Source organism: Eumetopias jubatus, unplaced genomic scaffold, assembly GCF_037043125.1.
Source record: "Eumetopias jubatus isolate StellerSeaLion01/CBP00866 unplaced genomic scaffold, mEumJub1_p1.0 scaffold_8, whole genome shotgun sequence".
In the NCBI taxonomy this organism is placed as follows: domain Eukaryota; kingdom Metazoa; phylum Chordata; class Mammalia; order Carnivora; family Otariidae; genus Eumetopias; species Eumetopias jubatus.
In genome coordinates, this window is record NW_028274814.1 from 10,761,291 (window position 1) to 10,905,469 (window position 144,179).

General features: G+C 39.8%; 1 protein-coding gene and 1 pseudogene across 1 annotated transcript; one reads left to right on the forward strand and one right to left on the reverse strand.

Moving 5' to 3' along the window:
* Positions 1-8,004: 8,004 nt before the first annotated feature.
* APBB1IP (amyloid beta precursor protein binding family B member 1 interacting protein) lies at positions 8,005-111,798 on the reverse strand. The gene is made up of 14 exons (XM_028114137.2): positions 111,233-111,798; positions 68,116-68,187; positions 63,263-63,350; positions 59,965-60,257; positions 57,001-57,078; positions 50,923-51,082; positions 49,246-49,367; positions 36,899-36,985; positions 34,688-34,831; positions 29,842-29,952; positions 18,498-18,596; positions 17,790-17,913; positions 11,342-11,445; positions 8,005-8,847 (listed from the first exon to the last, which is right to left on the reverse strand). Exons 2-14 carry the CDS (start codon positions 68,185-68,187, stop codon positions 8,338-8,340), a joined length of 1,992 nt encoding a protein of 663 aa, XP_027969938.2. The 5' UTR covers positions 111,233-111,798; the 3' UTR covers positions 8,005-8,337.
* Positions 24,500-24,985, forward strand: LOC114217305 (large ribosomal subunit protein eL21 pseudogene; annotated as a pseudogene).
* Positions 111,799-144,179: the final 32,381 nt, after the last annotated feature.

Below are 144,179 nucleotides of genomic sequence, written 5' to 3' on the forward strand. Positions count from 1 at the left end.
TCTAGGGCTGGTGCAACAGCTCAGCAATGCCCTGAAGGGCCCAAGACTTTCCATTCCCCCATCTCCTTATGGCACTGAATTGGTCCTCTGCTTGTTGCCTCATGGTCAGTAAATAACTGATGACCTCCAAGCTTTGATCCTCAGTCCAGTCAGGATGGAGGAAGGGAATGGGGAAGAAGGGAGGATGCCTGTAACAGGGAAACAAAAATCCTTCCTAGAAATCGCCAACAGTCTTTTACTTACATCTCATTTCTATTTTTGGATTTCACTGGCAAGGACTGGGTCACATGACCATTTATGGCTGCAAAGCAAGTCTAGGAAACTCTTTTTAGCCAAGTATGTTGTCATTCCACCTAGATCTTCTGTTAATTAAGAAGAAAGGGAAATGAGATAGTAGGTAAATGAAAACTCTTTTCATATCTTCCTGTGATTATGAGACTACAGGTTTTCTGTATCCTCTTGCATCCAATTTGGTAATTCATACGTTTCTTAAAAAATTAATCTAATTCATCAAGATGCTTAATTTTGTTGACACATATTATATGTGCTATTTATTGTCTTTTAATATTTAATTTCTTCCATATCTGTAACTTTGTCCCTGTACTTGTTTCTAAGTTTCTTAATATATGTTCTTGATCTTTTATCCTTGATTACATTTGCTAAACCTTAGTCTTTTATATTGGCCTTTTCAGGTAATCTGTTTGCCTTTTTTTTAGTCTTCTGTTTAATTTTTATTTTTCTCTTTATAAGTGAAATCTTTCTAATTTCTTTAGGTTTTTTTTTTATTCTTTTGACTTTCCTGGTTTAGTATACTCTTAGTTCATTCATGTTTAATCTTATTTTCTAATACATGAAATGAAGACTATAAAATTTCTAGTGAGTACTGCTTTGGCTATTCTCATTGTTATTAGTTTCTAAGTAATCTGCATTTTAAAAAATTTATTCATTTGAGAGAGAGAGCAAGAGCATGAGCTGGAGGGAGGGTCAGAGGGAGAGGGAGAAGCAGACTCCCCACTGAGCAGGGAGCCTGATGTGAAGCTCAGTCCCAGGACCCCAGGATCATGACCTGAGCTGAAGACAGATGCCCAACCACTGAGCCACCCAGGCGCCCCATTAATCTGCATTTTTCATATTGATTTTATTTTTAATCTAAGAGTTCTATAGAAGTTGCTTTAACTTTCCAAGTGGGTTGGCTTTTTTGTTTTGGCTATTCTTTTGTAGTTATTTGTTTTATTTCACTTTGTGGCCAGAGACTATGACATACATTATACCAATCTGGGGGAGTTTGATTTTTTTACTGTGTGTCCTAATACATAGAAAAGTATAATTGTTTCATGCATATTTGATAAGAATGTATATTCTCTAAGTTAATGTAAATACTATGTATTTTATTGGATCAAGTTTTTCAATTGTGCTACTCATTCTTACTTATTTTCGATCTGTTTTAGTTTGTGAATTTTTAAGAGAGATGTGTTACAAGTCTGAGAGTTAGGAGCTCCAAGGAGATCCATTCAGGTGACATTCCCACACTTTTGAGAGTTTTATTTCCAGGAGTTATACCAGGTTCTCACAGTGACGATCTAAGAAAAATGCCCTCATGTTTCCAGCAGAGAAAGAGGGAAAGCAGCTCATTTTGAAATACGCCAGAGCATTCCAGTCTTCTTAACAAGAACTGCCTGCAGGAAAAAATATTTTACCAAAGCCTAACCTAGTGAGATTTTATCACAGCTTAACTGGCCAGGGGAAAGTAAAATACCAAATCCAGCCTCCTCAGGTGCCTGGGTGGCTCAGTTGGTTAAGCGACTGCCTTCGGCTCAGGTCATGATCCTGGAGCCCCGGGATCGAGTCCCACATCGGGCTCCCTGCTCGGCGGGGAGTCTGCTTCTCCCTCTGACCCTCTTCCCTCTCGTGCTCTCTATCTCTCATTCTCTCTCTCTAATAAATAAATAAAATCTTAAAAAAAAAAAAAATCCAGCCTCCTCTAGCCTTCCGTGTGGGGGAAGGGAAATACTTGGCTCTAACCCTCTGTAGCCATCTTGTCCCACCTAAGAGGGAAAAAAACTGAGAAGCACTTGGGAAGTGCACAGACCAGTGCCCAGTGTCACAGGCTAACTAAAAGACTGAGACCTAATCATAGGACTATAGAACACTTCCCCTTCCCCATACCTTACTATCATATTACTAAAGGCATATTAACCACAATGCCTTTTACCCAACACATCATGTCCAGCTTTCACAAAGAAATCACAAGCCATACTAAAAGGCAAAAAGCAGTTTGAAAAGACAAAGCAAGCATCAGAGACACAGTCAGATATGGCAGGAATGTTGGAATTCTCAGACCAGTATTTAGAAATAACCATGGTTAATATGCAAGGGCTCTAATTGAAAAAGTAGACAACATGCAAAAATAGATGGATAATGTAAGCAGAGAGATGGAAAATCTAAGAAAGAATAAAAAAATGCTAGGGATCAAAACCATTCTTACATAAATGAAGGTGCCTTTGATGGTGTCATTAGTAGACTAGACACAGCTTAAGAAAAAAATCTCTGAGCTTGACGATATGTTAATAGAAACTTCTAAAACTGAAAAGCAAAGAGAAAAAAAGACTGAAAACAAAACAAAACAGAATATCCAAGAACTATGGGACAACTACAAAAGGTATATTATACACATACTAGGAAGAAAGGAAGAGAAGTAATGACTGAGAATTTTCCCAAATTAATGCCAGACACCAAACCACAGATCCAGGGAGCTCAGAGAATACCAGGTAGGATAAACACCCCCAAACACCACCACTATTTAAGCATATCATATTCAAAATCTAGAAAATCAAAGATAAATAAGAAATCCCAGAAGTTGCCAGAAGAATAAAACATCTTATAAATGGAGGAAGAAAAAAGATAAGAATTACATTTGACTTCACAGAAACCATGCAAGCAAGAAGAGAATGGAGTGAAATATTAAAGTGTTGAGAAAAAAAACCCCACCAAACTAGAATTCTGTATCCTATCCAGATTCCCAAGTATTCAAATAAAAAGAAACCCACACTTGGACCCCAATAATGAGAAGTCTTAAAATCACCTTCAGAAGGGGAACAAAAAGATGACCAAAATGAAATGATAATTTGACAGCCAACTTCTCAACAGCATCAGTGGAAGCTAGAAGATAGGGGGACAACTTTCTCAAAGAACTCACTGTTCTTTGGTATTTACTAAAGTTTACCTACAGCCAATCCAGAATTTTATATACAGTGATACCATCTTTCAAGAATGAGTGTGTAATAAAGACATTCTAGGGGAAAAAAAAAACCTGAAACAGAACTCAAACACTGGACTATATAGTGTGTGTGTGTGTGTGTGTGTGTGTGTGTGTGTGTGTGTGTGACTGGAATTAAAGTGTTCTCAAGTCTTGTATTGTCCTGGTTAAAGTTGTTTAACTTTAGACCTTCTTAAGTATGATGTTGTCACTTATAGGTAGCCATTGAAAGAATAAAAACACAGTGTATAACTTTCCAATAAGATTCAAAATGGAGGAAGGGAAAAATCCTTAGTTACATGAAAAGATAGAAAGAAAAAAGCCCCAGAAAAAAACAGATACTAGAAAGTACAAAATAAGATATTAAAAACAGTACAAAATAAGACATAAAAAAATACATATAATCATCACAGTAAGAGTTAAAAGAATAAATTTGCCAGTTAAAAGACAATGGTAGCTGGACTAGATATAAACACAACAAAATCCACTTCTATGCCATCTACAAGTGGCAAACCTAAAATATCATGATATAAAAAGTTTGACAATAAATGGATAGAAAGATTTTTCAGGCAAAAAAACAAAAAGAGATGGTATAGTTGTAATAATATAACAAGCAAAAAGTAGTACACAGCGGTCTACCATTCAATTTGCCAGGAAAATATACAAATAAATTTTGTTTATACTTAATATTAAGTGTCAGAATATGTAAGGCGGAATTTACCAGAACAATTAGAAGCTATTGAAAAATCCACCTTCATCAAAGGGGATTTTAACACATTCTTCCAAGCAGTTGATGGAGCAAGCCGACTACATATTAGGCTGTGGAAGCCTTGAGCCACATGCTTAGCAAGGCTATTCTAAGCAACATTTACAGTACATTGTACCTAAACACATGTGGGTCATTTATAAAAACTGACCATATATATATCAAGTCATAAAAAAATCTCAAATTTCAAAGGCTCAGTTATCACTGAGTTTGATAATTTCAGTATCATACCAGCCATTGTTTCCATGACTAAATAAAATATGTAAAACACACAGTAGAAGCTTAAATGTTCATTTCCTTCTGAGACCCACTGAAAGCAGGAGAGTCTGTCTCCTGGCATGTTAAATCTTGTTTCTTGTAAACTTGATCAAACCCTGTGTTTTGTTTTGCTTCGTAGTTATCCTATTACCTGGGTCTTTGTCCTGTTGGCAACATTATACACGAAATTCTGTAGTTATTATAAATTATGATACAGGATTACTGTCTTAATCCCACAGTTCCTTCCTCTATGGCTCCACCCCAAAGATGGTACTTCCCTCACATCCAAATTTGTGGCTAAGCTTTTCATGAAAAGGGAACAGATTTTGGTGTATTTTCAAGGCTGACCTAAGTAGACTCATGTATAAGTAGTGTTTGTGAAGACTTTTCTGCTAGACACTAGAGATTCTGTTCCACTTGAGTGAAAATCACACAGAGCTCCTGATTTGGTGCCTGGGCCTACTGAAAGCAAACTTCTGCCCCAAGATGAGGCAAAAGCAGCCCCAATTTCTAAGATTCCTGACTGAAAAGACCTTTCTTGGATACTCGTATAACAGAGATCAAAGTGGGCCCACCACACAGGCAAACAAAGAATAGAGACACACAATGTAGTCAACCCTTTGGTTCACTAAAACTATCAACACTTTGACCACAAAATCAGTTAATTCTCTTCAGGAGCTTTCCTAGAATTCATATTATCAAATGTTAAAACAAACATTTTAATGTTTGAATTTTTATATATTTTTTCCCTTGTAGAGGAAAGGTATGGTATGGATGGGAGTTCCGAAACTGGGACTGTAACCCAGCTCTGTGAGATCTCGGCTAAGCACACTCTCAGGCCCGACTTCTCTCTGTTAGGTTAGGAATATGTTTGAAGTGACAATTTTGGGGTCTTCTGTGAAGCCCGTAACAACCACAGCTCTCTCCCTCTGCCCTCTTCAGTGCCTTCATTCTCCTCTCTGAGCCTTCTTGATTCAGTGATAGGTCCCAGTACCTCCCGTGTTATGTTCTGGCTACCAGTGATTTGGCTGAGCAATGACCCTTTATTCACTCAGGCCAATGAGGTTCTCTTTTAGAGAATTCTCCCAGGTGGGGCTAAAAGGTAGACTGCCAGTCCATCCTGGCCTCTAGACAGATGCAAAGAGAAATTTAGCAGTTGGAAAGTGAGACTGTCTTCCACCATAGGAACCGAAAGGCGGAGTGCCAACACGAAGAGAATAACGATGTTTGCAAAGAGAGGGACAAAGAGGCAAGCATATGGACAGGAGCAGAGACGAGAGGGGAAAACTATGACTTCCCAGGCACCAGTTCTAGGTGCTGCGCAGGAGTCTAGGGGTACGTGTAGCCTCGGGTACTGGCATTCTGCTCCTCGGAATTGTGTAATTAAGTCCTACTCTTAGCTTAAGATTGCTCCAGGGTCTTTGTCACGTAGAGTCATGATCCTAATTAATGTAGTGGGTCGTTTCCAGGGTCCCTTCATCTTGGCGATTCTGTGGCTGTGGGATGGAGAACGCGTTTGCTTCCTGCTCTAGACATGGCTGGGAAGTGCCGTCAAGGTTTTTATACTCTGAAATCCAGTCAGCAAAGGGTTATTATTTTTTTGATGGCAGAGGCACTCAATTCTAAATTATTCTTCTCAAGTACTAATGCATTTCCTCATCTGCAAACTAGGTGGTCATTTTGAACAAGGCAAGTAAGATCCAGGTAATTCTAATGAACAACTTTTTGTCCTGAACCTCACAGGCTTGGTTCATTAACCTACGTCAGGTTGAAGCAACCTGGACAATTCTGTGTGGCCACAGACATTCTGTTCTACATTTCCTCTGTGAGCTCTCCATCTCCAAATCAGTTCCTAAGAAAATTCAGCCATTAACACCTTTCTTGTATTGTCCCAGAGATCTGCATAATGATCAGGCTTTCCCTAGGTCTCAGAAAAGTCGTGTTTTTACTGCATCTGACATCAAAGATCATCATAAAACAAAAACAAACAGGAAAGGGTTACTGTGCATGAGGAGACATTTAATGTAAAGCATTTATCTTCTATCCTATTTTAGGAACATGCTTAGGAAAAGTGTAGAGCACTTCATTAGTTTTAATTACTAAATATTTTGGCTTTAACATCTGAATTTGCTTTTTTGTTTTAAATGTCAATTTAGAGCTTACTTCCCCCCAAATATTAAAACATAAGATTAATCATCTTCACTTAGATGGTGTTAATGTGTTTATTTGCAGAAAGCTTCGCTGTCAAATACATTTGTAAAATGCTGCATGTAATCTTCCCTGAAGATTATAATGCATATTTCCAATAAACCTGTTTAATTTGAAAAAAAAATTAATCATCTTTCTTAAGTAGAAAGTAACATAGGCGTTATTATTTATTTTCTACCTGTTTTAAGAAGATTTTGAGATGTGGAGAAAAAGGAGCCCTTGTGCACTGTTGGTAGGAAGGGAAACTGGTGCAGCCACTGTGGAAAACAGGATGGGGGTTCCTCAAACTAAAACAGAAACACCGTATGATGCAGTGATACCTCTACTGGTTACTTATCCAAAGAAAACGAAGATACTAATTCTAAAAGATAGGTGCACCCCTACGTTTATTGCGGCATTATTTACAATAGCCAAGATACGGAAGTAAACTAAGTGGCCACCGATAGATGAATGGATAAAGAAGAGGTGCTATATATACACAAAGGAGTATTAGCCATAAAAAAGAATAAAATCTTGCCATTTGCAGCAACATGAATAGACCTAGAGGATATTATGCCACGTGAAATAAGTCAGAGAAAGATAAATCCCGTAAGATTTCACTCATACGTGAAATCTAAAAAAAATCAATAAACAAAAAAAGCAGAGACAGACCCTTAAATACAGAGAACAAACTGATGGTTGCCAGAGGAGGGGTGTGGGTGGGGGGATGGGCACAATGGGTGAAGGGGAGGGGGAGACACAGGCTTCTGGCTATGGAATGGATAAGTCACAGGAATAAAAGGCGCCGCATAAGGAATATAGTCAATGATGTTGTACCTTGTGGTAAGCATAGCAGTTACATACAGAGTTCTCGAATCACTACGTTGTACCCCTGAAACTAATGTAACATTGTGTGTTAATTATACTTCAAAAAAAAAAAAAAGATTTTGAGGTGTTTTGCAATTAAAAAGAAAAATAAAACAGAACCGTGGAAATAAAGCTCAGAAAATCTAAAAGGATTCCCAGAAGTTAGTTTGAAAGAGAAGTGAGATAGGATAACAGGAACTCAAGATAAACTGGCTATTAAAATTGAGCATCAAATTTATCTGAGAGAAAACATTTCAGGTTAAAGAATATAAACGACTGCCTTTTCCTGTCTCTAAATTTTAATTTATAGGGTACTTATAGCAGTGTAATAACAGAGAATCCCCAAACTCTACATATGTCTTTTCTTCATTACTATGTTACTTGACCTTTGGAAAACCAAAACCAAAACTGTATGTCCAGGACCCCCATCAATCAAGCCATGAGTCTCAAACTGAATTCACTTTGCCTCTCCTGTTTTTTCCTTTTTTCTCTTTTGATTTTTCAGAAAATTCTGAAGGTCATGGGGGTGGAGATGGAAAATATCTCCAAGATCAACAACACTTTAGAAGGCCCAGGACTTTGAAAGCTATTTTAAAAGGTCAAGTATATTATAACATGGCGTCAATATCACAATAGATTTATATACACTGACATTTTTAGAAGTACCATCTCCAAGACAAAAAATTTAACTTTTATTAATTTGATGCTTTTGAACATAAAATAAACAAACATAAAAAACAGTTTAGTTTTTTAACTTGGAAGGGAAGATGCATTCACAGAAGTGGAAACAGGTATGTACATTTAGCAGAGACTCTAACCTCTGTGTTAGGTTAATGGTTATGAATGTATTTGAGCTACGGTGAGACATTTTACATCATTTCTTGTCTGAATGGGTCAATATTTTATTGAAAATGAACAAGATGTCACGGAAATAAAGTAGTAAAAATGCACTTGAGGTGAGAAGTGATTATGCCCATCACAAGAAGATACTGATGCGTTTCCCTTAGGATATGTTGCCTCTTTTCTTTTGCAAAGCTTTCATTAGATCGGACATGAAATCTTGCTCTCCGCTGCCTCCCCCGCCGGGCGGTGCTGGGTTCTCTTTCCTCTTTGGGGGGACTGGAGGTCTTTTGACGCCAACGGGGGGCGGCTTCGCGACCTCGGGGGCAGGTGCAGGTGGGGGCGGGGGAGGGGGCGGCAACGGAGAGCCCGCATCCCCTGCGAACGACGGCGGTGGGGGAGGCACGAAGTCTGGGGGAGCGTCGTTAAAATCGGGGGGCGGCGGAGGGAGCTGGTCGTCCTCCAGGGGCGGCGGTGGCGGGGGGGGCGGCAGAGAGTCGTCGGGCGGGGCCGGGAAGCCGCCGCCCGGGCCCTTGGCCCTGGGGGCTGTCTTCGGGCTGCCGCAGATGTCTGAAGACCGCCGCAAGGGAGGGGGCGGTGGCAGGCTGGACTTGGGAAGCTGGTGCGCCCTGGGCGCTCCTGGCTCGTGGTTACCAAGGGCTGGCTTCTTGTCCTTCAACAGAGCAAGCACAGCGTGACATTTCCATTGAAAGGTGAGGTCTGCCTCCCGAGGGGCGGGGGAGCCTCCATTCCTCAGGCCCTGAGACTACAGGTGGTTCGCGAGCTAGCTCCTCTATGCGTCAGGAGAATGACTCCAAATGGCCCTTAACAGTATTACCGATAACATTATTTAACGCTAATCTACCATGTCTTCTTCAGTAAATGGAACACGAGGTGTTTATTATATTTAGATTATAGATGTACCTCTTCCCAACGACCAAGTCATCGAAAGAGCTTTAGTGATACAGAGCTGAGCTAGTTATGGGGTTACTTCAGTCCTTACCTACCCTAAGCTCAGCTTAAGGAAACTCAAAATGGAAGCAAAATGGCTCTCCTGGCATTCCCATTCATGCCTTGGTTCCCAAGACAAGCCCCTCACCGCCCCCCCCCCCCGGGGGGGGGGCGGTTCTCAGCATATGCAGCCATAACATTTTTCTTGGTCTGAGTTGAGCTGGTTGTGAAGCTCAGTTGTCAGGAGCAGGCGTCTATAAAATTATTTTGCTTCTGTGTCACACCTCCAGTGGCCGAGAGGTGATTAAGAAGCTTCCCCAAACCTTCCCCAAAACTCCTGGCTTAGATGTCCTCCTTTGATTAGTACAAGGAAGATGGAAGGGAAAAATAAAACAGAGTTCTCTCTAGGCTACCGGTAAGCTTTGTACAAATCTGGGCACAAAGAATAACTCTCCTAGCAAAGAACTGTTCTGCTTTCTCTTGCATCAGTGATTGCTGGCATGGGAAGAACAAAGATGCCTTTTCCCAGGACTGTGGGCTACCAGGGAGAAGCCAATTACAGGCTTTTCTCCCTCTGGCATGACAACTTCAAGGGAGGTGGTGGGTGGACTGAGAATCCACACACCTGGTCCACAGTCTTAGATTTACCGTTTCTTAACTGAGTGAAAGTCGGCTGGCTAATCAGGGATAAAATGAGCATCATAGGCTTTGTTATTATCTAGGCCTCAAGGTTTTGATGACACCAAGTGAGCTAAATATGTGGCTCAGTTCTGTGGAGTAAAATCATGCTGCCCATGCTACTGCTGGAGGAAACCAGAACATCAGACTTGGCCAAAGGCTAAAGAGACACAGTCCTCCTTCTGCCGACAGTGGAATAGGTGATAATAGTAACTTAACATTTATATAATGCAACTTCCCAGGAATTTCAGGCAGCTTAGCTGAATCCCTCTGTTTTTGTGATAATTTTTATTGCAATTTACAGTTTATCAGGCCTTCATTTTTTTTCTTTTGCTTAAGCCACCTCTTACCACTGACGATTAAATTTAGAAGTTATTTTTTTTCTACCAAGTGCATTATGATTGAGTTTCTATTTTATTTGGTTTATTTGCTTGTCATGATAAGCTAGTTGACTAGTGATGCACTTAAAAACAATTCTCAACAAGCATTTTGGGAATTGATGTTCACACAAAGCAAAGTGGTTTCTATTCTGGGATCCTTTTGTTGCTTTCAGCATTTTCAAGTGTTTCTCTTCAGTTGGCTTTACAGGAACCATAGAAATAGTAAGAGCTGAAGGTGCAGTGCCTGATGTCGGACTTGAGAAGCTCATAAGAATATTAGAGAAACACAACTTTTAATGGTCTACAACGGTTTTCAGAAATTATAACAATTTCAATAAATACAAGATTTAATTGCTCCCACCACTGGCTGATGGACAAAATGAGAGGGGGCGAATGAAATGAAAAATAATGGAAGGTACAATTATTCAAGGCTGTTTGAATCACACGTGAAAAATACTCAACAGAATAGCCAGTTGAGATGTTACCAATTAGACTAGTAACTAGATTACAACTTTCAGCTACAATTTTCAGATTAAATAAATCTTCGCTAATCTCTACTGAAAAAAAGTTATAGAGAATGTTATATCAATTTGGCTATTCTTTTAAAATGTGTTTTCTTTTCCATCACCCTGAGGATGTATGTTGATCATTAACAGAAAAATATAAAATGCACATTTTCTACTAAAACCCTTTTAGTAGTCTTCTTATCTGGTTTTGGGGCTTAGTTAGCATTTAATATGGGGCTTCTGACTAACTGTTCTGTTTATTCAGAAAAAGATAAGTAAAAATCCCAAGGGCTTAACACTCAGGGTCCACTTTCAGAGTGCTAAAACCACTTGCCCTTCAGCAAGAAAATCCCTTCAGCCAAAATCAATGTAGCTAAATTAAAAATATTTACCAAGCATCAGCATTAAAAAAAAATTCTTCCATTTTCCTGGAGCAATGTGGTAACAGTTGGCTTTAACTTTCCATTCTAGCCGGTATAACTTTAAGATTAACAAAAAGGCAACTATCTAAATGAAATTATAGTGACTTCTTAGTTGTTGGAACTAGATTTTCTCTTTTTAGGAGAGCAGTTATCGGACACCGCTAATGGTTTAGAATATGGGCTTACTGGAGACAGGCTGAGAATGTCAGTTACTTACTCTCTGGCCTTACCTTAGTTGTTTCTGCATGCCTCTGGGCTTCTTCGAGAACAGCGCTAACAGAATGTGCGGCCTGGGGAATCTGACCATTGGCCTGGGTGGTGCCTGTTTTAAGTCCTGAGGGGGGTGGGGGGAGACAAGAAGAGTGGGTAAGGCATATTCAACATTCTTGCAAGTTCATCTAAAAACATAAAGTAGTTTATATATTTCCAAAGCAAAAGACAAGGAGTCACAGGTACACAGACCTTAACAGAAAATCTGAGGTTCTATGGCAGTATTTCATGAGATTCAGCAAAGGTTCAGGAAAGTGAATGCTTTATATAGGCTACAACACCTGAATTAACTAGGGGCCTAGAGAATAGCATATTCTGTTTTCAAAAACCTTTAAAGAAAAAAAATTATTTATTTATTTATTTTTAGAGAGGGAGAGTGGGGGCAGAGAGAGAATCTTAAGCAGGATCCACACCCAGCATGGAGCCCTACACGGGGCTGGATCTCAACAACCCTGAGATCATGACCTGAGCCAAAATCAAAAGTCTGACACTTAACTGACTGAGCTCAAAAGCCTTTTGATAACTGGAGAATAAACTTTGAAAAAACTGTTTAAAAAATTCCTGTTGTTGAAGATTTTTCTGAAATGTCTGTTTCTAGTTTCATACTATGCTGTGTACAGGAACAACTTTTGAGCATTATTCTCAACAAAATGTACTATGGGCACAACAATAGTAGACAGAGGGGACTGAGCAAAATGTGCAGACTCCGGAGATAACCTGGAATGGATTTGCTTCCAGAAAGTTCTGATAAATCCTTATTTTATTTTCCTGCCTTTTAATTTACCCTTTGTCGCAAAAGTGAGACTAACTGAGGTTTCACAGTTTTGAGGGAATCTGACAGATTTCTTCAGATGTCTGTGGATCTCTCTGGTTCCTTAGAGAACATCCTGGAAAGGCTGGCCATCTCTCCACACATGAAAGCCATTTCTCCAGTGCCACCCAGCCCATGATGATGACAAGAGGTCTTCTCATTGAGTGAACTCAGAGATTGCTTTAGCTACGCTCAGTGCCAGCTATTCTGTCAAATGCTTGTGAAATTACCGTTTGCTTGCTTCTTCAAATATTTTTCCAAAAGTTTCCATTCATCTACATAACAACTCAGAGAAGGCTGTTAAGAACTTGAGATTGGGAAGAAGCGAGAGTTTGATGGGATAGGATGTTAACAGGGCCTCAGAGTATCTCTCTACAAATTATTAAATACCAGATGAAAAATCTGTACAGGAGAGAAATCGGACAACACATTAGCCAAGTGGTCAAAAGGAACGTTTCCAATGAGGGGCAAACAGACATCGTATGCCTCCCATCGTGATACCCTGAGAAGGACATGAAGCCCTCACGCAGGATTCCCGCCAGAAATGCACTATCTGAAATGAATCATAAGGAAACATCAGACACATTCAAATTGAGGGGTGTTCTATAAAATAAATCGCCCTTATTCTTAAAAAGCTGTTAATGTCCTGACTGAAAAAGGCTGGGGGAATGTTCCAGATGAAGGGGAACTAAGGAGACATGGTAAGTAAATGCCATACACGATCCTGGGTGGAGCCTGAGCCAGGAAAACATGCTGCTATGGAAGGCACTGCTGAGATGGCTGGCAAAACCGGAACATAGGCTGTGGCTTAGATAATATTAATACGAAATTCCCTAGATCTGATAACTGTACTACGGTTAGTAAGAGAATAGCCTTGATTTTAGGAACCACAAAGGGAAGACTGGAGGGGAAAGGGGTATGAGATAGTCCGTCTACTCTCAAGTGGTTTGGAAAAAACACGTCTGTGGATAACATATGGAGAAGCGGGAGTTGGGAGATAGAAATGATAAGGCAAGTATGACAAATACTCAATATTGGTGATGTGGGGAAAGGGTTCTTTGTACTATTCCTGCAACTTTTCTGCGTGTTTGAAATGACTTCAGAATAAAAAAAGATATTTGTGTCCATTTATGCAGTTGAAATATTAGAACAGGCTAGAACCACGTTCTCTACTGCCAGTTTTTCATTATAAAATCCATGTTCCTATTCAGCAAGGACAGCCACCTCGTTGTTCTGAGCAGACCTTCGCTTGCCCTCCTCAGCACGCCCAAGCAGTGCTCTCCGCACGCCCGTGATGTGCCCTGTAAATGTGCATTTCTCTAGCTCTAAAGCTCATTAAACGTCTCTAATTAGCCATAGCTTTGTTCTGGAGGTCAGGAAGCAATAGGTCTAAACATCTTAAAGCCTTAGGATGTTTATACTTAAGACTTTCTTATTCATATTCAAATCCTTTCTTTATATACAAACACCTTTGTACAAAGTGAACAGAAACTGAAGGGGAATCCTGAAGACCGTCGGGGGAAATTCCTTTAAAGGGCACTAATGTATTTTCTTTTTGCTTCTTTTGCCCAAACACATACCTGGGCTGATTTCTCACCAACACAGTGTGTGTTTTTATGTTAACTAGGATGTCCTGGTCTTTAATGTGTCTGTGAGAACAAACGAATAATAATAATATCCCAAATGCTCCAAGCTGCTGTCTTCCCATGTACCAGGAAATCCAGTCTTTTCTATGGGCTCTCTGCCCCATCTGGGACAACCCATGGGTACCCACATAACCCATATATTCTGTAGGTGCCACTGACTTGGGATCTAGGTTGTCTGGGTTCACTGTATTAACAGTCCTTGCTGTCAAGTAGCAATATAGTCTTTCCCACTGTCTCTCTTGGAGTTCTTAGAGGAATTAGGGGTTGGAAGTTGATTAAACATATATGAGCCCCGGATGCTTTACAGGACTCAAGTGCATTCTGAAAATCGGTCCAAACCCCATGTCCCTCATTCTTAACTCACATGGTTTGTGAAAGGCCAATCCTCCCACTTGACCTGGCAAGTCAGAGGGCAGCAACCTCATGGGCACAGTGAGATCAATAGGAATGGGCACAAAACAGAGCCCTCCCAGAGATCGGGCTCTGTTTTTCAGAGATGGGGCATTCTACTTATAGTAATATTTATAGCTGTGTGAAAAATGTAAGGCTAGAAAATCACTGGCAGTCCTTGCCACCTAGTTTGGTTGTGGCGGGGGCTGGGGGGACAGTAGCTGGAGGGAGATGTAGAGTCATGGGGGGTTTTATTTTTATTTCATTTTATTTTTTTTTAAAGATTTTGTTTATTTATTCATGAGAGACAGAGAGAGAGAGGCAGAGGGAGCCTGATGCGGGGCTCGATTCCAGGACCCTGGGATCATGACCTGAGCTGAAGGCAGACGCTTAACCATCTGAGCCACCCAGGCGCCCCATAGGAGGGTTTTAAAACTTACTTGCTTGAAGAAGGGAGCAGTGTTAATGAGAAAGACCCAGTAGAGCAGAAGAGGTATAATAAAGCATCTGTCTAATCTTTGTCCTGAATTCCTGGCACAGAACTTCTAAAACCCTTGGTATTTCCAAAGTGATTGGAATGTCTTTGCTATTCAATGAACCCCTAGCATCACATCTGAGTTTATGCTAACAAGATGGCTTGGGATGCGGGTTGGCTATCAGAAACTCTAACAGGTGATTAGAGGGTTGGGGGCTTTGAGCTAACCCAACTTCTGGGGAGGGCACTGAAATCAATCATGGTCGATGAGAGGACAAAGAAGCTCTGCAGCCAGGACCCTCCCAGACCTTGCCCTGTGTGTGTCTCTTTATTTGTTATTATATCTTTATTTATTATAAAGGCTGGTCCTTTATAATAACATTATAATAATAAGGATAGCACTTTCCTGAGTTCTGTGAGTCATTCTAGTGAACTGTTGAAGCTGAAGGGGTAATGGGAACCCCTAAAATTGTAGCCAGTAGGTCAGAAATGTGGCTGGCATTGGGAGAAAGGCAGCCTTGCTGGGACTGCTGCCCTTGGCCTGTGGGGTCTGAGCTAATTCCAGTGGTAGGCATCAGAGTGATACTGCAGAAGATCTGCTGGTGTTGGAATAGGGGACCAGAGCATGCATGGAAGGACTGGCCCTTGTTAGAAAGTGACATAATGGACGCAGGCTAGGACGGGTACAGATGCAGGGAAGTTGTTGGGTTTGGTGGTGGGAAGTCAAAGGAGTTCCCATTTGATGGTTCCGTTTTCTCTGCTGAGAGTGAAGGATTTGGGGATTGGAAGTCTGAGGAGAGTGAAGAACATCTGAGACAATGAGAGAAACTAGGAATTACATTGATAGGAACAGGTTTTCTCAAAATTACTGGCATCTGGGACTAGAAAATTTTTTGTTGTGTGGGGGGCTGTCCTATGCATTTTAGGACAGGCAGCATCCTTAGCCTCTACCCATTAGATATCATAAGCATTTCCCCCAAGGTGTGATTACCAAAATTGTTTCTAAACATTGCCAAATCTTCCCTAGGGGGCAAGGTCACCCTCAGCTGAGAACCGCTAGTCTAGAGAACCAGAGTAAGATAAATAAGCAGTATTAAGGGCCCAGTTGTGGGTGATGTCCAGAGCTCTGTGGTGGAATCACTTGCTTGGTCTTTTTGGTGAGCAGCCCCCATCCTAAAGCTACCAGGGGTTCCACCAGGAGTCACCTCATTAGCATAACAAAGACACGATGGCTCAGGAAATTCCTTGGGCTCTTGCAGCTTTGTCAGGAATTGAGGCCAAAGACCAGATATATTTATTTTTTTAATTTCTTAAATTTAATTTTATTATGTTATGTTAATCACCATACATTACATTAGTTTTTGATGTAGTGTTTCAGATATATTTCTTTTTGAACCACAGAGACGGTCTGTGATCTGAATGATCTGAACAAATAGAGCTGATGCCAAAGATGATCCCCCGAGCACCTGACTGGATATGGCTCTTCCTGGCTGCTGACCACAAAACCCAAACTTCCTGACGGATGCCTCACTCAGCCAGAACCAGGCCAAGAAAACTGTTTGGGTGACAGGATGACTGTCAGTATACAATACACTAGCTGCTTCATTCTGGGAAATGGCTGATATGCCAATGCTTGTGAAAAATAACTAGAACCATTACTTGGTAAGAAACAGAGCTATTTGCTAAAGTCAGTGATCCCAATTTCAGAGAAAAGTGCTCAGAAGAAAAAATTCTTTGGTTGTCTGGAAAGCAAAGGCATCTTAGCGTTCCCTCGACTCAAAGGACTTAGAGCCTTATGGGCTCACCCTCAGTGAGTAAGACCTGAGGCCACAGGATCTGCCTCAGAAATAGCCCAGGAGCCTTTACTGGAATAGAGGCTGGTGCTCCTGGGAGAGATGCCCCAGATGGTCTCAGGATGCCTCATCCCAAAGAGTGACCCCATCTTGGGAAGGGGAAACTTGACAGCCGAGAACTCCAAGTGGTGTTTCACTCCCAAGCTGAAGACTGATAGAATTAGGAAACCCAACTCCCAACCAACCCCAGCAACCCTTTATTTAGTAACTCAATAAATATTTACTATATGCCAGGCTTGTAAACCCTGGGAACACAATGTGCAACCTGGTGAAATGGTCTTTTGTCCTTTGGAGACTTAGAGTCCAGTGGAGAAAACAGGCACCAAACACGTTCATGGATACATAAAATAATTACAAATCGTGGTAAGTGCTCTGCAGAAAACAGTTTTACTCAGCATAAACACTTCCAGAAACTCACTCTACACAGAGCAGCCAATCTGGACACATACAGTGAAAATATCTTTAGGTGTTGGGTCAAATCTGACGTATTGCACCTTCTACACTTTCAAGCTGCTTTTACCCTTTGAGCAGCAAAGAATACATATACTGGCCTTTGATATGACCATTCTCTAGCACTGAAGGACAATGACCAGAACTTTCCTGCTGTAAATGGTCCCAGTTCTTTCAACCATTATTTATCATAAAGACAAGGTGTTTGAATTACAGCTCAGCCACAGAGAAGACACTAGACACTCACTTAACCCAGCTTCAGAATTTCTTCAACTGTGGAGTGCGGGTAATAATCTATACTTTGAAGGGTTGGTGTAAGAACCAGAAATAGTCTATGTAAAATGATGCCTTGCACACACTTCGTCTCTCAAAATTCTGTCCTCCTCAAAATACAAACAAGAAGCTGTTATGTTACCAAAGAATGTGATGTCCAGGATTGGGTACAAGGCTCTGGCCATGATACCATGAGGCAAAACACTGGGGAATGATCTCGTCCTTTTCGTGGGCTGTCTGCTGGGTGCTAACGGAGCTTAGGACAAATATCACCTTTCTACTCTGATGAGACACAGTATTCTACTAGCTCACCCTACAACGGTGGTTACCATCTCATCAACAAGCATGTCATGAGAAAAGTGGTTGAAGCTTTGCTAAGAATCACTTATAAAGAAACAGATACAGGTGGGGGTGGAGATCTTGAGCCAACATTTATAAAATGTGTTGGCTATGTTTGAACATGAGCTCTAAGCTTTGAGCAAATGTCAGGGTTTCTTCTTTGCACAGTACCTGTAGCAGGTGGGGCGGGCGGCGCTGGTGGTCCCGTGCTCACAGTGCCCAGGTTTGTCCACCGGGAGGCGAGCCCGGCCCTCGCCATAGCCCGCTGATAGTTATCATAGAGAGTCTTTCCATACTGGGGAGAGAACACAAAAGAAGCAAGAAAGAAATCCATTTATCCCAAATCCTGCACCCAACTGCAATATATATATATATATTGAGGGGAAAAAGTACTTTATAGCTACTCTTTTTACTTCTTTCCTGAGTTGTTTTTTTTAGTGTATTTCAATAAAAAAATCCATAGATTGTTTTCATGTGTTAAGTAATTTTCCAGATTAGCAGAGTCAGTTAATGCTTTTACCCAGATGTTAGAGGAGGGCTTTTGCCACCCACTTCTGATCACCGTAGGTCTTCATGTAAATCTACCACAGGTTATGTGTTGTGTTTCTCAATACTACATATGCAAAGCTTTCCACGACTAAATAAAGATCTGAGAAGTCTCATGGGAGAGTAAACCCTTGATTTTCAGGTCGTTGAGGGGGTCTGTGTTTGCATCACTCTTACCTATTAAAAAAACCCTGTGGGCAAGAAAGTAAGATGGCATCAGCAGCACTGACCCATTAAGGATGGGTCAGCCATTTCCAAGTAGCACAGAGACTGCACCCAGGTCAGGACGCTGGTATGCAACTCCAGACAGGGGGAGTCCACATGCTCTCTCACCTTGGCAATCCTTATTCCCATGACCCACTGGTTTAGGGTTCTCGCGTCGTCACAGCAGAGATATTTGATATACTGGGACTCCTTTTGAATTTGGGGATGCTAGAAGAAAGTAATTTCAAAGATCATTTATAAACTATTTATTAGCATCTTTCGAGTTTTTTTTAAAAACTTAACAATGTATGTGATTTCCTGAGGTGGTGGAAAATTGCTGGTAGCAATTTTAGGATTAGGAATAGGGGTGCCTTTTATTTTTTTATTTTTATTTTATTATTTTTTAAGATTTTATTTATTTATTTTGAGAGAGAGAGATGAGGGGCAGAGGGAGAGGGAGAGAGAATCTCGAGCAGACTCCCCGTTTCCCCGATGAGCGCGTAGCCCAATGCGGGGCTTGACCTCATGAGGAATAGGGGTACTTTTAAATGGACTAAATTTTGAAAGGATTTAAGAAACCTGTGACATGATTTATCATAAGCACTTCTTACTGTATTATCAAAATAATTTTCTCTTCTGCTTTTTTAGCTTTTGAAAGCCTTCGCATATACCATGTCTCCTTTCCCACAAGAAATCCGAGTTGTCTCTCCATTTATCAGATAAGGGACCTCACCTGATGTAATTTTTATGTCACAGAATTAATGCTCCGTGACTCCCAGTCAGACCCCGGGGTAGTTGTTACCAGGAATTCAGGATTTCACCCATTCTAATTGTCTTCTCCTACCCAAACTGGCCACTTTGGCCTCTGGAGGGATGGCCCAGAGAGGGAATATTCTGTCTTTTCTGAAGTGGCAATGGCTTGAGGCGCTGCACTAGGATCCGGGTCTTCCAGGAGCTCACGGTCAGAGAGAGCAATGATACCGGCAGGAACGAAGAGGAGAGAGAGAGAGACACTGGTCTCTGGTCATCAGATCACCCTGGGCCCCTCTTTTTTAATCCTCGTTGCCCTTGTAATTTCTGTTGTGTGTGGCTGTCTCTGATAGACTGTGTACTCCATTAGGGTGGGGACCATGTCTGTCATTCACTGCTGAAGACCCCCAGTGCTTAGCACATGCCTGGTGCATGACCAATATTCTGGTCCAGAGGTGGAAATACTTGTTGAAGGAAATAAATAAGAGCAAGCTTTCCTGTTCAGCCAGAAGTCTTATGGCTACAAGGTGAGGGGCAGGCAACCAAATCTAGATTCTAAGATTTGTGCCACGTGAATTTTCACGGGTCGTTGTCATTTTTTAAAAAAGATTTTTTTATTTATTTGAGAGAGAGAGGGAGAGCACGCCAAGAGCAAGTGGGGGGAGGGGCAGAGGCAGAGGCAGAAGGGAGACAGGCAGAGAGAAGCAGACTTTCCGCTGATCACGGAGCCCCAGGCAGGGCTCCACCCCAGGATTCCCAAGATCATGACCTGAGCCGAAACCAAGAGTCAGAGGCTTAACTGCTGAGCCACCCGGGCGCCCCGGGTCATTATCATTTTTAATAAGTTTCATTATATAGAAAAATAATTATAACCATAACCATTGTGTGTGCACGTGGGTGTTTGTGTAAGACCAACTCTTCTGCCTCCACCTCTCAGAGCAGCTTGCTAATCCTGCTAGCATGGGGACAAAGCGGTGCTGAAATGGAACGCCAAGCGAGTCTTGGGAGCTGGGAGCCGTCTTCCGGGGCAGGAAAGGAGCGGAGCTGTCAGTTCCTCTCTTAGGGTATCGCACAGACCTTCACTTTTGCTTTTGGCTTCATCACTGACCATCAAGGAAATGGCTATTTTCAAAGTTGATCTAAGTCAAGGGCAACGTGCCTTTGAACGTCAGTTTGAATCTGGGAAGCAGCATCCGGACTAGTCTCCGTGCTGATCTTTCCCACAACTCAGTGGCATTGCTGTCATTGCCCAGAAAGGATAACAAGACCCGTGCAAACTCGAAGAGCTTGATGAGAGGTTAGTAAGTTTGGGTTTTACAGATGAGAAAACTGAGGCCCAGAGTAGTTACTATATATTTTACACCATGGTCCACTAGACTCTTGGAGGTCTCTTGTCCTGCTACCTAGAATTTCTGTATTTATATTAAGCTATTAGGCCAAAATTCCAAACTTTAAAGATACCACAGAAAAAAATTCGGAAATTGTAAAGAATTCTTCCTTTTAGCCTTTTGACCCAGTTGAGGAAAGTCCACCTTCATACTTTTCTCTGTGAACGGACCATTCTCTTTGTTGAGGTCCTTCTGCTCTGAGAATTTGCATCCGTATCATTGGAAGAATGGTCTTAGGAGTTTTCCTGAGGGTGACAATACGGGGCTCCCCGGTGTTGTTGTAGTTTTCCATTCTGGCCAGCAGATGGCAGCATACACTCCTGAATGGCTGCTGTGCATTTTTTTTTCCCCCCCGTTACAGGGATTCAAAGCTTCCTCACTAATTCTGAACGTTAGATTTTAGCTTTATTATAAATGTAACCCCAGTGACCATCCTCTATGGGGGCCTTTAAAATGGAAACTCTCTATCAACTCAGATAATGTGGCCCAGCAGCAAAAATGGATTTGTAACATTAATTAACTGGAAGGTCATATGGATGACAAGTGACTTATTTCCTGGATGGAATGTAACATTCCACAGATTTCTGCAACACTCCCTCCAACAATGGAATCCGCAAAGTAAGACCGAAGTTCTTGTCTTTCGGTACCTGAAACACAGCTCCCTGACTTACAGCAGCATTCTCGTTGACGGTCATGCAAGAGGGGCAAACTTGGGTCTCTTCAGCAACTTAATGCTCATAATTTTTCTTAGAAAGCAGTTATTATTTTTTTTCTGAGAAATTTTTAAAGTGAACATTGTTACCTTGGGCTTGCTATCTTAAAATATTCTTCGTTTGTTTTTTCGTTCATGCCTCGCGAGAGCCAGGTTCCTAAGAGCAGACTATAAGTCACGTTGTGCTTGCAATGAAGTGCACAAATCAGCTGTCTGGGTAGAGGTACCCACTCAAACAGCACAATAAATAATTTCTTAAGTATGTTATTTATCCAAATAGAGTAAAATGTGGTTATTCCATTGAACATAATGGGTTTTGAGGATAAAACAGAGGCAAGAACTCTTCAACTTGGGTTCTGACATGGCCCCCCATGAGGTAGAAGTACAGACCTTGGTTCATTCTCACTGACTTCCTTACACTACATGCATACTACAAATGTACATGGGAGAGTCAGCATCCGATGACCTCAGAGGTTGCTTGCAATCATCAGATTTTATGGTTCTAAGACGAGCTATCTAGTGGGTACGAGGCTCCTTCCTGCCTCCCAGGCAGTCGTTCAGTAAGTCACTGTGCTTGTTTTCCAGTCATGGTTTGGGACCTTGCCAAGGGGTTTCCTCCCTGACTGGGCCTTGCCAAGGGGTTTCCTCCCTGAAAAATTATTTGCAAAGGGGTTTAAGGAAAAAAAAATGCTGGTTCAGTACCACTGGCCAGACTCTTGTGCAATTGGTTGGATTGTTCCTGAAAGAGAGAAGGTCTTTCATGCAGCACAATACACAAGGGTCAGGGCAACTGCAGAACATTACTGTTAAAAAGGATCTTACAGATCCTCTAAACTGAGGTAACTCTGTGTTACAAAGGAGAAAACTGTGTCGAGAAAGTTTAAGCCAAAGCCGAAGGAATGGCTAAGAACTAAGGACCTGTGCATTCACCAAATACCTCGGGGTGCTAAGAAATATGCCTGTCATTAATAAGGATGAGTAAGAGGCTCACACCATAATTAGGAAGTGGTGGCTGGGGATGTTGCTGGGGAGACATATGTCAACAAATATATGATTATTCTATGATATGGTGAATTTCATAGTAAAAGCTTGAAAACAGAGAATGAGAAGGGCTCTTTGGAAGAAGTGTATTCTATCACTCGATCCCATCTGAGGCACATCTAGAAATTCTGTGTGGCTAAGGCCTGGGAGCCATGGAAAGAAGAGGCAGAAAATGAGCTGGAGCCAGAGTCCAGGGCCTGGTGTAAAGCTCGCATCTGGACATTGTCCTGTAGGCATCAGACATTTTAGAAGAGCAGAGGGATGCAGGCAACCCCCGGCAGTGATGTGGAAGATGGGCCTGGAGTGAGGGGGAAGGGCAGACAGAGAGGGCTGGATGAGAGACCTCTCTGATGGAAAATCAGAGGTTGATGATGGATTGGACAAGAAAGGGAAGGGATTTCTAGGATGGTTTCTCTATCCGTAGCTTGGAAAAGTAGTTGTGTATTATGGGTGTAACTGTGTCCCTTCTAAGGATATGTTGTAGTCCTAACCCCTGGTACCTGTGAATGGGACCTTATTTGTAAATAGGACCTTTGTAGACATAATCTAGTTAAAATGAGGTCACGCTTGATTATGGTGGGCCTTAATCCAGTATGACTGGTGTCCTTTGTGGGAAGAGAAGAAAACACAGACATGCAGAGTGTGGAGGGCACGTGATATAGAGGCGGAGATTGGCGTTAGGTGGCTGTAAGCCAAGGAATGCCAAGGATTGCCAGAAATGGACAGAAGCCAGGAGAGAGGCATGGAGCAGATTTTCCCTCAGAGGCCTCCAGAAGGAACCAACCCTACGGACAACTTGATTTTAAACTTCTGGATTCCTGAATTGTGAGAGCATAAATCTCTGTTGTTTTAAGCCAGCTGGTTTGTGGAACTTTGATATGGCAGCCCCCCAAAAGTAATACAGTTGGGGATGGTCCCACTCATCTTGAGTGGGACTGCAGAAAGGAAGAGTTTGTGAGGGTGGAGAGAGAGCTGAAAACACGGGTTATGGCTGAAGTGCCCCTGGGCACAGTTTTCTCAGGTACAGAACTGGGACGAGAAGGTGAGACAGTTCTCTACAGACTGGGAATTATCAGTGTGCAGAAAACAGCTGGAGATGTGGCTGTGAATACGATTCCTCCGAAACAGCAGGAGGCTGGTGAAAACAGAATATTGAACCCCGGAGAACATTCCAGTGTGTGTGGGAGGAGGAGGACCCCGCAGAAATGGAGGAGCAGGTGGAGAGAGAGAGGGGTCTGGGTTGAGGGCGAGGCTGTTATCACCAATGCAAATGAGGCCAGGAGGACCAGAAGCCTGAGGATTGAAACGGCTGACTGTTCGCCAGAAACTGTAATAAGAGCTTCAGCACAGGAAGGAGGAGAAGCCAGCCAGAGTGCAAGCTCCACAAAGCCAAGTTCTTTGTTTTGTTTGCTGTGTGTCCTAAGGTCCTGGATAGCAGTGGGTTGGAGAGAAATATTTTGGAATGAATGAGTTTTACTGACAGAATAAAAGTTGAGGACAAGGAGGACCTACTGCTCTCTCAGGAAGTCTGAGCGAAAGGGAAGGCAGAAGCCAAAGGTGTGGGAAAGATCAGAGGGAAGTGATTTGGAATACCCGCCCAAGGAATATTTGAATGTGTTGTAGCCCAAAAGAAGAATTCTCTGGAGAGAGGATGAAGACGCTGAAGCAAAAGGGAGTCACGGATGGTGCGGTCCCAGGGAAGGTTAATGTTGGAGGGACTGGCCTTGGAGGAAGGAGCCTTTTCCTCTGAGACACAAAGTTGGAAGGATGACGACTGTGTTAGATTAAGTTTAGAGGTAAACAGGAAGTAAACCAGGGCAACTCAATCCTGCCCTTTTCTGTCTTCTCCAATTAGAAGGCAAGGTGTGCTGACTAGAGAGGTTCATAGGTGAGAGACTCTTTGAGAAGAGTATAGATGATGTCAGGGGATGAGGTAGGAGACTGAGTTGAGCAGAAAGCAGGGGGAAAACCTGCTAAAATCTTCTGTGAGTGCAGGAGCTGACCTGGTCAGCAAAAAGCAGACTCAAGAACCAAAAGTGAGCTACTTAGCTCAACTGTATGAGCCCCACATCTGTTGAATGAATGAACGAACAGATGTGCACTTGTGCACATGTGATGTGGCTCTTGAGTAGGCTAGGGAAAGGAAGGTGCAGTACTAGGAGAATGTTGACCCTAAATCTTAGCTCTAAGAGATTCAAGATAGGAGTGAAGAGGGAACCGCCATCTTCCAGTAATTCGCCAAAATGACCAGCACAAAGGGAAAGAGGGGAGGTACCTGCTATATGTTCTCTAGGCCTTTTAGAAAACATGGAGTTGTTCCTTTGGCCACATACACGCAAATCTATAAGAAAGGTGATATTTTGGACATCAAGGGAATGGGCACTGTTCAAAAAGGAATGCCCCACAAATGTTACCATGGCAAAACTGGAAGAGTCTACAGTGTTACTCAGCATGCTGTTGGCATTGTTGTAAACAAACAAGTTAAGGGCAAGATTCTTGCCAAGAGAATTAACATACGCATTGAGCATATTAAACACTCAAAGAGCTGAGATAGCTTCCTGAAGTGTGTGAAGGAAAATGATCAGAAAAAGAAGGAAGCCAAAGAGAAAGGTACTTGGGTTCACCTGAAGCGCCAGCCTGCCCTACCCAGAGAAGCACACTTTGTGAGAACCAATGGAAAGGAGCCTGAACTGTGGGAACCCATTCCGTATGAATTCATGGCATGATAAATGTAAATAAAATAAAAGACCTCAAGACTGTAAAAAAAAAAAAAAAAGATAGGAGTGAAGAGTTTGTTCTCAAGAGAACACACTTCACGTTTAACAATAAGCATGAGGTGACCTTGGCCAAGTTCATGAACCTCTGGGAGTTTCTGTTTCCACATCTACAACGTAGAGATGAAAATGCCTCCCTTGAAGGGTTGTTGAAAGATTAAGTGAAATAATGTATGAAAGGACCCAATGCAGAGCCTGTAACATGAGAGGGCATATTACTATTAATATTAATGACAGAGGGATAATAATTAATAATAATGACAGCACAGTGGGGCAGGGAGCTTGATGTGCACATCTGTTCATTCATTCATTCAACAGATGTGAATTAAGCATTTAATACTGATTCAGGCTCTGGAACATAATAGTAAACACAAAAGAAAAAGTCCCTGCCCTCGAGGTGTTTATATTCTACTACGGTAGAAAGCCAATAAAAATATAAAACGTTGCATAATATAATTTCAGATTATGAAAACTTCTGTGAGGAAAATGTGGCAGAGTAAGGGGTAGAGAGAAGATGAGTTAATGGAGCAGAATTCCAATGCTCTTTCCATGATAACTCCACGGGCTCTGAACAGACCTCGATAAAAACATTTCTCCTGGAAGGTATTTACTTCCACTGACCCATCGCATTTAGCCTCAGAGTGGAGTGAGAAAGAATTCACAAAGGAGGAACTTCATCACAGGCTCAGAATGGGAGTGTGCATCAAAGAAAAAGTACAAGGAAAGAAATGATTCTCAAGTACCAACTCCTTTCCTTGGATTTTGGCATCTTTCCCGTGAGTGTGCACAAGGGACTGAGGAACAGGTGACGTCTATTCTGCTTTCTCAGAGTGAGGTCCCGGCAAATGGCGGCAGCAGCAGCACCTGGGAATTTCGTGGAAGAGCTAATTCCTGGGCCCGACCCCAGACCCACTGAATCAGAAACTCTAGGGGCCCAGAAACCTGTGTTTTAACATCTCTCTTGGTGATTCTCAGGCACAGTACAATTTGAGAACCACTGGTCAACAGAAATATTACTAATGATAAAGTGTTGTAATCATGACTACCAATTAATGAGTGCTATGGTTCTAGACATGGAACTCAGGGTGCTTTGAACATACCTTATTTAAGCCACATAAGAAGGGTTGGGTACAATCATCCCCACTTTGTAGGAGAGGGCAATAAGGTGTAGAGAGTGTCGATAATGTGCCAGGTGACAGGCCAGGACTCACACTCTCATCTCCTGACAGCAGGAAGGTGGACTGTCATAATCAGTAAGCTCACACTGAATAAGACACTTGCGGACTGGATTTCTCAATCAGTGCAATGGCTATGGGATCATACAATCTCTTGATCTGTTTCTCCATATCCCGAATTCCTTTTGTCATGTATAGACATATTCTTTGAATTCTGTACATCTGTTCACCCTAATGAAATATTTTAATGTCAAAAGATTTTTTTTCCGTAGCGGACAGAAAGGGAAATAAGTGACCAAATGTTCATAAACAAGTTAAGTTCTCCAAACTGCGACAGACCCTTTTACTCAGCAAATTAATAACAATTCCCAGTATTTTGGGAAGGTACTGAGAATCATGCTTAAGAGCAGAATGAGCAGGGTGACTGCTCATAAAATTGGTTTGAGAACAAAACTGATCACATTCTGAGGAAAAGGGAAATGTTCCATGAGGACTGTTCCTGACTCCTGTCCATTTCTGTATCTATTATAGGCCTGCTTTTTTCTCTATCTTGGAGCCCTGTACCACCCCTAAACCCCACTTCAGAGAAGCCCCCAACCCTCTCCTGAAGGCTTAGGCCTTGGATATGCGGGTTTTGTTAAACATTTTTTTTATTTTTATTTTTTTTGGATATGCGGGTTTTAGATGTTCTAGTCCAATACCCTGGGTCTCAGCATGGCCATTCTTGGTGCAGCCCAGAGTTACCTGCAACCCAGGTCAGATCATTCAAATCATGACTCCAGGACCTACTTCCAAACTTGTGAATCGGCATGAGAAACCAAGTTCCGGTCCTGCTTGCTGTGTCTAAACCTCCTCCTGGGAACCTCCGGGTCTGGGATCTTGTCTTTCTCTCACCAGACATCCCTGCTGAGCCTCTGGGCCCCAGCCCTGGGTTTGGGGCCTTTGCTCCCTCCTGACCACTGTCATTCAATTTGTCTGCTCTAAAGTGTATTCCATTACCAACTAAGCCCTAACTGTGGATGTTTGGAGGTAGGACACATTCTAATACTCTGAGTGTAAAACTTGGCTGTGCTTAGGGAAAACAAAAATTCCTGGGCCCCATCCTTAAGCATTTTGAGTCAGCATTGAGTCATTCCAGGGGCCTTGGAACTTGTATTTTTACCATGAGTCTGAGTCAGCCAGATACTGACCAGCATTTCAGAACCTCTCTCAAAAGCTTCTCCCTGCTTGAGATGTGGGCGTTAGAATGCACGTGTAGAAATGAGGGCGTCCAGTCTGGTAATTTCTCAGGGTCTCAGAATTCCAAACAAGGGCTATGGGGTCAGACAGGAACACAATGAAGACACGGTTCAGGCCGGCTGGTGGCAGGCGTGGGGCTGGGCAGAGATTTTGCAACCTAACAAACAGCAGTCTCAGAGAGGGGCCTCTGAGCCACCACCTGGTTGCTTTCTTTCTTTTTTTAAGTAGGCTCCACACCCAGCGTGGAGCCCAATGCAGGGCTTAAATTCTTGACCCTGAGATCAAGACCTGAGCTGAAATCAAGAGTTGGACGCTTAACCCAGGTGCCCCCACCGCCTGGTTTCTTATCCTGGTTCAGCCACTTACTGGTTGGGGAGTCTCTGTGCTCAGCTTCCAAATCTATATTTTAGGGAGAATTATGGCTCTTACCTCAAAAGGTTGGTAAGAGGATTAAATGTGTTAATGTATGTAAAGTGCTTAAAACATTGCCTTATAGATGCTATGTGTTTGTCATTATTCTCACTACCCCGTCTATGCCAGGAACAGAAAAGGAGATGTGGGAACCTGAAGTAGGCAGGACATTCTCCTCATCTCTCTTCCTTCTGACCCAAATGGACCCTTGCCTCAGGGCCTTTGCACTTGCTGTTCTTGTTTCTGGAATGCTCTTCCCTGGGTAATTCTTCCTCCCGCACTTTACTCACATCTTTTACTAAATGTCATTCCCTCAGAGACCCTTTCCCTGACCAACCCATTTAAAGAGGCCCTGGTCCTGGCATACTCTGTCCCCTACCCTGCTTCATATTTATCCAGAGCCTTAGCATTACCTGATACCACTTTTTTTTGTTTACTGCCATTTCTCTCACACTGAATATAAACTCCATGAGAACAGGGATTATTATAAGCTTGGTTCACTTCTGTATTCCTAGCACCTGGGACAGTACCTAGCAGATAGCTGGCATTCAATCAATATTGAGTAAGTAAATGAATGAATGAATGAATGAATGAACAAACGAACGAACGAACGGATGAATGTCCAGGCTGCCTGCGCTCAATCAGAGTTTTGGGAACGTTTGGGTCTAGGAGACAGACACCCAACTCCTGGAGTAACAGATCCGTGACAACATCACACTAGTGTGGGCACCTCTGAGATCATTTCTAATGACGTGGTCCTTGGCAAAGAATATGTTTGCTATACGTGTTAAATGTTAAGTGTTGTCCTCCACTTATGAAAATGATATAAACCTATAGTATAGACTTTGAACCACTTCCTCAGGAGAGGTGACATGGGCACCCACATGGAGTGTGGCAGCATACATTTCTAGGAACATGGTGATGGGGTTCTTCCGTGGTGGGGGGTGGGTGACTGACCTACAAAAGAATCTTACCAGGAACCTGGTCTTATTAACACCTGCTCCACAGACTTCCATCCCAGATGGAAAATGAGGAACCTGACTCTCAGGAGAAATTCTGCATACAGCCTTGTGCTATACCTATGGAATTAGATAATCAGCACTCTCTGGTATGAGATGTGATTGAGGGGCTGAGAAGGGAAAGGAATTTATGGTGTTTGAGGCAACGGTATGGTCGGAACAGCTACATAAATTCTCTGAATCCATTTCTAGGAGTCAGTTTAGTTTATATTTTTATTGGCTTTCTACCGTAGTAGAATTTGGCAGAAAACAGTTACTTCTGCCCAACTTTCCAAAATATGGTGCTAATGTAAACCTTATCAAACACCCGATAATTGCCTTTTGATAATATACACCTTAAAAAATTTCAAGACCCAGGGGTGCCTCGGTGGCTCAGTCGTTAAGCGTCCGCCTTCGGCTCAGGTCATAATCCCAGGGTCCTGGGATCGAGCCCCGCATCGGGCTCCCTGCTCCGCGGGAAGCCTGCTTCTCCCTCTCCCACTCCCCCTGCTTGTGTTCCTGCTCTTGCTGCATCTCTCTCTGTCAAATAAATAAATAAAATCTTAAAAAAAAAGTTTCAAGACCCAGTAATGGTATTTTTAGACAAAGGTTTTTTTTCTATTTTTTGTATTTTCTATATTTTTCTAGGTAATCTTGTGACATTCCTAATTTCTAAAAACTTCTTACAGCGGAATAATGGTCCAATAAAGAACGGAAAAACCGTAAATCAGATTTGTTCAAAATGGAGAGCTTTCATTTTTATAAGCGACAAAGAAGCCTGGACAGATTCATTACAAAGTTTTAGATTCAGAAACAGGAACTGAGGGCAGAAATGCTTCCACCTTTCCTATTTTGGTTTAAAATGAAAAAAATTACTATGATACACTTGTGGTTAATTATATAACATTTAACATTTTTTTCCCTTAAAAGGAAATACTGACTCAAATTGCTCACAAATCTAAATCAAGGACTTCTTATGACATACCTTTAAAACAAAGCAGTAGTCAGTGGGTGCTTTATATTTCATTTTACACTGAATCCCATAGTAAATGTTGACATTTTCAAACTGTATAAAACATGCCAGATCTCGAGATGTCTGAAAGAGAAGGAAAAAGATAACCTTAACTGAGTTGACAGCTAATGATTTTTCAAGGTTGTCCTTGATGGCATAGCTAAGGATTACATGTTAGCAGAAAAATATTGAATGTTAGGTAACTTATTTAAGCATCTATCATGTATACATTTTCTAAAAGTCAAAACGGCGTGCCACAGACCCAGCAATGGAGTGGAATGTTGTACTGCTTTTCTGGCACCTGTACGTGGATTCCCAGGGCCGGAGCTGACTGGCTGACCTTGAGCCGCTGTTACTGATGCAGTCAAGACGGGGGGGCACTGACCACCTAGTCAGAAATTTCATTCTGGCTTTGGCCATTCCAAGTCAGTGATTTCATGATTGAGCATTCAAAAAGAGAAAGTCCTCCTCAGGATGAACAATAAGAGGTAAATTTGATGCTCAGTAAATTAGCACACACTTCACGCACTTCTCCCTGAGAAAAAAAAGATTCCTTTCATGCTTTCTCTTCGGGGCTGGCGTTGCCATGGAGACAGAAACCTCTGCACCATGGATAATGTGCTTGTGCGGACTGCGATCTCTCATCTACATATTTGGTTACACTTCAATTACAAATTTGCCCTATTACTCTTTTTTTTTTTTTTTTTTACCTTCACATTCTATAATTCTTTACTAGGTTATTGAATAAAGAGTAGAGGGCAGAATGGCTACACCTCAGTGCACAATTCCTCCTGTAAAGATGATTGTACAGTTTTTTTCTTGTAAGATATTTTCTTCTGGATTTTTAAAGTCTTGTTTTCTTTTAAACTGAAAAAATAAGACCTATTCATCATAATTTTAAGAACAATGTATTATACATATATATAATTAAATGAAAATCTTCTTCTATGCTCCTTTTTTCTAATTCCACTCTTTTCTCTGGAAGTACCATTGTTAATAGTTTGGAAATATTCTTCCAAATGTTTCTGGGTGAATATTTATATACATATGTATGGGTAGACATACCCATATACATACATACACATATACAATTTTAAAAATATGAATGATGAGATTTTACTATAAACACTCTTCCATGAACTTGTTATTTTCTTAACATAGTATCTTGGGGTCTCTTTATGTCCGGACATATGGATGGATACATGACAGTCATGGAATGAGTACACAGTGCTCCACTCCATGGGCGTAATGATTTATTTAACCATTCCGATCACAGATGACTAGAGGTTACTGTAATATTTTGCTCTTGCAAAAAATACTGTGCATATGAACAAATAATTCCATGGGGCAGATTGCTAAATATGGAGCTGCCATTTGAAAGGGTATTCCCCTTTATACTTGAATAGATCTTGTTAAATTGTCCCCCAGTTTGGCTGTACCAGTTTATATTCTAAACTTCTGAGCATGACAGTGCCCATTTTTCTTACTTACTCCTGCTGAAATCTGGATATTATCAACATTGTTCATTTTATCAATCTCATAGGAAGAAATATTTCACCTTTCATTTTACATCTCCCTGATATACTACTGGTAAGACAGAGCAACTTTTTAATTGTTCACAGGCTATTGATATTTCTTTTTCTGTAAATTCTCACTTAATAAGCTTTTCTGTTTTTCTATGAGCATGTTTTTTTTTTCTTGTTGATTTGTTGAGGTCTTTGTATTTTGTGGGTATTCATATTTGGTTATACATGCTAAAGCGTACTCTCTAACTCCTGAGCTAGTCTTTATCTTTTTTTTTTAAAGACTTTATTTATTTATTCATGAGAGACAGAGAGAGAGAGAGAGAGAGAGGCAGAGGGAGAAGCAGGCTCCCAAGCAGCAGGGAGCCCAATGCGGGACTCGATCCCAGGACCCTGGGATCATGACCTGAGCCAAAGGCAGATACTTAACCATCTGAGCCACCCAGGCGCCCCTAGTCTTTATCTTCTTGTTTGGCATCTTGGGCAGTAGAGAATTAAAAAACCCCTGGGTCGGGGGTTGGGGTAACTGGGTGATGGGCATTAAGGAAGGCACTTGATGTAATGAGCACTGGGTGTTATATGAAACTGATGAGGGCGCCTGGGTGGCTCAGTTGGTTAAGCGACTGCCTTCGGCTCAGGTCATGATCCTGGAGTCCCGGGATCGAGTCCCGCATCGGGCTCCCTGCTCAGCAGGGAGTCTGCTTCTCCCGCTGACCCTCTTCCCTCTCGTGCTATCTCTCACTCTCTCTCTCTCAAATAAATAAAAAAAAAAAAGAAACTGATGAATCATTAAATTACTTCTGAAACTAATAATACACTACATGTTAATTAAATTGAATTTAAATAAAAAAGAATTAAAAAACACTTTACATGGTCAAATTTGTCAGTTTTTTCCTTTACAATTTTGAGTTTTTAGTCTTACTGAAGGTTTCCCCATCCCCGAATTATGAAAATATTAACTTATATTTTCTCAGAAAATTTAAAACAAAATGTAGATAAAAGAAGATTTTATATTTTTTTCTAAATATATTTAATCAATCTATGATTTAATTTGGAACATGGTATGAGGTAAGAAACTATTTTCTCCACATAGATATACGATTATTTCAATGCTATTTATTAAATACCATATTTATTCCCCACTACTATAAAATGCTCACTTTAATTTCTCTTATATTACTAGATCTCTGTGTTGATCTGTTTTCTCCACTTGTACTGTTTTTACCTAATGTTTTGGCATCTGGAAGGAGGAGTTCTACCTCACTTTTCTTCACAACTTTTTTTGGGGGGGGACAGTATCTCTTCCTGATTAATTTTATTTATTTTATTTTATTTATTTATTTTTCAACATGGGGCTTGAACTCACAACTCTGAGATCATGACCTGAGCCAAGATCAAGAGTTGGACACTCAACCAACTGAGCCACCCAGGTGCCCCTCTGATGAATTTTAAAAATCAGTCTGTGAAATTCAAGTCAAAACAATCCTATTGAAATTTTTCTTGGGGGACGCCCAGATGGCACAGTTGGTTAAGCAGCTGCCTTTGGCCCAGGTCATGATCCCAGGGTCCTGGGATCGAGTCCTGCACTGGGCTCCTTGATCAGCAGAGCTTCTCCCTCTGCCTGCCTCTCACCCTGCTTGTGTGCTCTCTCTGTGTCTCTCTCTCTGACAAATAAATAAATAAAATCTTTAAAAAAAAAGAAAGTTTTCTTAGGATTTAATATATAGAAAGTTTGGGAGAGAATTAATATCTTTTCATCCACCAACATGGTACATTTCTATTTATTTCAGTTCTATTTCACTTCCTTTATTAAATTTTATATTTTATGCCACATGTCTTGAACATTTCCTGTTAAGTTTATTGTTCAATATTTTGTATTTTTTTGTTCCTACTATGCATAAAATATTATTTATAATATTTATATATATATTATTAAAATATAAGTATATTTTAATTTGCATATTGTTTGTACGAAGGAAAGCAGTTTCTTATTTGGTAAATTTATTTGGTCCTAATAGCTTTTCAGTTGAGTGTCTTAAATTGTCTGGTAGACAATCATGTCAAGTGTGACTAAAGAGAGTTTTATCTCATCTTTTCCAAAAAATTCTACTTCTTATTCTTTTTCTTGACTCCTAGATTGTTCCTCCATTCCAAGGTGAATGGTAGCAGTGAGAAAAAGTACCTTGGTCCAAAGCCAGTTGAACACTTCTAATTTTATCACTAACTGTGTTGTGATAGGTTTATTTATACATCTCATTTACATGTAAATGCCAAACACTTTTTTCCCCCAAACACTTCTAAAATAAAATTATTTGCGGGTCAGCTCGCTCTTACGTCCCCATTATGGGACTGGACTGAAGATGGCACAAATGGGAAGGTATCAGTTCTCGAAGATCGACACAAAGTAGGAGCTGTTGCTGCCCCTAAACCAAGCGTTACCCATAATGCCTCTCCTGCATTCCGACAGACAGCGGCAAGAGAGTCTTCTAAGGAGAGGGGAAGACCCGGATATTTCCCAGGACTTCACCTGCTTGGGAATGTGGGTCAAGCCTTATTAGAAGAAGGCTGTCATTTGTACATATGCCATTTGGTGGTGCCCTGGATTTGCAAGTGAAGGCAACATGCTTCAGAGTACCCCAGATACAGATGAGAGAGGTATCCTAAAGCTTTTTATCGGTAAGCAAAAGATGGAAATGCCCCAAGCCTCTAAAAAATGGTCTTAGAAAAAGCTAATGGTCAGAATGAGAATCAAAATTCATTTCAAGGACGAAGAATTTATGATATGCTTGTAGATCTGAGGCAATAATCCTAAATCACCAAGTAGTTTAATGATACCTAAGACACTCTTCTAAAATAGGTAAATGCATCTAGTACACCTCAGAGAACAATTTAAATGTTCAGAGTATAAGGGCTACAATCTTAATGTAGATCTCTCAACACTTACACCTCTATGATTCCAGATAAAGGGAATTTACTATAATGAGTAAATACAGAGGAAGAAAATCTTCAGAAATAGATATGTAAAATAACAAATTAATCTCTAGAAAAGTGCTTCTGCCATAATTTTTGAAACCTGACTTTAAAATAGATAAAATTCTTCACCTTCAGGAGAAAGCTATGGAAAAATTCAAAAGGACTTCTGCAATTCTGTCCGAATAGGGTATGTATTTGTATAAACATTGTAATAACACGAATTTCAGAGCGAAAGAGTGCATTTAAATTGCCACCTGAGGATTTCTTCAGTTTCATTTTCATAAAATGATTTTTTGATAAAGAGTTTTATTTTTCCTTCTGACCTTAGTCTTTCCTTTGGGTACATAATAAATTCCAGAAGCCCGTAAAAGAAAATAGCGCCTTTTCCAGGATTTCTTTCCATCTTCTTTCAAATAAAGAGCTCCTTCAAGTTCTGGCACAATGATGGATGTTCCACAGAAACTTTCCTGAAATTGAAATTCCAATTATAGAGAACCCAGGAAGGAAACAAAAACATTTTTGTTCACATTTAAACAAACTATGGCAAACTAGGCTTTAAGCTAAAAGTCATTTGTTTATAACTCTGAATGCATACAATTACACTGCATGCTATTTGTCAAAAGAGAGGAGGGATACCATGGTGGTTGAATCTCAGCTCTTGAGTTAGACTTCAAGGCTTCTTCACCACTTAGCTTTGTGAATGTGGGCAAGTCACTAAATCTCAGTTCCTTTACTTGTAAAAACTGAGTCATAATAGCCCAGCTTAACAAGAAAGGTTGTGAGTACAATCTTGGTTTACTCTAAAAGTAAGCATTCCATAAAGGCTATTTCTGTTATTATAAGTTGGTAAATAGAAGAATTATTCCTTTTCCTACAAGTAAAAAAATTACTATTTTACTGCTAGGAAATAGAAAAATTAGAATATATAATCCTATACCTAAATATGTGTGAGTTAACTTATTCTTGTGATGGTTTTCTTACTGAAGAATAAAACAAGTAATTAATACTATGGTATCAGAAAAGGAGAGGGACAAAGTAAATTTTCTGGGTGTAGATTTTCAAATGTCAGAACTTGCATACAGTTATATAATTCTTAGAAATTTCTTTTAAAAAGCAATGCAGTAAAATTACATATCATTCTATCTCCCAGTTCAAATACTCAAATTTATTTTGGGCTTTATTATAACTTTCAACCTCCTTTCATTCCATCTCATAAATGTAGAATAACTTTTATTTTTGCACCCTGCAAGTAAATTTATATGTAGTAGAGCTGGGATACATTTTTGTTCACATTTCCTCCCAATTTAGCTAGCATTAGTTGCCTTGTCAATAATCTTTTCAATCAGATTTTTGTTCCAAATTTTCCTGGAAAGCAGGATAATGCTGATTTTTCATAGTATAACATGTTTTGTGTTTTCTTTCACATCCAGCTTTTAATACACTGCTCAAGTCCGGTATCAAGAACTATTCAGGCAATTGTATACATCAAGGCACAAGCAGTCCCTGATTAACAACAGCTGATGGATATGCACTGATGAAAATGGCTGTGTCAGGAAACTTCACCCTCCCCTTCCATGTCTATCAGTTCTGATCCCTGCTAGGTACACTCAGAACCTGAATCTCCTTGCTGCTAGGGACACCTGGTGCCTTTTCTTCCTCAACTCAACCTGGAGTCTAGTAAATGCAGAGAACATCCCCATTCCCACTGGAGGGCCTCCACGGGAAATACCCACTGTGTGCTCTTGGCCCCTGAAAGCAGAATCTGCAACATGTTTTCAGAGCCTTGGGAGTGGCAGAAGGTTCTAGCACCTCCTCCATCTGGTACAGGGCTGGGAGAATGTGGTGGGGGAGAGAAACCTGTGCGGGAGCCTGGCCAGACCGTGGTGAATGAGAGAGGGTGCTCGTCAAAGTCAGCGAGCTGGCTCCGGGTATTAATGTGGCCCAGGTGTCACCAGGTCTTCTGAGTTTTCATTAGAAGCCTCAAATCTACTAACTCAAAAAAAAGTCAACACACTGTTGAAGAGGAAGAAAACCTGTCTAGGGCTCCAGCATGCCCATCTGTGACCTGTGAGCTCTGCACTCCTCTGCATTATGTGCTGGGAACAAAGCACTGAGTTTCAGCATAGTTAGTATGTGAAAACTCACTAGGAGTTTCAAAAAAAAAAAATCAACCATCAAATGAACTTCTGGAACATGACCCTATAGTGACAATCACAAACATGTGCAGAGTAATCGACACAATGCTTCCACTACCTCCTGGGATAGCTGTAATAATTCAATATGATCCAGGAGACTGAGGTCCTTGGACTCACCCCATAACACATGAACCTCAGTGGTAGGCCCAGAACTTGTGTCAGTTTTCCCAACTCCAAAGCTCATAATAGCTATAATTTAGTAATAATTTGATTTTAAAACCCCAAGTTAAAATTTCAGTGTGTCTCAGAATCTCCCATTGTTCTAAGAAAGCAAATAATTTAAAAATAGATGTAGTTAATATCCTTCTCTTTTCTTCCACTCAGCAAAATTAAACTTACCTCAAGTAAGGATTCCTTGTTCTTAGCATTCATCTTCTCATTTGTTTCCTTTCCTTCCTTTTTTCCTTTGTTATTCAGGTAAAAATTCTAAATAACATATTAAAAGAGCAGATCAGTAAGTGTTCATCGCCATGCTAACCACTGCAGGGAACTCATGGTCTTGCTGGAGAGAGAACACACACCTACAGGAACTAAAGTGGGAACCACAGCCTATGGTATGTGTCAACCAAACACCTACCGACTGACCGTTTACCAAGTGCTGCCTACATTGTCACTGAGGCTGATGTAAAACCTTGTCTTCTTCCCACAGTGCACAACCAACGAGGAAATAAACGTAAGATAGAAAACACTAGCAAAGGATATGACACTATTTAGTTGTTAAATTCCATTGTCTAGAACACGTGCCCAATGCTGGAGGCTGGGAGACACTAATGTCTTGGAAGAGGCTGGGTCTAGATTGCAAGGGGAGCCTGTGCCCCAAGTGCAAGAGGGTGACTTCTCTGGCTTGTGGGTGTCATGTGGCATCCCAAGGCCCTGTGGACTAGAGATTCTGGCTTATTAAAAGAAGCTTGAAATCTGGAGTTTTATTTATGTATATTTATTTATTTATTTAACTTATTCATTTTAAAGATTGATTTGTGTGTGTGTGTGTGTGTGAGAGAGAGAGAGACAGAGAGACAGAGAGACAGAGAGAGCGCAGCAGGCAGAGGAAGAAGCAGGCTTCCCACTGAGCAAGGAGCCCGATGCAGGACTCAATCCCAGCAGCCTGGGACCATGACCTGAGCCAAAGGCAGACGCTTAACCAACTGAGCCACCCAGGCGTCCCTGAAATCTGGAGTTTTATAAATGTTGATGACTACTTTTAATTTTTAAAAACCATATGGGTCAATCACAGCATGGAGTTTGCTGTTTGCAACTTCTAGGGACAGAAAGAAGTAGAAAGGGCAGTTCTGGAAAGAGAACTAGCCTCATAAAGACAGGGAAGAACATGATTCAAAAGCATTCATGAATGGGTGCATCGTCCCTAAGTGGAGTTTGTATTAATCTATGTATCATATTTTGTTAATACTGAATATCAATGAGATGGCTGAAACTAAATGTTAAATGAATAAGTTTCCAGAAAATCATGAGTATCCAAGGGTTAATCTTCACATAACCACTACAGCTGAGGTATCAATATATAAAAGTGATTATGAGTGACCACTGTCATAATTAAAACACTGAAGATTTTTATGTGTAAATGCAGAGTTTTGTAAAATAATGCATGAAAAAAATGTATTAAAACTAGAACATATACCTCTGGAGCATAGTAACTAAAATAAGGACCCTCATGGATTTAAACACAGATGTTTATTTATATCATAAGAATGTTTCTCCAAGTGTGACTCCCCAGACTAGGTTGATACTCAGCAAAATGCATGTTCCTGGGATCCCCATCTATTGAACTAGAACCTCTGGGACGGGGCCTGGAAATCTGCATTCCAACATGCTTCCTGCATGATTTTTATTGACGCTGAATTTTAAGAACAGAGTGTACTGCAGATGGCCAAAAGACACATGAAAAGATGCTCAACATCACTCATCATCAGAAAAATACAAATTAAAACTACAATGAGCTATCACCTTACACATGTCAGAATGGCTAAGATGAACAACACAAGAAACAAAAGGTGTTGGCAAGGATGCAGAGAAAGGGGAACGCTCCTGTACCGTTGGTGGGAATGCAAACTGGTGCAGCCACTCTGGAAAACAGTGCGGAGGTTCCTCAAAAAGTTAAAAATAGAACTACCCTATGATCCAGTCATTGCACTACTAGGTATTTATCCAAAAATACAAAAACATGAATTCAAAGAGATACATGCACCCCTATATTTGCTGCAGCATAATTTATAATACCCAATTTTAAAAGCAGCCCAAGTGCCCACTGATAGATGAATGCATAAAGAAGATGTGGTATATATATATACAAATATTATTCAGCCATAAAAAATAATGAAATCATGCATTTGCAATGACATGGAGGCAGCTGGAGAATATCATGCTAGGTGAAGTAGAGAAAGACAAATACCATATGATTTCACTCATAGCTGGAATTTAAGAAACAAAACAAACAAGCAAAGGAAAATAAAAAGAGAGAGACAAACCAAGAAACAGACTCTTAACTACAGAGAACAATCTGATGGTTCCCAGAGGGGAGGTGGGTGGGGGATGGGTGAAATAGGTGATGGGGATTAAGGAGTGCACTTGTCATGATGAGCACTGGGTAACGTATGGGATTATTGAATCACTATATTATACACCTGATAATGTAACACTGTATGTTAACTATACTAGAATTAAAATTAAAACTTAGTAAATAAATAAATATTTTTAAAAAACAGAGTGTACTGGACAGAGGGGAAGGAAGCAAAGTGCAGGCAAATAAAATATGCAAAATTAGGATATTTCCAAGAAACAGGATGCATAAAAATGGTGATTTGCCAACTTAAATAGGGGAAATAAATCAAGTACAATTACTCTGATAATTCTTATTGAATTATCTTTTAATATGTTTTTCAAGACTTTTAACTTTTACTTATTTGAAAGGACAGTAAGTATATCATGAATTAGTGTGATTATCATCTAGGGTTCCGAAACCATTTTAATTTTACAGGTTTGGCTTGAAGACCATGACTAACCATAACAGGTAACACATACCACCTGCCAAAACTCTGCGCCAAGGTCTCACTTACAAGAACTGCACAACATAGGCATATTACTATTTTACAGATAAGGAAGCAGAAGGATTAAGTGATTGGCCAAAATCTAATCAGTGCCAGAGCTTTGAGTTTTTCCTATTTTTTTCTCAGCATTAAAATGCTCTAAATACCATAGGCGAGAACCCGGATCCACAACAGTGTGGATGCACTTAATGCCACTGAACTATACTTAAAAATGATTACAGTGGTAAATTCCATGTTATGTATATTTTGCCAAAATAAAAAACAACGAGCAGTCATAAGAGTGAATGCAGAGTGCTGCTCCCAAGCACCCCTTGCTGGAGAGTCCTGGAAATGTGAATTATGTATGAAAGAATGAGCAGAGAACACGAACGAGGAAACTCTGTAGCATGCGCTTTTCATCGTCATCTGGGAAAACGAGAACACCTGCAGGGACAGGTAAGGGGAAAAAAAGCCTTTCTAAACTGTGAAGGGCCTCATTTTATGAGGTTATCCCAAAGGGTCAGGATCTGCAGTGGTGTCTTCCTCTGAGATTTTCTGAGACCCCTCTCACTTTTTCAGCTTCAGAATAAGTTTTTTCCCCCTCCAAGTGATTGTGCTATACTGTTTTCGTTTTAAAGAAAATGGAAAAAACACAAAGTAAACCAGAGCTGGAGTTCAGGGAGCATAGTCCTTAGAACAGACTGATCGCCCTTGGGTCAGAACTTTTCATCAGTCGGGTGGTCAGCCAACTCAGTTTGGGCTGCTCTGTAGCAAGCAGCAGAGCTCGAGTGAACTCATTATCTGTTACACATGGAGCTGTGGGCAATCTGAGCTGAACAATAAGAGAACTTTAAAATGGGAAATGAGACTTTCAGTTACAGCTTGCTCCCTTTTCTCACAGCTGAAAATGCAAGACTCGGGGGCAGCTGAAAAGCAAAGAAACAGAGCATTACTTTTAAAAATGTATTTAAAAATACATTACTTTTAAAATACCACCTTCTTGGAATTAAGAGCAAACCAAGCAGTTATCAGCCCATGAATAAAGATCTGTGAGAACCCTCTACATGTAAAATACCCCTGTTCCAGAGAATCTTTTTCTTTCTCATTGAGAAGATATGTATAAATAGATGGCTATGATCTATAGATGGGGAGCTACATGAGACACTGCATAAATTCAAAATGAGCCATTTCTATAGGTTTTCAGAAAGGAAGGAAATCACTATAGGCTGAAATGGTCAAGGAAGGCTTTGCAGAGGGGGTCAAAGTTTGAACTAGGCCTGAAAGATGTTCCATATTCAGATAGGGAAAAGGAATGAGGAAAACATTTGAGGCAGGAAGAGAAGCATGTACAAAGGCCTGGAGGTAGTTAAGGCCTGGGTATCTTCGAGCCACCGGTGACCAGTCTGGCTACGGCTGGGGACTAATGCAGCACAGCTGAAGACCAGACTCTCCCTGCCAATTCTCCTCTTCTCCCCATGTCAGAATACACTTGGGGCCCGTCATCAAGTGACGGAGTGGTGCCTTCCCCTACGATGGGTGGAATTCCTGTCCTTGCCCCACTTGTGTTGGGCTTAGCCACGTGACTTGCTTTGGCAGAACAAGAATGTGAGTGGAAGGGCATCGATTCTGAGCAGAGGACTTGAGAGGCTGTGTCATGTGTTTCCACACAACCCCCTGTACTCTTGCCGTTCACTGTGAGAAGCATGTGTCACAGGGAGCTACTGGTCTGAGGACAGTGAGAGACAAGACCTGACTCACATTCTGGAGCCAAGGATGATGACCGGCAGACCCTGGAGAGAGGAAATGTCTGTGACTGTAAGCCACTGGGATTCGGAGGTTGTTTTTATGCATTGAACACTGATACACACGCCCACATTGGCTGGTGAGGGGATCTAGGGCACTGAAGCCAAGGGTAGACTTTCCTTTAACATAAGAAGCCATATTGGAGACCAGAAATGTGATTACTGTAAGACTTCCTCCTGCTGGGCCTGGTCCTGGATGGTCAAAGATGAACCTTGGTGGGAGAGGGAGGTTGGAAAGGAATGCCGGAAAGATGCCATGATCATTCCGCCATGTTAATTTTCTCCCTCAGTGGCTGGCACCCTTCTGCACCTGAGGAGAATGAGGTTGTGTTTCTCTCTCTGTTCCTCACTCATGCAGCCATCACTGAACCACAACCACCACCAAATTTCAGTTAAGGAACAGAACAAATGATGGAATGAACATTGCCTAAAGTATCAACAATGATCATTGTTGGAGTGCAGGATTATGGATAATTTAAATTTCATTTCTTCTCTTTGTCAACTTTTTTCCTTTACAATAAGTTGATGTTATTTTTGAAGTCAGAAAAATAAAATATGTTACTAAAAGAAATAAAAAGCAATTCAGTAAGCAAGCCACCCTATGTTAACTGATTCGCCAGTACCTTCTTTGAAAAACACCCTCCCGCGTGCCTCCACTGCTTCTCTTCTCCAGACTATTCTTTACAATGAAGCAAACTAAAATAATGATAATTATTACACTTTGTGTGGATGACAGCCTTTAATTCTCCCCCCACACTTCTAAAAACAAATTATCTCCATTTTCAGATAAGAAAATAGAGACTTGGTGAAGTTAAATGATTTGCTCAAGGGCCCAGGGCTAAAAAGCGATGGAATCAGGATTCAAATCCCACCCACCTAACTTTAGGATCCACAGTCTTCGCCATTCCATGAGACTGCTTTCCAGGGAGAGGCAGTTTTGTAGAAGGCAAATTTGAACAGAAAATGCCATATTTATGAAGCTGAAAACTCTCAGCACAGTGTGGCAGGCCCACCAACTGGGCCCTGCACACCACTGTCCCCACGGTGTCCTCCACAGCAGCCTCAGGGGGCCTTTCTACTCCTTGAACATGGCATACAATCTTGATTCTGGGCCTTGATAATCCTGCACTATGGCTTAGAATCTACCCCCCCCGCCCCCCCCCCCCCCCGCCTCTCTCCCTCATCTCAATTCCCTTGGTGAACATCAGAAACATTGCTTCCTCAGGAAGGCTGTCTCTGACTCCAAGAACTGGAAGACCCTCCTGCTGGAGGCTCCCAGAGTCTCCTGGTCTGTTCCCATTACAATATACACTTCAATGGCTATAGTTAGCCAAGTGTCCTTACTGGTTGACAAGAAGTTCAATAGCACCCACCCTCTTTGAGCCTCCTGATAGCTGAAGATGAAAATAACACAAATCATTATTTTAGAGTAGTTGTGACAGATTCAGAAGTAGGGAGACAGTTAACTGTGGGGAAGCCTGAGCCACCATTCAAGGCCAGGGGCCTTTAAACTGTGTCCCCCTTGGAGCGTGTACTGAAGCCCCTTGAAGGGTACACGGGCATCAAGTTCCACATCCTCAACTTCCGTGTGTACTCTTCTCTAAAGTGGACCTGCCCGAGAATGGAAGGCCCCTTTCCCACTTCACATGAGAAAGGCACACCTCACAGCCACACAGAATCTTACTGCCCTGGGTGGGAAGTTCAAAGGCTCTAAACAAAGGGACAACTTGAAACACAGGTGTTGAGAGAGGGAAAGACTCACCACTCAAAACAAATCTTTTTGGAGGTCAAGTGGTTTCTAACTCTGCTTCTACACAGTGGAAGGCAAGCATCTAATCGTCTTGTCAGGTGGTGTATTAAAAGAAGCGTCATCGATCCCTCAGTGACAGATAACTTGGAAGGAGTTCAAGAAACGGAATGGCATTGCTCTCACAAAGCTCCTCTATTCTCATCCACTTATTCATGGGAATAAGGTTTCTCACACTGATATCTATAAAAAGTACTTAACTTCTATAGAAACGAAAAACAGCAATATAATTGATACTGAACATTCATCCCTTTATCCTGGAACAAATCAGAGGGGGAAAAAGGTTTCATCTGTTATCTCATTAAGAGATGTTTCCCCCCAGATTTTTCTTTTTTAAGCTTAATACCAATATTGATAATTTTAATGTTTTTAAGTTGTTTTAACCAACTGTGTAATTTCTTAACGCTTAAGTGCCTTATGATGACAGGATATAAAAAATTACTTATCAATTTATAAACAATTTGTTGAAGAGAAGTATGAGAGAGATCAAGAAGAGACTTATAGAAATATATTATAGCAGGAGAAATCTTTGTGGAGAAAACAGAATGGGAATAGTTCATGGGGAAAGACAAGGAACAATGTAAAATTTCCCAAATGTTAAAAAAGCTTATTGTATACCACCAAGAGTGAACCCTAATGTACACCGTGGACTTGGGTGATAATGGCATGTCAATGTAGGTTCACTGACTGTAACAAATACACCACTGTGGTGGGGGATGCTTCCACTGGGGGAGGCTATGCATGTGTAGAGAGTATATAGGAATTTTCTCAATTTTACTGTGAACTGAAAACTGCTCCAAAAAATAAAGTCTGTTAAAAAAAAAAGCTATTATAAAAATCGGGGTGCATGTCCCCCTTCGGATCCCACTTCCCTTCTTTTCCCTCCCATCCTCTTTCCTTTTACTCTTTTTTTTTTTTTAAGATTTTATTTATTTATTTGAGAGAGAGAGAGTGAGAGGGAAGAGGGTCAGAGGGAGAAGCAGACTCCTGCTGAGCAGGGAGCCCGATGTGGGACTCGATCCCGGGACCCCAGGATCATGACCTGAGCTGAAGGCAGTCGCCCAAACAACTGAGCCACCCAGGCGCCCGTCTTTTCTTTTACTCTTATTTAGTTGCCTTTTCTACTTGGTTTATTTGGACCATATCTGACCGCCTTCTACTAAAGATAACAATTTTCTACAATTTTCTTCTGAATCCTGCAGTTCATTAATTGTATGGATATATTGTCTAGAAGGTCTTTCAGATGCTATTTCCTGTCAGGTTCTGCAGTATTTTGTCATAAACACCATCTTGGTTTTCTCCTCTTCACTCATACTAAATCAGGGCAAGATTGTTCTGTAGGCAGTAACCGTCAACAGGCAAAATCTGTGGTTCGCCTTGAGCTGTACTCTCTTTGCATCTGTGTGGAGGATATTTTCTCCTTAGGGTTAGGTCTGAGGGGTTAACTGACTGCCCAGTTCCTACTTTCACTGATCTTCTAACCTTGGGTTTTTATGAACTAATATAGTAATTACAAAGCTAAACTTCTCAGCATACACCTTCACTAAAGCTCTTCTGTACTGTCCGGAGCATTTTGTGCACTGGGACTTAATCTTAAGGTGGCACCATGCCACAGTCTGCATCCTACACCGCTCTCCTCTTGAAGCTGGAAGAGCAAAGATGATCTTCATTTTTGTATCCTCCATAAATAGCGCAGGTTACACGTGTAAACAGATACTCCACAACGTTTGCTAAAGCCAAGCAAATGGAGTGAATTCCACTAAAGGTTCATCATATAAGTCAACCTGGGAAAGACATTCAATATTTTGAAACCTGTTGAGAAGAACAAATAAATTGTTCAGAATCTTAGCCTTTTCCTTTTTTATAATTTCTGGTTAAAACTAGTTCTTCATGCACAGTTTCTAACTAACCCTTGAAAGAGTTCCTAGACAGCACCCTAATCCATGTGGGCCCAAAGATCAAGCCTATAGGCTCATAGATGTAGCCCAGACAAGGGAGTGGAAGCAGATATCAGTAGGCACTACTCTGTTCTGGGATTCGCCACTACGAGTAAATGTTGACAATTACGTTTAAAAATAACTAACAACCCAAATGAAATACAGGATGGATTTGGATTTTTGAATTAACTGCTTGAGACACCGCTTGAGGAGAAAATCTAAGGCAATTAAACAAAAGAATCTCCAGATTTCGTTTCCATAAGAAACTTCCTCCGGAAATACTCTTCTCGAGGATTTGTTATTCTTTTGGTGTAAACTTAAAAAAATGTTCCTGTTAAAAACTATCAAAGGGTCTCAGCATACAGGTTTTACAAAGGGACTGTGGGTATTTCAAAATTACAAAGCCTCCCTTTTAGGAGTCATGATATCAACATAGGAATGGTCATAGTCTACTTCAAGAACAAGGCAAGAGCCCTAAGGGTCAGCATGCTGAAGTAGCTATTCATGCAGAGCACTGGCCAGAAGATAGATTATCCAACCAAACACTGAGAAAATGGAAATACTTAAAATCAGCAACCTCAAAAATGCCTCCACTTCCATTATGGTCTCTAAATGTGATTGTAAATTAGAAGAATATACTTGTATGGCTTTTAAGAACATATTATTATCCAGAAGATATCAGCAGGGAGGATTTCTGCTTCCTCCTATGACAGAGTAGCTCGCAGTTGGACCAAAGCTCCACAAAAACAGCTAGAAGAGCTGGATTAAAATATATCTGTGCAAAGGGCTTTGGAGAGCTATGGAGGCAACCAGGACTCAAGGGGCCAAGATCCAAGAGAGAAAGGAACCATAAAGAGGTGCTGAGACATTCTCAGAGCCACAGCCCCTCCCTGCCCCCGGTGAGAGGCTGAGAATCATGGCAGAGGACTTGAATAGGCACCTCACAGAAATGGATGTTTACATGGATAATAAACATTTGGAAAGGTACTCAAATCTTTGGCAATAGAAAATTCAACCTAAAACCACAGGCGATACCACTACACATTCACAGAGAATAACTAATTTTATTTATTTATTTATTTATTTATTTATTTTTTACTTTTTAAAATAATTTTTTATTGTTATGTTAATCACCATACATTACATCATTAGTTTTTGATGTGTTCCATGATTCATTGTTTGTGCATAACACCCAGTGCTCCACGCAGAATGTGCCCTCGCCAATACCCATCACCAGGCTAACCCATCCCCCCACCCCCCTCCCCTCTAATTTTATTTATTTTTTAATGGCAACACCAAGGGCTGCCAAGGACTTGTAATAACAGGAATTCTCATACAATACCAATGAAGGCAAATTATGCAATCACTTTGGAAAACTGCTTGGCACTTTATCCTAAGGCTAAATATGTGCATAACCTGTGATCCAGCAATTGTAAGTATATATACAAGAAAAAAGTCTACATATATTCAGCAAAAGACAGGTATGAGAATATTCTCAACAGCATTACTTGTTAAAGCCTCGAACTAGATAAAAAAATCAAATGTCCATCAATAATACAACAGATAAGCTTATTCTGGTACAATCACACAATGGAATACTAAAGGACAAAGAAAAAGAACAAACTATGGACTGCCATATGCAACAACATGAATGAAGGTAAACACCAAAGAGTAATGATGATTCCATTTTATATAAAGTTCAAAAGCAGGAAAAGCCAAGACCAGAGAGGTTGGAATCATGATTATCTTGGTAATGGGGCTCAATGGCTGGGAAGGGTATAGTGAGTCTGCTGGTATACTATTTATCTTGATACGGGTGGCAGTTAAATGGGATGTGCACTTTGTAAACATTCATAGCGTGCAGTTATGTTTTGTGTGCTGATGCATTAGATGCCATGGCAAGCTGCAGATCCACTAACACCTATTTTCCTCTTCCTCCTCTTGGTTAATACAATACTATGGCCATGTTACACAACTCTTGAGCACCATTTTTATAGACTCAATGTGAAAGGTTCCTTGTGGAGGAACTGTAGAAGGTGGGGACTCTGAATGTAACTCCCAACTGTAGTTATGTGTATGGTTGTTCAGAGAGAGATTGCTTTTGTCGGCTTCTTGGGTAGCTCAATATCACCATGTAACTAAGTTCTGGCCAATGGGATGGAAGCAGAAGTAAAAGTATCATTTCTAGGTCTTTCCAGTAAGAAATCTGGTTGTACACTTCCCTGGCTCTTTCCTCCCTCCCTAAGGACTGGAGAATGGCCAGGTGAAAAAGCTGCGCTGGGCCCAGAGATAGAAGCCACGTGTTGAGGATGACAAAGCTCCCTGTGTCTGGACTGGTATGTGAGGAAGAATTAAGCTTCTAGCTGGTTTGTGCCACTGATTTTGGGGAGTCTCTTTGTTACAAAGCTGAGATGGTAGCCTAAATAACACAGGCATTAAATCATGCCATTGAAGGTAGTTATGGTTTGAAAACTTTGTACAGTTGATCCCTGAACAACTCAAGGTCCATTTATACACAGATTTTTTTTTTGATAAGTACAGTACAGGACTATAAACATATTGTCTCTTCCTTATGATTTTATTAATAATGTTTTTTTCTACCTTACTTTGTTGTCAGAACACATTATGTAAGACATATAACATACAAAATATGTGTTAATTAACAGTTTATGTTATTGGTAAGGCTTCCCAATCAACAGTGGGCTATTAGTAAATAAGTTTCTGGGGAGTGAAAAGTTATACACAGATTTTCAACTGCATAGTTGGTTGATGCCCCTAACCTCTCCCCGAACCCCCAATGTGTTATTCAAGGGTCAACCATACTTTTACTGTTCATTATTTGTCAAACACAATAGTATTTAATTGCTTTGTTGTCAGTGAGCCACCACAAAACCTAGAGATGACTCTAGAAAAAAGCACAGTGCAAAGGAAAGAATATTTTCTCATGAGGAGGCTGAGAGTATCCTTCTATTTCTGCCTCTAGTGATATGGGCCTTAGTTTTTTTTTTAAAGATTGATTTGTTTTAGAGAGAGAGAGACAGAGAGAGAGAGAGTGCACAGGGGGGAGGGGCAGAAAAAGAGGGAGACAGAGAATCCTCAAGCAGACTACTCCCTAAGCATGGAGCCCAACACAGGGCTCGATCCCAGGACCCTGAGATCATGACCCAAGCCAAAAGCAAAAGTTGGCTACTTAACCGACTGAGCCATACAGGCACCCCAGGACTTGATTTTTTTAACCTGTAAAATATAAAGGTTGTCTGGATGTCCCCAATGATCTAACATTCTTTGACTTTCCGAAAAAGACTTAATGACCCTCATGCAATTACGGTTGGCTGGAGGCCCCAGTGGGAAAGGGCCTATACTTCTGTGACATCCTTGTACATATGACTTGAAGGAAGCCTTTTCACATATGGAGAACAATGCTTTTTATACTGTAGACTGTAGAATTAAACCACAATAAATTGTACCTTTTCTAGGTGCTCTCTCTAGTTACCCCAGCATCAATAAGCATCAAATATTAACAACAGCAAAAAGGAGTGTCTTTTTAAAACACGAAGCAGGGGTGCCTAGGTGGCTCAGGTGTTAAGCGTCTGCCTTCAGCTCAGGTCGTGATCCTAGGGTCCTGGGATCAAGCCCCATATTGGGCTCCCTGCTCCTCAGGAGGCCTGCTTCTCCCTCTCCCACTCCCCCTGCTTGTGTTCCCTCTCTCGCTGTCTCTCTCTCTCTCTGTCAAATAAATAAAATCTTAAAAAAAAAATAAATAAAACACGAAGCATTAATGACCCTTTGTGCATCAAGGTATCTTGAATTAATGTAGCCAAATGGAAATAAGGACAGAAGAAGAGGATTAGTCAACAGACACATATGCTTTGGATGCTGAATCCAAAGAAACAAATGGGTTTCTTTTCTTTCTAAATCCTTCAAGGGCCTATTAGTTGACATATGACCTAAGAGTTGGGTTTGTGTTTTTTTGAAAGGAATACATTGGCAATATTTTGTGAGACAGTGAATGATGTTTGTTAGTATACAGGTGACACTAAAAAAAAAAAAAAAAATCCTCCATACTTTATATGGTTTAACTATATACAAGTTATCTTACCTGGGGGTTTTTAAATACAGCATATTTTTCCTCTTTCTCCAAAAACAGCACTTTATTTTCTGTGTCTCTTGTCCAGTCTGATAAGACTTCAACAACATTTTCATGGTCTTCAAAAATCCTTTCTGATGAAACAAGAAAAAGCATTCTTTCAGACCCAAAACATTAGGCTTTCCAACAGAGAAATAAGCTAGTACTGAGTTAAACACAATGCTTCCGACCTTTCATTGGTTTTTAGAAATTCCTAATTCTTACATGATGTCATATTGTAACACCCCTATTATGTTTCTTATTCAGTGTCAGGTCAATTTATTTGCCATAAAAAAAAACACGGCAGATGAACATACAATATCGTGATAATGGCCAGTCACTGCACTTTTTTCTTATTAGCATTTCTAACTTTAAATAGTCCCAGATGGAGGTAAACATCCTATCCGTAAGGAGGACCATGAAGCAATAATTGGTCAAACAACTCTGAATGAAACTGTGAGACATCTGATATGTTCTCTAAAACAACCACCCCTGAAGACTCTAAAAACAATGTACGCATATCTGAACCAAACCTAAAGGAAGGCTTTCATTTCTCTATTTGACTCAGAGAGTTAAAAAGTACTTCAAGAGATTATTTCAGTGTAGAACTTACTTCAGAAAAACAAAAAATCACTGAAAGCTTCTAAAGCAGGCAATTCTGTATTCCACCAAGCTTAGGAGAAGTAACAAGAATATTTCTTTAATTGCTTTTTTACTTTTTTTTTTTTTTAAGTCCATTAATTTCTACCAACTGTCTTTTGCTCTTTGGCGCTAAGCCTCGTCAACTAGACAAAGTGAGTGGGGATGGTGGAGGAGAAATGAACACTGATGTACTACGGCAGAGTTATGTTATAGTTTATTTATTTATTTATTTTTAAAAAATATTTTATTTATTTATTTGAGAGAGAGAATGAGATAGAGAGAGCATGAGAGGAGGGAGGGTCAGAGGGAGAAGCAGACTCCCTGCTCAGCAGGGAGCCCGATGCGGGACTCGATCCTGGGACTCCAGGATCATGACCTGAGCTGAAGGCAGTCGCTTAACCAACTGAGCCACCCAGGCACCTTATGCTATAGCTTAAAGAAGCAAACTCTAATGAGACATTAGCTGCAGATACGCAGGCCCTCCCACAAGCTGCTCAATTTACTAAGCATGCAGCAAGAGGTATCATCCTGTCACTTTGTTTTCCTTATGGAACCACTAGAGAAGTGGCAATGATAATGCTGACATCTCAGGGGGGCCTGGGTGGCTCAGCTGTTAAGGTTCTGCCTTCGGCTCAGGTCATGGTCCCAGGGTCCTGGGATCGAGCCCCGCATCGGGCTCCCTGCTCAGTGGGAAGCCTGCTTCTCCCTCTCCCACTCCCCCGGCTTGTGTTCCCTCTCTCGCTGTGTCTCTCTCTGTCAAATAAATAAATAAAATCTTTAAAAAAAGATAATGCTGACCTCCCCCAAGGTGTGGCCACTTGCAACAATCCAAGTCTCTTCACAGAGAAATGAAGAGGCGAGCACTGAATCTGACATAAGGGGAGTGATTTGTGCCAAGTCTTGATAGCCTTGAACCAAATTCTTCTTAATAATAGACCAAAACCCATCATAAAGCAAAAACCCACAGGTTTTTTTGGAGCACAGTCTATTATGGGGGATGGGACTTACCAATTTGTAGTTCTGTATAGATTTCATAAAGACACCAGTCTACGTTGCAGTCACAATGGGTTTTCTCAAAAAGGTTGTCTAGAACGTCTCGGGCCAATTGCTTCTCATCTACCATCAGTGACTTAGTGCTGTTATCATTCATGTGCACCTTAACAACAAGCTGAGGATAGAGCCACAGAGCACCAGTAAATTTCTGCAACTGGAGAAGGCCACGGAGATTAAGGTTTCAAAGCTGCTACTGTTTCTGCGAATTTAAGTAAGAATGTGTCCTGCAAAGTCACTCAATATGAATTCAGATGCTCAGTACTTGTCTAAGGTGCTAAGAATATAGAGGTAGAGAAATCAGTTCACAAAAACAAAACAAAACCAAAAAATGCCACTCATAATAAAGTCTTTGCCCAGCCTTCGGGCGCTCTGCATTCTGGTGAAGGAGACAGGAAACAAGCAGAATCAAAGAAGTGCTGACTTCCTGCTTTCATGACATCTTTCTGGCACTTGTCCGGGTTCATCCTGGAGCCCAGAAGCATGTCTTGATTCAAAGTGTGTCTATAATAAATTCTTCTCTTTTGTTTAGCTGGAGCTGAGTCCTATTTCATGCAACCTGAGGGTTCTAAGATACTGGCAAGACCAAGCTGGTTACTCTACAATTGTTTTGAAGGTCAGGGGTACAAGGGACACAGCACCACTGAGAGCCCTGACGGGGGCCGAATAGGCTGTGCCGCAGCAAAACATATTTGAGATTAGAGGTGGATTAAGCAAAATGAACGAAGACTGAGAAACAAGCTATTACGGAGGCATGCAGGCAAATCAGTGATCAAATTTACTTTTCATTTCAGTTTTTAAAAATTCTACTGTACTGATTTCACAGTCAAATTAGTCATTATCCCATTCCAAATCTGGAGGGTCTCATGGGAGCAGAGTTTACTTATCTTCAAAAAGACATAGGATTTCACTGTTTTTTTCCCAGGCAACTTGGCAAAGTTATTAAATCTTCTGACCCCCCCCCCCAGAGAGACCATGATTCTGATGTAATACAACAGAATTAATTCATGAAGTAATACAGCTAGGGTCTGGATTTTCTCTGACACCTGTGTATTTGTAGTGTATTTCTAATTATGGTAGTTGTTATTTATGAGTGCTACTGGTTATAATGGTACTATATATCCAGTTTTCAAAAGGAACCCTGGAAATGTGCCCACTAAGCCTTAATTTATGTTTAGGGAAGATTTCCTACAACTCCTTCTGGGAAGACCCGTGCTTTTATTTTATTTTTTACCAAGATCACTGATCCTACCTAATTAAATGGGAAGTAGGTTTAGAGTCAATCAAGTTGGAGTCTATCTTTAATCGCAAGGCCAGAAGGAAGTGTTGCGCTTCCCTTTTCAGACAGCGCTGCCTGACCATCAGCCCTCTGTGCCTGCAACTATATACACAACACACACCCGTGGAGGACGCCTGGAAACATTGTCAGTCAGAACAACCTGATACTACCCTTGCTTGAATTTCTATTCTAACTTGAAAAGAGAAGTGTGAAATAGCTGAAGACAAGTTCTGCCTATTCTGTTTGTCTAGGGTTGCTGCTGGCTACTCACAAGTGAGACTTATCCCTACTAAAAATGTGAACAGATGGACTGGAGAGGCCATACAGTTGGTAACATTTCTTCCTCCCCAAAAGTTTGGGTTAGGTTCTTGAGCCGCTGAGAAACTGCCCCTCCTGTCCCACTTCCAAGCAATCTGATCTTGAACACGTTCTGTAGTGAACAGAATGAAGAGCACAGTTCCTGTGGATTGTTATGCAGAGTTACAGAAAACAACTGAGGGTTTGGGTGGAGATAGAAATCTGGGTGAGGGGCTGGCAGGGACCACAAATTGAAGCGCTCATATATGCCTTTTCTTTTCAACACCTGCACACAGAGAGCCAAAACACAGACATCAGGGCAGTAAAAGTGCATTTCCTCTCCCCAGGATCATTCAAATTAGACCTTTACTCCAGGCTTGTCTGAAAAATACTTTTTTTCTCCCTTGAAAACCTATAAAACCTGTAGCCCAGAAACTTGTTGGATAGTTGCCCCCCTTTTTTTTTTATTGTATGTTTGTCTTTTGATGTATTTAAAATGAAAGGCCCAAGTGCCACAATGTCAAAGATACACTCATCTGACCTGAGAAATGAAGCATGGAGGGCTGCACAGAAAAAACAGAAAATCCTCAAATAGCGGGCTTTCCTATGATTTATTTTCTGTGTGTAGAAGGCATACCGACTGCTCCCTGCTGAGAATTACTGCTATAGAGTAGCTACGTGTCCTAAGAAACACTGCCAATGTTAGGATTGAGAAGACTTAATCTCCCTGAGGGAAAAATTTAATGATGTTTGACCACATTTCATTTTTGCGTAGGGATTCTTGAGAAAATAAAACATATGTTTGTGTTTTGTTTTGTTTTTATATAGAGAAAAAAACCTAAACCACATAATTTGACAGTGATGAAAGGTTTTTAAAAAATTTTTGGCAGAAATTGCAAACTAAATTTAATCCACATGTAGTTACGAATATCTACAATTACAGAACTTAGAAAATAAAAAAAAACCAAGAGAAGGCTGGGGACTTTTAGCAAGAAGAAATTATATTTACTATTCTTCACAGCTTCTATCACATTTACAAGCTGAAGAGTAGCTATACCAACACATAATATTGCTAGATCCCAATTATGTGATTCAGCAAACAGAGCGCTTTTCATATCTATGCTGTTTGATAGAGGGTAGAATGACTTAAGCATGGAAAAACCTCCCCTTTCTAATCTGTTACAGTAAAGACTTTATGGTTTTTATAATTTCTCCTTTTTTTCTTTGCAAGTTGTTAAATAAAAGAATTTCCTAGCCCCAAATCCTTTATAGGTTTTTTGCTTCCATGCTAAGATGTACACATGGAGTTGTTCTCCTGTGTCACAGAGCTTTAAAACAAACGAACAAACATGAAATTCACGAGTTTCCAGTTCCAAAAGCTTTGTAATGTAAGCTGTGTACATCATTCGCAATCCAATATGATATCAACATCCCATAGAACACTTGAGGGCCAAGTACTTCAAACAGATTTGATTTCCACATTGCAGATTATATATGAGCACACATCTTAGTTACTTCAGTAATGTGCAAGTATGTCTCAGATAATGCTCACAGGCTTTTGTTTTAAGAGACACATTTGGAGTGTCTGAAATCAGACCAAATATACAACTTGCCTTCTTAATTTTCTTTATTTTCCCACTTGATCAGAGTGGCTTCTGTTTTACATCTTTGTTGAATGAAAATAGATCATGCTTCGTGTTTACTGTTACAACTCACCCACCTAAGTTGTGGAGAAGTTCTCTGGCTTTCTGATACACTGCAGGAAACAGGTGTTATCTCCTACCAGTCGCTTAACCTCATTTGAAGCAAATCGCCTAAGCTAGTTGTCCTACCTTTTTATCGAACAATCAACTTCTCTTTTCACTTCCTCTCTGAAAATAGAGCCAATGTGGCCCCCTTTTTATAGACAATCCAGTGGTTTAATAAAATAGTTTAATTACAAGTTTTCTTTTTACTCATTTCCTTTTGTGTTTTTGTCTTACAGGTAAAGTCAGCGGCCCAGTGCAGCCCATGTTCATGGACAGTGAGCTACTGTGTTAGAGTGGGCTGTACAAAGGGCCACCCTGCTTGTCATCCTTCCCCCTACAATCCATTTTCCACAAAGCAGCCAGATGATCTTTAAAAATCAGATCTTATCCCCAGTTAAAAACCCTCAAATGGCTTCCCAATGCACTTGTAATATACTCCAGACTCTTTCTGGGGTCTGTGAGGCTGTGTGGCCTGGCCTGCCTCTCTGACCTCAAATCCTGCTCCACTTTCCCTCCTACTCAATGGCTCTCCGAGCAGTGGCCATATAGCCCTGCCCAGGACGCTCCCTCACCACGCCCCTGGGGAGCTGGCCTCTTCTTGCTGCCAAGGTCTTTGCTCAAGGGCTGCCTCCTCAGAGAGGCCTCCCCCATCACTAGATCCATCTAGAAGTGACTCAGGCACCCTCTGTCACTTTTTTCTGCTTTACTTTCTTCCTAACACTTACTCCTCCTCTAGAATTTAACTCTAGGTAGGCAGGGACCACACCTGAACTGGTTTACCTCTGTAAACCCAGCACCTGTTCTATGAGATGGGGATGCATCAGTGAAGAAAACACCAAAATCCCCGGAAGAACTTCTGTGGGGGTGAGGAGGGAAGGTAGGCCATAAGTAGGATGAACAAGTAGAGTGGATATTATGTTGGATGGTGATGAGCCCTGGGGAGAAAAAGAAAGTAGGGAAGGGGTGTGGGTACTGGGGGTGTATGTGCAATGCCAGATAGAGAAAGCCTTACTGAGCAGGTGACCATACCTAGGGGAGAAACAGAGAAAACCCACTGGAATCTGGGGAAGAGCTTTCAAGGCAGGGCACCATAGAGCCTAAAGTTAAAAACTGAACCCAAAGGTCCTGAGGCCAGGGCATACCTGGAGTGTTTGAAGAGCAGTGGTGAGACCAGGTAGCGAGAATGGGGTAGGTGGTGGGGGACAGTGGGCAGCCAGACCATTTAGGGCCTTTAAGCTGCTATGAGGATTGGGCTTTTCTGGGTGAGATGGAGTGCCGTGGGAGGCTTTAGCTTGGGAGGGATGAGAAGACAGGGCAGGAACTGGAGCATACATAGAAACGTAACAGTTCATCCACAGCAACAGGAAAGACTATGGACTATTTGTCACAGGTGCAGGCAGGCAGGAAGGTAAATGTGTCGGGAGCTTATGGACCCTTCCTTCTGAGTGCTTCTATTTTCTCAGTGCCACGGGCAGCAATATCATTAGCTGAGAGAATGTGGATGAGAAAAGAGGTATTGGAGATTTTAAAGGAGAGGACAGATAGAAATCATCTCCTCAGCAGCGGTTAGTGGGTGAGTGAGTGCGCTGTTGGGAAGCCCTGGGCGGTGCTGAGAGCCCAGGTGAGTGGGAGGAGAGCTGGATTTAGGGTTTAACAAGGTGAGTACAAGGGGAGAGAAGGGCAAGGCAGCCGAGGATGTGAGACTCCAGTAACTGACCACAGGATTTAATCATAAGTAGAGAACTGGAAAGAAAAATGGTAAAAAAGTTCATGCATGTTTAGAATGAATGGGGCCAGACTGATCTGGGAAGACCCGCCTAGATGAACCCTGAAGGTCTGGATCCAGGGATAGTCAAGGACTATTTACTGAATATCATTCAACATGTATTGAACACCTTCATTCAAGGAACCATGAGAGGTGCTATAGGCGCATAAAGTCTAATGCTCTTCACCCAGCTAGAAGTAAAAATTCTTACGTGGTCTCAGACGTGATATATGTTTCAGGAACTGAAAAAAGACTGTTTTGACTTTCTCCTAAGTAACCAAATTATTATTAATACGTACTATTTTTAGGTATGTGCTTCTACTGAGGTTAATTACACGTGTTTCTGTTATAATATCTGTGTTCCTAGAAAACCTGTAGTCTACAGAAAACACTCAGTAAAATTGCAGGCTTATTGGAAAAATAGGATTAAGCAGGTCACTCAAAATTCATGCAACTTTGAACCCGGAGTACTAGCCAAAACAACATTTGGGATCTCGGGACATAACCAGGACATCTAGGGTGGGCAGCGGGGCTGGAGGCTGCCTCAGGGGTTATGAAAACTGCACATAAGCAATCATGGAAATGCTAAGGCGAGGCCAATGGAAGCTGAGCTCTGACCCAGTAAAGGCAGGTCCAGAAGGTGGTGCCACTTGCTATTACAGGAGAGCTGAGCAGAACCCAAGAGGGTGCTCCCCCAGGGGAGGGAGCCCTGGGAGTGGAAACTTGGAAGCTTCCACATTTACACTAACATAGGTCCTGATTTATCAGTCACAAATGAGCTAACTGATGTCACAGAAAGAATAACCATGTAATTATCTTTGTACTAACATTTAAAAAATTACAACTATTTAGAAAACACCACTCAAAATTTTATTTATTTTTTATTATTAAGCATAGTACCATGTTATTAATTTAACTGCCCCATGTAAAAGTGATTCACAGTTTACCTTCTTGACCTTTGCCTCCTTCAGTTTTTCCAATGCTAGCTTAATTTTATCCGCCTTGGCTTGGGCTGCTTCTTCTTCCTGTAAAACAGCAAGACATTCAACACTGTCCACTAGAAAAGAGCAGTGAGGAAGTACCCGTGCCATGGCTAACAAACGTCTTAGTTATTTTACGATGACAAAAGGCTGTGTTAGGGGGCACCAAATTTCACATTTAATTTTCAGAATTTAAATGACTATAACAAAAATCTTCAGCCCAAAGACGTAGAAGGCAGTCACCCTTTATATCTTAGAGATAGTAACTTCAAAGGTAAAATGACGACTCTAAAAAGGCCTCACATGTGGAGTCCACAAGAAACTGAATGGCTCAAAACTGGGGTCTCACTTGAGGAATCTGCTAGTGAACTCAAGGATTTGAGCACTCCCTGAAATTACACACATTCTTCTGGATCAGTGTGCGTTTTCTGGAATTCCTAGTTTTTATTCGGTACCTAAAAGGGTACTTACCTTCCTATAAGTTAAGACTTAGACTCAAACTTAAACTTATAATTCACCAAGAAAACACTGACAAACACTTGAGTAGGCAGAAAAGAGACCGAAATATTTTATGAGCCCAAAAGCCCTTTGATTTTTTTGTAAGGAAATATTCTAAGAATAGGATTATTAAGGCTCTCCTACCTATTTATTTTTATTTTTAAAATTTAAATTCAATAGCCAACACATCATTATTTATTTATTATTTATATTATTGTTATGTTCAATTAACCAGCATATAGTACATCAATAGTTTTTGATGTAGTGACCAAGGATTCATTAGTTGAGTATAACACCCAGTGCTCATCACATCATGTGCCCTTCTTAATGCCCATCACCTGGTTACCCCATCCCCTCACCCATGTCCCTTTCCACAACCCTCAGTTTGGTTCCTGGAGTCCAGAGTCTCTCATGGTTTGTCTCCCTCTCTGATTTCTTCCCATTCAGTTTTCTTCTACCTATTTATAATGATGAGGAATGAGCTGTTCTGCTTACTTTCTAATTATTTGAAAGCAGATATACATCTTTTTATACCAGTGATTCTTAATTTTTTTTTTTTTTTGAGCCACCAACCCCTTTAGGAATATGTTGAAAGCCATGAAGCCCATAAAGCCTTACATGGGTATTCAACTTTGCATATGCTTTCAGGAAATCATGGCCTCCTTGAAATCTTCATGGACACTACATTAATAGCCTCTGCTCTTTAGAATGGCAGTTGTCCAAGAGACAAGAGAAAGCGAGTGTTGGGGAGGATGTGGAGAAAAAGAGAACCCCTTTGCAGTGTTGATAGGATTGTAAATTGGTGCAGCCACTATGGAAAACAGTATGGAGGTTCCTCAAAAAACGAAAAATAGAAATACCCTATGATCCAAAATTCCACTTCTGGGTATATAGCCAAAGAAAATGAAATCACTCTCTTGAAGAGATCTGCATTCCCGTGTTCACTGCAGCATTATTCACAGGAGCCAAGACATAGAAACAAACTAGTGTCCGTTGATGGGTGAATGGATAAAAGAAATGTAGTATATAGACAATGGAATATATTTTGCCATAAAAAAAGAATGAAATCTTGCCATGTGCAACAACATGGATGGATCTAAAGGGTTTATGCTAAGTGAAATATGTCAGAGAAAGACAGATACCATATGATTTCACTTATATGTGGAATCGAAAAAAGTTGAACTCAGAGAAACAGAAAGTAGAATGGTGGTTGCCTGGGGTTGGGAGGGGGTGGGGAAATGGGGCGATGTTGATCAAAGGGTACAAACTTCCAGTTATAAGAAAATAAGTTCTGGGAATCTTATGATGTGCAGCATGGTTACTATAGTTAACAATATTGTATTGTGTACTTGAAAGTTGCTAAGAGAGTACATCTTAAGTGTTCTCACCACATACACATGCATGCACACAAAGGTAATGTGACTAACCTTGTTATGGTAATCATATTGCAGTACGTATGTATCAAATCATTACATTATACGCCTTAAACTTATATAATGTTATATGTCAATTATAAAATAAAGCTGGGGAATAAAAGAGTCTCTGCTTGACACGGATCACTAATTTTTAAATAATATTTCTACAATAAATACATAATAGAACAATGAGTATGATAGAGTACGACTTACTATTTGATATATATTTAATATTTGTTCATTCAAAAGGCACTGTAGAAACTTTCAGGGTTACTAGGGTCATATTTATGAATACCGATCATTATCACAAAGTACAACAAATGTGGAAGCCGAAGGAAATAGAGCTGAGTTCTTACATTAAAATATTTTTCAAGTGGCTTACCATAAGAAAAATCCTTAAAAGTGCTCTTTTTACTTTTATTATAAGTTAATGTTCCAAATAATGATGATATGAATTTTCCCAGATGTATGGCTTCCCAGTGTTCAGAAATTTATTAATACCGAGCACTCATCATCACCTGCCTGGTCTACGACAACTTCTCCACCCAACTACAACACTACCATGATTCACAGGTATCTTTGCCCTACCGAACAGAGCTGCCAAATTCAACAAAATTCCATTTAATTAAATTCAGAAGTATGTAAGGAAAGCTTTCAATTCTTTGCGTACCGGGCTAGCACCAGGGACACAGACATGTATATATCAGTTCCACAGTTCATGTCAAGTTAATAAAACATTACCCCAAAAGGTTGAGTACTATCAGGGAACATTGCATACAAATATAAATTTTAGCCAAGCTATGTTAACTCCTGAATATGGCTCCAATGTGTTCTTTAGTCAAACCAATATGTCTTTTTATGGAAGATTCTGGCTTTGCAATGAATGTACTCCGTACCCTTGTTTTTTAAGTATCTCAGAACTCCAGATACTTATGAATATAACTGTCATTTTGAAGAAAGTCAAAGATCATGGGTGGCAGAGGTCAAGAGTCCTGCCATCTTTGCCCCACACTCTTACCTGAGAGAGAGGTTCAGGAGGTGGTGGTGGCAGAGGAACATCTAACATGGGATCAGCTGGCGGAGGTGGTAAGTCATCCTCATATTGGCTAACACTAACTGCAGCAACACTTGCTCCATAACCAAGAGCTGCTGCCCCGCTGAAATCTGGTACCTCCAGGGATGCTGGATGATGCTGATTCTGAGAGGACTCTTTCTGTGCCTGAATTGTCCTCTGCTCAGCCTCGCTTATATCTGCCACCAGATCCGCCATGAGAGCATCTAAATCTTGGTCTTCCAGTGCATTTAAGGACTCTGATGGGGGAAAATCATGTTAATGATCAAAACAACAATTTATGCCTGGAAAAACTGAAAGAAGGTCATTTTTAAGAGTGATATTTGGGTACTGGTTGTCAGGGGCTGGGAGGTGGGTGTGGGAAATAGGGAGAGGTTGGCGAAAGGGTGTAAACTTTCAGTGGTAAAGATGAATAAGGTCTGAGGATTTAGTGTATCTAACATGATGACTATGGTTGATAACACTATTGTATAAGTGAAATTTGCTGAGGGAGTAGAACTTAAATGTTCTCAACAACAATATCGAAGAGGGTAAATATGATGAGGTGATGGATGTGTTAATTAACTCAATGGAGGAAATCCTTTCACCAGGGATACATATATCAAGTCATCACATTGTACACTTTAAATGTCTTAAAATTTTATTTGTCAATTAAACCTCAACAAAGCTGAATTCCTCCCCCCACTACCCCCCCCACCAAATAAAAGGAGAAAAATATGTTTGCTACCCTCACAGATTAGCTATAAAGTCAGATCCAAGCACATGATTAGCTGTCTAAGTAGGAATTCTTATATATTCTGGTGCAGGATCTGAGAGTTTTAGAAAAGTAGGGGAGGGGAGATGTTAGAAACAGACTGAAGGGGAGTTTTCCCCAGGCCTTAGGGAGACAGACAGAGTACCACCGATAAATATACTTGGAAGAAAGCAGGTCTCAACCAACTGGGGTTTAATAGGATTTAAGACCTGTGGTAGAGACAAAGCCTCTGTAGGGACACCATCCAACTACGGAAACTCTCAGATTCAAAGAAAGAACAATTAATGCTAAACAGCAGGAAATAAAGCACTAAGGAGGTTGAAGTAAATAATTTTTTAAAAACTGGGGTTATGTGGTAAAGACTTTGAAGATGGTGAGCTGAGAGTTAACTTTTAGGAAAAGGGCAAACATAGATTTTCAGAATGAGGGTAAGGGAGGGCAGTTCTCATTGGAATTTCTTCCATGTGTGACTGGATCGGACGTGTGATCCTGAAAGCTGACCTATGGTGAGGCCTATGAGTCGTGGGGTCAAGTGAATGGTGTTAGCGGAGTGCTCTTGTGATCAGGCATTCACTGGATAGCAAAGGTAATGAACACAAGATGGACTGGATGGAAGTGACCCATGAGGAAGAGAATTTACCTGCTGTGTGCAGGATGAACTGGAATGAGGAAATGCAGCCTACTCAGCAACAGGCATGAGGCTTTGTGAAAGAATTTATTGCCAAACGTCATTGTAATAAATACCAGGTAGCCTATTGTACTCATGCTAATAGTTCTAGTGTATAGCACCTGGACTAAAGTCTGGATCTCCAATCTGAGTAAAAAGGATTTATTTTCTTCTAAGCGATTCTTGCATATGACTTCTTCATAAAATTAAATTAACTTAAAATTTTTGCAGAGAAAATTTGTTCCATCAGAACAAATGGAGCTCATTCACAATTTCCTAATGCTAGCAATTATATGGTGACTGTTGCCATATAAGCAAATGATTTTAATCCTTTATAAAAATTTTAGGGACAAAGTTCCCATAATAATTCTCATATTAACAACTTCCAAAGCAAATCATAATTCTAACTATATCTATATAGAATTGAGCAATATGGAATTGGGGAATAAGAATGACATGGATTCTGTTGAGAAGTCTGTCACTAACTCTCTGATGACTTTGAGCAAAGTATTTTTAACTCATTTTAGCAATGTTTTAAGTGAAGACAATAAAACACTTATTTCTTTTCTAATTTCCAACACATTTATTTTTCAGTACATATCAGTACTTTTTAATGGTTTTGACCCAGACCCAAATCGTGCCACAGGTATGCGTCTTATCTCCTTAAGGACATGAGTTTTTTGTTACTGTACTTTAACATTGCTATGTTTATATATTGCTGGGTTTCTTTGTTTGTCATTTTCAGTAATTTTTGGATACTAGGTACTGAGTGCTTAGAAAGCATTAGCTGAGTTGACTATAATCGCAGTATTCTTAATTTTAATTGAATTGTTTAAAACTCAGCCATTGTGAGCGTGATGAGGCAAATCTGCATTGTTTATATGTGCAAGTATATGTTACTTATTAATTCATACATTTTACCAAAGTGTATTGCTTTTTTGAAATGTCATGAGTGTTGCCATCATTCGTGACGGAAATGATTGACAGGAACAGTAAATTTATATGGCAAACAGAAAAGAAGGTGGGAAAAGAAGTCAGAAGAGATATATTATAATTTATCCAGATACAGGCACTGGCACCTAAGGGTTTATTAAAAAAAATATTGAAAATAACAGAAGCAAAGAAACCCAGTGAGTGACAGAAATAAAACTTGGAATTTTGGATTTCTGTAACTGGGCTTCTCTAATATTTTGTTTTTCATTTTTTAGGTGGGTACTGCCAGTCTCTGGAAAATCTTTTTCAAGAGTTGCAATGAATTCTCATTAACTTGGAAGCAATTACTTCAGGATTCACTGTAATTTGAATAGCACATGGGCTATTGTCTCCACACTAAATAAGAAGAGAGATTTTTGTTAATAAAATAATGTGACCATCTCAGGGAGGATAAAAAAATGTCAGAGCAAATATGTTATATATTAATTATATAGCAATTAAAATATATTTTGAAGCATCCATTCATATATTATCAATCATTTTGAAATGGATAATTCATTATTACTCTTGAAGGGATATTTCCTTATTAATAGTTTTTTACACTACTGTATCTTATTGCTCTTAGGGTTTAGTAATAAGGAGAAACTCCCTTTACTTAAAAAAATAGTTTTGATACTTCACATAAATGCAAGATACAGTATTCCCTCTCATTGTAAGCAAAAATACCTTCTTGGGCCCCAATTTAATCCAGACACCATAAAACACAGTCTGAAATCCAGGACTTTAAAACGTCCAGGTTCCTTATATTTTTGTTTTCAAATCAGTTCTGTACAGATTTTAGTCATCATTATCATCCCAAATTACTTAAGAAAAGAAATTATTATGCTTACCATTTAAGTCTTTAAAACCCACACTGTAGTTAAATTCAGCTCTGGGTGGTTTGGGGTCCGGAGGAGGAAGAGTGTCAACTCCTAAACTCTGTGAAAATAGATCCCCGCCCCCAAAGTTATTCACCATACGAACATGTTTGCAGTGTATTTTAATTATTAAGTCAAAAATCATTTATTGTTTACACATTTTCCTTCTGAAGATGTTCTTTAAGAACTGTATTCTTACACGAAAATGTTTTATGTGATTTTTTTTTCCCCTGCACAAAATTACAACTTAAAATTTGTTCTACAAGGGGCATCTGGGTGGCTCAGTCGTTAAGTGTCTGCCTTTGGCTCAGGTCATGATCCCAGGGTCCTGGGATTGAGCCCTGCATCGGGCTCCCTGCTCAGCGGAGAGCCTGCTTCTCCATCTCCCACTCCCCTGCTTGTGTTCCCTCTCTCTGTCAAATAAATAAATAAAATCTTTAAAAAAAATTGTTCTAGAAGGTACATCTTGAAATAAAACCAGGTCAACGAAGAATGATGAGCATGAGATAGTTCATTTTTATAAATAACAGAAAAAAATCTCCTGTAATGGTGATTTGTGACACATACACTGTATGCAATTCTATAAGGACTTTAGTGATGACATCAAAGAAAAGGAATGTCTAGTCACTTGGAAGATAAAAGTTGTTTCATGATGAATCTGCCATTAGTAAAATGTTACACAGTTACTCTTATCTAATAAAACTTGTTAGAAAGAAATTAAGACAGAGTAAGTTATTAATTGTGTAAATAATGGTTTTTAATTGAAAAAGTGACTTCCTATATGATTTAAAGGCTATTTTACATATACAATCTAAACTTTCAAAATGCTTTTATGTCTATAGTTTGAGACGTGATTTCTCCCACTCTAAAACATGAACATTTTCATGACAGTGAGTGCATCCTTTGATGCTAACTTGATTTGGTAAATAATATTCTTGTTCATGTCTTAAATTTCTGAAGGAAAAGAATCATTATATGTTTGAGAATAAAGTAATGGGATATCCTCAATTATAAGTAGAAACAAAAAAAAGACCACTAATCAAGAAGTTAAAACAATTAATCCAAGCAAATTAGAATCAAAGATAAAAGGTAGGGAAAAGTGACTGCAGTCCCAGAATTCAATCTGAAAAACAGAATCAGCAAAACTGTGGCGAAGAGGGGAGGCTGACAGATGAACTAGGGGGCAAATACCAGAAAAAAAATTTAGTGAGAGAAAGTACAAAGAAATTCATTAATGAGTTCGTTTGCTGTGACTAAGAAGTCTAACATCACAAATAGGGCACAATTAATCTTTGCTCAGGATATAATTTATTATGGTATTCAAAGAAACTAGAAGTAATTCTCTAGCAAAATATTAATACATAAATGTGTGATAAAACAAGCTTCCAGTAAAATGTAGAGAGGGAGAAAAAAGAGGGGAGACTGATTTCCAGAAGGAGCTCCCTTCATCATAGGAAGGTCATTCAAAGCCCAACGTGAAGTAAAGAATGTAGCCCGTTCTCCACGTGTCTGGTGATTTTAGGTGATACACGGACACACAAACAATTAAAATGTATCTCTTTGGATGTTTGTGAAAAAATTAAGCTAAAACATCGAGCCCCGATTTGGGCTCCCTGCTCCGCGGGAAGCCTGCTTCTCCCTCTCCCTCTCCCACTCCCCCTGCTTGTGTTCCCTCTCTTGCTGTGTCTCTCTGTCAAATAAATGAAATCTTTAAAAAAAAAAATTCTCAAAAAAAAAAAGCTAAAACATCTAACTTACTTGAGATAAAGTTTAATTTTAAAAATCAATTAAAGACAAATATTAAGAAAAAATAGGACAGATGGGTTGCAACACGGCAAAAATCATGAAGGTGATAATGTGAATGACTAAAGATTGGGAACACTGCTCTGTACCCACTAACTTCTGAAAATTTATTTCATCAGATGTTAAATAATGGTGATTTTCTAACTCTTCACTACTTTTCAATGTTTAATTGGAATTCTATGATAAAGAAGAACTTTCTTGAGGCCCCTGGCTGGCTTAGGTCCGTAGGGTGTGTGACTCTTGATCTCAGGGTTGTGAGTTCGAGCCTCACGTTGGATGTGGAGATTATTTAAAAATAAAACCTTAAAAAAGATAAAGGAGAACTTTCTCTCATCAATTATTTGTTTAGTCTGAAAAATAGTTTGGGACCATAAAAAGACTAAGATAAATGCTTGGTTCTTTATCAATTTTCAGAGTAATAAGTTAATGCTCTGTCAATTTCCAATGATGACAGATAAAGTAGTTTTGTTTTTATTATTTTTGTTTATTCTTGGTATCAATATGAACTCATAGTTTATTTGTCTTTTTGCCATGTTAGATATTTAAAATTTTTATATTTAAATATTTCCTTCTTTCTTTCATGGCTTTTGGGTGTCCTATCTTGCTTAAGAAAGCTACCCACATCTTAACATTGGATAAACATTTTTCTCATGTTTTCTTCTATATATATATATTTCATATATTTAGATCTTTGACTCACAGAACTCATTTTGGTATAAGGTATGAGGTAGAAATTCAGCTTTTGATTTTCCAGATATTCTCCCAACACAATTTATTTCATAGTTCTCTTTTTCCTACTTATTTAAAATGCCACTTTTATCGTATTTTAAATTCTTGTATATATTTGGATCTAATTCTGTGTCATGAATCTGTCTAAATGTAGCATTGTCTCTTCTTTTTCATATTTTCATGGATATTTGTGTATTTAAATCTTTCTCATATAAATAGTGGAAATGGCTTGGTTCCCTTTCCACACAAAAAAATCCAGTTAATATATGTATTGGTTTCTAGCCTTTATGTCTCTCTATGCATAGATATACATATATATACACATACACAGTTTCTATATGCATGATGTACATATATGTGTACACACATATACACATACATGCATATAACACACACACACATATATATATGGAGAGAGACAGAGACAAAGAGACAGATGTAGGGAATGATAATGCAAATGGAGCAATACATCAATTAATGAGAAATCTGGGAGAAAAGTAAATGGGAGTTCATTGTATTATTCTTTCAACTTATCTCTAAGCTTGATATTACATTTTAGTTTCTTTTAATTTTGCTTGTTTTGGGAAATTAGGAAGCCTCTGGTTAATCCAACCATTTCAACCACACTGCAGCTTCAGGGAATAGAATATGCCCAAAATTCACAAGTGAAGATCAAAATACAGCTTTTCTAATGGCTCAGAAAATACTCAATAATCTCAAAGGGCACTTGATAATGGCTGAATTGAAGCTGAGCTTTTAAACTCAAGGACAACGTGGCGCTTTTTCTTTACCATGAAATCTTGAGGCCTACCTGTTGGGAGAAGTGCATTAGCCAAGGAAACCCTGTGACTACCTCTACTTGAGCACAATAAAGAAAGAGCAAATACCATTAGGGCCTTGAGGGCAGGCAGGGGTCCAAGACACAATGAGGGGTCCCCTTCCTACTCTTGAGTTAGAGTAACAACACTCAGTTGTGGAACTATGAAAACCCCAAACTGTGACCAATCAGAACAGTCACAGGGGGCGTCTGGGTGGCTCAGTGGGTTAAACGCCTAACTCTTGGTTTTGTTTCAGGTCTGATCTCAGGGTTGTGGGATGGAGTCCCGTGTTGGGCTCTACACTCAGCATGGAGTCGGCTTGGGTTTCTCTCTCTCGCCCTCTGCCCCTCCCCCCCAACTCTCTCTTTCTCTCTCAAATAAATAAATCTTAAAAAAAAAAAAAAGAACAGTCACTCTCCCAACAGGAGTAGAAGTGAGTGAATGGATGGAGAACACAGATATTCACTCAAACCCTTCCCTTTCATGGGTGGCATAAGAAGTACCCTCCTCTGCAGGAATGTGGTGATCATCTTACACTCACTGTTAATCAGCATCCCTTTCATCTAAGCGTACGGTCTTATATTTTGTTTCTTCCTTCACAGTCTAAACTTTCTTGAATTTTACATGAACTATAAAGCAGATGCTAACTAAAATTGATTTATTTTTCCTGAAATAAATATTTTTTAAAAACACAGAGTATTCTTCAATTATTTTATAGAAAACTTTAAGATCCTTGTCTTATTTAGGAATATCAGATTATTCTTATTTTAATATATTATGCAGAAAGTTATGAGCTGACTATGCTCTGAATCAAAGAAGCATTTATGAGAACACTACAAGACACACTAAAGCTCACCTAACTTTGTAACCTGGGTCAGTGGTCCTCAGGTCAGCAGCCCCTGGGCTCCAATCGGCCCGACAATGGGATGATCTGAGTTAATCTAGTCCTGGTGTCAGTGGCTTTTTTCCTAGATGTGAAGCTTGTCTGAGTGGTGTTCATTCTACCCTGAGAGGACTAAGTTCTTACAGACTAATCAGAAGTCACAATAACTCCCACTTATCTTTTAAAATGTAGCATTTCCTCAAAGATTGGTAAATAATCTTTACTAAAGATCATGTGATTTTCTTGGCTAGTCTTTATATAAAAGTAACTGCAAGGGAAATTGTTCAGTAGTGGTGGTTGTGAGGGTTTGCTTGGGGAAAACTTCTTCATTGGCTAAATATTTGAACATGATAAGCACGGGAATTGCCATAATAGAATGTATGTGTGACCAATGCATTCAATTAACTGAACTCAGTACAATCAGGAAAACAGCTTTGTTTTATTCCCCACCATTGTTATAGTTACAACAGGAAGATAGGGTATTGTCAATCTCCAGTTATTGTTTTTTTAAAGAGAGCTCTCTCTCATAATATTAAAGTCAAATTCTGTAAACCCGGCTTTTACTAATTTGAAAGTTAAGAAGGGGTATTTACCTGGGTCAGAAGATCCATCTCGCCCAGCAAATTGCTGAACATTTGGTCTATGTCTTCATTTGACTCACCCATCTGAAAAAGGAAAAAAAAAAAGATATAAACAGTCTAATAAAAGCCTGGTCCTGGAAAATTGTCCCACCTCTATTTTCCCCAAGAGCCCTGTCCATGGGCAAGTAAGTTGAAAAGAGAAGGCTATGGAGAGAAAGGTTCATTTCAGCCTGAAATTCCATGCCTGCCTTCTTTCCAATTTGCTTGGTCCAAGACTGAACCAAACCATAGGGACTGTCTCTATTTTCTCTATTTCTCAGACTAAACTAGTCTCTATGGGGCCAGGTGGACAAAATGAGTAGCTACAAAACTGGGTTGGCCTGAAAGGACAGGGAGACTTCAGTTAAAACAAGAGAGGACTATGAGACCATGGGGGACAAGCACATTCTTAAGAAGCAGACACATCTGAAAGAATCAGGTAAACATGCACATGGGCAGGGAGGCATGTATTTGAATCCAAGGAAGCCATTCAGTGAATGCTCAGGGTCAGACCATGCGAGGTAAGGAGGTAAGCACTCAGGTCCATGACAAGTTAAGGCAGACACTGCAGGTGTCTCTGTGTGAAAGTCTGAGTCAGGGAGGATGCAAACATAGCATCAGTGAGCGAAGATGGAATAACAAAGAAGGAAGATCCCATTTTGTGTAGGTTGTTCGGCTTAGTGTTTGTTAGAGTCAGAGAAGGAAAGACTGCTGCAGATAGGTCCGGCCTCTGGTTGGGGAGGGAATCCACGCACACGTGGTTTTATTCCCTCCCAGTTGCTTATAAAGCATCTGAGTCATACCCTCCCTTCTTTAAATAACCTACAAAATGGAGAAAAAGTATTGAAGTCAACAAAATACTCATGGTTTCACACGCTGTCCCTCAAACAATTCATCTGGTATTCAAAATCTCATCATGGATGATTCGTTTATTACTTTAATAAGAGGAAACTAGCAGGATAAACAATAAAATTCCAGAAATACCTGTGTGAGTTTATTTTCATTAGAATATTACGCAGTACAATGTGACAAAAAAAGAAATCCTTCAGATGAATTATTATTAACAGGGAAAGTTAAGAGTAAGTGTATCCTGGTGAACATTTCCTAAAGTATATAATTGTCAAATCACTACCCTTGTACACCTGAAACTAACATGATATGTAAATTGCATTTCAATTTTAAAAAGAGTGTTAGTGTTAACACATTTTAAATATTTCATAGGAGAAAAGTAATCCATTCAGAGTGAAAAAAATGAATTTATTCGCTGACCTCGAAAGTGCTAACCAGTGTTCCAAAAAACTCACAGAAACCAAAGATGATGTTAATAATAATAAGAACCCTGCCATTAAACTTTCTCTTAAATCATTAAATTAGGAAAAACACTAAAATGATGAAGAATAAAGTCTTGAAAAAAAATGTGACACTGATGAGTCAGAAAAACCTGTTGAGCTCGAAGACCTTAGTTTCTCAGCCTGTACACCACTGATACACAGCGGGCGAAGGACATGCCAGAGTGAATCACACACCTAAGATGGAAATAACTCAAAACCAACAGCATTCTCATGACCTCTGGTAAACTCTTCTTGTGTTCATCTGGTAAGACCTTGCCCCCTGCCCTTTCATTCCCTTTTCCTAGAGTCTGTTGGTATTGAATTATTAAAAGGAGTCAACATCAAAATTGTGCTGTGAATCTACAGGCATAAGTAAATCTGCTACTGAATGAATCATAGTGTAAAAGAATTGTAACCTTGAGGAAAACAGTAAGATATTTGAGTTAAGGGCCTTTATTAACATAAATTTAGATTAATCTGTAAATTCAATCATCTTACATATTCATCCTCCCTACAAGAGAACCTTATTTTTGGAATGGACAGAACAGGAGTTACAGGGATATATATATAGTGTGTACAAATACACATATACACATGCTCAAGCATGAAAAAATAGGGTTGTGTCTATTTGTATGTGTGGTGTCCTCCAAAGGTCAAAATCAAGATTAAAAAGAGAGAGCCAAAGAGAGAAGGAGAACACCCAGCCCTGAGAGCTCAAGATGTTATTTGGTCCAAAAGAGCAAGGGTGGAGCTGCCTTAGTCGAGCAATGGATTGCAAAACAAGCAATGTGCACATCATGATTGGGTGGAATTAACATCTTTTTATGTGTACGTAATTTCTGAGTTCCTTTTGGGTCTTGGGAAGAACAACAAACAGTTGATTAGGAAAAACTGGAAAAATACTTTATCAGATAGATTTTTTTTTTTTTTGGTCTGGAGGGGAGGGAGTGGCTAGGAGAGGGGTGGGTGATTGAGGCTGCATATCCAGACTGAAATTCTGCCTTAGAAAGATTGTCTGAATGGCAATGGAATTTGCCATAATGCTCAGTATTTCCTTAAGGCTCAAATTTCTAAGCCTCAGTTTTTATCCTCAAGTAATTTCTTTTCTCCATGTATATAAATGTCATTTAAAATTCAAATGTACATATTTAAAAAATCTATCCACACAATGGATTAGCAATTCCAGCCATAATTTTGGACCTAGATCAGGACCTTATTTTATCTGTCAGAGTAGCTTGTCTAAAAACAGCCTACTATGAGCACGTCTATCATTATTGCCACTCTGGTGTGTTCTCCTCCCACATGCCCTAACTTGGCTAATGGTCATTATTCATTCACTTATTAGTCTGATTTAGAAACCTTGGCCTAGTCCCTGATTCCACCCATTCTTCCATCTAACAGTCAAAAAAATCCTGTTGGTTTTTCCAGTGGAGCAACTCTCCCTTCTTTCATCCTCACTGTTAAGCCATGGTTCTGCCCCTCATCAGCTCAGCCAACACGCAGCTTCCTGGATCCCCCCTCAAGCCTCACCACCATCACAGTGAATTTGAAATACAAATTTGAATGTGTCACTCTCTTGCTTAAAAACATGCTGTGGTGATCATGATGAAGTGGAAAGAGTTCAGGTCTCAGCCTGTCTTTCAAAGTCCTTGATAATAGCCCTTGACATTGTCTGAAGAGGCTTTAAAAAATTCTCTATGTCTTTGTAATATGCTTCCCTATCCACCTATCCTTCATAAAATCCTATTTATTATTCAAAATCCAGCTCTGATGTCAACACTTCAATGGTATCTTCATAGCTTGTAGAGAGATTTACTGTCCATTGCTCTTGGTAGCCATATCAGTAAATCCTGGCCCCAATAACAAACTTGAGAAGGTATTTCACCTCCTTAGGTTTGTTTCCTTGTCTGTAAAATGAGAGGAATAATATATAATTCACAGGATTGTTGTGACATTGAAACAAATAGCATATGGTCCTTGGCATAAGCACTAGTAATAGCATTTACCATAGTGAATCATGCTCTTTTTTGTTACCGTGTTTAAACCTCTTTCCAGACTGGGAGCTGTTATTAAGTAAGGATCAGATCTCGTTCATCTTTGTGTTTAAAAATGCTTTGTTGGAAGTCCAGAGAGACTAAATAACGTCCCAGCTTAATGGAAAGAAGTGAGGTAAAGTGCAGGCTCAGGCCACATAGAAACTCTCTATTAATCTACCTCCTATGGCCTAGACGTGGCAGTCAACATCAATACAATGAAGAACCTTGTGTTATAAACATTTTTATAAGGAGCTTTTGTCAAATGCCTGCTTTCTTGTAGCACCAGATTAAGGTATAAATTTGTGGATGGTCTAATTTGAATGTTTTGCAAGGCTCATCTTTTCAGCTTTTAGTTATGCATAATCTTTACATGAATTGAGGTACTGGTACCAATAACAGAATGAAGAATATCACTTAGTAAAATTAAAATAATAAAATAACAAGGGGTGTATAAAAAAATGACATCATTAAAATGAATCAGTCAGTTAAGTTCAGACAAGTTAGAATTGGTCTTCAAAATTCCACCAGAACAGATGCTACCTCTCTCTCTGTTCTGTGCATGGCTGTGGGTTGAGAGAGAGAGAGGGGAATCTCCCCATTTCATCATCTGCCTGATAATAATAAAATAACTATTAACACACCGTTAGGCGTTCTCACTCTGTGCCATGAATTGTTCGTGTCCTGACTGATGAGATCCATCCTCACAACCACCCTTTTTTTTATTATGTTAATCCCCATACATTACATCATTAGTTTTTTATGTAGTGTTCCAGATTCATCGTTTGCGTATAACACCCAGTGCTCCATGCAGAATGTGCCCTCTTTAATACCCATCACCAGGCTAACCCATCCCCCCATCCCCCTCCCCTCTAGAACCCTCAGTTTGTTTTTCAGAGTCCATAGTCTCTCATGGTTCGTCTCCCCTTCTGATTTCCCCCCCTTCATTCTTCCCCTCCTGCTATCTTCTTCTTCTTCTTCTTCTTTTTTAACATATAATGTATTATTTCTTTCAGAGGTACAGATCTGTGATTCAACAGTCTTGCACACTTCACAGTGCTCACCATAGCACATACCCTCCCCAATGTCTATCACCCAGTCACCCCATCCCTCCCACCCCCCACCACTCCAGCAACCCTCCAATTGTTTCCTGAGATTAAGAATTTCTCATATCAGTGAGGTCATATGATACATGTCTTTCTCTGACTGACTTATTTCGCTCAGCATAATACCCTCCAGTTCCATCCATGTCACTGCAAATGGCAAGATTTCATTCTTTTTGATGGCTGCATAATATTCCATTCACAACCACCCTTGATGGACATTTTTATTTTCCCCATTTCACAGATGAGGAAACTAAGACACCTAGAGTTTAAGTAACTTGCCCAAGGCCACACAATTTGAGTCAGTCAACAAATATTTATTGATCTCAGACACTGTTAACAAACCTCTGGAAAAAGTTACCACAACTGTATTTCTCTTCATCAGTGTGTCAAGGATTAAATACCTAGACTTTATCTACATACTGTATGTCTTTTTATTTTGAAGACATTTTAAAAAAAGTTTGGATCTTTGCATTGAGACTGTAACTTTTTAACTTTATTCTATCTGTATTTCTCAGGGCAGGTAAGCAATGTTTTGAGTCTATAGCTAGATTGCCAGAGCCTAAGTATAAGTAGAATTCATAAGAAAAAAGACTGAAATATTTGAGGCTCTGTCAATCTGAATTTGCTTTGGTATTTTCATTATTTTTAAATTAAAAAAATAGCAGGCAATGTTCATTTTTTTCAAGTAAAAAAAAAATCAGCCCACGCATTACAACTACAGAAACCAAAGAAGTGAAAATTAAAAAAAAAAAAAAAATCTGTTCATTATGGGGATCACACTTAGCACGGGATATGGAGTGTAGAATCCAGAAGATCACAAATGCTGGTGGGAACTAGGACAGTATGATTGGAAAATAACTCACAATATTGAATTCTACCTGATTCCTTCACTGTAGTTTTTTTTTTTTTTTTTGCAAAATGCAATGAAAGCACTTATCAAGAGGAAGTGGCTCACAGAACAACACAGCACGTGGTTAAAGGTTCTTGCAATGTTTGGGGGTGGGGAGTAGCTGAAGCTTCTGTGTAACATAAAACAGGAAACAGAAGCATCTCTAAACTTACACATAAATCAAATAATACTCAACAAAGAACTAAGATGAAATCTCTTGGGCCAACTTAACAGGCTTTTTAGTACACCTGAGATAAGTGAAAATTTTAAGAAATAAGCTAACAGTTATTAAGTTAGTAGGATAATCACTATGATCACATGAACAATACAGACCAAACAGAACAATCACTCACAAAGAACGTTAGGGATATGCATATGTATGGTCACGCAAAAGGAACAGTCAAGACAATAGGGTTCTTTGGTAAGCAATATTGTGACGGCAAGAGTTAGATGGAAAAAAACACATCTGTATCTGAAAAAGGGGTCATGAAATGACATGGTTTATTTCAGTAATTTAAAAACCACTATGGAGGGGCGGCTGGGGGGCTCAGTCATTAAGTATCTGCCTTCGGCTCAGGTCATGATCCCAGGGTCCTGGGATCGAGTCCCACATCGGGCTCCCTGCTCCATGGGAAGCCTGCTTCTCCCTCTCCCACTCCCCCTGCTTCTGTTCCTGCTCTCGCTATCTCTCTGTCAAATAAATAAAATCTTTAAAAAAAATAAATAAGTAAAAAATAAAAACCACTATGGATGTGCTTTCAAAAGCCTTAGAATTTGTCACAGTGTAGAGTCAGACACATACACAGAAGATGAGATGGGCTACCGTATTTTTTTTTAAGGTATGATTTTTAAATGTATGTACTTCCAAACTGCTTTGCTTTTGAGTGAATGCAGGGTGGAGCAGGGCAGAGTGCAGCATTATGCTAGGTCAAGTCCTGGAGTAGGTGAAAAGTGAGATGGCTGAGAGACCCAAAAATGTTCAACAGGACTAAGAAGTAAACAGCATGTAACGCAGGGAAATAAAACTCATATGAACTCAATATTCTCACTTCCATCTGTCCAGATGGCTTTTCTGTATCTTGGGGAGACAGGCGGTAGACTATTTTCACTTGGATATACATCAGCTGAAAAGTGAATTTTAAAATCTCGAGATTTTCTCAAATTGCCTTTTAATTCTATTTTGAGCATCCATATCAGGAATGGGGAGCTGCGTTTGTATTTGGGATCCACTGTGACATTGAACTAAACGACAACGTAATTTAGGGTTTTCTTTTAAGAGATGAAAATAGAAAATATATTGTTCACTCACTTGTAAGTTAAAACTAGGGACATTAATTTTCATACAGAAAACTCCTGTGAATATTTATCTATATTCACCATCTTCTACTCATCTCTATTTTCTCCTCAATCTATCTTGCCATGGCTGAATGTTTGTGTGTCCCCCAAATTTATATGTTAAAATCTAATCCCCAAGGTGATGGTATTTGGAGGTGGAGATTTTGGGAGGTAATTAGGTCATGACGGTGGAGCCTTCATGTTGAGATCAGTTACCTTATAAGAAAAGATACAAGAGAGATTGTTCCCTCTCTCTGCCCTCTGCCATGTGAGGATACAAGAAGATGGCCATGTGCAAAAAAGCAAGAGGGCTCTCCCCAGACACCAGATCTGCTGGTGCCTTTATCTTGGACCTTCCAGTTTTCAGAACTGTGAGGAAAAAAATGTTTGTTGTGTGAGCCACCCAGTTGATATTTTTGTTATAGCAGCCCAACCTTGACCAAGACATACCCCAGTTGGACTTTAGTTCCCCCATGTAACCCAACTGTGTGTCAACATTCAATGACTTTCATGTTGCCAAATCCAGTGATGGATTCTTAGCATCTTAAACAACATTTATCACCATTCATTGATCACTCTCTCAGAAATACTTTATTCACTTGGCTTCCATAAAAGCTCTCCTTCCTGCTTTGCCTCCTAGTAGAGGCCAATTGATTTGAAGATAATAAAGCCTACGCTTCAGGGCTCCTCCTTTGTAAGTCCTTTCTAAGACCGCATTTCTCTTCTAGCACCCCAGCAGCAGTGTGGAACATTGTTCTCATGCTGAGAGATGATCCTGGTAGTTCCAGGGCTTAGATGGGGCCAGTGGGCTTCCAGCACTACCTCTACTCCACCTGGACTCTAGCAAGAGTTGGATCCATAGTAGATCTCATGGACTGTGGAATCTACCTTCTATTCCAAGAAGAAGATCTGAAGGAGACACTGTTCTGCTCTGCTCCTTGCATGAGGTCACCTCAACCTAGGCTTCATGGCCACCCTACATCGTCCCCAGGACCAGCCGAGCAGTTGGGAGGTAGCAAGAACTGATGGCTATATGGTCCTGGCTGAGCAGGAATAGCTGCTTCCTGGGCCATTGGGAGCCATGGGGTGCCATGCCACAACTAGTGAGAGAAAATACCTCAGTTCTCTGAGGTCTTTCTCCTGGGCAAGACACACTGCCAGAGGAAGAAACCACAGAGGAAGTTACAGATGAGGCCTTACCACAGAGAGCTGTAAGACTGAAATAAACTTTTTCTAAACTATCAATAATAAAATTAATTTTGAGCAACCATGCTGGAGGAAAGACTAAATTATCTGTTACCTCTATAGAATATTGTGTTTCAAATTCATCCTCATAGAGAGAGGTGATCGAAGAATATGCAGCCAAAATGTAGGAAAAAATTGTATCAGGCAAGTAATTAGAAATAAAAAAAGTAAGTGTTACTTTTTGTATTTTGTGATGTGTGTGGCATGGGCTTTTAAAAAACTGGTAATTTGTTGAGATTTCCTTTCTCTAAATAAATATTTTCTTCAGTTCTTAACTTTTTATTCATAATTTTGTATTCTATTGTTTTAAAGAGAGTCTCCGTCCAGCTGTATATTTAGGCCCCAGAGATCCTGGAACTGTCCCTGCCTACCTCGCTGGCCTCTCATTTGAGCTTCCTCCATTGATTCTGCTCTTCTCCCTGATGTAGTTTTTCTCCTGGCCTCTATCTACATCCACTCCCTAGGAGACATCATGCTGCCTTAGGCTTTAAATTCCATATACATGCTGCCCATTCCAAAGTGTATCTCCAACCCAAACTTCTCTCTTACTTCACACATTCAACTAGTACTTAGCACTGCCCCGCCCCGTCTCTCTGATTTTATCTCCTTTAACTCTGCTCACACCAGCCTACAGCTGTTCCTTGAACACTGTAAGCATGTATTTGCACATGCTTTTCTCTGTCTGGAAGACCTGTTCCCTGCTTACTTGAGTGGCTTGCTCTTCACTGCCGTTAGGTCTTTGCTTGCATGTTCCCTCATTACTGAGGCCTTCCCTATTTCAAAATCAACTCTTTCCTACAACTCCCATTTTCCCTGCTTATATTCTCTTTGCACTTACCAACTAGAATGTAAGCTACATGAGGTCAGGGATTTGATTGTTTTTGCTTACTGCTAGATTCTAGCAAGCAGGGCAATGTAGATACATGATAGTGAGTATCTGTTCAGTGAGTGGATGAATAAAAAGTTTTTAAAGATTAAAATGTAATATATTCCTTTAGGCTTCATGAGGGCATGGTTCACCTTTATATTTCTAGTGCCTGCTTTGGTCATGGAAGACCTTCAGTAGTATCTGCTGAATAAATGAATGTTTTAAGGGACAGCAGTAGAGAAGAAATGAAGCTAGGGAAAGACAGATTAAAAAAGGAAAATGATTCTACAACCACCTTAGTGGATGGCAAGAATAAATGGTGGATGTTGACATGGATGGATGAAAGATGGGTAGGGAATGATATTGACTCAGAGTAACTCCCTACTCTGCTAAGTCAAGCTCCAGGGTAGGTGAGATGGCTGAGTAAGATCCCAAAATACTTAACTTAGAAACAGGACAGTAAGTAACATAAATGTTACTTAGCTCTTTCAAAGGCTACACCTTTAAATGTAGAAATCTGGTGGACCCAACTTTAACCAAATGATCAAACTTAGGATCATCATTGATGAGACAACCAGAGACCACTGTCCCTGATGTGATGCACTGAGGACATGGCATCACCATAATGCTGCTGCCAGAATGTTTAGCCTGAGTCTAGTCAAGAGGAATCAATCAGACAAATCCAAATTCAGGGACATTCTGCAAAACAACAAAGTGACTGTTTTGGATTCTTTAAATAAAAGAAGATATAGGAATAATTTGGAAAATTTGAATATGGACTATACATCAGAAAATGCATGGGCGCCTGGGTGGCTCAGTTGGTTAAGCCACTGCCTTCGGCTCAGGTCATGATCCCGGAGTCCCGGGATTGAGTCCCGCATTGGACTCCCCCTTCTCTGTGGGGAGACTGCTTCTCCCTCTGCCTGCCACTCCCCCTGCTTGTGCTCACTCTGTCTCTCTCTCTATGTCAAATAAATAAATAAAATATTAAAAAAAAAAAGAAAATGCATTAAGTCCATTAAATTTCCTGAATGTGATAATTGTAATGTGACTGCGTAAGAGCTCTTTGTTCTTAAGAGATAAACAGTGAAAAAAATAAAGAGAAGAAATACAGTAAAATGTAAATAATTAGTGAATATGAGTAAAGGGAATATGGATGTCCGTTACGCTATTCTTGCTTTTTTTTTTTTTTTTTTTTGCTGTCGAAGTTTTGAAGTTTTTCGAAATGAAAAGCTGGAGAGAAAAAGAACCAAGCTTTAAAGTCAGACAGACCTGAGTTTAAAAAAGCAAGGCAAAACAAAACAAAACAAAACAAGAAAGAAGAGTGGATAATAAAATGTAGAGACTGGCAAAGACAATGTAAAAGTAAAGAATCTATCTTGTGAACTGCTGTATGTTGATCATCTAATTCCCACAAAAACCATGTGGGGATCCATATTTCTCCCATTTTCACAGATGAGGAGCCTGTGCTCAGGAATCTGAGTGATGGGCCCAAGATGACACAGAAACATAGGTAGAAAATACACTCGGACTCACACAACGCATCTGCCTAGAGATGACACACATTCAAACACACACAGAGAAGTAGAACTCTATAGTGTGGATTACATCATGATGAAGTTACCTTAAATCTTAAACGTAATACTTACTAGGTTATGTAGTGTCTGTTAAAGTTTTATATCCTTATATCCTAAGAATGTATACCAATCACCCACTTTTTTTTTTTTTACCTCTTTTTCACTTATAAATAAAAAGTTCTAGATATTTTCATCTTATTATCGGGATGAGCTGTTTATACGATTCATTGCCAAAGCTTTCAGGTTGTAATTTTCAAAGTGAAAAGAGATTGAAATGGCAGGTTATGCATCGCCAAGGACTGCCCTTTAGGTACCAAATGCCTACCTATCAAAAGCTTCTATTAGAATTCAAGAGAAGTTATTTAACTTCCAATAGTGCTTAAGATAATAAAGAAAAATAAATCATTGTATTTAGCCAAGTAAGAAATATAGAAAAATTCACAACTTTCTTTGATAAGCCTAAAAATTATACTGTGAACTCTAATGGTTTTAAGGAACAAGAGTGTATGGACTTGGGTAGTGAACGGCTGGGTGTCCTGACATGCTTTGCACATCTTAACATCTTTAGAGTCTCAATTTGTGAAGTGAAGGCTCCATTTTATTTGTAATACTAACAAGAAATATTATGTAATTCTATGATTCACTTTGTGCTCTTAGATCTTAAAATCTTTCTAAACATTTAATGCAGCATCCTCCCACCTCCAAAAAAGAAAGTATTAATGAATTAATCAATGAAATATGGCAGTCATGTTGAATGTTCTCAAGATGAGAAATGGAAAATGACCTTTGGCTTAAATGCATGAAAGTCCCTGGTTATCTTGGGAGCGCTGAGGGTGGGAGCCAATAGAGGGCTTTCAGAAATGAGTGGGAAACTGAGATAACAACACAGACAACTTTTCTGGGGCCACAGCAATTATACATGCTTTCTTCTCTGTCGTTTAGAATTCTTCCAAAGTCACTTTCGTGGCTCTGAGCATCTTTCACATGGATGTGCTGCACCATCATCTAATCAAGTCTCTATTGTTGGAAGTTTATGGTTTGCTCTTCTTTTCAAGATATGATGCTAGGAGCCAGATGTTTGCATTTGCAGAAAAATTATATGCAGCACGGCTTAAGGATAACACTGGAAATATCAACCAATTCTTGACTTTCTGTGGGGTGAGCAATTTTCTGTTGCTGCATCGTGGTCAATATTCTGCACCTGTCACTAGCAACCCCCAAAGATTGGGGCTCTTGGTAACGATAAGGGTCAAGTGTGGTAAACTCTGCATTAATGAGCTCAAACAGTATGTGTCCCACTGTGCTGTTTATTTCTCTCTGTTTGGAACTATTTGCAGCCATCTCTGCTGGTGTGTGCAAAACCTATTAGGGTGATACATGCCATGGAAAAAATCTACATCGGAAAAATCTAAGGTACATTTGAGATTTTTTTCAGTGACAACCCAGTTTTAATTCTTTTCCTGAGTCTCTTAGTAAAATTTCTCTCTTCTTCTTCAAAGATGCTACTGACAATACTTTTCACTCTATTTTAAAGAAAGGAACTGAATCTTTACTCCCCCACATTTGAGATGATTCAACAAATTTATTTGTTAAATAAAACAAAAATCATCCAGTATTTTTGTCCTAAACGACCTTCCATAGGTAGCTAGGGTGCGGTGTGTGGGGGCTTCTGTTTTGTGTGCATTTATCCCCCTCCATAATAAGTGAGCCCATCTAGCCAGGCCTCAGGCTGGGGAACCACTGAACTGCAGTGGGCAGACAAGACCCTCCCCCAGGAACAAGACTGGAGTCTAGAACCAGGATGCCTGGGTTCAAGACTCAGCACTTACTGCTGTGTAACCTTGGCCAAGTTACATTATAATTTCAGTGTGTTAGTTTTCTTATCTGTGAAAAAAGGCGTGAAAAAAGCTACCTCGGGGGGTCAAAGTGAGAATTCTATAAACTAATGCATGTAAAACGCATAGAACAGGCCTGGCTTGGATGGAAGTGCTCAGGAAGTGGAGGTCCTCATACTATTAAGCAGTCGGAACCACAGCCATCTTTCAGCCTCCCGTAAGCCTGGAAGCTCGATGTGCGAGGACACAGGCTGAGGTCAGACACTCTGATCGTGGCTCTGGAGAGGAGGATGGTGATGACAGCACAGAGCATTGTTAGTCAACTGTCTCCGGACCAGGGTCCTCACTCTTGCCCCATCCCTTCCCACCAGAGAAACCACACATGGCCTTGGATGGTCTTGGTTGCAACCGGCAGGGGCGGGGAGGTCGGGAGTTGAAAAAGGGAGAGAGTTGAAAAAACAAAAGGACTGCATCTTTTGAGACCTTAATGGAAACCGAGAACACAGGTCTCTGTTTTGTGGAGTATGCTGGAACTGCCCAGAGTAACAGCTGAGGCCACCCCAACTGCACAGAGGTTGAAAGTGGAAGGCAGTCCTGCTGCTTCAGGAAGGGGGAAAGCAAAGCGGCCCCAGGAAGAACACGTAGCCTGCAAAGACAGCATCATAGATGGTGCAGCAGGAATGATTACATTCCCTGTCTCAGTACAGCCACGTCCAAGGGCTCCCATGAGCCCTGCTGAGGACTCCAGGAATGAGCCTGGAAAAGCCTTACAAGGTGGGGGTACGGAGACACCATCTAGGGTGGCTGGAGCAGGGGCTATTCCTCAGTTACTGTAATAACCACCATTTCCCAATTGTTCCCTTAGGTTAGTATGCCCTAGAGAAACCGAGGACACACAAACATATTCGCAAAGCTATTGTTTATTTTCACATGAGCTCACTTACTTACACAATGATAGGTAGCGGTTTTATACCAGGATTTCTCACTTATAAATTCATTCATTAGATCAAGAAGCATTTATGGAATGCAAACTCTGTCAGACCCCATGGTAAGTGCTAGGATCCATACCCTGAATATATGTCCAATGAATGAAGTTCACAATCTAAACAGGATGACAGACATGCAAATAATTTAACAGCACGTAACAATAATATAAAAAGACATGGATAGAATAATATGGGGTCAGAGAGGAGAGAACATTAGTTCTTTTGGGGTGAGTTGTTCTTGACAGTGAGAGGGAAGGACATGTAGCAGCTAAGAGCATGAGCACACAAGTTGGATTCTCAAAGACTTGTGTTCTGCTCTGCACTTACTGTGGTGTGATGTTGGGACACCTTAAATACCTACAGTGTCTAAACCTATAATATGGGAATATTGCACTGGGTTTTATGAGGATTAATGTGTGCAAAGGGCTTACCAAATGCCTGATACATATTAAATGTCCTATTGTCATCATTTAGATAGTACATATATCTTATTAAGAACATTACCAGACGCTTGAAAGCACACGGCAGGTTGATAGATTTGAATAATCTAGTGAGGCCAAAGCTGATCTGTGGATTTGGTTCAGCATTTCCTCCTCAACAGTGGTTCTCAAAGTGTGGGTCCTCAGACCAGCAGCAGCTGCACACCCAGACACTAAGAACTGCGAATTCTTGGGCCCCACTCCAAAATTACTGAATCAGTAACTCCGGCGGTGGGGGCAAATAATCTTTTTAACAAGCTGTCCTTGTGATTTTATTGTACACTAAAGTTTGAGAGCCACTGCTCCATAAGTAGATGGCAAACTCCATAAGCAAATAATGTAAAGAGATTATGAGAAGCAAAACTTTTAGCCAAGACACAAATGGCTTGTGTTTCACACCAAACACAAGGAAAGAAGGCATTTTGCATACCCTGTATCATCTCAGTGTAAAAAATGCATTAGAAATTATCACATCTTTTTATTGTTTGAAGGTACAAAATGAAAAAGAATCTAGTGTTTAATGTTAGGTATTGGGGAATCAAGGTCAGTGAATGTTCCTGTCTTGGGTATCTGGATAAGCTCTTGAAGCAAATAGTCAATTCCTATAGATTGTGAAGCACTTCCTTTCTTTACTCATATACGAGAAGCATATTCACAGTATAATGATGATGATGATGATGGTTGTTTTAAACATGCTTCCAGTTCTTTGAGGCTTCTTCCATTGAGATGTGGAATCTATGTCTCCTTCCCCTGAATTTGAGCAGGCTCATGATCGCTTTGATAAATGCAGCGTAAGTGACACTTCGTGTTTTTGGAGGGTAGGCCATTAAAAGCCATCCCCCTGGGCGTCTCAGAACTCCCTCTAGACATTCCATCTAGGAGCCCAGCTGCCACGCTGTGAGAAGCTTGAGCCACCTGGAGGGGCCACAGGAGGACTCTCATCACCAATCCCAGGCCAGGCAGGTGAGTGACAAACCTTCCAGGGGACCCCAGTGTTCAGCTGTTTGGGTCACCCCCAGATGTTCAAGTCTTCCCAGTTGAGGTCATAGACCTCATGGAGCTGAGACAAGCTAGCCCTGCTGTGACCTGTCTGAATTATGCAACAGTACATAAGTACGACAAGTAATCATAATGCGCAGGATTTCAGAGCACCTTCCATGTGTCAAGCACTATACTACGTTTTTTTCTTCAAGATTTATGTATTTATTTTAGAGAGAAAGAGAGAGAGAGCGTGCGCGCAGTGGGGAGGGGCAGAGGAAGAGGGAGAGAGAATCTCAGGCAGACTCCGTGCTGAGGGCAGAACCCAACGCAGGGCTCGATCTCACGACCCTGAGATCATGACCTTGAGATCCCAACCTGAGCTGAAACCAAGAGTCTGACGCTTAATGGACTGCATCACCTAGGTGCCCCTATACTATGTTTTATACGCTACACCTCTTATCCTTTCTACTGTTCTATATGTGTATATATATATATTTTTTTTTTTTCTCTGCAAAATATGTTATCCTTACTTGCATGTGAAGGAATGGAAGCTCTGAAAAGACAGGTATCAATACAGGGGCACACATGTGGCAAATGACTAGTTTCTGACAAAATTCAATGCATAGAAATGCCAAAATGTTAGTCTGCACCCACCCAAAGATGGTAACTAGGAAATGGCAAATTAAATATTGACAATGATACAATTATGCCATTAAAAAAATTTTTTTAAAGTTAATGCTTTTTCTAGGGAGAATTTAATCATACCTACTCATCAGGAGGTACAAAGATCAACTTATTATTAATTACAATTAATGATTATATAATTACAATATACAATCCATAACAATGTCAGCATTAATAATTTGATTTAATTTATTTTGCCATAATTATGAGATGTTTGTCATGAAAAATACAGGAATTTGTGTTCTTGAATAAGCCAACTAGATAGAATTAACCTAACTACAGAGCATCACAAACAGCAAACTAGTTAAGATCTGAGCAGATTTATGAAACGAAGCAGGACACCTATCAGTTCTGTGGATATATGAAAATATTTAATGGCTCTATGAGCGTTTCTTCAATTTCTTTGTGAAGGCTATTTACACACAATTTCCTATGGGTATTATTTTTATATATGGCAAATGAGAACCTTTTAATTTAATTATATTTTTCTCCACAGTCTACATGGGATCACACCCAGTCTATAGCTACAGGATTTTAAAATTTTCTCTTACAGTTGTGAGAAAACACAAATAAAGAATGAAAATAATGTACATGAAAACACAGAATGCTCCAGAGTTCTCTGTCAGTTTTGGTTAGACCACTAAGCCAGTTCTCTATTTAATTCATGTATCAAGAAAATAAAAACAGTGAATATGGAACTTGGAATTATCCTTGATCATCATTCAAATGGTATATATTGGGGCCCTGTTCTATCATCAGAAAATTTATTAGGTGTGAATGTGTTACTGGATGAGTCAAACCTGAATTCAGTCCTAACTACTGCATGACTTTGAGCAACTTAACCTGTTGAACTCCAGATTTTTCATCTGTAAAATGGGAGTTAGAAAACCTAATTCATCAAATTGCTTTGAGAGTTAAATTAGCATAGTCAGGCCCCAGCACAGTAACTGGCACACAGTGGTGCTTGTATGTAGGTAGATAAATTTAAAATGCACAGACAGAGAAAGACAAATACAGAATGATCTCACTTATATGTAGAATTAAAAAAAAAATAACACAAAAACCCATGCTTATAGATACAGAGAACAGATTGGTGGTTGCCAGAGACAGGGGTGGGGGGTGGGCAAAGTGGGTGAAGGGGTCAAAAGGTAGAAATCTAGTTATAAATAAGTCACGGGTGTGTAATGTCCAGCATGGTAACTATAGTTAATAATACTGTATTCTATATTTGAAAGTTACTAAGAGAGTAGATCTTAAAAGTTCTCATCACAAGAAAAAATTTTATAACTATGCATGATAACAGATGTCAACTAGAACTATGGTGATCATGTCACAATATAAACAAATATGGAATCATTATGTTGTATACCTGAAACTAATATAAAACTATATGTCAGTTATAGCTCAAAAAAAAGACCAGCAATGCCAAGTGTTGATGAGGTTGTAGAGCAACTGGAAATCTCATATCTTGCTAGCAGAAATGCAAAATGGTATAGCCGCTTTGAAAAACAATATGGCAGTACCATACAGTACCATATAAAATTAAACATACATTTACCACTCAGCTTAGCAATTCCACTTTAAGGTATTTACACAAGCAAAGTGAAAATACATGCTCACTCAGAAATGTGTTTAAATGTTCATAACAGCATTATTCATAAAACCAAAAACTGGTGAGTGAATAAACAAATTGCAGTAATTTCATGTCACAGAATCCTACTATCAATAAAAAAAGGAAAAATAGTAATATACAGAACAACATGGATGAATCTCAAAAATATTAGGCTAAATGAGAAAAGCCAAACATAAATAGTACATACTGTATAATTCCATTTATATGAAACTCTAGAAAAGAAATAGCTATAGTGACTGAAAGCAGGTTGTTGGGGCTAGGAGATGAAGGGAAGGGTTCAAGTGCAAAGAGGCACAAGGGATAAATATAGTTATCCTATCCATCCTTTAAGCTCAGGTTTATGATAAAATAAAATAAAATGACAACTTCTGGTTCCAAATAGTGGGCAGTGAATATACACTTTCTACTAAAATTCTAAGGAAATGACTATGTAACAGTCTGAAAAGCAAGTCAGAATGGCACCACCATACTAAAAATTTTGAGGAATTTCTGGAAGATGTTAAGAAGAAGGGACTATATAGACTGAACAATGAGAGCTAGGGAAACAGCAGTTCAATATGAGTCTAGAGGAGGGCTGCTTAAGATAGAGCCAAGGAAAACACCCAAGCTTAGGGTCAGCAAGGAAGGAATCCAGAGGCACCCCCCCAACTGGAGGGGTAATTATTTAAAGGACTGGGTGCTATGGGCCATTTAATTTCTGTGTCACAGTTGGAAATATGAACTGTCACAATTGCCCCAGTCTAAAATCAGCAAGAATCTCTGCCTTAAATAACATGGGAAAAGTGTCTCATTGGTTCCTAACCTGAGTATTAAGCTACCCAAGACAAGTAGAGCAGTGCCTTGAAAATTGGGAGTTGCATGACACACAGGCAGATTCCAATCCAACCAGCTGACAATTCAATCAATCAACCAATCAATCAGAAGGGAGTGGGAAGAGAAATGTTCACATTCAATGAAATGCACTAAGAACTCTCATGTGCTCCACCTCCAGCACAAAGATTTGCTGGCCTCAGTAAACAGCATTCAAGGAGGGCTGGAACTTATGTCTCACTGTTATCCAAACAAAAGGGAAAAGCTGCCTATTAATCCCCACATTCATTTATAGAAAAAACCCTACAGTCAGCTTTCTAGCCAAAAAAACAGGGCTGTAACAGCTGCCAAGTAAATCCATACCATTTTCCTATATTATTCTAGTCCTTTCATTAAAATTATGAATCAACAACCAAGGGTCATGAAATATTTGAGGAAAAGCAAGGGCATGGGAGTCTCAAGACTAAAAACCAGAACACTGACCCCTGAGGAGACAGAGCTCATTAGAGAAATGGAAGAGAAATTTTTAAAAAATTTCAACTGATGCCTTCAGAGAATTTTAAGATAATATAGCAACTACAATAGGTTGCTATTAAAAAAGCAATCAAAAAATAAGAAAACAAATATTACTTACAAACATAGATGCAAAAATCCCAAATAAAAGTTTAGAAAATCGATTCCAGAAACATATTAAAAGAATAATGCATAATAACCAGGAATGCAAGAACAGCTCATCAGTTGGAAATGTATTAAAGTAATTCACTAACTTAAATATTAAATGATAGAACATATGATCATCTTAATGCATGGTGAACAGGTAGCTGGTAAAATCCAATATGTGTTCCTGATTAAAACCTCTTAGCAAGGTTGAAATAGTTGGTACTTTCCTTAATTTATAAGGGTATCTACCAGAAACCAATGGCAACCATTGATCTTTCTTTTTCCTTTTTAAAGTAGGCTCCATGCTGGGCATGGAGCCTAACATGGGCTTGAACTCACAACCCTGAGATCAAGACCTGAGCTGAGATCAAGAGTTAGATGCTTAACTGACTTGAGCCAACCAGGCACCCCTGGCAACCATTATTCTAACTGTAAAACACAGAAACTGTTTCTATTAAAGTCAGATACAAGTTGAAAATTCTCATCATTATTGCTACTATTTGTCTGTTCTGGTGGTCTGAGACAATACAAGGTCAAAATAAATATTTCAAATTTATAGATATTTTATGGCAGGACCTGACAAACCTTTTCTATAAAGGGCCAGATGGTAAATATTTGAGGTTTTGCAGGTCATATGGTCTCTATTACAACTATTCAAGTCTGCTGTTGAAGAGAGAAAGGTGCTGTAGACAACAAGCCGTGGCTAGTGGCAATAAAAATTCATTTATTTACTTAAAATATTAAATATTTAATATGTAAAAAATAAGTAACACATTACTGCACAAGCAATGGGCCAAATACAAAACCAAATAGTAAATCAAAATATGTCTCAAAACAAAAGAAAAAGAAAACACAATATTTCAAAACCTATGGGATGGAGCAAAAGCAGATGTTAGAGTGAAATTTATGCTATAAATGCCTGTGTTAAGAAAAAAATTTCAAATAAACAACTTAACATTACACCACAAGGAACTAGAAAAAGAAGAAACTAAGCTGAACTTAGAGGAAGGAAATAACAAAGAAAAATCACCAATAAATAAAATAGAGACCAGAATAAACAGTAACATAACATTGAAAGTAATGACCAGTTTTTCAAAAAAAAAATAAACTAAGAAAAAACTAAGAAAAAAAAGAGAAGACTTGAAAACTAAAATGAGAAATGGAAGAGAAAACAATACAACAGATAACCACAGAAATACATAGTGTGGTAACAGATTACTATAAATAATTATATACTAATAAATCAGATAACTTAGACAAAAAGACCAGATAAATCCTAAAAATATACAAGTTATCATGATTGAATCATGAATTGAAGCCCACAAATAGAGGAAATCTTCTTAGACCAATAACAAGAATGAAAGTTGAATTAGGAATCAAAAATCTCCCAGCACGCAAAAGCCCAAGACCACATGGTTTCATTGGTGAATTCTACCAAACATTAAAAAAAATAATTAATGACAATTGTTATGAAAATCTTACAAATAATGGAATGGAGGGAACACATTCAAAATCATTCCACGAGGCCAGTACTACCCTGATGCCAAAGCAGGATAAAAACAATAAAAGAAAAACAAAGTCTAGTTTGTCTGATATAAGTATTGCTACTCTGACTTTCTTTCTTTTTTTTTTTTTAAGATTTTATTTATTTATTTGACAGAGAGAGAGAGAGAGCAAGAACAGGAACACAAGCAGGGGGAGTGGGAGAGGGAAAAGCGGGCTTCCCCCCGAGCAGGGAGCCTAATGCGGGGCTCGACCCCAGGACCCTGGGATCATGACCCGAGCTGAAGGCAGGCGCCTAATGGCTGAGTCACCCAGGTGTCCCCTCTGACTTTCTTTTGACAACCATCTGCAAGATAAATGTTTCTCCAACCCTTCACCTTCAATCTGCAGGTATCTTTAGGTCTAAAATGAATCTCTTGTAGGTCTTTTTTTTTTTTTTTTTTTACCCATTCTGACCATTACCATTTTTTTACCCTATGTCTTTTGCTTGGAGCATTTAGTTCATTTACATTCAAAGTAATTATTGATAGATATGTATTTATTGCCATTTTATTACTTATTTTGTCATTCTTTCTGGAGATTTTCTCTGATCTTCTCTTGTCTTTGTCACTATTGGTCTCTCATTTGCACTCAAAGAGTCCCTTTTAATATTTCTTGTAGGGCAGGTTTAGTAGTCACAAACTCCTTTAGTTTTTGTCTGTCTGGGAAATTCTTTATCTTTCCTATTCTGAATGATAGCCTTGCTGGATACAGTATTCTTGGCTGCAGATTTTTCCCATTCAGTACTTTGAATATATCATGCCACTTTCTTCTGGCTTGCTAAATTTCTGTTGAAAAATCTCCAGCTAGCCTTATGGGTTTTCCCTTGTAAGTTAAGGACTTCTTTTGTCTTGTTGCCTTTAAGATTTTTGCTTTATCACTATATTTTGAAAATTTAATTACTAAGTGTCTTGGTGTTGGCCTGCTTTTGTTGATTTGGATGGGCATTCTATGTGCTTCCTGGATCTGGATGTCTATTTCCTTTCCCATATTAGGGAAGTTTTCTGCTATTATTTCTTGAGATAAATTTTCTGCTCCCTTCCCCCCTCATCTTCTTCTTCTGAGACTCCTATAATACAAATGTTATTACATTTGATGGAGTCACTGAGTTCCCTAAGTCTATTCTTGTGTTGCATATTTTTCTTTCTTTTCTTCATCTTAATTATTGTCCATTATTTTATCTTCTAGGTCACTAATTCATTCCCCTGCTTCTTCCAGCCTGCTGTTCATTTAATCAAGACTGTTGCCGATCTCATTTATTGTATTCTTCATCTCTGATTCTTTTTTTTTAACTCTTTTATCTCTGTGGTAAGTGTCTCACTGATGTCTTCTATTCTTTTCTCAAGCCCAGTGAATATTCTTATGATTGTTGCTCTAAATTCTCCATCAGGCATGTTACTTATATTTGTTTCACCAAGATCTCTGGTTGTGGCCTTTATCTTGTTCTTTCATTTGGGATAAATTCCTCCATCTTCACATTTTGTCTAAGTGTCTTCTTCTTCAATGTGGCATCTTCTTTACCTTTAGTTGTGGAGTTTGTTCTGTCAGTCTTCAGGCCAATTTCTGTGGTATTTAGGATGATTTGATATTTATCTAGTTGTGTTCATGGGATGAGAGGAGGCTAGGGTCCTCCTACTATGCCACCATCTTTGATCTCAAACTTTATTTACAAAAGCCCTGCAACAGATTTTTTTAAATAGGCAATACGGAAAAGATGAAATTAGTATAATACATAGGTGACATGATTGTCTACATAGGAATACAAGCAAAAAGTAAAATTAATTAGATAGCAGATGTGATGTAAATATATACGAAACAACAACATTCCCATATATCCAGCAATAAATGTTAGAAAATGATATGGCAAAAAAATCAAATTTGTAACAGTAACAAAAGCTATGAAGAATACAGAAATAAATAATAAACATTTTGCTAATTCTAGATAGAGAAATCTAAATGGCATAAAAGACAACGTGAACAAATAGACAGAACATGTTACTAGAAAGGAACATTCAATATGGTGAAGATATCATTCTTCCTAAATAGAAAATCTTTGCAATTTCAATCAAACTTCCAGATGGATTAAAACAAAACAAAACAAAACAAAACAAGAAACAAAAGCTGGCAAAAAAAGGTTTTCTTTCTCCTCTTCCTCTCTACCTCCCTCCCTTTCCTTCTTTATAATTTTATGGCAGATACTACTAACTGGCTTTCTGAAACCCTCTCTCTTACTGCCTTATATGATGTGCTCCCATAACACTGAAACAGGAAATCTAGAAATGATGTTTCCCAGACTCCTTTGCAGTTAGGGTTCTACCTGTGATCAAGTCAAGGAGACACAAAGACATGAGATCTGCTAGATAGAAATGAGCAACATAACTGAAAGCCACATGTGGACAAACAATCTTCCAGGGACAGCTGTCCTGTCCATTTTATTTTATTTTATTATCTTTTCAAGTTTTTACTTAAATTCCAATTCATTAACATACAGTGTAATATTGGTTCCAGGTATAGAATTTAGTGTCTCTATCATTTTAGATTGAGTAGTGGGTACTGGCAGCAGTGATGTTTCACCAGAACAGTTCTGAACGTATGGCTGGGCATTTTTCCTGCCTGTTATTCCTGACTTTCAACATCATACCTGACTCCCTCACCCTCCCAGTTTTGTATGCATCCATATGCCTTATAGTAAACTTCTTTCCATTTAATCTAAAATGGATTCTGTTTTCTTTCTTGCTTTTTTTTTTTTTTGAGAGAGAGAAGAGAGTGGGAGGGATGGAGGGAGAGAGAATCTTAAGCAGGCTCCATGCCCAGTGCAGAGCCTCATGCAAGGCTCGATCTCACAACCCTGAGATCACGATCAGAGTTTAGATCAAGAGTCAGATGCTTAATCCACTGAGCCACCCAGGAGCCCCAGATTGTTTTCTGATCATTACAAGTAGTGAGGTATTTTATATTCATTCATTTGTTGACAAATATTTATTAAATACCTAATATCATAGAAATATTCTCTTTGTTTTACTTATTCAACCTTTAGGAATTTAATTCAAGAAAATTTTACATACTATGAAAGAACTCTATTTGCCTGAAGGCGAAACTGCAGCATTATTGGAAATTAAAAGCAATTTAAACATCCAACAAATAAAGGAAGAATTGTTATTGTATTGCAGTCAATGTGTTTTTTTGTTATTATTAAAAATAATGGCTATTATTTTTAGCTATATATTTAAGTAAAATAAGCAGGATACAAAGTAATTTATATTCTAATTTATAATAATGTAAGAAAACCAGGGGCAAATAAAAAATACTAGAAGATATTAAATCAACATGTGAAATAGTGCTTCTATTAGGGTGCTGGTCTCTTTTTCTCTATTTTCCAAATTTTCCATCATGTGTCAATTTCATAATTTAAAATAGAATTAAGAGTCACATTTGAGTTCAAGTCCATAGAAATGATTTAAAGGGCATGCTGGTATAAGCAGAGGTTAATACATATTGTATACATCTTTAAATTGAGATATAATTGAACATACAATATTATGTACGTTTAAGGTGTACAATATGTTGATTTGATACATTTATATACTGCAGGATGATCACCACCACATGTTAGCTAACATTTCTATCATGTCACGTAATTATCATTTCTTTTTTGTGGTAAAACAATTAAGATCTAGTCTTTTAGCAACTTTGAAGTTTATAATACAGTATTGTTGACTATAATCACTATGCTGTGGATTAGATCTCCAGGACTTACTTATCTACTAGTTGCTTGTACCCTTCAACATCTCCCCAATTCTCCCATCCTCCAGCTCCTGGAAACCACCATTCTACTCTGTTTTGATGAGCTTGGTTTTTTAGAGTCTACACTCTCACTTATGTGAGATCATATAGTATTTGTCTTTCTTTGTCTGACTTATCTCACTTAGCACAGCACTCTCAAGGTCTATCTATGTTGTTATAAATAGGATTTCCTTCTCTTTGAAGACTAATAATATTCCATTCCAATAATATTCCAATATATACATCTTCTTTATCCACGCATCCATTGATGGGCACTTATGTTGTTTCCTATCTTGGCTATGGTGACTAATGTCGCAATGAGCCTGAGCGTGCAGGTGTCTGAGATCCTGTTTTCATTCCCTTTGGATATACTCTCAGAAGAGAGATTGCTGGACCATAAGGTAGTTCTATTTTTAATACTTTGAGGAACCTCCATGCTGTTTTCCATAGTGGCTGAACCAATTGACATTTCCAACAGTGTATAAGGGTTCCCTCTTTTCCACATCCTCGCTAACACGTTATCCTTTGTCTTTTTTTTTTCTTTTTCTTTGTCTTCTTGATAACAGCCATTCGGACAGGTCTGAGGTGATACCTCATTGTGGTTTGTGGTTCTGATTTGCACCCCTGATGATTAGTGATGTTAAGCACTTTTTCATGTACCTCTTGGCCATTTGTATGCTTTTGGGAAAAATATCTATTTAAGTCCTCTGTTTATTTTTAAATTGGGTTGTTTGTTGTTGTTGTTGTTGTTATGGAGCTGTACAAGTTCTTTATATATTTTGGATGTTAACTTCTTATCTGATACACAGTTTGCAAATATTTTCTTCCATTCCTTGAGTTACCTTTTCATTAAATTCCATCGTGAGAGCTGCTCACAAAAAAAGGGAAAAAGGGACTCTTTTCCATCCCATCTGATTGTGACTTTGCTCTCCAAAACATTGCCAGGATCAATTTGAGGTGGAAAGTGTATCGCAACAGTTCCCTGTCTTTCTTGCCCATGCTCTTAGTGAAAAGAAAATTCCAATGAAAATGAATCCTTCATGTGTTGTTTCTGATTGGTGAATTTTATGATTATTTTTATAAAAGAGATTTTGTTTATTTTTTGTTCCTATGCTTAGTAACTTTCCAGGGAGTGTTTTTCTTGTCAGAAGTTAATTATTTTCATTATTTATCTGGAGCAACAACTGCAATTAAGAATTTAGCATTATTTGTCTAGGTTCAGAACTGATTCATTATTAAACTTCCTGGCCAAAAATATATTCTTTTATGTACTCAGATTATTTTGAAAATTAAATCTATATCTATCTGTTTCTCTCTCTATATATAGTATATAGAAATAATACTAAAGATTCAGCTTATAAAATTATGACCTTAGCAATGGTAATACATTTCTTTTCTATATATGACTGATTAATGGAAAAAAATAAAGATATTAGAACAGATTTGAGTAAATCAGACTTTGCTTTATAAAATTAGGCTTAGCTTATAATGTTTATTGAAAACTAGTCATATATCAGAAAATCCCAATAAACCCAAAGGAGAAATCATACAGGCTGTATTTTCTGATTAAACATAATAAAACAAAATACTAATAAAATATTAAATAAATAAAAGAAATCCTTAAGAAAAAAGCATTTCCCTAACAACTTAGGGATTAGAGGAAAAAATTTCAAAAGGACCATTTCAAACTACTTAGAAAATAGCCATAGGAAAAAATACACACACACATAATCAATTTAACCAGAGTCAAATTCAGAGGAAATTTGAAGGGAAAAGAAAAAAAAAAAGAATGAAAGCCCTCCACAATGACAATAATTAAAGCAAAGTAATAATAGTATAAGAATAAAACAGACAATGATGGAACATAACAGAGTGTAGAAATATAGTGAAGAATATTAAAGAATTTGGTGCTTTATAATCTTACCAGAATGGGAAACATAAAATGAAATGCAGTCTTAATGTTTTTGGCTAGCATACTATAGTCTTTGTTTTGCACCAACTTTACCATTAATAACTTATTTTAGAACACTGCAACTGTTCAGTGATGTCCTGATATAAAAGACATAATATATTAAGAGACAACTTAGGTTCATTCTGTTATGGACGCTGAAAGAAAAATGGGATACTGTGCTTGGTTAGTTTCTTTGATCAGGTATTCATGGACCTTTCCAGATGGATGTCTCAGTAAAACTGCCAAGAAACCACACATGAAGTCCTCACACCTTCCATTCCACTCATCTTCCTGTTACCTAGGCAGCTGTCTTGGCAAAGGTATGACCATTAAAATACCCAGATTTCATAAAAATGCAGCTGTAACTATTCTTTGAAGCAAAGGTGGCAACAAAGTTACCACTTCAGAAAAATGATTTAGTCATTTTAGCTCTGATCCAGGATTATCTTTGGGATATATCCTCCGTGATCTTTGTTTTCTGTTATCTTTGTTCCTATTCTCTAATCTCTGTAGATATTGCTGCACAGTGAAGCAGAAACAGCTTACTTACCTACGTCTCCATCTCTCCTCACATTGAGCCCTGCATTTATACTTCCATTGTCCACAGGACATTCCCACATAGGGAATGTTCAACCACAACATGGTCCCCTTCCAGCTTCCTCTTCTCCACCCTGCTCCTCACCATAGGTCATGGTGCAGCAAGATCCAAGTTGGAGGTTATCTTGGGAACTAGGGAGAAAGTCAGCACAGCTCTGGGTGCTAATCAGATGCCAGGCAAGATCAGTGCAGTGAAGTGAGGCCGAGACTGGGAGTCTGGGCAGAAGACATTGAAGTCAAATGTGTGAGCCACAAGAAATGTGGAACTGAAACAGAAGCATTAGGAAGTGGAAAAGCAGATGAAACAAAGGCAAGAATAGGCTCAGCGAAGAAATACAGGGTGGGTTAACATAATAGCTGTGGGTGTTTGCGACGACCAGACTCAGACTTGTGGCTAAAAGGAGCCACCTAGACATGACTATCCCTCTGCCCACATAATACTACCCCCCGCCAAAAAAAATGAGTCTACATTTGTCTTTACCTATTGTCCAATTATCTCCTCTCAGCCATTCTCAGGCATTTCAGGGCCATCTTGTTAGTCTTCTGTTCCAGCCCCCAACTGGATCAGCCGGTGTGTCTGGTCAATGCAGCCTTCCTGATGCCCTTGAACTTGTCCCATTCTTTCCACAAGTATCACCCTAGTTCAGCTCCTCCACAGGTCTTACCAGGACTGTGCCATCTGCTTACTATTTATCTCCCTATCTCTAGTCTCTCCTTTAATCCAGGGTCTAAAATGCCACCAGGGTTTTCTTATTAAAACCCAGTTCTCTTCATATCCTTTCAATTAGCAATAACTTTTCAGTGGCTCTCTCCTGTCTGCAGGATATAATCTATACTCCTCAATGTGGCTTTTATGTTCTTTCACAGTCCGATCCCCATCAACTTCTCCAACTTCACCTTCCAGACATCATCATGTTCTTCCCATAAAACCTCCCCTGCTGCTATAACTACGGTTTTGTTTATAACCCCCTGGCACACCAGATGCCTTCTTTAATGTCCTGGAGCCAGAGTACAAATTCCTTCTAATGCATCTTTTCATCTTCCCAGTGGTTAGAGCAGCACCTTGAACACAAGCCCTGCACTCCATATTTAAAAAATATTTTTATTAAGATATAATTCACATAACGTTTAAAGCTTATAATTCAATAGTTTTTGGTATTTCTATAGGGTTGTGCAACCATCAATAAAATCTGATTTTAGAAAATTTTCTCTCCTAAAAGAAACTCCATACTCATTAGCAGTCACTCACCATTTCCCTCCCCTGCCCTAAGCAATCACCCATCTACTTTCTTTCTATATAAATTTGCTTATTGTGGGCATTTCCTATAAATGAAACCATACAATATGTGGTCTTTTCAACATGATACTCTATGTAGAAAACCCAAAAGACTCTACCAAAAAATGGTTATAACTAATACATGAATTCAGCAAAGATGCAGGATATAAAATCAATGTGCAAAAATCTATTGCATTTCTGTACACCAACAATGAAGCAGCAGAAAAAGAAATCAAGTAATCAATCTTATTTGCAATTACACCAAAACAATAAGATACCTAGGAATAAACCTAACTAAAGAGGTAAAAGATCTATATGGTGGGGTGTCTGGGTGGCTCAGTTGGTTAAGCATCCAACTCTTGATTTGGGCTTAGGTCATGATCTCAGGGTTGTGACATCGAGTCTTGTGTTGGGCTCTGCGCTGGGTGTGGAGCCTGCTTAAGATTCTCTCTCTCCTTGTCCCTTTGCCCCTCCTCCACCCCTTAAAAAAAAATCTATACTCTGAAAACTATAGAACCCTTAGGAAAGAAATTGAAGAGGACACAAAGAAATGGAAAAGCATTCCATGCTCATGGATTGGAAGAACAAACACTGTTTAAATGTCTATACTATATTTGGATTGCATTAAATGTGTAAAGCAATACACACATTTAATGCAATCCTTATCAAAATACCACCAGAATTTTTCACAGAGGTAGAACAAACAATCCTAAAATTTGTATGGAACCACAAAAGACCCTGAATAGCCAAAGCAATCCTGAAAAAGAAAAACAAAACTGGAGGCATCGTAATTCTAGATTTCAAGCTATATTACAAAGCTGTTGGCGTCAAGACAGTATGGTGCTGGCGCAAAAACAGATGATCAATGGAACAGAATAGAGAACCTAGAATTGGATCTACAATTACATGGTCAACTAATATTTAACAAAGCAGGAAAGAATATCCAGTGGAAAAAAGAAAGTCTCTTCAATAAATGGTGTTGGGAAAACTGGCCAGCAACATGCAGAAGAATGAAACTAGACCACTTTCTTACATCATACACAAAAATAAATTCAAAATGGCTGAAAGACCTAAATGTGAGACAAGAAACCATCAAAATCCTAGAGAACACAGGCAGAAACCTCTTTGACCTCGGTCATCACAACTTCTTGCTAGACACGTCACTGAAGGCAAGGGAAACAAAAAGCAAAAGTGAACTACTGGGGTTTCATCAAGATAAAAAGCGTCTGTACAGTGAAGGAAACAATCAATGAAACTAAAAGGCAGCCTTTGGAATGGAAGAAGATATTTGCAAATGACATATCTGATGAAGGGTTAGTATCTAAAATCTATAAAGAACTTATCAAACTTGACACCTAAAAAACTAATAATCTAGTTAAGAAACGAGCAGAAGACATGAATAGACACTTTTCCAAAGACATCCAGATGGCTAACAGACACATGAAAAGACGCTCAACATCACTCATGATCAGGGAAATGCAAATCAAAACACTATGAGATACTACCTCACACCTGTCAGAATGGCTAAAAATGGCTAAAAATACAACACAAGAAACAACAGGTATTGGTGAGGATGTGGAGAAAGGGGAATGCTCTTACACTGTTGGTGGGAATGCAAACTGGTGCAGCCACTCTGAAGAACAGTATGGAAGTTCCTCAAAAAGTTAAAAATAGAACTACCCTATAATCCAGCAATTGTACTACTAGGTATTTACCCAAAGAATACAAAAATACAGATTCTAAGGGGCACAGGCACCCTGATATTTACACCGTTATCAACAACAGCCAAACTATGGAGAGAGTCCAAATGTCCATTCAACTGATGAATGGATAAAGAAGATGGAGTATATATATATACAATGGACTATTATTCAGCCATTTAAAAGAGTGAACTCTTGCCATTTCCAATGATGTGAATGGGGCTAGAGTGTATTATGCTAAGTGAAATACGTCAGTCAGAAGAAGACAAATACCATATGATCTCACTCAGATGAACATATGGGAAGGAGGGGAAAGAAAGGAGAGAGGGAAACAAACCATTGGGGACTCTTAATGATAAGAGAACAAACTGAGGGTTGATGGAGGGAGGTGGGTGGGGGACGGGCTGGATGGGTGATGGGTATCAAGGAGGGTGCTTGTGATGAGCACTGGGTGTTGTATTTATATGACGAATCACTGAATTCTACTCCAGAAGCGAATATTGCCCTGTATGTAACTAAGCAAAATTTAAATAAAAAGTTTTTAAAAAAACGTGGTCTTTTGTGTCTGGCTTCTTTCACTTAAGGATAATGTTTTCAAAGTTCATTCATGTTATAATACGTATCAGCACTTTGTTTCTTTTTATTGCTGAATATTTCATTGTATTGAAATACCATATTTTGATTATTCATTCATTAGTTGATGAACATTTGGATTGTTTCCACTTTTCAGCTATTATTAATTATGCTGCTATGAATACTTGTGTACAGGATTTTGCATAGAATATGTTTTCATTTCTCTTAGGATTCCCAGGAATGGAACTGCTGGGTTATATGATAAGTTTAACTTTTTGAGGAACTGCTGAACTGTTTGTCCAAATCTGTGGCATGATTTTACATTCCACTGGCAGTGTATGAAGTTTTGAATTTCTCCATGTCTTCATCAATACATGTGTCTCTCATTTTGATTATAGCCCTCCTAGTGAGTATGAAGTTCTCATTGTGGTTTTAATTTGCATTTCCCGTATGTCTAATGATGCTGAGCAATTTTCATGTGCTAATTGGTCATTTCTATACCTTGTTTGGAGAAAAGTTTCCTCAGATCTTCTCCCTAGTATTAAAACGGATTATATGTCTTTTATATATATTATGTTGTTGTCATAAGACTTCTTTAAATATTCTGAATATAAGTCCCTTAACAAATACAGATGGGTTGTGTTTCAGTAAACTCATTGTAAGGTGAAAATATCCTAAGCAAAAAATGCATTTAATATGCCTAACCTACTAATATGCCTAACCATAGCTTTGCCTAGCTGAACTTAGACGTGCTCAGAATACCTACATTAGTCTATGGTTAGGCAAATCATCTAACGCAAAGCCTATTTTATACTCAAGTGTTGAATAGCTTACATAATTTACTGAACACTGCACTGAAAGCGAAAAACACAATGGTTGTGTGGGTGCAGAACAGTTGTAAGTGTATCAGTTGTTGAGCCTTGTGATCCTGTGGCTGTCAGGGCTGAGGCTCGGGGCCAGCGCCCAGCATCATGAGAGAGTATTGTACCATATATCACTAGCCTGGGAAAAGATCCACATCCAAAATTCAAAGTACAGTTTCTACTGAATGAGCACTGCTTTCAACCATGGTTGAAATTCAAATACAATTCAAAAAATTGTAAGTCGAACCATCATAAGGTGGGGACTGTCTGTATATAATTTGCAAATAAAATATTTTCTTCTATTCCGTGCATTATCTTTGTAATTTCTTGATGGTACCATGTGCAGCACCTACATTTTAAATTTGAAGGAAGTCCAATTTATCTCTTTGTGCATGTGTGTGTTTGGTATTTTATCTAAGAAACTATTACTTCACCCAAGGTTATAAAGATCTAATCCTATGTTTTCCCCAAGAGCTTTACAATTTTAGCTCTTCATTTAAGTCTATGATCCATTTTGAGTTAATTTTTGTGTATAGTATGAGTCATTTTTATTTTTATTTTTTTTAAAGATTTTATTTTAAGATTTTATTTATTTATTTGACAGAGAGAGAAAGAGAGAGAGCACGAGAGGGAGGAGGGTCAGAGGGAGAAGCAGACTCCCTGCTGAGCAGGGAGCCCGATGCGGGACTCGATCCCGGGACTCCAGGATCACGACCTGAGCCGAAGGCAGTTGCTTAACCAACTGAGCCACCCAGGAGCCCCAGTATGAGTCATTTTTAAATAGATGCTATTGAGAGCAGAGTGTTTTTTTATACCTTAAGGTCCCCCCCAAAAAGGACTTTTTCTCTTTTTGTGATGTAATAACTTATAGTGCTCTGCACATTGAACCAGAAAATACTCATTGAGTCATTTGTGCAAATGTACACAGCAGTGAACCAGCCACTATGATAAAAAGAAAAAGAAACTGTAACAGTAAGCACTAAACTGCTATAATCCAGGACCAATCCAAATGGATTTAGGGTAAATTTATGATTGCTCCTGCAAAGAACCAGACTCCAGCAACACTGGCTTAGATTGAGTCCAACCATAGAAAGATTACTGATTAACCTGGCATAGAAATTTATCCTTGATTTACAATACACAGATACCAGCAAAACAAAACACCCCAAAACCCCAAGAACCCCAAACAACTGAATCAGCAGATATGGAGTGAAATTCAACTTCTAGAAGTGTATGTGTTTTATATGTGTTTCACGTAAGAGTTACGAGGTAACTTTACTAAGTTAAACCACACATCCTTAAATACTTTTTTAATGACGATACATTCATAGTACTTAATTCATGGCTCCCCTTTATATTTCAATTAGCTAAGAAATATATTGTTTTTCTCGGCATCTCTATCATTTATTTGCCTCTTGGTAAGGAGTCTGAACTCCTTATACCATTTGGCTCATTTTCCCAGCAGGTTCCTGAGTAACACAAATGAAGTTCTGTAGCAGAAACAACCTGTCAAAAATGAAATTATTCTCTCGTCCCTTTATATCAAATTGTGGAGGGTCATTCAAGGCCCTCCTCTGTCAATATGCACCAGGGGCAACTGGCCCCTGATGCCTTTTCCAGGAGTGATCAGGGTTTGTATTGTAGCCCGAGGAACATCAGCAGTCTCCAAGATCAAGTCAATAGGCTGTCTGAGCACTCTTGTTCCAAAGGGTACAAACACCAAATCTGGAAAGTCCATGTGAATCAGAGAAAGACAAGCAGAAGGTGAAGGGGTAGGTGACAGGGAGGCCAGTACTTCTAGTCAGGAAGCAGAGGCTAAATGGTTGATCTATGGCCCTCATTGTTGCCTGTGTAGCAGGCCATCTTGGCATGTTCCCAGCTAGCTAGAAAAGCTGATCAGAGAAAATACCTTCCAGGATGAGCTCATCAACAATCCCCACCACACATACCACTCCAAATTCATCAACAACTTTCATTAAACCTTTGCTTACAGTGAAAGTAGTTTATTTCTCTTCCTCCGTACACACCATTTGTATTGTCTCTGTGTTATTTCTCCTCTTTTTATTGACTTATATCAGTCCTACCCACTACGCAAGGCCAGCTCAAGGCTCACTGCTGGATCCTGGTGATCTACGCTCATCTTGAATCCTATAGCAGCAGTGTGAGGATCACTAATTTGACAGTTCATCAGCTTCCTTATGGTTTATCTCTCTCTTTATATGTACTGGTATTCTCTCAACTATGTTGAAGAGGCAAAATTTACACCTTAACTCTCTTGGTACCTGGCACAGTGCCATGGCTGGCACTTAACTCAATATATGCTAGCTCTTATTAATATATATTAATGATGACTTTAAAATAATAGTAGGAGTTATAAATATAGAACAATCATGACAAGTCAGACACCCAGAGTGTTTCATTTAATTTTCAAAACAATCCCCTGATGTGGTGACATTATTCTAATTTTATAGGTTATGAAACTCAAGCCAGAGAAATTAAATAATTTGTGCTCATGCAACTAGTGAGCGGTGAACTGGACTGTACCTGGGTCTAACTCAAAAGCTCACGTTCACAATCAGCATGCCATGTTGCTTTCTGAAAACAAGTATTGTGATTATTAAGAGGTGGAAACTGGCACCTGTTCTGCTCATACCTCTGTTACAGTGTCTATATATCCAGCTCTAATATAATTGTGTGTTGTCTTTCACACTACATTAGGAGTTCAGATATGGAACCTTGTATTTTCATCAAGTGTTGACACACACCATTTACTCAATAATAAATATACTCAGCAGCTGGGTAATCTTGGGCAAGTTATTTAACCTCTCTGTTGACTTAGGTCCTCAGCTGTAAAATGGCAATGAAAACAGTCCCTCTCTCACAGGGATGAAAAGGTGTCTGTAAAGTGCTTAGTTTAGTGCCAGGCACATATAAAGTGATATCAGTGATACTAATATCATCTATTACTGTTATCAACATCATCATTACTTTTATTACTATATTCTCCATCTAAAACCAGTAGTGGAGACAAACGTCAGTCACATATTCATATACACATTCCCATGTTCACAACTGGATGGGTACCTTTGTTGCATTTCTGTGTACCTAGAAACAGATCTGGACTGCCATTTTTTCACAGACCAGGCATTTTAAAAAGACCAGGCCACTGGGAAGGACATCTATAAATATTGTTTCTACAGCAGAGATTCTTAATCATTCTGAACAAGATAGGGCATCAGAATATCCCCGAGGCTTTTTCATACCAAACCCATGAATCAAAACAACTCCACCTTCCAAATCTTATCACTACCTGTATTTCTGGAGTTGTGAACCACAGCAAAGAGAGTTGCTGTTGATGCTTATGAACTAGTAAGTGGAAGCAGGGAGAGGGAGAGGGAGAGAGAGAGAGAGAGAGAGAGAGGTGGTAACCACTGTCGCCTAGGGCAACAGCTCACATTTTGCCGGATGTGGGTTTAAGGCATACTGCTCCACCATTTAGTTCCATTCTTTTTCAGTCCCTGTTACTATTAGACAGAATCCAAAAAATAAGGCAGGAGGGGAAGAGAAAGAATAAAAAGGAAGGTAAGCAATGATAATCTCAGTTTGTTTGTTTTTGTTGCTAGATGACTAAAAGTATTTGAGAGCAGATTTAAATATGAATTAAAATCAGGTTCCAGGGACAAACCCTATACTAGTAGAAAATGCTATTCCCTTCTTTTTCCCTTTAGCTTACTTCATAATTCATCTAATATCCTCCATGCATCTAAAGAGTCAGCGCATAGTTAGGACACAATAATTGTGCCATTATCTAGAGTTGTGCTGTCTAATTTGGTAGCCAATAGCTCATGAGGCTACTGAGCACTTCAGTGGTGGCTAGTTCAAATGGAGATGTGCTATAAGGGTAAAACATGCTTGGTTTAAAAGACTTGGTATGAAGAAAAAGAATAAAAGACTTCACTGATAATTTTAATATTACTTAAATTTAATGCAATTTAGTATTAATTAATATTAATTAACTAAATGACCATTTGGGATATATATGAAATAAAATATATTACTAAAATTAGTGTTATTGTTTATTTTTTATGCTTCTAATGTGACTTCTTGAAAATCTGAAGTTATACATATGGTTTGCATTATATTTCTATTGAACAGGGCTGATCTGGAGTGCTACAGTTCTGTGCTACAGTGCTACGGCTACAAGGGCCGTAACATTTGACTCAAAGATGATAGACTGTGGTGACCGTATCATACGAATCTAATTTGAATATTACTCACCAAATGTTAAAGATGAATTGCCCCCTTTCCTTTCCCATTGTCCTTTATGCTCCAGCACTGCCAAACTGTTTCATACATGTGGGGCCTGGGGTGGCCTTCTTCCATCGGCCACCTGGAAATACCTTTATCCTTCAAAGTGCCTCTTGGTCACCCCCTATCTAATCTCTTCCCTATAGTCACCTTCTTAACCATATTTTTGTGCACCTATCATTGCATATCAGACACTGCAATGTGTTCATTTCCAGGCATGTCTCTCCCACTCAACTAGAAGCTTCTTGAGGTCAGGGGCCAATTCTTATTCTATTTTATACCCTCCACTCTGGGCACATCATTGGCCTTTAATAGATGTGTGTTGAAACTGGAAAAAATAAAAGTTCTGATTGCAGCATGTTGAGCAGTTTCATGCAACTCTTAGGCATATGCCTAAGAACCATACTCCCTCTGTAAGCCTCGCTTTGAGGGAGGCTTCTGTGCTCTGACAGTCAGTGGAGTGAGCTACCTGGGAGTTTCAGCGTCTCTATTCAGTAGTGGTCTTATGAGCTATGTGTTTACAACATTGCATTGCATTTGCCCACAATCATGGCCCAAGCCCCTTATTTATGTTTGTTGCTAGCAATAGGGTAAATATAATGTCACTGAATTAGTAAGCATGTTAAGAAATAGTCTTGGTTTGCTAAGCCATATCATTTATGGAATTTAATCAGAAGGAAGCCATCCTCTTAAAAAAACAAAACAAACAAACCAATACTATATCCTGAAGCTACTCAGTTCATTGACCTGTCAGTTGTGAATTTTATGTTATTAGCAGAGATGAATGAGATTGTTAATGTTGTACTATAAATAGAGTAGCCTTAGATAAATTTACTTAGTTAGTAACATAATTAATATACTGTAAATCTCCTGCAAAAAATTTTGTGGTGTTCCCTCCCTCCCTTAACAAATTATTTCTTTTAGTTTTGAGATGAAATCTTAATGCACTTAACTGAAGACTAGAGTTTTGCCTGGTAAAAAATACAGTCTATTACGAACCATGAGAGATGATGGACTCTGAGGAACAAACTGAGGGTTCTGGAGGGGAGGGGGGTAGGGGGATGGGTTGGCCTGGTGGTGGGTATTGAGGAGGGCACGTTCTGCATGGAGCACTGGGTGTTATGAACAAACAATGAATCATGGAACACTGCACCAAAAACTAATGATGTAATATATGGTGATTAACATAACAATAAAAAATTTAAAAAAAAAATACAGTCTATTAAATGGTAATCGACCACTTAAGCAGCATTCCACTAAATACTACCATTCCATAACTATGCTGTTTTGATGCCTATTATAGCCAGAACAAATGAAACATCAATTATCACCATTTCAGTATACTTCCTAATGAAGTAGGAAGTACTTTCAGCTTTCCAAATACTATAACGGTGTCATCTAACATTCTTCAACAGCTGTTAGTGACCCTTTAGCCCTGCTTGAACAATTGCATCCATCTGAAATCCAGCTGTGTCAAGGGGAAGCTCCCCTCTCCTCTGAATTTGGTCTTAGATTTTGAAAATATAAAAATCTTAACCTCTGGTTGAGATAAAAATTTCCTTTGTGGAAAAGGTCTTTGTTCGTCGTCCCTTAGACTCTGCTCTTAAACACAATCACAGAAACCTTGTATTGCATAATGCCCATCTCACTGGTTAGCACTTTATGTATGATCTTTAGTACCTATTTTTTGCTTTTCCACTCATTAAAAACAATTTGCATTGTCTAGACCCTCATAGAGGTAAAATATTACTGATTAGTTGACTATATTCTTATCTGTATAATAAAGATTATTGGTCAACCTTTTCAGCAAGGGTTTTGTTTTTTTCTTCCATTTTCAGCAAATTTTGGAAGAATGGTTAAAGCGTTAGGATCTAAAAGACCTGGTTTTATGTTCCATTTCTTTAATTCTCAAGCAATCATTTCTAATTTTGTAAAATGAAAATAACAGTATCTTCCCAAATGGCTACTTAGTCTAAATGACCTTAGCCTTATATGTAATAAGCACATAGTTATTACCAGTTGATACTTCATATATCCGTATCTGAAGCTGAACTTCTGACCATCTCCTCTCCAGCCTCCCCCTGTCAACTGACGGCAGTGCCATCTTCCAGTTGTTTAGGCCAAGACTTTGGAGTCATCACTGACTCCTTTTTCTCTCAAACCCCACATCCTATTGGCTCTACCTTCAAAGTACATGGTGATTCCTAAAGCTTCCTAATGGGCTCCTGGCTTTCATCCTTACTCTGGTCAGCTTATTCTCAAGCAGTCAGAGTGAGACTTTTATTTTTTATTTTATTTACTTTTTAAAGATTTTATTTATTTATTTGGCAGAGACACAGCGAGAGAGGGAACACAAGCAGGGGGAGTGGGAGAGGGAGAAGCAGGCTTCCCGCGGAGCAGGGAGCCCGATGCGGGGCTCGATCCCAGAACCCCGGGATCATGACCTGAGCCGAAGGCAGATGCTTAACGACTGAGCCACCCAGGCAACCCAGAGTGAGTCTATTAAATGTAAGTCAGATCATGCTACTCCTTTCCCCAGAATTCCACAATCGCCCCTCAGTTTCACTCAGAGTAAAAGCAAAAATTCTTACAATGGCCCACAAGACCCTATATGATCTGCCACCTCTTCGTGCTCCTCTCCAACCACATCTCTTGCTACTCTCTTCCTGTTCTTACACCTTCTAGCCACATGGGCCCTCTTGTTTCTTGAATACACCAGGCAGATTCCTGCCTTACAGCCCCGGCCCTGGCTGCTCCCCCTGCTGGGAACACAGTTCTCTCAGATAGCCTCTTAGTTAACTCCTTCAAAACTTTGTTCAAAACTGAGGGTTGCTGGAGTGGTCGGGGGTGGGAGGGATGGGGTGGCTGGGTGATGGACATTGGGGAAGATATGTGCTACGGTGAGCGCTGTGAATTGTGTAAGACTGTTGAATCACAGATCTGTACTTCTGAAACAAATAATGCAACATATTTTAAGAAAAAAGAAAAAGCAGAAGATAGCAGGAGAGGAAGAATGAAGGGGAGTAAGTCAGAGGGGGAGATGAACCAGGAGAGATGATGGACTCTGAAAAACAAACTGAGGTTTCTGGAGGGGAGGAGGGTGGGGGGATGGGTTAGCCTGGTGATGGGTATTGAGGAGGGCACATTCTGCATGGAGCACTGGGTGTTATGAACAAACAATGAATCATGGAACACTACACCAAAACAAATTATGTAATATATGGTGATTAACATAACAATAAAAATTAAAAAAAAAAAACTTTGTTCAAATCCTATCTACCCAGTGAGGCCAAGCCTGACCACCTTATTAAATACTACAACTTTACTTTGCTTAACTTTGCCTTTTTTTATGACACTTTTCACTTATTACTACCTGTATTATTTACTTATTATGTTTACTGACTATTGTCTGTGTCTCCCCATTAGAATATAAACTCCATAAATGCAGAGATCTTTGTCTCTCTTGTTCGCCAACGTGTCTCAAGCACCTGAAATAGTGCTTGGCAAATATTTTTTAAATGACTGAATTGTATTTAAGGTAGAAATCTAGGCAATATGAAAAAATGATGAATTCCTAAATTATATATTCTTTATTACACTTAAAAGTTACAGTTATCCACTGGTGAATCTTGCTCACTTCAGTAATGACTAAGATACCCCTAACTATTTCCATGGTACTTACTCTTAATCATTTATAACCCACTTTGCTTTTATGCTATTTAAAATAAGTTGTCTTCACTTAACAGGGCACTCTGTTTATAATCGTGCCTACAGTTGGTGGACATTCTAATCTCGGTTTCCCAAGTGCCAGTGTACTCTTAATTCCCAGTTTGACATGTTTGCAAATGCATGTACATGCTTTCTAAATGCTTTTTTTAAAAAAAATCAGCACATTCCCAAAACTAATCATGTCTGTTGAGAAAAAAGGGAATGCTATTGGGAGGAAGTCAGAAGATATATTGGTAATATTTTACTTCTTCAGCTGGGTGATAGGTATCCAGATGTTGGCTTTATTATTGTTATAATTTGCATATACATTATACACCATCTTTTGTATGTATGAAACGTTTCATAATAAAAAAGGAAGGACAAAAATAAATCCAGTCTAGCATTTACTTGTTCTACTACCACTCTTTATTTCCCCTCTAGTTTGATATGATATAGCTCTCTGGACACAGATCATCTAGCCAGTTTGTGGAAACGTAATTGCTGTTGATTTAGCATTTATACCCTCTCCCAGCCCACAACCATCTCACTGATGAGTCTGTGATATGAGATCAAATCAGAGAGATCCCCAGCAGAAACAAACAAAAAAATTAAACTCATTGCTTTATTGATTTAATCAACCTAGCAAGCTATCAAGAGGGATGAGAATAAAGACAAAAATGAAAACATGTGATGGCTGCCAAAGCAGATTACTTTTTCAAAAGACATATATAAAAACAATAACTTCACAGTTGATTATAATATTTTGTCTTCCCACTACAGCAAGGCAAGTTCCTTGGTTACCTTCATTTCATCCTCCCTTCCCTGACCCCACTGTAGTATAGGGATCTGATATCCACTTCCACAGCACACAATTCTGGTCATGTGTAGAACTGTAACTGCCCATTTATGTCTCCCCACCCAACTTGACTAGCAGTTCACTGAGGAACAGTCCCATGTTTTTTCACCATTTGAGCCCTGTTCCTGGGACAGCTCCCAGGGTTTTGGTATGAGCCTAGCTCAGTTCAAAGGTCAGCTTCTCTTCTTACTCTCTGTGTAACCTTCTTAATCTCTCTGTGCTTTCATGGCATAAGCCCAGGATGTGAGGATTAATGCAATAACACATCTAAATTAATTAGCACAGAATCTGGTCCAAAATCTAAGCTAAATAAATAGAATAATTATTTACGATCACCATTTGGTGATAAAGAGGAAACTGAGTTGACAGAGAAGAAAGAAAATGACTCTTACAATATGATTCTTAATGATTCAAGCGCATTGTCAATCTTCAGGAAATGTCTGGAAACTGCGTCATGAATTCAAGTTCAGAGTGCATGCTGAGAAGATGTGGTTCCTTGGAGTGGTGCTACATCTCTACCTGCTTATACCTCAGGGTTGGTACCAACGGGGCTGCCTAGGTCAGGGGCTTGTGAGATTTTGATGGTACAACCCAGAAGTGGAACTGAAATATCTGGACACTTGGCAAACATTTTTTGAGTCCCAACTGTGGTCCCAGGAATTTGGCTAGATAATGAGGATGTGGTGGTGGCAGGTCACATCCTCCAGTCCACAGGCCCCACCTTGTCATGCCACACGTACAGTCTAGCCCCTTAAACTGAGTGTAGCTCATTCAATGCCAATCCTTAGTGCTGCTGTTCTCTCTTTGCAAGAGACATCTAACTGTTAACTTTTCCAAATATATAGCAGTTTCCCCTACAAATCATGTTTCTCATGACAACTATAACTGTAATACAGATACACATGACTATACAATCAGTGTACCAATCTAATGCCTCAAATCCTGGCATTTGTTATGCACTTGAACTTATAATAATTGCTTAAACTTTCAGCTATTTGCCACACAGGATGACAGAACTGACATAAATATAGACATATTTACATACTATAATATTAATTACGTTAATAAGAATTGTTCTATTTTGAGGTGAGAATTACTAAGACCATTCTTGTTGTCTATAAAACAAACTCATGAGGTCTTTAAAATGGAAAATATTTTGGTGTGGTAAACTATGAAACACCAACTTAATTTATTATAAGATTTGTGGACTCACTAAAAGGTTTTGGATATAAAGATAATTAAAATAAGATCGAAGAGGGTTTAGAAGTAAATGAAAATATAATAATTACTCCTTTTCTCTTTCTTTTGAAAGTAGTATGGTTTGAAGAAATTCAGAGCGGCATATCAAATACAGACATTTATGGCAATAAATTTTATAAATAGCTCAATCTGATAATAATATGAAAATATCTAGAACGCTTTTGTTATAAGTAAATAAAGGTTAAAAAAAGTAGGTGATTGGTATACATTCCTAGGATATAAAAATATGAAATAATTAATGGATACTACATAACCTAGTAAGTACTGTGTTTAAGATTTAAAGTAAATCATAAGGTAATCCATATTATAAAGTTATATTTCTTGAGAAATAATAATTGAAGAATTTTGAAATTTAATATCAACCTGCCCAAGCTTGGGCACATCAATTCCCCATCTTAGTTTCTCAACAGAATGGAAATCTGCCATTTTACATATAGACCAAAAATTGACTATTTTTAAAAGAACTTCCGAGAAACAAAAGGCCTCAGAAGTGTTGATATTTCAGACTCTAACAAAATGTTATCATTATGATTTTTTCCGTTCTTTTCTGTGTGATCAGCAATTCTAACTTTGCCAGCATTTCAGACAGGACAAATTCAAAGAATTATAGCAGTTCCCCAATTGCTATTATAATGACAGACATACTCTAGTCCAACAATCTCACTTTACGAGTAAGTTATCTCAGGTCCCAGGAGGTTAAAGCACTTTAATAAAAAGTCACCCTTGTCTAGTTAAAGGCAAATATGGAGCTATAATCCAAATATCCCAAGTATCCAGAAAAGACACAAATATTAGTATCAGCGTGAAAACTATTAAGTATTAATAGCCTGAAGATGACATTATATTTCTTAGACGTTTCGCAACATATTAAACAGGCAGGAAATACCACCCGGAAGACATTATAGAAGATTTCTCAGTAGATTTTCTGTGAATTTTGCTAGCCAGTCTTAACTTTAAGACTATTTCAGTGAGGCCAGAAGGAAAATTGCCAGGGGAAAAAAGCTCTCTTTTCTGAAATTTCTGTTCAGAGGCCTAGAATTTAGAATCAGTAGTAGGTATTAAGTACCCTTGCCTTTATTTAAACCACATTTTGCCACCAGAAATAATACACTGGGGAGTAATAAACTCATGTGCCTTTTCCCCATGTTACTTTCCTCCTTTACTCCTTTTCTCTTTCTCTAATAACCACATTAAAAGTTCTTTTTGAACCACTTTACCCTGAGTGGCACTAGAAACTACACGTTTGGTGTTCTACAATGGTATAAATAAGAAATACCTTCCCAGAAGGAAAATCAGAGGTGCAGGGGGCAAAGTCTTCAGGGGGACTCCTGGGTAGGATATCCTACTCAGTTTCCTTCATTCTATGAAATGGCATTCAGGACATTCACTCCACGCCAAATTATGAGACTAACTACTGGTGTCCAAACCGGCCCTCTATCTTATTTTAAAATGAAAAGGCCAATCACTGGTAAAGATGTTTTTAAAAAGAAGAGACAGAGACGCCTGGGTGGCTCAGTCGTTAAGCGTCTGCCTTCGGCTCAGGTCGTGATCCCAGGGTCCTGGGATCGAGCCCCACGTTGGGCTCCCTGCTCCAAGGGGAGGCCTGCCTGTCCCTCTCCCACTCCCCCTGCTTGTGTTCCCTCTCTCGCTATGTCTCTCTCTCTGCCAAATAAATAAATAAAATCTTTAAAATAAATAAATAAAAAGAAGAAACAGTTGTCCAAACTTTTAAAGTCAGCAAACACTCTAAGACACGTCAGACTGCGATCGTCACTCTCAAATTCTCACACGACTTGCACTGAATCTACAGTGCCTTAAAATGCCCCCCCCGCCACACATTCCCCCCCCCCCCGAAATTCCTTCCGAGGGTCAGGTTGGGGCTCCTGGGCTGCTGGACAGGCGAGGGTTCAGACGGGTTTCCCGCCTGTCCCTGAAGCAATTTTTTGGGCAGGAAATCAGTCAAATGTGATGAAAGAGAACGCGGGGAAGACGAGCCCGCGCCCCAAGCCCCGCGTAGCTGGGTCAAGGGCTGAGGTCAGCAGAGGGGGGACCCCGGGGCCGCGCTCCCCTCGAGGGCCAAGCCGGGGCCGCGAGTTCTCCGGGCCACGGCCGGGAGCTGGGTCGGAGCTGGGACCAGAACCACTCATCACATGGTCTCGCTGCAGCCCCGAAGGTCCCGGCGGCAGCTCGCAGGGCGCCCGGACCGGCCGGCGCCGCTTACCTTGACGGCTCCGCGGGGACTCCGCAGGGATTCTGCGCGGGCGCTGGCGCGGGCGAGGGCGGGCCGGCGGCGGGGCGGCGGCGGGGCAGGCGAGGCGGCACACTGGGTTCCACCCGGGCTCAGGTCCGCCGCCTCGGGGAGGAAGTGGTGTCAGCCCAGCCCTTTCCACGCAGCGCGCAGACGTGTGGCGCTCGCCGCGCCGCTTTGCATCGAGGTGCAACGGGGGCGCCTGGTTGGAGGCACACCCGCGGGAGGACGTGTGGATGAAGAGTCCTAAGACTCGGGGGCTGCTTTTTCCAATTCATCGGGTCTGTGCCTCATTTCCCCTATTTCTCCCCCGCCACACCACACCCTTGAAGGGAAAAAAAAGTTTTTGTTTTTTAAGTTCTGGGAAAAGTTGGGCCTTCCTCTCTCGCCCCTCCCCTACGCGCGCCCTCTTCTCTGAGAATTCCCTCGCTAAATGATCGTTTGTCGCTCGATCTGTTAATGGCTGAGGGATGTGGGGGCCAGATGACGGCTCCGCAGAAGCCCGAGACCCTGATCTCTTTTGCAACGGCCTTCCTAAGTGTTTACTTCAGCCCCTCTGCGCTTCCTCTTTCGGGCCAGTTGAGCAAGGCCGGATCTTCCCGCCGCGCGCAGCCCACCCTTGGGGGACGGCGCTGGAGTGCTGAGCAGAGCGACCCTGCGCCTGCGCTCCTGCCAGCCCGTCCGCAGGGACGCGCTCTGGGGGGCGTGGGTCTCTGCGGGAGCCGGGGTGGAGTCGGAGGTCGGGGGTCAGGCGGGGAAGGGCGCGCTCGGCTCAGCCCATTTCTCAACTGTGCGATTGGCAAACCCTCCAAAGGTTAACGACGGTGAGTTGGCGCGGGAGGCTGTGAAGAAACAGGCACTCTGACACATTGCTAGTGGAAATCCAAAGTCGTATGAACCCCGTGGAGGCGAATTCAGCAATAGCTATTAAACTTACATATGCAGTTACAGTTTGATCCAGAAATCCCACTTCTAGGAATGTCTTAGGACGATTGAGTGATGACCAAAAGTTTTGCATATACCCACGCCCATTCTTGGCCGCAGGATTTGTGATAGCAAAGGACTGACTGGAAGTAACCCGAGACTCATTGGAAGTAGAGACTCCTGAGAGTGGGGAGATCTGAAAATACAGAAGTTAAAAACAGGATTTGTAAATGTGGTTGGATGAACCTCCTCTTCCCCTGTAAAAGCTGTGTCTTCAAGGGCTTTTTATGTGGGGAAGGTGGTGGAGAAGGTATAAAGACATACATTGGACACGTAAATTAATTAGGTAAATTAAGATAGTTCAGTCATTTAATAAACTTAAAAGCACCTACTCATCTAAGAACAATGAAAATAGTTGTGAAGAAAACAATTCCTGCTCTGGTGGATGGTACTTTCTAGATGGAAGAAAGCAAATTAATATTTAACATGTTAAGTAATGTAAGTATTTTGAAGGGAATTAAAAGGTGAGAGTGATAGTAGGGGGATGGAGCTGTTATATTAATTAGGATCGTCAAGGAAGAGCTTTCGATATGTGTCACTTGAGCCAGACCTAAATGACATGAGAGATTAACTCATGTGGATTTTTGAATGAGAATTTTCAAAGGCTCTGGGTTAGGCGGACACTTGAAATGCTGGAAGAACAGCAAGGAAGCTAGTATGGATGGAGCAGAGTGAGAGGGAGACAAGTGGTATATGAGATCAAAGAGGAAATTGTGGCCAGATCATGTGTGTCCTTTCTGGCTATGGTAGGGACTTCACTGTGAGATGGGAAGCCATTGGAAGGTTCTGAACAGTCAGTACTATATAGAAAGTCAGGTCAAGCGATGGAGTGACTTACATAGGAGAGGAAGAGTGGGCAGGCAATATCTCTTTGCAAAGTAACGAAAAGGGGCAGCCATTCTGAGATTTGGAAAAACATTCCAAGAGAAGGGAGAGCAAGCAAAGGTCTTGAGATAGGAACATAGAAGGTTACAAAGAAGGCCAGTGTGACTGGCGTATAGCAAAAGAGTAGGGCAGTGGTAGAGATAGGGATCAGATCAGGCAGGGCCTTGGGGTAAGCTTGGAGGACTTTGAGTTTTATTCTGATTGCAATGGGGAGCTTTTGGAAGGATTTTAGAAAGTACATGATTTGACTTCTGATGTATGCCATCATGCTGGTTGGTGATTGGAAATGGATCGGATGGGGCAAGACAAAGGGCAGTGAGAGATCACTCAGTAGGCTGTGGCAATAGCCCAGGTGAAAGATGATGGTGGCTTTGGTTAGTATTCTAACAGTGGGGATGACGGGAAGAGTTTGGATTCAAGACAGTTTCAAAGCAGAGCCAACAATGTTTGCTGGTGGGCTGCTGCAGGAGCGGGGAAGTGGCAGAATGGTAGAAGGGATTCGGAACTGAATGTGAACCAGTGTGACTGAGTCCTGGGAGCTCTGGTGTGAGGCGAGGCTAGACAGAGAAACTAGGGACAAACCATGTAGGACCATGAGAACCATGTCGAAGATTGTTTTCTCATCCTAAAAGCAATGAGATTGTGGCAGGATCTGTGCTTTAGGAAAATCACTCTGGCTATAGTTTGGGGAATTGATCAGATGAGGAGAAAAATGGGTGCAGGAATATTTCTGAACTAGGCTGGGTGAGAGATTATAATGGTTTCGACTAGATTGGTGGCAGTGGAGATGGAAAGAAGTAGATGGACCCTAGAGGTATTTACAAGGTAGTTGATAGGAGGCTGTGATGAGTGGATGTGGACAGAGTGAGGAAGAGTGAGGAGCCAAGGATGCCCACTAAGATTCAGGCTTGGGTAATGATGGATGTCACTGCCATTCAATGAGAAAAGGAACTCTGGGGGTGAGGAGACTGTTAGCGGGGAAGGGAAGATAGGGAGTTTTATTTTGAACAAGCTGAGTTTGACAAACCTTTGAGACATGTGAGTGGAGACCTCACGTGGAAAGATGTATAAGTGTCTGATGCTCAGAGCATGGTTTAGAGTTAGAGATGCACAGTTTGGGTAACCTACCTACAGGTGGTCATTGATGAGATGGCTTAGAGAGAAGTGAGTGGGATGAGAGAATGACCTAATGCTAAGCCTTAAGGAACGTCACCATCAAAGTAGGGGAAAGCTGAGCCTGCAAGGGAAACAAAGGAAGAGCTCTAATGGGATAGGAGGCAAACCAGAAGAAAGTAGTGTTGTGAAGTCACAAGAGTGGGGTACTCAGCCATGTCTGGGGATGTTAAGACTAATGTAAGAGGATCAAGATGTGCCCATTAACTTGAACCGTATTAACGACCACAGAGACCTATTTTATTTAATTATTTATTTATTTTATTTAAATTCAATTAATTAACATATAGTGTATTATTAGCTTCAGAGATAGAGTTCAGTGATTCATCAGTTGAATAGAACACCCCGTGCTCATTACATCAAGTGCCCTCCTTAATGCTCATCACTCAGTTACCACATCTTCCCACCCACCTCCCCTCCTGCACCCCTCAGTTTGTTTCCTATAGTTAAGAGTCTTATGGTTTGTCTCCCTCTCTGATTTCATCTTATTTTATTTTTCCTTTCCTTCCCCTGTGATCCCACAGAGACCTGTTTTTAATAGCATGTTGAGGCGGGAGGCCATATGGGTTGAGGAGTGAATAGGGTATAAAGAAATGAAGATCATGAGCAAAATAACCCTTCTGAGCAGTTTGCATGTAAAGAGAGAAGGATAGGAAGGCAGAGTCAGACATGTGAAACTGAGGAAGATTTTATTATTTTTTAAAATGGTTTTCTAGTAGGAAGAATCCAGGTGAGAGTAAGGGTTAAATTTAAAAGAGAGTAGAGATAATTGACAGTGAAAAGTTCTTAACTTCTTTTTTTTCTTTGTAATTGTAAACTTACATATAATATGTTAGTTTCAATGTACATAGTACAAATCACACATAGTGATTTGGCAATTATATACGTTACAAAATGCTCACCCTGGTAAGTGTAGTTACCCCTATTACCATACAAAATTATTCCAGTATTATTGACTATATTCCCCATGCTGTACTTTTCATTCCAGTGACTTACTTAATATATAACTGAAAGTTTGTACCTCTTAATTCCCTTTGTCAATTTCACCCATCCCCGCCCCCACCTCCTCACCTCTGGCAACTACCAGCTTGTTCTCTGTATTTATGAGTCTGTTTCTGTATTTTGTTTGTTCATTTGTTTTGTTTTTTAGATTCCACATATCAGGGAAAGCATATATTTGTCTTTCTCTGTTGGACTTTACGTATCAAAATACTCTTTATGTCCCTCTGTGTTGTTGCAAATGGTGAGATTTCATTCATTTTTATGGCTGAGTAATATTCTATTGTATGTATATACCACATCTTCTTTATCCACTTATCTATTGATGGACACTTAGGTTGCTTCCATGTCTTGGTTATTGTAAATAATGCTGCAATAAACATAAGGATGCACATATCTTTTCAAATTAGTGTTTACATTTTCATCTGGTAAATACCCAGAAGTAGAATTACTGGATCATATGGTATTTCTTTTTTTAATTTCTTGAGGAACCTCCATACTGTTTTCCAGAGTGGCTGCACAAATTTACATCCTCACCAATAGCACACAAGGGTTTCCTTTTCTCCACATCCTCACCAACACTTGTTATTTCTCATCTTTTTGATTCTAGCCATTCTGACAGGTGTGAGGTGATTTGTCACTGTGGTTTTGATTTGCATTTCCCTGATGATTAGTGACGTTGAGCATCTTTTCATGCGTCTGTTGGCCATCTATTTCTCTTCTTTGGAAAATGTCAATTCAGACCCTCTGCCCATTTTTTGATTGCATTATTTGTTTTATTAGTGTTGAGTTATATGAGTTCTTATATACTTTGGATATTAATCCTTTATTATATGTATCATTTGCAAATATCTTCTTCCATTCAGTGGGTTGCCTTTTGGTTTTGTTGATGGCTTCCCTCAGTGTGCAAAAGCTTTTAGTTTGATGTTGTTTCGATAGTTTATTATTGCTTTGGTTTCCCTTGTCTGGGGAAACAGATCCAGAAAAATATTTCTATGGCCAATGTCCAAGAGTTTATTGCATGTTTTCTTCTAGGAGTCTTATGGTTTTAGGTTCCACATTTAATCCATTTTTAATTTATTTTTGTGTATGGTATAAGAAAGTGGTCCAGCTTCATTCTTTTGCATGTGGCTGGCCAGTTTTCCCACCACCATTTACTGAACAGACTGTTTTTTTCCTATTGTGTATTCTTGGGTCCTTAAATATGAGAAATAAGACTTCCTCTATTTTACCAGAAAGGAAGGAGGGTGGGTTGGAGTAGACAAGGATTTTCTTCTTTTTGATAGCTGTGAGATAAAGAAGTTCTCATTTAAGGCCTTTATTTTCTTTTGTAAAATAAGAAAAGAAGTAGGGTCTTCTGCTGGGAGTGAGATAGGAGGGACTATCATAGAATGTCCTAGATTAGGGGAGCTGGAGAAAGTTTGATAAGGTCATTGCAGAGGATGGGAGAGAGAGTTGACCAGAAAAATTTCATGAGCTTTCCAGGCAGCCTGAGAACCTATTTGAAATTGACAGTAATGGTGTAAGTAATCTGCTCAGTCATGTGACTCTCTTGCAGGGCTAGGTTCCCTAGGTTTGGGGAAAGTTTAGCTGTTATGGGTAAGGTTAGGTTATTGTGTTCAGAAGGTAGGCAGATTGAATTTTGCTTCTGGAGGCATCAAGATTATGGGTGGTCACAATGTCCAGAATGTGACCCTGGTCTTGGGTGGATGAGGTGATCAAGGAAATGAGAGGCCAAGGGGTTATAAATATCATCCCAGGTAACTGTTCAAGTCATCCAGGATTAGGGCGGCCACTTCTCAGAGTACCAGAATGCTAACTGGATGAGAATGCAAGAAACAGGTAAACAGGTACAATTCATGACTCTTCCAGACAAACAGAAAGATGACAAGAGTTAAAGCCATCTTAAAGGAAGACTGGGAGTCAGGTGTCAGGGTTTCAAAATGAGACTGGGACTGACTGGGATTTGTAGAGATGACAGATTCGAAGAGGTAGACAGAGTGGTTTGCCCAAATGGTATGAGCCTCAAGAGAAGTCAGTTTGCTTTTTGCTTTTTTTTTTGTTTTGCATAAAAGGAGGAGCCACTAAAGGTCTGCGTAGTAATGGGAAGCATGGACAACAGCAAACTCACCTTCTAAACTTAAGGTACATGGAGTGTGAGAGAATAAACTACTTTTCCTTGAGAAAGTTGCAATGAAAATGCAAAGAGTTAAACTTCCAGGACAGAGGCACACTCCAGAAATTGCCTCATGATACAGGAGTGGCAGTGAGAGAGTTTGGGATGTGGGGAAGACAAGGGCCAAATGAATCACAGGTGAGGAAGAACAGAATGTCATGGGATGATGGTATGGGAGAAATTTCCCCTGGTGACTTCTTTGTGGAGGGACTAGTCAAACAGTCTTCCTGGAGTATCTCTGCAAGCATTGTTAGTGGCTAGACAACGTGGGCTCTGGCACCATAGAGGAACTCAGTTTAAGTTTAAATTGAGTTGGATTTTAACGGTGTCCTACTACCTTACTGTTTTGACGTGTCCCCCAAGTCCAACACATATTTTGGCCCATCTCCTCCTCCTGGCTAAAGAGTGTTCACCTTCTGGCAAGGGACCTGGATTGACCGGAATTAAGATTTCTGCCAATTTTAGGTGGGGAGGGTTTCCTTTGGTTTAACATTTCATAGTTTCTCCTGTTCATTTTATTTGGATTATCCTTAATTGTAGGGAATATTTGCTTCTTATTTAAATACACAACTTTTACACCATCTGCAATAGACTGTATTTTCCAAAGATGGCCATGACCATATCTCCCTTCTCCATCAAGAGGTGGAGTCCATTTCTCTCCCTCCCCCTTGAATGTGCATGGGCTCCGTGACTGCTTTGATCAATCAAAGACAGCAGAAGTGATGGTGGACTTAGCACTTACTGGCTGGCAGCATCTCTTCCTGCCTCTTTAAGCCCTGAATACTCATGAAGCAGGCTACTCTAGCGGGGAGAGAGGCCACATGAAGGAGAGAGGCCAGCTCAGACATGAGCTGAAGATGCCATCTTGCACACCCAGCCCCATCAAACCTTTAGAAGATTCTAGCCCCAGTCGTTATCTAAATGCAGCAACACCAGAGAGTATGGAGAACCACCCAGGTGAGCTGAATCAACCTACAGATTCCTGTTAAGCCTCTAAGTTTTGGTTTGTTTAAGCAATAGTGATTTGTTCAAGCAATACTCAAGACATCTTGGGTACTTCTATGTCTTATGTTTTTGTCATAGTAAAGCTTCTGTGCTTGGCCTTTGAAAATATAAACTGATAAAATATAAACTATGGTTTCTATTTTAATCATAAAAATGTATAATCAGTATACTATTACTAATTTATATGTTTTGTGTATAGTATATGTATTTTTTCTTGCTCATTAACAAAATGTTCCCTCTGTCTGACCTGGCCCTCTACTTGTCCTCTGGCCCCTGTTCTCAGATATTCCTTTCCTGCTCCACACCCTAGTGATAGTGGGAGGAGTACCAGACAGGCTGGATGGAAGAATAGCAGCAGGAGGACAAAGGTAGGGAAGAAAAGAGAGAGAGCCCAGGAAAGCTTGGGAGAAGATTTTTGGTGGGGAGCCGAGAGCAGAGCAGAGAGAAGGATGTTTTGGGGACATTGTTGGTTATGAGAGAGGTAGAAAGTGAGAAGGAAAGGAGGAAAGGAATTTTAAGAAATGTGGACTTGGTTGAAAATTAAACTTGGCTGATCGTTTCTTGGCATTGACACTGCACAGAGGCTATGCCCATGGGAGCCCAGTGGTAGGTTACTCAATAAGCATTAACATCTTTGAAATACTGAGATATATATGCATATACTGTATCCTCCCAGAGCATGTGTCTGTAAAGCAGTGATCATTGCTATCCATGGCCTAAGCCAAAAGAAGTTCTTGGAGAGAAGCTCTGATAGCTCATTGAACTCAGACAGGAAGTACAACTGGACCCCTTGAGGGGCTACACTAAGAACCAGAGGACCACCAGGAAGTCTTTCCATCTGTCTTTAATTTTTCTTTAAAAATTTTTTATTGTGATAAAATATACATGACATAAATTTATCATCTTAGCCATTTTCAAGTGTACAGTTCAGTGGCATTAAATACGTTAATAATGTTGTCCCCACCCAGGTACCCCATTACCTTTTTTTAAATTTTATTTTTAAGTAATCTCTACACCCAATGTGGGGCTCAAACCCACAACACCATTAAGAGAGTCACATGCTTTTTAAAGATTTCATTTTTAAGTAATCTCTCCACCATAACGTGGGGCTCAAACCCACAACCCAATTAAGAGTCACATGCTTTTTAAAGATTTCATTTTTAAGTAATCTCTCCACCATAACGTGGGGCTCAAATCTACAACCCCATTAAGAGTCACGTGCTCTATGGACTGAGCCAGCCAGGCACCCCTGAATAGCTACCTTTTAACAGCATTTTTGTTTGCCATCTACACAGTTTTACCTTTTCCAGAATGTCATGTAAATGAAATCATACAGTGTGTAGCCTTTTCAGATTGGCTTTATTCACTTAGCAGTTATGCATTTAAATTGATCTAAGTGTTTGTGTGGCTTCATAGCTCATTCCTTTTGTCACTGAATAGTATTCTATTAGATAGATCAACTGTAGTTTGTTTATCCATTCACCAAGGACATTTTGATTGGTCCCAATGTTTGGTGATTATGAATAAAACTGCTTTAAACATTCACATGCAGGATTTTGCAGGGACATAAATTTTCAAATCAGTTAGCTAAATTCCTAGTAGCAGAGTTTCTGGGTCATATAATAAGACTATGTAAACTTTGTATGAAATTGCCAAGCTGTCCTCCCAAGTGGTTGTACCGTTTCATATACTCACCAACAATAAATGAGGGTTCGTGTTGCTCTGCATCTTCACCAGCAATTGGCATTGTCAGTTTTTTGGATTGTAGCCATTTTAATAGGTATGGGGTAGTATCTCATGTCATTTTGATTTGCATTTCCCCAGTGACAAATGATGTAGTACAGCTCTTAATATACTTGTTTATTATCTGTATATCTTCTTTTGGTGAGGTGTTCATTCACATCTTTTGCCTTTTTCTTTCTTTCTTTCTTTCTTTCTTTCTTTCTTTCTTTCTTTCTTTCTTTCTTTCTTTCTTTCTTTCTTTCTTTCTTCTTTCACTTTGTTGTGTTATTGTTGGGTTGTAAGAGTTCTTTATTTTGAGAATGCTAAATTTTTTTAAAAGGTTTTATTCATTTAGGGGCGCCTGGGTGGCTCAGTCGTTAAGCATCTGTCTTCGGCTCAGGTCCTGATCCCGGGGTCCTGGGATCAAGCCCCGCATCAGGCTCCCTGCTCTGTGGGAAGCCTGCTTTTCCCTCTCCCACTCCCCCTGCTTGTGTTCCTGCTCTCGCTGTTTCTCTCTCTCTCAAATAAATAAATAAAATCTTTAAAAAAAAGGTTTTATTCATTTAAGAGAGAGAGAGAGTGAGCAATAGCACAAGCAGGGGGGACGGTCAGAGGGAGAGGGAGAAGCAGACTCTCCACTGAGAATGGCTGGAATTAAAAAGATTGATCATACCAAATGTTGGCAAGTGTGTGGAAGAATTGGAACTCTCATACGTTTCTGGTGGGAGTGCAAATGGCACAACCACTTAGAAATTAGGAGTTTATTAAAAGGTTAGACATACACTCACCATATGACTTGGCCATTCCATTCCTAGGTATCTATCCAAGAGAAATAAAAGGATATGTTCACCCAAAGACCTGTTGTATGAATATTCATAGCAGCTTTATTTGTAATAGCCCCAAGTTGGAAATAACTCAAATGGCCGTCGTAAGTGAATGGATAAAACATATTGTGTAAGAATTATTGCATGGAATACTACTCGGCAACAAAAAGGAATAAACTGTTGATACACCTGATAATGTGGATGAATCTCAACATAATTATGCTAAGTGACAAAAGCCAGATTAAAAAAGGAATATATGTTGTTTGATCTCATCTTTTACATAAATTCTTGAAAATACACACTCATCTGTAGTGCATAAAAGCACTGAGAAAGGGAGGGAGGAGTGAGAAAGGGAGGATTATAGAGGGGCACAAGGAAACCTTTAGGAGTGATGAACATGTTCATAATGTTGATTTTAGTGATGGTTTCCATTGTTGTGTACATAGGTCAAAACTGGTCAAAAAGTGTGCTTTATATGTGTGTAGTTTACTGTATGTCAATTGTACCTCAGTAGAGTTATAAAAAAAATCTTTTGCACCTTGGACTGTTACTTAATTCATGATTTCAAAAATGTAATTAAATTAAAATCTTATTCATCAAAAATAAGGGGAAATCTAAATTGTCTGTAATATTAATGTTTACAACAAATATTGATAAATAAGGAAGGATCACTGCTTTAGATTTTTCAAAACTGAACATTTTATTGTTGGAAGCATTGATCTAGAATATGAATACGAAAGAGAGAGAGGGAACATAAAATTGTGTGGGAAGAAATAGGAAATCAAATAGCACAAACTTTTTGGAAGCTCTGTCTAATCCCAGAGGCGACAACAAGCTATTGGATATTGCAGAGCCTTACATGTACTTTAGGAAAGTGTTGAAATAATAGTAGGTGTATTTCCATAGCAAAGAGGGTTTTGTACCAGTACCGAACACTGAAAAAAAAGCATATGGTTTAAGAAACACTAGCGTTACATATTTTAAAAGTTTAGAACACAAAATTTGCTACAGGTCTTTTTCATACAAGTTAAGTTATTTTATCCTGCTTTTTGCTAGATCCATATGGCTCCTCGTAGTAGAAACCAAAACACATGAACTTCTCAGACTATCTAACAAAACTCCATTTCAGGTTAATTTTTGGGAACAGTGTGGTATAGAACCACTATATGTCTTGCCTCCCTAAACTGTCATTCCTTGTTTACATAAAGTTTAAAATTGCCTTTGTACTTAGGATAAAGTTTGAACTCCTTGACGTGATCATTAAGACTTTATAAAGGGGGGGGATTTGGAGGGGGAGATGAACCATGAGAGATGATGGACTCTGAGAAACAAACTGAGGGTTCTAGAGGGGAGGGGGGTGGGAGGATGGGTCAGCCTGGTGATGGGTATTAAGGAGGGAACGTTCTGCGTGGAGCACTGGGTGTTATACACCAATAATGAATCATGGAACCCTACATCAAAAACTAATGATGTAATGTATGGTGATTAACATAACATAAAAAAAGACTTTATCCGATCTGGTGCCAACCCCACTTCTCCAACTTCTTCTAAGTTTAAGCCATATTGTCTTCCTCTCTGTTCTTGAAAACTGAGAAGTTCTTTGTTGCCTGGAATGCAAGTCTCTGGTTCTCTGCTTGAATGACATCTTTTCATCCTTTTGATCTCAGCTTTATGATGACCTCTTGCCTGTGTTAAGTAAGCTCCATGAAGACATGGAGTAGTAGCTGAAGTAGGTGGTAAGGGGCAGGTAGGAGGTAGGGGACTGAGGGAACTCAGGGAGGCTCCATTTCTCCCAGCACATTTTCCTAAACTAGTGCCTTTTCTATGAACAGTGTGAAATATTCAAACACCACGAACAGACTCTACCTGTGATCAGACGATGAAACATAAGGAGGTGAGAAGATGGTGTTTTTTTATATTCTCACCCTACCCTCAATTGTAAAATGAGACCAATAATAATGTTTTTCTTCCTGAATCACAGGGTTGGTGTTTACATAACACATGCAAGATTGCTTTGGAAACTATAAACAGGAACAGATGTTAATAATTTCAGGCTAATGCGGTCTTCACACTATAGTAGTGCCTTCCCTTGTGAATGCTGCCAAGGACAAAGCAGTCAGCTCCGTGTGCTTAGAGGAGAAGTTGTTGGTAGGCATTTCATTGCCTGCTCTGGGACCTCAAGAAACTCTGCACTCCATTGCTGCTCCTGCAGCAAGATTCAGACCCCAAGTTAGTAATAACATGTTTATTTTATTCTTTCAATGAACATAGCAAAGAAATATGTTTTAAATGGGAAGCTTTTCTCTGGTTTACTTTAGTTCAGACTTCTCTCCTTCCCTCCTCCACTCTCTTTCTCCCTTACCTTTCCTCCCTCCCATCTTCCCTTCCTTCTCATCTTCATCCATTGAAAAAGGAATCTGGTCAAAGTGAAAAACTGTATAAACAAATGAAAGTCAAGCTCAGTAAAATAAATGGCAGAGGGTGCTGGTGTAATCAAATGACTGAGCAGAGATGCTAAGACCCCACAAAATCTATCTCAACTCCATTCTGCATCCACTTTCAACGTGTGTGGGGATGTTCCCCACACCACCATGCAATTCTAGGACACTCGCTGGACATCCAGTACTTCAACTCAATTCTGATACCACAGGTAAAGGATTAGTCCTACAAGGCTGCCCCTCCCCCACAACTTCAGATGCCAGTCTTACCTGGAATTCTGACTCACCAGCTACAGGTGGGAAGTTGCCATAGCTCCCTCCTTGGGTTTGATTACTTTGTGAGCATGGCTCACAGAACTCAGGAAACCAGTTTACTCCCAGATTACTGGTTTATTATGGAAGGATGTAACTTGGGAACAGCCAGATAGAAGAGATGTATATGGCAAGTTATGGGGAGGGACTCTAACACAAAATGTAAGAAAAAAAAAGATTGGAAATCATATGTAATTGAGCAGATTTCATTTTCCCACTTACATTTCCAGCCTCCAATTAGACAGAGCTTGGGTGGGAGGACAGAGTCTGGGAGGAACCAGAGAAGGCCCTTGGCATGGGCCAAGGTCACAGAGTTTCCATGGTCCTTCCGAGGGCACTGTTCTCCCCAAATCACCATGTGTTCACCAACCTGAAGCTCTTTGAACCCTGTCCTTTTGGTTTTCTTTTTTTTTTTTCTTTTTTTTTGTGGAGGCTTCATTACATAGGCATGATTGATTAAATCATTGGCCATTGATGATTGATTCCAACCTCTAGCCCCTCTTCCCTCCCCAGAAACCGGGGTGGGACTGAAAGCTCTGCCCCTCTATTCATGGTTGCTTTCACTGGCAACCAGCCCCCATCTTTAAGTGCTTTCCAAGGTCACCTTGTTAACATAAACCCAGTTATGGTGGAAAGGGGCTCGTTATGAATAACAAGACACCCATTTAACCTTTATGGCTTTCAAGTGATTTTAAGAACTGAGGACAAGAGACCAAATATTACAACAAAAGATGCTCCCATTGCTTTTACTGCTTAGGAAATTCTAAGGCTTTTAGGAGCTCTGTGCCAGGAATCAGGACAAAGACCAAATATATATTTCTTACTACAAATCACAATAATATATGGGGGCTCAGGGACTGTGAGAGGCTTTTCTTGACTCATCTTCTTTGGCTTGTCAAGCAGTTGTATTTACTCTCCCAGCTGTGGGGGTGTGGGGGACACCGACTCCTTCTAAGGGCAACCAGTTCGGAATCAGGGCGTAGGTCCACTAGAATCAGAACTCTCATTTTTGCAGACTTGGCTGAAAAGCTGGGCAGCCCATGCCAAGGGCCTTCTCTGGTTCCTCCCAGACTCTGTCCTCCCACCCAAGCTCTGTCTAATTGGAGGCTGGAAATGTAAGTGGGAAAATGAATTCTGCTCAATTACATATAATTTCAAATCTTTTTTTTCTTATATTTTGTGTTAGAGTCCATCACTAGGCTCCAACATCCATTGTCTTCTTCTATAATACAGAATTTTGGAAAATGTGTCCTACCTCCCCTAAAGCTTGTTGCAGCCATGTGAATAAATTTTAGCTCATGAGAGCTAAGTGAAAGTATTATTTTGGACTTTTGGGAAGCCTCCTTCAAAGGTGCCTTTCTTCAGCTCCTCCTTCCTGCTGCTTAGAATGCAAACCTTGGAGTGACTCTCTTAGACCACGAGATGACCTTGAGTATAGAAGCCACACGCTAAGGATGGCAGAACAGCAACATGGGAGGTGCCTGGGTATTTGAGGGCTCTGTGGAACAGCTGCATTAGCCCTCGACGACCTACTTCTAGATTGTTGTTTTGTGAGGGAATAAGCCCCTTTGTGAGTAAGCCCCAAATTTTAAGATCTCCGTTATACCGTGTTAGTGGACAAGGCTGCTATAATACAACACTATATGAGGGTGGGTGGCTTAAACAACAGAAATTTATTTTCTCACAGTTCTGGAGGAAAGAGATCCAAGATCACAGGGCCAGAAATCCAGTTTATGGTGAGGCCTGTGTCCTCACATCGTCTCTTCTCTGTACACATGTGGAGTGAGGGAGGGGGAAAGAGAGCAGGGGGAGGGAGTAAGGGTGTGATCTTTGGTGTCTCTTCCTCTTCTTATAAGGACACCTGTTCTATTGAATTAGGGCCCACCCTAATGGGCCCTAAATGAACTCATTTAACCTTTAATTACCTCCTTATAGGCCTATCTCCAAATATAGTCACGATAGGTGGGTTAGGGCTTTAACAATGAATTTGGGGGGACCCGTAACACATACAGAAAAACATGATTCCTATTTAATATGCCCAGGGACCTTCATTTTTGAGGTTTAAGAGCAAAGAACTTGACTGTTTTTGACCTTTTACATTTTCAGGTTCTTGTTGATTATAGACACTCATAGATTTCTATCTGACACCTGGAGCTTGACACCTGAAATTTCCAAGCCACAAATGGGACACTTTGTCCTCCAGATTTGCTGAGACAGCCCAGCCCTACAGACCCTGTTGCTCATGTCTGGCTGTCTGGGCTGAGATGTGGGTAAGGTGAGGAAAGTCTCTAGATACAGGAAAGTGCCTGTGGAGGTGCAAAGATACAGGTTGATTCTGGTGAATATTATCTTGACACACTACCACACACTTCACCTCTTCTTAGTGGGCCCCCCACTTGGTAGTCAAAGTGGCCTCATTAATGGTATAATCGGACCATACTGCTCTTCCTTCAAAATTAGGATTTCTTTGGCCTCATTTTTATCGACGTGGACATTTTGATTTAGGGATATTTTAACATGGCCTAAAGAAGGAATTATTGAAGTTTCAGCTTTTATATTATTAAGTAATGTGTAAAACAGATATCCTCACCATATGCCTGAATTTTACAACTTTTAAGACTCTGCGTCCTGGAGCAGGGATTGGGGATAAGGTGAAGAGGGGGAGTTGAGAATGAGGTGGGATCATGGATTAAAAAAAGTCTGGGTGGGTGTCAGGGAATGGGTGATGATGGAGCTGGGGTTCGATGCCACTTGGAAACATGGAGCCACAGATACTTCCTGGCTCGTTCACTTATATCAGTCCAGCAGAGCATTTGCTTTGTTCACTGGGAATTAGATGCTGCATGGTCAGCAGACTCTCTGGTTTCTCTGTTAATGTTTCAATGAGTATAAGCAGTTACTTTTGATCAATATTATACTTTGCTCAATAATGGGACTGTATTGAGTTGGATAGTGTCCTCCCCAAGTTCATGTGCATTGGAACCTCAGACTGTGACCTTATTTAGATTTTTGCAGATGTAGTCAAGTTAAAACAAAGTTATATGGGATTAGGTTCAGCCTCAAATACAATGACCGGTATCTTCTGAGAAAAGGGAGATTTGGAGACAGGGAGACAGGGGACACACAAGAGAGGTGACCATGTAATGACAGAGGCAGAGATTTGAGTGATGCAGCTATAAACCAAGGAATGCCATGGATTGCTGGTGAGCGCCAGAAGTTAGGAAGAGGCAGGGAAGGATTCTTCCTTAGTGCCTTCCCAGGGAGCATGGCCCTACCGACACCCTGATCTCAAGACTATGTTTTCACAACTATGAGAGAATAAATTTCTATTGTTTTAAGCCACCCAGATTGTGGTCATTTGCTACGAAAGCCCTGGGAAACTACTATATGCATTTTTTCTTTTAAACTCTAGAGAATGAACACATCTGCCTTTTAAAGTTTTTGTAATTGTGCTAATCTTATTTGATTGGCAATATATTAGACATTTGTCTAATCCATCTGAAACCGTCTAATGTTAGTTTTGGAAGTAGTTGGAGACTAATTTAAGTCTAATTATATCCTTGTGTCATTTATTAATTGTAAAGGTAATACAGGCTCATAAAAATACAAGGAATACAATAATGAATGAAGTGCAAGTCTGCCATAATTGATATGGTAATTAAGGGTGGAATAAAGGTTTAGGATGATTTAAAAATTTTTTAAATCAGGGCTTTTATGTTTTGACAGGGTAATTTTGTAGTGGCTGCATCAAAAAAGCCTGTGTCAAAAATAGTTCTGATTTGCAGCTCATCACCTATAGGACTGAATCCTAAGTCGTTGGCAGATGGGGTGACCAGATAATGTGTGGTCCAACTGAGACACTTTTGAGGGTGAGAGGAGAAGCTATTATCTGGTAGAACAGGGATTAAATAGGGACTGCCGTGGGCAAACTGAGACATGCAAAGCTTTTCACAAAGTGAGTTCTGGCCTTGATGCTCCCAAACCCATAAATATTGGGCAGGTTCCAAAAGTGTGTGCCTTCATGTACAAAGTCCTCTGCTTCTATCTGTGGCTGAATTTCAATACAAAATGCAATTTCTTCTGTAAAACCTTCTCTGGCTTTTCAGATGTAGGTACTCTGTTCATAAATCCCACAGATACAAACACTATCTTATTGTATTATATTTCTTCATTTGCATGTCACACAGAATGTAATTTCTTTGATGACAGGCATTTTGTCTCTTCTATGTCTAGATCTCCAGTTCTTAGAGTAGTCCTTGCTTCAATAAGTACTTGTTGAATTGAACAAATAAATTATTTACGAGATTGTTTTGCCCTTAAGGTTGGTCAAAACAATTAGAGAATAATTTCAGACATGTTATAATATTAGTTAGGATCAGGATAGTAAATACATTCTCTGAATTAATATAATATAGGCTTAAATGCCAGGACAGTGAACCAATATTAAAGAATGTCCATTTCTGTTTCATGTCAACATTGAGCTTGGTCTGGCGGCTCTGCCTTACAAGGACATTAGAGGTCCAGAATCTTTCTATTTTGTTGTTCTGCTGTGTAGATGTCCACAAGATGTTCACAAGAAGTCTTCAGCAAAGATGTATTTATTTTCCAAGGCTTTTTGGAGTCAGAGTCTTGTTTCTTTTGAATGCTTCCTTGCACTGGGACTGACCTTGAAGCAAGAAAAACCAGCTCTTATTTATGCAAATTAGTGGAGTCTTTGCATGGGGGAAGTTCTGAGTTTCACTTACTTGGCCTATTATTCATTGCATTTGATGCAGGCAGGCCAGGTCCAAGGACCCAGAGGGGGTCCTGCAGGACCAGCCGAGGGGGTCCTTGGCTTTGCTCAAGATAGAAATCAAACATGAGCCGGCAGAAAGTAAGAGCAGGGTTTACTGGAGATAGAGAGTGTGCAGATATAGACAGAGCATCTGGGAGACTCAGAAAGGAAAGGACAGGGAGTCCTATCTTGGCGTGGGGTCTGGAGTTTTTACTGACAATCGTGGTCTGGTGCACTTGTCTTCTCAGGCATCCAGGAACTGGTCAGAACAAGGACAGGGCACAAGCGCCCATCATGTCACCTTGTCCCTGGTGCCAGGGGGGTCTTGGCGTCGAGATATTTAGTGCCAGTGGTCTGGAATACATACATCATGGCCTCGCCCAATCATTCTTGCCAGGTCATTCCTTAGATGTTATCTATCGTGCTGGAAGACTCCAAAGAAATCATTAACTCCTTGTCCCTTACAAGGAGGACATACGTTAAGGCACGTGCGTATGGCAGGGGTGCAGGTCCTAGCAAGAATAGAAGCAGGAAAAGGAGGAAAAGCCCCCAGTTTTCTTTCATGGGGTCCCTTCAGTTTCCCTATCTCACATTTATATGTTTAGATACATGCTAAAGAGTCTTGAGTTATATCTCCAAAATGAATATTCTCTTTTTTGGCAAATGAAATAAACACTCGTGGTTTTTAAGGGGAAAAAAAAGGAAATCATCTTTAAACAGAGTCATTTTTTTAAATTTAAATTCAATTAACATATAGCGTATTATTAATTTCAGAGATAGAGTTCAGTGATTCATCAGTCTTATATAACACCTAGTGCTCATTATATCACATGCCCTCCTTAATGTCCATCACCCAGTTACCCGATCCCCATCCCCTCCCCTCCAGCAACCCTCAGTTCGTTTCCTATGATTTAGAGTCTCTTATGATTTGTTTCCCTCTCTGATTTTGTCTTATTTTTCCCTCCTTTCCCCTATGCTCCTCTCTTTTGTTTCTTAAATTCCACATATGAGTGAAATCATATGATAATCGTCTTTCTTTGATTGACTTATTTTGCTCAGCACAATACCCTCTAGTTCCATCTACATCATTGCAAATGGCAAGATTTTATTTATTTATTTTTTGTTGGCTGAATAATAGCCCATTGTATATATATACCACATCTTCTTTATCCATTCATCTGTTGATGGAAGTCTAGGCTCTTTCCACAGTTTGGCTATTGTGGATATTGCTGCTATAAACATTGGGATGCAGGTGCCCCTTGGGATCACAATGTCTGTATCCTTTGGATAAACACCTAGTAGTGCAATTGCTGGGTATAGGGTAGCTCTATTTTTAACTTCTTGAGGAACCTCCATACTGTTTTACAGAGTGGCTGTACCAGCTTGCATTCCCACCAACAGTGTAATAGGTTCCCCTTTCTCTGCATCCTCACCCACATTTGTTGTTTCCTGACTTGTTAATTTTAGCCATTCTGACTAGTGTGAAGTGGTATTTCATTGTGGTTTTGATTTGTATTTCCCTGATGCCAAGTGATGTTGAGCATTTTTTCATGTGTCTGTTGGCAATTGGTATGTCTTGTTTGGAGAAATGTCTGTTCAGGTCTTCTGCCCATTTCTTGACTGGTTTTTTGTTTTTTGGGTGTTGAGTTTGATAAGTTCTTTATAGACTTTGGATACCAGCCCTTTATCTGATAAGACATTTGCAAATATCTTCTCCCATTCTGTTGGTTGTCTTTTTTTTTTTTTTAAAGATTTTATTTATTTATTTGACAGAGAGAAGCGAGAGAGAGAACACAAGCAGGGGGAGTGGGAGAGGGAGAAGCAGGCTTCCCACTGAGCAGGGAGCCCGATGCGGGACTCGATCCCAGGACCCCGGGATCATGACCTGAGCTGAAGGCAGATGTTTAACAGCTGAGCCACCTAGGCGCCCCGTCTTTGGTTTTAAACGGAGTTATTCTTGTCACATTTTTCCTCTCATGTGGGTAAATGATGAAATAAATGTAATATTATAGACTCCTGATATGCACTACTTTTTATCTAAGTGGAACTCTCTAAATTATTTGTTACTGAAACATTCCACTGAAATAATTTAATTTACTTTGGAAGCTGAAAGGAAAGTCACTAGATAGAAGTAATGTATGGCTTGTATTAGAGTGTTACATTGTTATTTATATTTCGAACCTACAGTTGCTATGATGATTAGTTGAGATACTGTATGTGGAGCACTTCAGAGGTACCCAAATAGTTGTTAAACAATCCCCAACTTCCCCAACATACAATTAAGTCTTTTCCAGAATGCAGAACTATATATTCACAAAACATTTTTTTTTATCCTTTTTTTCTTTAACACATCCTCCTCCCCTGAATTTTTCCCTTTCTCTCTCCTGGGAATCTGTGGTTGTTCTCTTTCAATGTTCATAATGATCTAGAGACTGGAGCTGACAGGTAGCCCCCAAGAGGTGGGACTGCAGCAGGTCCTAGAGATGACGCATGTGTATGGGCCCTAGAGCCCACCGGAGTGGAGATTATGACCAGGTTTGACTCGTAAGAAAGGAGACTGTAGATTTTGCGCTCTCTCTCTTTTAAGAAAAATAGTCGGTTTGATCATTACAACAACGTTGCATGAGTAGTAATGCCGGGATACTGTACGTGGCATTTCTGTGAGTTGTCCCCACGGCAGTAGATGGGGGCTTTGTATGGGCTAGAAAAATGAAGAAATGAAGGGCAGCAGGAAGTCCACACAAAGCTAGGAGGTGTTCAAGGTCTTGGATGCTCTGGCACACACACTCTGAAGCACGATTGGACAACTTCCAGTATCACATCTCAACGTGTGTGTGTGTGTGTGTGTGTGTGTGTGTGTGTGTGTGTGTAAGGTGATTTGTAATTCAGGCAATGTACTGCTTGAAACTCATAGCTTGATTGCCCATCCCAATTGCTGCAGATGCTATTTGAGGGAGCAAAGAATACATGGGTGAAGAGAAAAATAATTAAATATCACTGGGCTAAATAATCAAGACCATTACAAAGAAGATAAATAATTTATAACACACTACTGTACAGATGAGTAGTATTTTTAGTATAAAATTGCATTTGCACACAAAGAGGCTATTCAGTCATAAAACTACATCAGAAACGTGTCAAAGTTGTAGGAGCCACACATAGACAATATCACAGTTCACATGAAACTTTCTGAGAATAAGCCACCTGAAGATCACATTCTGGTCTGAAGCCAGCAAAGGTTTCACTGACTTGTAAGAAAGGAGAGTGTAGATTTTGCCATCCTTCTAGTGATGCCTGGGCCAAGTGATGCTCCCGCAATGGGCCCCCTCTGCTATCACTCATTTCTTCCGTGTCCTTGCACACTGTCTAGCTCACTGCCTGGATTCTGAGGTCACCTTCCGCATTATAAGTTCATGATATGGTGCAGGCGATGGTGGTGGGTCCTGGTTTCGGGGGTGATGTAGCAGTGCCTTTTGCTTCTGCATGGTAGAGTCATCCCCTAAATCTTCCACCCAGTTTTACAGCCAGTTAGAATCACTAATTTTTTATTGTCTACGTCTTTCTTTTCAGGGAGAGCAGACACAGCTCAATAGAGAGAAACACAGGGGCGCCGGGGTGGCTCAGTTGGTTAAACCGCTGCCTTCGGCTCAGGTCATGATCCCAGGATCCTGGGATCGAGCCCCACATCGGGCTCCCTGCTCATGCAGGAAGCCTGCTTCTCCCTCTGCCTGCCACTCCCCCTGCTTGTGCTCTCTCCCTCTCTCTCTCTCTCTCGCTATCTCTGTGTGTCAAATAAATAAATAAAATCTTTAAAAAAATAGAAACACAAATTTACAGGGACCAATATGAGGATGACTCTTGCCTTTTTCTATGACACATTCAGAAAGGCCTCATAGTTTTTTCTATATTCTTAAAATTCTGACACACACTAATTATAATTTTAATCAAACTAAGTGTGCCGTGACCCACACTAAGGACTAAAATGTCACATTGAATTTAACTCTTTATAGTAAATGAATCAAGAATAAAATCTTGAGTCAATTGATTGCAGGGCTAATAAGTAATACTCCTCTTCTTCCTCACAAATTCTGAGCCTGCAGAAAGATGGGAGTAGGAATCTGACAGATGGAGATAAAAAGAGCAGCTTTGTGATTGCTAAGTCTCAGCTGGAGAATTTGGCTTGATTTGGGGCAGACAGCTTCCTATTAGTTCCCACAGAACTGAACTCACCTGGTTATCAGGCTGAGCAGCTGCTGGTGGTTCTCCACCTTGGCTACACATCCAGATCACCTGGGGATATTTTTAAAGCCACCAGATACTTGAGCCCCCTACCCCCAGACCAGCTGAAAAATCATCTTGTGGGTGGAGGAGGAGTTTAAACTCAGGGCTGAAAATGGGAAAGGAGATGGGAGTGTGAGCTAATCCTCCCAGTGAAGAAATGAGTGAAGAATTGAATCTGTGGTTTGATGTCTTTTGACAATTTTGGAAAATTCTCCACTCTTATTCCATAAAAAGTACTTTGTCCTCCTCTATTTTTCCTTTTTCTGGAACTCTAATTACATGTTAAAATGTTTTTTACTGTGATACATTATGTCTCTTATGCACTTTTCTAGTTTTGAATCCTATTTTTTTCTGTGTATTAGTCTTCTGACCTATTTTCTTTTTTTAAATTTTATTTTATTACGTTATGTTAGTCATCATACATTATATCATTAGTTTTTGATGTAGTGTTCCATGATTCATTGTTTGCGTATAACACTCAGTGCTCCATGCAATATGTGCCCTCCTTAATATCCATCACTGGGCTAACCCATCCCCCCACCCCTCTCCCCTCTAAAACCCTCAGTTTGTTTCTCAGAGTCCATAGTCTCTCATGGTTCATCTCCCCCTCCGATTTCCCCCCTTCATTTTTCCCTTCCTACTCTCTTCTTTTTTTTTTTTAACATATAATGTATTATTTGTTTCAGAGGTACAGGTCTGTGATTCATCAGTCTTAACACAATTCACAGCGCTCACCATAGCACATACCCTCCCCAATGTCCATCACCCAGGCACCCCATCCCTCCCACCCCCCACCACTCCAGCAACCCTCAGTTTGTTTCCTGAGATTAAGAATTCCTCATATCAGTGAGATCGTATGATACTTGTCTTTCCCTGATTGACTTATTTCGCTTAGCATAATACCTTCTAGTTCCAGCCACATCGTTGCAAATGGCAAGATTTTGTTTTTTATGATGGCTGCAAAATATTCCATTGTGTATATATACACCACGTCTTCTTTATCCATTCATCTGTTGAAGGGCATCTCGGCTCTTTCCACAGTTTGGCTATTGTGGACATTGCTGCTATAAACATTGGGGTGCACGTACCCCTTTGGATCCCTACATTTGTATCTCTGGGACAAATACTCAGTAGTGCAATTGTTGGGTCATAGTGACCTATTTTCTAGCTTTCCTCTTTGAGCTATGTAATCTACTATCAAATGCAGTTGTTTTGTTCACCCTTTTGGTTCTATCATTTCCATTTAATTCTTTTTTAAAAGGTTTTATTTATTTATTTGAGAGAGAGAAAGGGGGAGCATGAGCAGGGGAAGGGGCAGAGGGAGAGGGAGAGAGATAATCTCAAGCCGACTCTGAGCTGAGCAGGGAGCCCGACTCCGGACTCAATCCCAGGACCCTGAGATCATGACCTGAGCCAAAGTCAGATGCTTAACTGACTGAGCCACCATTTAAATCTTTTTAAAAACAGTTTCCAGTTCTCTACTGAGATTTTCCATCGTGTCATATAATTTCTTGAGCATATTAATTATAGCTAGTTTTCTCCAGCTTTATGGAAATATAATTGATATATAACCTTGTGTAAGTTTGAAGGTGTGCAATGTGATGATTTTATACATGTATACATTGCAAAATGGTTACCGGGGTAGAGTATACTACATCCTTTACCTCCCATAATTACCACTTTCTGGGTTATGGTGAGAAAGTTATAGTTCTATTCTCACAGAAGTTTCAAGTATTCAATACAGTATTGTCAACTATAGTCACCATGCTTTGCATGAAATCCCTAGAACTTACTCATCTTGCAACTGAAAATTTGTACTATTTCACCCACCCCATCAGTCCCTGGCAACCACCATTCTATTCTCTGTCTCTATGAGTTTGATGTTTTTAGGTTCCACAAGTGAGATCATGCAGTATTTATCTTTCTTTTCTGATTTATTTTATTGAGCATACTGCCTTCAAGGTCTATTCATGTTTTTGCAAATGGCAGGATTTCCTTTTTTCTCATTGGTGACTAATACTCCATTGTGTGTGTGTGTGTGTTTTCTTTATGTATTCCTTCATCAATGGACACTTAGGTTTTTTCAAAACCTGACTATTGGTAATAATCCTGCAATAAACATGAAGGCATAGATATTTTTTTGAGATAGTGATTTCGTTTCCTTCACATATATACCCAGAAGTGGAATTGCTGGATCATATGGTAGTTCTATTTTTAATTTTTTGAGGAACCTCCATACTGTTTTCCACAGTGCCTACACTAATTTATATTCCCTCCAACAGTGCGCAGGGGTTCTCTTTTCTCCACATCTTCACCAGCATTTGTTATCTATTGTTTTGTTTTTTTTTATAATAGCCATTCTGGCAGGTGAGAGGTGATATCTCATTGCTGTTTTGATTTGCCTTTCCCTAATGATTAGTGATGTTGATCTTTTCATGTACTTGCTGGACATTTGGATGTCTTCTTTGGGAAAATGTCTATTTAAAAACACTCTGCCCATTTTTATTATTTAAAAAGATTTTATTTATTTATTTGACAGGGAGAGAGAGAGAGAGCACAAGCAGGGGGAGGAGCAGAGGGAGAGGGACAAGCAGACTCCCCGCTGAGCAGGGAGCCCGATGTGGGGCTCAATCCCAGATCCCTGGGATCATGACCTGGGCCAAAGGCAGTTACTTAACTGACTGAGCCACCCAGGTGCCCCTAAAAGTACTCTGCCCATTTTTAAGTTGGATTGTTTGTTATTTGCTATTGAGTTGTGTAAGTTCCTTATATATTTTGGATATTAACCCCTTATCAGATATGGTTTGCAAATATTTTCTCCCATTTCATTTTGTTTATTATTATTATTATTTTGTTGTACAGAAGCTTTTTAGTTTGATGTAGTTCCACTTGTTGATTTTTGTTTTTGTTGCTTGTGCTTCTGGTATCTATGTCCAAAAACTTGTTGCCAAAACCAATGTCAAGGAACTTTTTCTCTAGGTTTTCTTCTAGGAGTTTCTTCTAGGACTTAAATTAAGTCCTTAATGCATTTCAAGTTAATTTTTGTTAATGGTGTATTATAGAGGTTCAATTTCATTCTTTTGCGTGTAAATATCTAACTTCCCCAATATTTAAGAGACTATCCTTTCCCTGTTAACTAGTCTTTGCTCTTTGTCAAATATTAGTTGACCATATATGCATGGGTTTATTTCTAGGCCCTCTTTTCTGTTCCATTGATCTATGTGTCTGTTTTTATGCCAGTATCATACTCTTTTAAATACTATAGTTTTGTAATATGGTTTGAAATCAAGAAGTGTAACCTCCCACTTTGTTCCTTCAAAATTGCTTTGGCTATTTAGGATCTTTTGTGGTTCCATGAGATTTTTATTTTATTTATTTATTTTTTTAAGATTTTATTTCTTTATTTGACAGAGAGATTGAGAGAAAGAGCACAACAAGGCAGAGCAGCAGGCAGAGGGAGAAGCAGGCTCCCCGATGAGCGAGGAGCCCAATGCGGGGCTCGATCCCAGGACCCTGGGATCATGACCTGAGCCAAAGGCAGATGCTTAACCGACTGAGCCACCCAGGTGCCCCCCATGAGAATTTTAGTATTGTTTTTTCTATATCCAGAAAAATGTCATCAGCATTTTGATAGAGATTGCATTGAATCTGTAGTTAGCCTTCGGTGGTATGGGCATATTACAGTATTACTTCTAATCCATGAGCATATAGTATCTTTCCATTTATTTGTGTTTTTGTCAATTTCTTTCCTCAATGTCTTATAATTTTTGGTGTCTGGATCTTTAACTTCCGTCATTAAGTTTTTTCCTAAAGGGGTGCCTGGGTGGCTCAGTTGGTTAAGTGTCTGCCTTTGGCTCGGGGCCCTGGGATGGAGCCCTGTGTCGGGCTCACCACTCAGTGGGGAGTCTGCTTCTCCCTCTCCTGCCCCTGTCCCCCGCTTGTGCTCTCTCTCTCTCTCAAATAAATAAATAAAATCTTAAAAATTTTTCCTAAATATTTTATTGTTTTTGATAATATTGTAAGTGGGACTGTTTTCTTTATTTCTTTTTCAGATATTTCATTGTTAGTGTATAGAAATGCAACTGTTTTTTTGTATGTTGATTTTACAAAATTTTTGCTGAATTCTTTGATTATATCTAACAATTTTTTGGTGGAGTTGTTAGGACCTTCAGTGTGTAAGATCATATCATCAGCAAACATAAACAGTTTTACCTCTTCCTTTCTGACTTGGATGCCTTATCTTCTCTTTCTTGCCCCATTGCTCTAGCTGGGATTTTCAGTATTAATGTTGAATAGGATTGGTGTGAGTGAGCACCTTTGTCTTGTTCCTGATATTAAAGGGAGGGATTTCACCACTGAGTTTAATGTTGGCTGAGTGTTAGACATAAATGGCCCTTTCACCACTGAGTTTAATGTTGGCTGAGTGTTAGACATAAATGGCCCTTCTTATGCTGAAATATGTTTTTTATAAGCCTAATTTGTTGAGAATTTTTATCATGACAGGATGTTGAATTTTGTTAAATGCTTTTTCTCAATTTATTGAGATGATCATATGATTTTTGTCTTTCATTCTGTTAATGTGATATATAACAGTTATTTTTTGCATTTGTTAAGCCATCCTTGTATCCCAGGAATAAATCTCACTTGCTCATGGTGTATGATCCTTTTAATGTGCTCTTGAAATCATTTGCTAATATTTTGTTGAGGATTTTTACACCTATGTTCATCAGGAATATTAGTGTGTCAATTTCTTTTTTCATAGTGTTCTTATCTGGCCTTGGTATATGGGTAATGTGGGCTGTGTAAAATGAGTTTGGGAGTGTTGCCTCATTTTCAATTTTTTGTAGAGTTTGAGAAGAATTGGCTTTAATTCTTCTTTATCCTTTTTAAGATTTTATTTATTTATTTGACAGAGAGAGACACAGCGAGAGAGGGAACACAAGCTGGGGGAGTGGGAGAGGGAGAAGCTGGCTTCCCGCAAAGCAGGGAGCCTGACATGGGGCTCGATCCCAGGACCCTGGGATCATGACCTGAGCCGAAGGCAGACACTTAACGACTGAGCCACCCAGGCATCCCTAATTCTTCTTTAAATGTTTGGTAGAATTCACCCATGAAGCCATCTGGTCCTGGGCTTTTTTTTTGCTGGGAGATTTTTGATTACCAATTGACTCTCCTTACTTGTTATTGGTCTGTCTGAATTTTCTATTTCTTCATGATTCAGTCTTGATAGGTTGTCTCTCCAGGAATTTATCCATTTCTTCTAGGTTGTCCAATTTTTTGGCATATAATTGTTCATTGTAGTCTCCTATGATCCTTTGTATTTCTGTGGTATCAGTTGTAATGTCTTCTTTTGCATTTATAATTTTAATTACTTGAGTCCTCTCTCTCTCTTTTTTCTTTTTTGGTAAGTCTAGTTAAAAATTTGTCAATTTTCTTTATCTTTTCAAAAAGCCAACTCTTAGTTTTGTTAATCTTTTTGTTTTCCTATTCTTTTTGAGTTTGTTTCTGCTGTGATCTTTGTTATCTCCTTCCTTATGCTAACTTTGGGCTTAGTTTTTCTTGTTTTTCTTGTTGTTTGAGGTGTTGAGTTAGGTTATTTATTTGAGCTATTTTTTCTTTTTTTAGAAAAGATTTTGTTTATTTATTTGAGAGAGAGAGCACAGCAGGGAGAGGGGCAGAGGAAGAGGGAGAGGGACAGACTCCCTGCTCAGGGTCCATTCCAGGACCCTGAGATCAAGACCTGAGTCAAAGTCAGATGCTTAACTGACTGAGTCACCCAGGTGTCCTTGAGATATTTTTTCTTAAGGTAGACATTTGTAGCTATAAACATCTCTCTTAGAACTGCTTTTGCTGCATCTAGTAAGTTTGGGTATGTTATGTTTCTTTTTTCCTTATCTCAAGATATATTTTGGTTTCTCTTTGGTTTCTTCCTTTACTCATTGGTTGTTCAGGAGCACGTTGTTTAATTTCCACATATTTGTGAATTTTCCAGTTTTCCTCCTATTATTGATTTCTAGTTTCATACCAATGTGGTCAGAAGGGACACTTAGTATAATTACAATCTCTTAAGTAAGGGGAGATTTTCACTTGTGGGTGGGGGATGCTGCAGCACGCTGTGACCCCAGGTCTAGCGGTGCAGGTTGCCAAGTGCAGGGACATGTGGTGGCACCAGCACTAGGGGTCCATGGTGGCTCGCTGACTCCGGTTTCTGGATTCCACAGCATTGACAACTGTGTGGTCCTTGGTGAGCACTGCGAGGGTAGAGAGAGGAGGTTTGCAGAGGCTGCAAGTGCTCTTGAGGTCCTGCAGCACCTCCAGGCTCGGTGGCTAGGGATTAGAGCGAGCAATGGCAATGGCTGGAGCTGGTGATATGTACACTTGGCTGTGGGGGCCCCGCTGAAGGTGCCTGTGGGGCAAAAGCCAGGGAAATCTGTAAGGGGTTTGTAGTGGCTGTGCTGGCTAGTGCTTTCTTCTGTGGTGAAAGCTGCTGGGTTTGTCTCTGGAGCAGGTCACTGGGACACTGACTATTGGTACCCCCTGCTTTTCTTTCTGGTTCTGAGCTATGACTCCATACATCTCAGCTTTGCTGGTTTGGGTGGGATGAAACTGAAGTGGGACCTTTGTGTGGGGCCCCAAATGGCTGGGGAAGCTGGTCATGCACCCCACTCTTCTTCTCCCTGTGAGGAGGAACTCTTTCTGATTGGAAAGTTCCCTTTTGTGCTCAGCAGTGCTGGCTTGGAGAATGGGATGATGCAGACAAAATGAAGCTGTTTTTCTTCCCTTTTTATGCATTTATTCTCAAGTTTTATTCCACAGGGTTACTGAAGTTTCTTACGTGGACTCCTGAACTCTCCCAGAGCTGTTCTTGTTCCTGGATAGCTGTATAATTGTTGATCCTTATTGGGGGACAGAGGCTAGGCTACTCTGCCATCTTGGTTACATCACTCTCCCTGATAGACATTGAAATATATGTAATACACGCATATTATATATATGGAAATAACAATGATGGAAACAAAGCTAGACCCCTTTCTCATACATACAGACATAGTAAAGATTTAATATTAAAAGACAATAAACAATTAGATACAATTTTGGAGAGCAAATTTTGAAATAAGGGAAATCCTCCAGACAGACCATGAAACCTAGTAATCAGAAAGACAGATATGTCTTTCTACATATGTATTTTTTAAAGTTCGTGGCAAAAAAATTTTATACTAAATAAAAAGGCAGACTGGAAAATATATTTTCAATAGATATTACAGGCAAATCTGTTAATATTCATAAGAATTTCTCTGGATTAATAAGACATAGAAAATACATAAGGAAGGAAAGGGCAGAGGTAAGTCATAGAAGATAAAATGTAATAATCAATAAATATATGAAAAGATATTCAAACTTCCTAGAAGGCAAATTGGTGAAAGTTAAGGCATTTTATATATATATATTTTTTTAAAAGATTTTATTTATTCGACAGAGAGAGAGGGAATACAAGTAGGGGGAGCAGGAAAGGGAGAAGCAGGCTTCCTGGCAAGCAGGGAGCCCGATGCTGTGGGGCTCGATCCCAGGACTCTGGGATCATGACCTGAGCCAAAGGCAGATGCTTAACTCAGATGCCTGAGCCACCCAGGCGCCCCAAGCATTTATATTTTTAAATCATGTAACTGGCAGAAAAAAAAGAAAAAGAAATGAAGGGGAGAGATGACATTTTGTGCTGTCAGAGGTGAGGAAAGCAGGTGATCTCTTACTTTGCTTCTGGTCCTAATGAATTGTTGTGACTTTTCTGAAAGTAATCTGACTGTATCTATTAAAATTTTTTAAAAAATCCATTCTCCTTGGCATGGAAATGCCCGTTTTGAAATCTACCTTATGGAGATAATGGTGTGTAAAACCATATATTCCTGAGTATTTATTACAGCATTGCTTGTAGTAGCAAGAAAGCTGAAAATGATTTGGTTGTTTGTCAATTAGTGAATGACTAATTTAGAATGATGTTAAAAAGCCAAAGATTCATTCATTCATGAAAAGATACTGATATGGAACAATGTTATGTGACCTTGTTTCTGTAGCAAACCTGCTCCAGAGGAGAAAGTGCCCTGACCTTGATTTCAATATTTTACAAGAACTACTTCTTTATCTTTGAAACCTCTCAATATGAAAACATTTAGGTGTTTGAATTCATAATCTGTTCTGCTTTGCATGGGTATGGGTTTTGGCAATTTTTTCTGATAGAGTGAGCTTTGCTTTGATGTGCAGTTACATAATACTGGAGCTGTGCACATGCCAAACTGTGATTTAAGTCTACAATATATTTATGTGTATTGATATATAATTTGTATATATTGGTATATCTATCTATATTACATATATGATATGTATTAGTACATCTAACCAGTGGCAATTTTTCTGTAGCCTATTAAGCTGGAAACTCCTGGAGGGCAAGGACTCTTATTTTGTGACAATTAATAGTTCATTAAATGAATCATACTTACCTTAGATAGTTATCATGAGGCTAGGAGAAGAATGCATGCAAGAATATTTGGCCTAGGGTGCTCACGTAAGCGGTGTTGACTAAATGTTATTTGAATTAGAATCTAAAAGAATAGTTTTTAGTAAAAATCAGTGGGGTAGTTTCTTAGTGTAGAAAAAAATCACCATAAATAAGAGAGAATGATAGGAAGTGATGTCAATGGACAGAGAATTCAAATAAAAAGACCCAGGTTTGGAGTCCGAAGTCCTGTTTGGAGTCAGCTCTGGCAATTGTGAGCTTGATCAAATCACTTGACCTTGTTGAGGTTCTCAGCATCCTCAAGGATGTAATTTATGCTTGCATTACAGAGTTGTGTGAAAAACCAAATAGTAGTGGTTTTAGCACTGGGAAAGGCTGTAACAGATTTTATGGAAATACTGATGAATTCTGTATTGAACAATTCTCTATGCTCACCCTGCTCCAGTGTGTAGAATGACTTGGTTAGCTTCCATTACATTTTTTCATCCTTTCCTCAAGGGACAGAAAACCCTGTTTATCACATACCAGGTTCTTAGGAATCTGTCCTCACGGGATAAAACAAATGTAACATAAGCTGGGTATTTATTTATAACCCTCCTAAACAATTAAAAATTAAGCAACATCAAGAGGCAGAATGATGTACTAGAAAAAACTCAGACTTTGGGTCCTGACAGAGCCCAGTTCTGATTTAGGCAGATCAGGGTTTAAACTCCAGAACTTCTAAGCTGTTTGAACTTGGGCAAATTCTTAGTTGCAAGTTCATCTTGTAAAGTAGGGATACTAGTACCTGTCTGGCAGAGTTATCGTGAGGACAAAATCAGATGTTACACACACAAACCACCCCCCCACACACATACACACACACACACGACTTAACATAGTGCCCTGCACATGGTAAGTACTGTCTTGCATAAGTGGTGACTGTTATTAGCTATAAGACTGCAGTCGGCCTTAAAACCTATGTAAGGGGGAGAAGGAAAGATGGCGGAGGGGTAGAGGACCCTATTTCAACTGGTCCCCGGAATTGAGCTGGAAATCTACCAGACCACTCTGAGCACCCATGAAACCAGCCTGAGATGTAAGAAGATCTGAATCTCTACAGAATATCGCAGGCGGTTGGTTTCGAGGTATGAAGCAGGGAGCCGTGATTCTGCGGCCTTGCTTGCTGCGGACAGGGCACAGCTCGCAGACTGGTAGCAGCGGGGAAAGGACTTTAGGGCAGGTCCCAAGGCGGAAACCTGGAGCGGCGGGGTCGCACCTGCAAACTGGGGGCAGCTGGTGGTTTTAGAAGCACAAAGGGCAGAGACGTGCCCCGACCTGGAGGCAGGACTGGGAGTGCTGCAGAGGGGTGCGCAACCCAGGCTGCTGCAGTTTATAGCAGCACAGACAGAAATGGAGACAGTGTGGCCTGGAGAGAGCTCACTGAAAACAGAGTGCGGTCTCCCTGCTCTGAGGCAGAGGGTTGGAAATGGTCTCTTCTGCTCTGACTCAGGGAAGAGATGCGGAAAGCTGCCAGAGAACAAAAACCCCCAAAACTGATTCCCGTAGAGCCCATCCCCCGCCACAGGGGGGCAGGGCAAATCTGCCCAAACAGGGTTGCCTGAGCAACAGCGTGTCAGGCCCCTCCCCCAGAAGAAAGCCTGGGAAAACAAGAGGCCAGCAACCCTAAGGTCCCAAGAAAACAGGTGCATCTTGCTTGGGTTCTGGCCAATAATTTGGACTCTATACATTCCCTCAAAAACCCATCAACAGAATGACTAGGAGGAGGAACCCCCAAAATAGAAAAGACTCAGAGATTATGACTTATACTGCAAATTTATAAATGGATGCAGATATAACCAAGATGTCGGAAATGGAATTCAGGCTAGAAATTGTGAAGACAATGGCTAGAATGGAGAAATCAATTAATGGCAACATAGAGTCTCTAAGGGCAGAAATGAAAGCTGAATTGGCAGAACTTAAAAATGCTATCAATGAGATCCAATCCAATCTAGATAATCTAATAGCTAGGGTAAGTGAGGCATAAGAACGAATAAGCGACCTGGAAGAAAATATAATAGATAAAAAGGGAAAAGAGGAGGCCAGGGAAGAACAACTCAGAATCCATGAAAATAGAATCAGAGAAATAAGTGACACCATGAAGCATTCCAATGTCAGAATAATTGGAATCCTTGAGGGAGTAGAGAGAGAGAGAGAGGACTAGAAGATGTATTTGAGCAAATCATAGCTGAGAACTTCCCTAATCTGGGGAATGAAACAAACATTCGCATCCTAGAGGCAAAGAGGACCCCTCCCAAGATCAAGGAAAACAGGCCAACACCCCAGCATGTAATAGTAAAACTCACCAATCTTAGAACCAAGGAAAACATCTTAAGGGCAGTTAGGGAGAAGAGATTCCTTACGTACAGAGGGAGGAACATCAGAATAACGTCAGACCTATCCACAGAGACCTGGCAAGCCAGAAAGGCCTGGCAAGCCATATTCAGGGTATTAAATGAGAAGAACATGAGGCCAAGAATACTTTATCCAGCAAGGCTGTCATTTAGAATGGATGGAGAGATGCAGAGCTTCCACGACTGGCAGAAACTGAAAGAATATGTGACCACTAAGCCGGCCCTGCAAGAAATATTAAGGGGGGTTCTATAAAAGGAGAAAGACCCCAAGAGTGATATACAACAGAAATTTACAGGGACAATCTATAAAAACAACGTCTTCACAGGCAACATGATGACAATTAATTCATATCTTTCAGTAATGACTCTCAATGTAAATGGCCTAAATGCTCCCATAAAACGGCACAGGGTTGCAGATTGGATAAAAAGACAGGACCCATCCATA

Bases quoted from the DNA above. Each gene is read 5' to 3' on its own strand.
- APBB1IP (XM_028114137.2), bottom strand. From the start codon at position 68,187: ATGGGTGAGTCAAATGAAGACATAGACCAAATGTTCAGCAATTTGCTG. The intron at 57,079-59,964 runs GTAAGAGTGTGG...GCTGTTTTACAG, and splicing joins CTCCTGAACCTCTCTCTCAG to GAAGAAGAAGCAGCCCAAGC. The intron at 18,597-29,841 runs GTATGTCATAAG...ACTTTCTTCTAG, and splicing joins ACTACTGCTTTGTTTTAAAG to CATCCCCAAATTCAAAAGGA.